This window comes from Somniosus microcephalus, chromosome 1 (assembly GCF_052327205.1).
Source record: "Somniosus microcephalus isolate GS21.2 chromosome 1, FLI_Smic_1.0, whole genome shotgun sequence".
Taxonomy (NCBI): domain Eukaryota; kingdom Metazoa; phylum Chordata; class Chondrichthyes; order Squaliformes; family Somniosidae; genus Somniosus; species Somniosus microcephalus.
Window position 1 is genome coordinate 434,557,425 of NC_140987.1, and position 144,179 is coordinate 434,701,603.

General features: G+C 47.3%; 1 protein-coding gene across 1 annotated transcript; it reads right to left on the bottom strand.

The window, feature by feature from the left end:
* Positions 1-29,329: 29,329 nt before the first annotated feature.
* On the bottom strand, positions 29,330-90,310 carry eda2r (ectodysplasin A2 receptor). Its single transcript, XM_086000816.1, has 11 exons — positions 90,123-90,310; positions 81,722-81,807; positions 80,191-80,301; positions 76,900-77,078; positions 76,089-76,174; positions 70,629-70,793; positions 69,881-70,021; positions 54,144-54,243; positions 48,261-48,789; positions 38,781-38,830; positions 29,330-34,769 (listed from the first exon to the last, which is right to left on the bottom strand). The coding sequence occupies exons 2-10, from the start codon at positions 81,758-81,760 to the stop codon at positions 38,792-38,794; spliced, it is 1,389 nt and encodes a 462-aa protein (XP_085856942.1). The 5' UTR covers positions 81,761-81,807; positions 90,123-90,310; the 3' UTR covers positions 29,330-34,769; positions 38,781-38,791.
* Positions 90,311-144,179: the final 53,869 nt, after the last annotated feature.

A 144,179-nucleotide genomic window follows, 5' to 3' on the forward strand; every position in this document is an offset into this window, starting at 1 on the left:
TGGAGCGCAAGGAAAGGTTTAAAAAATAAACTCCACTTACCTTTTTGACCATCTTTGGCTTCTTTGCTCCTGGCGAGGCCGGCACCAGACGACGAACACAGCTGCCCCGTTAACATACAGTCAGACTCTCCACCCCTGGAAAAAACTCCCTCCCCAAAATACTGCACCGACATACTGTTCAACTCCCAACTCTGGCCTTCGCCTGCCATGACGTCGATATTGTTATTGATTTGTTAAGCAGCTCCCACTTGGCGCCCTTGCCATCTGTGACACCCCTCACCTCCATCACATCTCCCACCTGTGTTGTTCCCACTTAGTACAGCTCCCACCTCCACACCCTAAACTTGTACGGCTGCAAATTTCAGCACAACTGCCGCATGGCACCGGCTGAGGTCGGGACCTGGTGTAATGGGCCCTCGGCTCTCTTTTCCTCTTTGCTGCAGGGAGCTGAGCTTCCCCCAGGCTTGGCAAAGAGGAACGTCTCCTCTTCCAAGTCCCGGGCGGACTTGGATTTTATGGAGCATCCAAGGTTATCGAGGGTAAAAGAAATATTAGGCACAAAGGAGAAAACCTGAGCTTTTTGAAGGCTTACGCCAGTTGTGATCTAAATTTCGAATGTCCGGTGCCATGACATGGTAAAACACATTCCCGGCCCTAGTCATTTTAATCACTGTTGTATGGATTTAGTTAAAGATGTCAAAAAGTTACATTTTAGTAGCTGTTTCTCATTGACAATTTGATATTCACTGATACTCCCTAAAAGATAGAAATCCTCCAACAAGAAAGGAATGTATAAAATTTAATGGAAAAAGTGTACCTTGCCACAAAAAATACTGAGCATCTTCAACACATATTTTCTTCAAATGCAAACAAGATGATTTCCTTTTGCTTTGTATGTTATTAGCTGATCTTTGAAATCTTAAGATGACATTTATACATCCCAGATTGGGGCTCCCCGATGGTGCAGTGAGGCAATGCCCTACATGGTGTGGCACTGAGCCATAGTTAGTCACAAGGTCATGGAATCACAGAAATATCAGCACAGCAGGGCACCATTGTCTCATTGTCCCTGTGACAGTCCTAGTTCCACACTGGAACTATCTACTCTGATAATTGTCTTTTTCAATATTGTGATTGACTCACCTTCAATAATCACTTATGATAATGCATTCCATATTTGAACAACCCTTCGAGTGAAAGTATTTTTGCTAACCTACCTCTCTACATTTTTCTAGTACTAAGCCTGAAATTGTGTCCCCTTGTCACCAATTCATTGAACAATAGGGATAATGTCTCACTATTTACCCTCTTAAACCTTTAAAAAATTTTGAACACTTCAATTCGATCCTCTTAACCTTCTCTGCTTCAGTGAATACAGCCCTAGTTTTGTTTTTATGTCCCTCATTGTAGCTATATTCACTCATCTGTGGTACCATCCCAGTGAATCTAGGTTGCAGCTTTTCCATGGCTTCAGTATTTTTTCTGTAAGAGATGCTCAAAACTCCACACAATATTCCAACTGTAGCCTAGCCAATGTCTTGTACAGATTCATCATAAGATTTATCACCTTTTTCTTTTCTAACCCTTTGTAAATAAACCTCAAAATCCCATTTGACATTTTCATAGCTTTTCCCATCTGTAATTCTTCCTTTAAAGATCTTTTTTTTTTACAGCCCTAGATCTCATTATTTTCTAACTCCATTGCCAATTTTACTGTTGAGTATATATCTATTCCTTGCTCTTTTACCTAACATATTTATCTATGTTGAACTGCATTTGCCATGCAGCTGCATATTTTTTTCTCTTTATGTCCTTCTGCAGTTTCCACATTCTTCCTATTTTCCATGCCCCCTAACTTGGTATTGCCCGCAAATGTTGATATTACCCCCTCTGTGTCCATGTCCAGATCACTTATATACATAGACAACAGAAACAGTCGCAATGCAGATCCCTGGGCACACCAATAGCTACATCTCGCCAAAGCATGAAACATCCATTTGCTGCTACTCTCTGCTTTCTAATCTTCAGCTATCACTCTATTCATTCTGCCACATTGCCTTTAAGCCCATCTTTGCAACAAGTCTGCATGGAGCCCTTTATCAAATGCTTTCTGAAAAGACAAACCATAAGGCATAACATCAACAAACACTCAGAAAGGGATGAGCTAATCTGATATGGTCAATATTATTAAACATAGAAACATAGAAGATAGGAGCAGGAGTAGGCCATTCAGCCCCTCGAGCCTGTTCCGCCATTCAATGCGATCATGGCTGATCATCCAAATTCAGTACCCTGTCCCTGCTTTCTCCCCATACCCCTTGATCCCTTTAGCCTTGAGAAATATATCCAACTCCTTCTTGAATATATTTAATGAATTGGCCTCTACTGCCTTCTGTGGTAGAGAATTCCACAGGTTCACCACACTCTGGGTAAAGAAATTCCTCCTCATTTCTGTCCTAAATGGCTTACCCCTTATCCTTAGACTGTGACCCCTGGTTCTGGACTCCCCGACCATCGGGAACATTCTTCCTGCATCTAGTCTGTCCAGTCCTGTCAGAATTTTATAGGTTTCGATGAGATCCCCTCTCAATCTTCTAAACTCCAGTGAGTATAAGCCCGATCGACCCAATCTCTCCTCATACGTCATTCCTGCCATCCCAGGTAGCAGCCTGGTGAATCTTCGCTGAACTCCTTCCATGGCAAGAACATCCTTCCTCAGATAAGGCGACCAAAACTGCACATAATACTCAAGATGTGGTCTCACCAAGGCCCTGTACAACTGCACAAGAGTAGGTGATGCTTGCCTAATTTCATCAAATTATTCAATAAGCATAATAGGAATGTAGTGCATATGGTATATATTTGGTTTGATGTCATGCACAAGCAATGCAGTGATATTCTCCTATACAGATCACATTATTGTGTCATGTATTGAACAAACCAACGCACAGTGCTCAAGATGTTGTTTTATCAGTGTTATTTTTTGACAGAAGTGATGTGTAGCTGTGCTAACTATTTATTCATTGCCTCATTTTAATGCAGTCTTATTGTATTTTAATGATGGATAGCTCACCTCTTCTCCCCTATACAACTCGTAATTGTCTTCACAGCCCAATGCAGCAAAGGCTTCAATATTGTTCCCATATTCAAATCAGAAATTATTCAACTAACTCATAAAAAAACTGACAAGCATCTACACCTTAAGGTCATTTTTTATAAGACTCACAATAGCTGCCATTAGACATTCATTGACAATTCTTTCCCGTTATAGCGGAGATTGGTTGAACCAGACAAATCATATTGACACCATCATTTCCCTCGTGTTCCTCCTAAGCTGCAAATCCCACACATTTTCCCTCCTCTATACATCTTCACTGTGTTGAAATCAAGAATTATGACAACATCTACTCTTAATTTATTTTTTCGAAGAGACTCAAAACTATATAGCTCCTTACCTCCCTCAGTCAAAAAAATTCATACTTTAAAAACTTTAGCTTGGCATGACCTAACTGCTACTAAGTGATTTACTTCATCTTTCCTGCTACTATTTGCAAACTCAGTGGTGTTCTACTCTATGGACCTTGGCAGTTCAACTTGGTTTCTCAAACCTGGTCCTAAAACAACCAGAAGTCTAGAAGGCATCAGTAACGGAAGTTCTGTGTGGCGTGGCGCAAACAAGGCTCAGCAAGGACTAAGCTCCGCAGCTATGATCCTGTGCTAGGTTCAAAGCTGAGGTCTCGCAAGGATGCTCAGCTCAATGGCAGTGCTCCAGAGACGGATCAGTGCCATCTTGCGAGTGGGTCTAAGCTGACTGGGAGACTCAACAGGAAGAATGTCTACAAAACTGGGAGGTTTTGTTTTACAGATAAAACAGAATACTTGCTCTCCTGGAGGAAATACTCTCTGTGATTGTTTTTTGTAATATGTCTCACTGGTTGTGCTGACTGAAATGATAGCGTGACAGCAGAATTTTTAAGATCACTTCCAAGCGCTGAATCTGTATCAAAACTCATTATTTAGGCAATAGCTTCCATCATAAGGGAGGGATAGCTGACAAGTTATTCAAATCATAAAGGGGTCAGAGCCAGACCCAGTCCCATCCTCACCTATTGTCCACACACACATTTCCAACAGGAATTACTGGATAGGTTAGTAGTGGGAACCCTTACTTATTTTTTCCTCTCCTTAGCTCAGAGGCACAGGTTGGTATACCCCAACACCACCCTGGTTGGGAACAACTAACTCAATACAGACCGGGGATTCAATCCGGGGCTTCCCTGATTTGTGTGGTTTGCTTTACACTGGGCGATGCATTCAACCAACGGGGTAGACCCAGCGAGAGTACTTTGCTCGAAGATTCAGCTCTCTTCTCTAGATTTGTGTCAGGATCATTTTGTAATAAACTTTCATATGCATTTGACAGGCAAAAAAAAACCATAATTGGACACCCCTTAGACAACCTTCAGCATCTTTCAATAAGATCATTCCTTACCAGGATATCATTCAAGTTAACAGATCTGGTAACAATGTAAAGCCACTGCTAAATGACAGTGGTATCAGTTGCCACCTTAACCTACATTTGCAATGACACAATCTGTTAAAGCTTTCTCACCCCATGGCAAGCCAATGAAACGCCAAGAACTGCTCCCTTGTGCTCCACACACACTCTTTCTGTTGGTCTCCACTGGGTGGAGCCAGTGCAGCAGTTTCCAATGAAGTTAAACAATCCTCTGCGAGACAATACTTATTTATTTTGGCACTTCAATGGGACCAGGTCAGGGAAAGAATTACCATTTGAGTTTTCTCCCCAGCTAGCTTCAAAAGATATTGCAACTAATATATGAGCTAGCCTACGTTGCCAGCAATGGTTTTATCGAAAGCATGCAACACCACAGTCAGTATGAAACTGTCTCTTCTGGGTCACACCCCACTGCCAGAATTTACCAGGTATCGGTCCCCTGTGGTGAAAGCAAATATTAAAAGAACTTTATTTTCCTGACAGGTGCACTGCTTACGTCAGCAGTGCAATGAGAAAAGCAGTACAAAGTCATGCCCCATATCAGCACAATGGCATTTTTGCAGTGTAATGAGGCATTACAACATGAATTACACCAGGTGTTCAGCAAACACAAAGTACGCTGAACACTTTCTGAAGAATCCTGCCTGTCACCTTTTTCTTCGTTTTGCTCCAATTTCTCCCTAAATCTGCTGAAGGTGCTGCAAGGAAGGTCCACAGGTTATCAGACACCCTCCTGTACCTCACCCACATGATAATTCTACATAAGTGAGCCCCAGTCAGTGAGTGTTTGCAGACTATGCGAGTTAAATTGAGCGGGGATGCAAAACAGGCAGTATCACATATACGCCCCGCCCTGTCTGAGTTCAATTTCAGCCCCTATTAGACTCCAGGGACCAGCACAGATGATCCTGTCCTTACCCCATGTTCACACATGCACAGTTTCCAGTGGGAGTCACTGAGTCGCAATCAGGAGCGTGAAAGTGATTTTTTTCCCCCTCCGAGCTCAAGGTCACTGAGGCCAGCTGTAGTGTGCCTGCTACTGCCCAAATTGAGAGAAACTACCTCCGCATGGTCCAGCGATTCAACATGGAACCTTGATCTTCTCTGGGAGTCAGTGCCAAACTGGGCAGCGCATTCACAGTGTGAGCCATCAAGCCAGCTACCCATAAAAGAGATAAATAAATATCATATATTGACATTAAATTAATGCTAAGATTTTGTATCACTGTTGCAGTAGTTAAAACATACTGGCCCAGAAATTCAGGTCGGAGGCTTCCCGCGGGTGTAAGCCCCTGACCTGCACTTACCTAGCGCGCCAGCCGTTGAGCTGTGGGCCCGCGTGGGATTCCGATCCTGGGCCTCCTCCAACTGCCGGCGCGCAGTGCTTGCATATCCCAGGGGCGCAGTTAGTTCGATGCGTTCCCTGGGATCACGTGGGCCATGGAGAGCCAATGGTAGCAGGAAATGACCATTCATAAGTTTGACACCTGTCAAACCTATAAATACTATAAGCCCCAAAACATCATTAAAACTTCAAATACATTTTTTTTTAAATCACATTTTTAAAATACACTATAAATTACACGAAATAACTATTTTAAACAATAATTTAAATTTTTGAAAAAATTAATTACATTTTCTAACGGGGCTAAAAATAAACTTACCTTTCTTTAAAATATTTAAAAATAATAAACCTGTGGAAAAAATGTTTTAATTTTAATTAATTCACCACTTACCTTGTTAAAAGCAGACCTTGCGCCTGCTTTTTAAAAATGTAACTCCTGGAGACTTACCCTCCCAGAGAAACCTGTAAAAAATACGTAAGTTCAATGCGTACGCGCTGCCTCTCCGGCGCACGCGTTCGACTTCTGAACCCCTTCTTTCAGGGGAACAGAGGTGCCGGTTTCCCGCGCATGCGCAGTGCATGCAGGAAACCGGCACTTTCGTAGGGCCCACGCGTGAGTACCCCGTGCGTACTCTCGCGTTGGGACCCGAATTTCTGGGCCAGTTTGATACATTTCTAAAAACTGGAGACCAGTTTAACTCCATTTGTCACCATAGCCATGTAGGTTACCAGGTAAGTTGGCAAGGCAGCGTGAAGCACTGGCACTCTGATGTGACATCCCAGAATGTGGCACGACTCAAGTTTGTACAAGTGCTTTCCCCCTCAGCACACAAGATTCCAATCTTCACCATTGAGCCTTCATGAGAGACAGTGAGCACAGCTCTACTCCTTTCCCTACAGGGGAATGAGGTGAAAAGGGTGAATCCATGACTGAACTGTCTTCCTTTCCCCTCCCCTCCAAGCCAGGAAAAATGCTGCGCAGACTTATTAATCATTCTTTAAATATATTCTTTCCTATTCTTAAAAATAATTGGTCAGAAAACATATACGCACAAAATATACATAAGGGCAACAGGATAATTGAAACTTTCACATTATAAACACATCTGGTAAATTTACTCAAGAAACAATTTCCATGAGGTACTAAAAACCATATTTATTAAAGGTAAAATCACCCCAGTATTCTCGATAATTATTTAATAATGATAGTGAAATCAACATGACATTTAATATACAGGAATAACTCCGTGTTAAATGGTGTAATTTCATTTTTAAGAAGACATTAACTATCCCTCATGTGACCTGCACACTTCAGCTGAGAGGGTGGGCAGGCCGGACAGTGTGACTGAGAGACATCACTCATGTACAGATATCTCCCTGAGGAATGGACTGAGACATCATTCATGTACAGATATCTCCCTAAGGAATAGACTGAGACACCGTTCATGTACAGATATATCCCTAAGGAATAGACTAAGGCATCACTCAAGTACAGATATCTCCCTAAGGAATAGACTGAGACACCGTTTATGTACAGGTATCTCCCTAAGGAATAGACAGAGACATCACTCATGTACAGATAGCTCCCTAAGGAATAGACTGAGACACCGTTCATGTACAGATATATCCCTAAGGAATAGACTAAGGCATCACTCAAGTACAGATATCTCCCTAAGGAATAGACTGAGACACCGTTCATGTACAGATATATCCCTAAGGAATAGACTAAGGCATCACTCATGTACAGATATCTCCCTAAGGAATAGACTGAGACACCGTTCATGTACAGGTATCTCCCTAAGGAATAGACAGAGACATCACTCATGTACAGATAGCTCCCTAAGGAAGGCATACTTCAGTCAGTGTATAGATATCTCCCTAAGGAAGACAGTGTATAGATATCTCTCTATGGTTATTCAAATAAATCACCCCAAAACAATACAGTACCTGATCCCTGACATTTGCATGGGATAAACATGTAAAAATCATGACGTACTTTTTTTTAATTTATTTTTTCGTATTATTTTTGTAAGTTCACAAATCTGCCAAATCTTTCTGCTATAACAATTATAATATCAGATATCAGAAGCTAGTAAGCATCACAGTGACATTTAGATTTTTGCACCACTTAGGAAGTTTGCCTCAACCACATGGCCTGTGAAAAATTGTAACTCACGGATCATAAAGCAAGAGAGTGAGCAACAATACGACATGACATTCTGCAGTGTCGGGTCGTCCCCAACACTCCACATTGACACGATGTTTAATGAAGTAGAGTGAAACACACAACAGAAAAAGCCCATTTGGTTGAGTATGTTGACTTTTTTCTCCCTGTCCTGCTTAGGAAAAATAGGCCTTGTATTTGCATAGCGCCTTTCACATCCTCAGGATGTGTCAAACCAACTTTACAGTCAGTGAATTACTTTTAAAAACAGTCACTTATTACGCAGACTGTACTTAAAGGGTAGGTGATGACTCATACCGGCCTACAGCTCCACAGGCACCAGCTAAGCCTCATCTGCAGGCCGCCAGTTAGCTGCCTGCCTGAAGTGGGCGGGAAGCTGGCCGGTGGGCGGGCGAAGAAGTTTGGGCAGGAGGAGTTGGCCGGCTAGCCGGCCGGCCCATGAAGTCCCGCCTTAAAGGAGGTAAGTCATGGGAAGGGAATTTTGGGAGGGTCTTGCAGGAGGGAAAGGGGGATCCCTGGGCAGGAGAGGCCTAAATATTTTTTTTGTGGGGCCAAGAGCAACAGTCCTTCACTCCTGGCCCCACAAGGACATTAAAAAAAAAATGACCTTAAATGGCCTCTTCTGGTCCGAGATCCTCTTGCCCACTCGCGCCAGAGTTAAAATTGCAATCCGGGCCAGATGACATCACTGAACACTGACCTGCAGATTTAACCTGCCAGGTTCAGGCGATGTCTTTTCCTCAGCAGGTTAAAATGGAAGACACTGGGATCCAGGCAAGGTATCGGCAGGTAGGTCACCTGGTTGATGTTAACTGGCTGCCCGGCCAGCGAGTAGGGTTAAAATCACCCCCCACCCCAGGATTAAGAAACCTTGCTGATTTATTTTCTTTCCCTAACCCGCGCCACCCCAAACATCACCCTTGCTGAAATAAAAGGACAAAACTGGGCATGTCCTGGTCTGGAGAACTCAGTCCTGTACTGGGCCAGTGCGCTTAACAATGGAACCATCGAAGGACACAACAGCATAATGTAGGCAACTGCCTTGTGCCTTTGCAAACAAATAGGAAAACCATACGACAAACATTTCAACAAAGACAGTGCGACTTTAACCAATGGCAAGCGACGAGTGTCGCACCTCTTGACTCCCCAAAGCCTTTCCACCATCTACAAGGCACAAGTAAGGAGTGTGATGGAATACTCTCCACTTGCCTGGATGAGTGCAGCTCCAACAACACTCAAGAAGCTCGACACCACCAAGGACAAAGCAGCCCGCTTGATTGGCACCCCATCCACCACCTTAAACATTCACTGCCTCCACCATCGGCGTACCGTGGCTGCAGTGTGTACCATCTACAAGATGCTCTGCAGCAACTCACCAAGGCTTCTTCGGCAGCACCTCCCAAACCCGTGACCTCTTCCACCTAGTAGGACAAGGACAGCAGGCGCATGGGAACATCACCACCTCCAAGTTCCCCTCCAAGTCACACACCATCCTGACTTGGAAGTATATCACTGATCCTTCATCGTCGCTGGGTCAAAATCCTGGAACTCCCTACCTAACAGCACTGTGGGAGTACCATCACCACACGGACTGCAGCGGTTCAAGGCGGCACCTCACCGCCACCTTCTCAAGGGCAATTAGGGATGGGCAATAAATGCTGGCCTTGCCAGCGATGCCCAGATCCCATGAAGGAATTTAAAAAAGCAGTCCTAATCGAGCAACTGTTTCACTGCTAAGTTTGGAACTGATGTCCTGAGCAGATTTCATGGAGCAAGTTGTATTCTCCTTCCCACAAAGCAATGCATATTTTTTTCCAAGAGCAATGGCAAAATATTTGTTAAACAAATAGAATGAAAAAGGAGCGCTTGTATATCCCAACATTTTACAATGGAAATTCCATCTGGATTGCACTTGGCACAAGAACTTCGTTTGGTTCCAGTGTTCTCTGGCAGATGGAAGTCCTGTTAAGTGCTGCCACTTCAGTTCCTTTATAATGAGGTGCTGCAAAGAATGTACATTTGTAAAGCTAAACAATCATCCACTGCAGACCCTCCCAGCAAAAAAAAATTAGAAACTTGAAAAACTGTTCAAGAGGCGATTAGCAGCTGTTTGTTAATAAATGCCTCGCGTGATGTATTATTGACTTGCACAAATTACGAAGGTCCAAGTTTGTCCCCTGGCCTCTGCTAAGTTAACTGATCACAGCTGGGGCAGTGGTACCAACACTATTATTAGCTTTGCAAGTTCCTGCTCCTGATTGTTATCAAGTATGCATACGTGGATGTCGGAGAGGACAAGGCTGGGGTCTGTGGCATTGCCGACACAGTGAAATAGCTTTAATTTCACTCACTGCCCAAGACTCGCACACACAAAGAACAGTCACTTGAGCAAGCTATTGGAAGGCTTGCCAGCACAAGCGGAACTTCATTCCGACGTGAGTTACTGCCTGCGGGAGAGGAGGGGCATCAACTGGAAAGAAATAAAATGCAAACCAAAATACAAGACCGTGCTATCCACAGTATTTTCAAACTTCCAACACACTAATGCTTTCCAACTGGGAGTGAATGCTCACCATTCTAGCTATCCTTGCTCACTTCCGGCAGCTGGCTACAGAACAGCACTGTTTTATTTTATTCATTCACGGGAAATGGGCGTCGCTGGCAAGGCCAGCATTTATTGCTCATCCCTAATTGCCTTTGAAAAGGTGGTGGTGAGCCACCTTCTTAAACCGCTGCAGTCCATCTGGTGAAGGTACTCCCACACTGCTGTTAGGTAGGGAGTTCCAGCAACAATGAAGGAACAGCAATACATTTCCAAGTCAAAAGGGTGTGTGACTAGGTGGGGAACTTGGAGATAATGGTGTTCCCATGTGCCTACTGCCCTTGTCCTTCTAGGTTGTGGAAGTCCCGGGTTTGGGAGGTAATGTCGAAGAAGCCTTGGCGAGTTGCTGCAGTGCATCTTGTTGATGGTACACACTGAGACCTGAGTGCAAGTCTCTACCCTGCCTTCTCGGCTGGGAATAGCACAGGCACAGACACCAAGCCAGCCTTTCTTCCAGTTCAATGCCCCAGAACGCTGTTGTTCCAAACATTAATATTGAACAAAAAGTATTGATGGATTTAACCCTACCAAACCATAGTAACCCTTTCCCCACTCCTAGTGCGCATCCCTAAAGGTGAATCTGAAGAAGACATCTACCTTTTCCCCTGAAGACTTACAGCTACAGGTCTGTATTTTTTTTAGAACTGTGGCAGGCTTACCCCCCCATAGCATCCCCTACCCCACCAACAAATTCACCAGATTCCTAAATTAATGCAAATATATATATACTTCTCCTGACATACAAGCTGGGTTTCCCAGGTTGATGTTGCAGGCCATTTCTTCTGCACATATTTTCCCTAGTCTTGTGCTCTAAACAATACTAACTCTCACACTAATTAGCATGACTGGCCAAAAGTATCGGCATATCACTGCTTTTCTAGCATAAAAATCTTAAATGTTGTCATTGGAGAAGGTTCAAGGTTGCACGATTACACGTCTTAAGGCTGCAGATAATGAAGAGACTTGCCAAACTGAATTTATTTTCACCGGAGAAATGATAAGAAATTTGATAATGTATATGAAATGGGTTATTCACCTCAGATTGGATGGCGAGTGCAGAATTAGATGATAAGCAGAAACTAATAAGCTTCAAGCAACAGATTTTGTCCACAGTCATGGATACATGGAACAGACTGCCAGATAAAGCAATTCATTGTATTATAATCATGGGGATTTTAACTTTCATATTGACTGGACAAATCAAATTGGGCAGGGCAGCCTTGAGGAAGAGTTCATAGAGTGCATTAGGGACGGTTTCCTGGAGCAGTATGTAACTGAACCAACCAGGGGGCAGGCAATCTTAGATCTGGTCCTATGTAATGAGACAGGATTAATAAAAAATGTCCTAGTAAAGTATCCCCTTGGAATGAGTGACCATAACATGGTTGAATTCTGAATTCAGTTGGAGGGTGAGAGAGTTGGATCTCAAACGAGCGTACTAAGCTTAAATAAAGGAGACTATGAAGGTATGAGAGCAGAGTTGACTAAAGTGGACTGGGAAAATAGATTAAAGTGTAAGACGGTACATGAGCAGTGGTGTACATTCAAGGAGATATATTCCAGTGAGGAAAAAGGGGCATAAAAGAAAAGACAGCCATCCGTGGCTAAGTAAAGTAATAAAGGATAGTATCCAACTGAAAACAAGGGCATATAAAGTAGCCAAATCTAGTGGGAGGATAGAAGATTGGGAAGCATTTAAAAGCCAGCAAAGAATAACTAAAAGATTAATTAAGAAAGGAAAGATAGATTATGAAAGTAAACTAGCAAAAAATATAAAAACAGATAGCAAGAGTTTCTACAGTTATATAAAAAGAAAAAGGGTGGCTAAAGTGAATGTTGGTCCCTTAGAGGACGAGACCAGAAAATTAGTGGTGGGGGACATGGAGATGGCAAAAACGCTGAACAAATATTTTGTATCAGTCTTTACAGTAGAGGACACTAGGGCCTAGAAATTCGGTTGGTTGCGCCAGCGATTAGCGCCTAAAGAGCCCGAGATTTGGGGCGTTACCCAATATTCGGACGTGCGCAGTGATCCTAGTGCATCTGGCCATATTGAGTAGCCTGGTCGTGCCGGCGCTAAGTCCTTGAACCCGCTTGCGGGCGCAGCCAGATAATGACGTCATTTCATTGTGCAACGCCTTTTTGGTGCCCCGTACCGGAAATTCAGTGGCGCCCCCATCCGTTCCGCCTGGCGCTATTAGTGACAGTTGGATGGAACGTTACCAGGTCCTTCTTGGACTCGGGGGGCGCTCTTTAAAGGGGACAGCACTAGTATAAAACTGGCAGCCATTTGGCCTGGCCATACTGCTCGCTGCTGGAGAGAGTTGCAGACCTTCAGTGGCACAGACTTGTTCTTATTGAGCCAGAGGAGCCTTGGGACCTTCAGCCCTGTCCAGAACAGTTGGATCCAGAAAGCTGACTGCGTCTTACTCGTCGGCCAGAATAATGGGAGCCGCTTTGGAGGGGAACGTCATCCTGGCTGAGCAACTGGCAAGGGCACAGAGACGGAGGGAGAGAGGGCCGGGATTGGCCAGAAGGAGGAGGGTCAATGGACGTCGCCAAATCTGACCATACGCTGCCAGGGTTTTCAGGCAGCAGGCCTCCTACCTTACCATGTCGGAGGAGCAGTGTCTGCGAAGGCTCAGATTTGGTAAGGATGTTGTCACTGAGCTGTGCCACCTGCTTGCTGGGGATCTGCAGCCGCGAATACGGTGCAGGACCTCTCTGTCGGTGGCCGTGAAAGTCACTGTTGCGCTCAACTTTTACGCCAGCGGATCGTTTCAGGCAGCAGCTGGGGACATATCTAATATCTCTCAATTTGTGGTGCATTGCTGCATCCAGCAAGTTACATCTGCCCTCTACAAAAGGAGGCGTGAATTCATCACCTTCCCTGTGACCCTGGAGAAGCAGGGGGAGCGCGCACAGGGCTTCGCGGCTATTGCGGACTTCCCCATGGTGCAGGGGGCCATTGATTGTACACACGTGGCTTTGCGGGTGCCATTGCAGGATCCGGAGGAGTTCCGCAACCGAAAGGGGTTCCACTCCCTTAATATGCAGCTGGTCTGTGATCACCGGCAGATGATCATGGTGGTGAACGCACAATTCCCTGGCAGCAGCCATGATGCCTTCATCCTGCAGCAGACCTCAGTGGCTGACCTTTTTGAGGCCCCGGCTCACCCACGAGGCTGGCTTCTGGGCGACAAGGGCTATCCTCTCTGCCCATGGCTCATGACCCTGCTCCGTTTGCCCAGCACCCCGGCAGAAGAGCTTTACAACAGCAGTCATCAGGCTACCAGGAACATTGTGGAGCGCACAATTGGTGTGCTGAAGCAGCGTTTCCGCTGTCTAGACCATTCGGGGGGCGCTCTACAGTACTCGCCGGAGCATGTGCCGCGCATCGTTGTTGTCTGCTGCATGCTCCACAACCTGGCCATTCGACGCACCCAGCCAATGCCAGCCGACCCTCAAGGTCCAGCAGTGCAGGCGGACGAGGAGGTGGAGGAGGAGGAGGAGGAGGAGGAGGAGCATGCGGGCGAGGAGGATCAGGAGGAGGAGGAGGAGCAGGAAGATGGGAGGGCTCCAGAAACTGGAAGGGCCGTTCGTCAGAGGCTCATAAGGACTCGGTTCTAGGCCCCTCGGACGGAATGGTGGCTGTGATTCGAACAGTACCCTCCGGTTCGCTGTAAGCCTATGAAGACATCGATGAATGTAAATAGTGTACAGGTCGATTGTAAATAAAACGTTTTCTTTATTTTCAAACAAGTGCTTCCTTCCAGCATGACAACGTAATGGCAACAGAAATCATAACTAACAAACTAACAGATAACTGTGTGGCAACCCGGCGAAACTAACCAAACCATAACAAACAAACACAACAGGTGTGGAGTGCCTTAAAACCGGAAAAAGAGACGTCTTAGCACCTCCCTCTACTGGTGACCCCTTGATGGAGACCGACTCCTCTTACGAGGTCGGCCCCTTCCCTCCCTGCAGCTCCTCCGTAATTGTACCCGAGTGGCTGCGTCAAGGCTGGGGGACAACTGCTGAGTGTCTGGAAGCGCTGAAGCCCCTGAGGGACGGCCTGGACGACCTCTGGGCTTGGAGGTCCCGCAAGCAGGCTGCTCCAACTGGGCATGTCTGTTAGCAGTGTGCCGCACAGATGATGGCAGCTGCTCTGCTGACGTGCCAGCGGTGGCATCAGGACTGGTCACATGCAGAGAGAGGACACCTGCACCGTTGTCGGCCGACACACTGGCACTCTGACGGGGCCGCACCGGATCATCCGCCGCTATCGACTGCTCCACAGATTCATGGCCTGCTGTGGTGCTGCAAGGGCCTGGGGTGATCCTGCCTGATGCAGCTACAGTGGCAGCAGTGAGTGTTCGCGTGGCCTCAATCTGCGTGTGGATGAGGCCAGCAAGTGACTGCGTGGCAGCAGTGAGGACCTGCATGGCAGGTGCCAGTGCTTCGGAGAAGCCATGGACAGTCCTTTCCACTGCTTCGGGCAAGGCTGGAACAGCCCTTTCCACTGATTCGGACAAGGCCAGAACAGTCCTTGCCACTGCTTCGGACAAGGCCGGAACAGTCCTTGCCACTGCTTCAGACAAGCCCTGGACAGACCTTTCCACTGCCTCGGACAAGCCCTCGACAGACCTTTCCATTGCTGCCCCGAAGCCCTGGACAGACCTTTCCACTGCCTCGGACAAGCCCTGGACAGACCTTTCCACTGCTTCGGACAAGCCCTGGACAGACCTTTCCATTGCTGCCCCGAAGCCCTGGACAGTCCTTTCCATTGCTGCCCCAAAGTCCACCACATTCTTTGCCAGTGTGTCGATGGACTCAGGCATCCTCCCCACTGCAGCCATAAGCTCAGTGTGCCTGAGCCGGCCTGGGCGCTCGTTTCGGCAAGGCACCGCACCTCCTCTGCACTCTGTGCAGCAGTCATGGTGGCCTGCCTCGCCCTCCGGGGAGATGGCCCCCGAGCGTCCCTACCCCCCACGCGTTGCTGCAGGCCGCTGGTCCCTGCAACTGGCTCCTCATCAGAGCCCCCCCTCCCCTCAAGGGAACTACTATCCCCAGTCTCCACATGCGGTGGCTCCCCTGAGGCTGGCACGGATGGTCCAGCTTCCTCCTGGTCATCGCCTCCGGAGGCACTTGCACTGGCAGCTTGAGGGGCTGGCTCCCGAGCTGGTGATGCAGCATCTGAAAGCAGGGAGGTTGAAGAGTGGCTTTAACAAAAGGACAGTTTGACAGCAAGGGATGCAACAGTGCGGCAATGCTATGACATGGGTCCACATTGAGAAAGCATGTTGGCGGGGGAAACAACTGAAAGGTGACAGCTGTAATAGTTGAGAACCTTACCATCGCTGTGGACAATGAGGTCGGCAGCTGCAGTGGTGACAGGACCACTCAGACGTCCTCCCACAATCTAGTGGACTCGCTCCTCGAGATCCGTCAGAGGCTCCACTTGAGGACGGCCTCCTCCGGTGCGAAGCTGCTCCTTTCGGTTCCACGCCAGCTTGGCCTGCAGGGCAAAGGACGGGAAGTGATGTGACATGATGCCCTGAGTTATCATCTCATGCCCCCCATGGTGGAAGAGCCCTTACATGATGCCCTGAGTGATGTTCTCATGCCCCCCATTGTGGAACATCCCTTACATGATGCCCTGAGTGATGATCTCATGCCCCCCATGGTGGAACAGACCTTACATGATGCCCTGAGTCAAATGTGGATGTGTGTGACCAGAAAGGGCCATGGGTGCTTGCTGACAGATGGCCATTGGGGTATCGTGCACCCTGTAGCCATAAAGTCAGGTGCTCATGGAGGGATGCATAAGTTTACATTAACTCCACTCACCCTGATGACCCGAGTGAGGTCGTTGAATTTCTTCCTGCACTGGACAGGGCTCCTGGTCGCCATGCTGCTGGAGTTGACCCTCTGAGAAACATCCCTCCAAGCTCGTCGGTAGTCCTTATGATTAGGCCTCCTGCCATTGTCTGGGTATAGGACATCTCGCCGGCGCTCCACTGCGGACACCAATTCCTCCAGAGACTCAGTGCTGAAGCGCTCTGCTCTCTGCCTCACCCTCTCCATCTGATCCAAGTTTTTTGCGCCAGAGAAGGGCCTGAGCCGATTTGCAGGCCTACAAGGCACAGAGTGTGGATGCTGGAGCTGCCTGACCCACCCCTTTAAGAGCTGGCCGGCGCCTGCAAGTCTCGTGGTCATGGATAATTGAGAGCACCTGCGCTGCGGCTGGACGCCCCGATATTGGGTTGCGCCGGTATGTTAGCGCCTTAGGTGCCCCGTGTAATGCCTGAACTCATGCCTCAATCAACTTTGGGGCGCTGCAACCCAATATCGCACGAGGTGTCAATAAGTTGCGCCTGGCTATAAAATTTGCGCTCCGCCAATTCTAATGCCCCAAGCGGGGCTAAACCCAATTTCTATGCCTAAAAATATCCCAACAATGGACAAACAGGGGGCTATGGGGGGAGAGGAGCTAAACACGATTAAAATCACTAAATCACTAAGGAGGTGGTACTCGGTAAGATAATGGGACTAAAGGTGGATAAATCCCCTGGACCTGATGGCTTACATCCTAGGGTCTTGAGAGTAGTAGCGGTAGGGATTGTGGATGCATTGGTGGTAATTTTCCAAAACTCCCTGGATTCAGGAAAGGTCCCAGCAGATTGGAAAACTGCTAATGTAATGCCCTTATTTAAAAAGGGAGACAGACAAAAGGCTGGAAACTATAGACCAGTTAGCCTAACATCTGTGGTTGGTAAAATGTTGGAGTCCATTATTAAGGAAGCAGTAACAGGACATTTGGATAAGCATAATTTAATCGGACAGAGTCAGCATGGTTTCACGAAGGGGAAGTCATGTTTGACAAATTTGCTTGAATTCTTTGAGGACATAACAAGCAGGGTGGATAAAGGGGAACCAGTGGATGTGGTGTATTTGGACTTCCAAAAGGCATTTGACAAGGTGCCACACAAAAGATTACTGCACAAGATAAAAAATCACGGGATTGGGGGCAATATGCTGGCATGGGTGGAAGATTGGCTATCTAACAGAAAACAGAGAGTTGGGATAAATGGTTCATTCTTGGGTTGGCAATCAGTAACTAGTGGTGTTCCACAGGGGTCAGTGCTGGGACCCCAACTCTTTACAATCTATATTAACGATTTGGAGGAAGGGACCGAGTGCAACATATCCAAGTTTGCCGATGATACAAAGATGGGAGGGAAAGCAGTGAGTGAGGTGGACATAAAAAACCTGCAAAAGGACATAGACAAGCTAAGTGAGTGGGCAAAAATTTGGCAGATGGAATATAATGTTGGAAAGTGTGAGGTTATGCACTTTGGCAGAAAAAATCAAAGAGCAAGTTATTATCTAAATGGAGAGAAACTGCAAAGTGCTGCAGTACAAAGGGATCTGGAGGTCCTGGTGCATGAAACACAGAAGGTTAGTATGCAGGTACAGCAGGTGATCAGGAAGGCCAATGGAATCTTGGCTTTTATTGCAAGGGGGATGGAGTATAAAAGCAGGGAAGTCTTGCTGCAGTTATACAGGGTACTGGTGAGGCCACACCTGGAATACTGCATACAGTTTTGGTTTCCATATTTAAGAAAAGATATACTTGCTCTCGAGGTAGTTCAGAGAAGGTTCACTCGGTTGATTCCGGAGATGAGGGGGTTGACTTATGAGGAAAGGTTGAGTAGGTTGGGCCTCTACTCATTGGAATTCAGAAGAATGAGAGGCGATCTTATCGAAACATATAAGATTGTGAGGGGGCTTGATCGGGTGGATGCGGTGAGGATGTTTCCACTGATGGGTGAGACTAGAACTAGGGGGCACAATCTTAGAATAAGGGCTGCCCTTTCAAAACTGAGATGAGGAGAAACTTCTTCACTCAGAGGGTAGTAAATCTATGGAATTTGCTACCTCAGAGAGCTGTGGAAGCTGCGACATTAAATAAATTTAAAACGGAGATAGACAGTTTCCTAGCTGATAAGGGAATAAGGGGTTACGGGGAGAGGGCAGGGAAGTGGACGTGAGTCTAAGTTCGGATCAACCATGATCCTATTGAATGGCGGAGCAGGCCCGAGGGGCCGTATGGCCTACTCCTGCTCCTACTTCTTATGTTCTTATGTTCTTATGTATGTCAATTAACACCTTTAGAAATAGAACTGGATTAGTATCTGGTTCGGAACAGGATTAAGGTTTACAAGAATAAGTGCAGATATCAAATACTGTGTAGAACATGGTGGTTCCTGGTTGCTGGGATTCTGGGAATGGGCTTAGTAGGCGGAATGGTCTTTTCACATTCCACGTTTTCTTCTTAGCATACATGAATGCAATCTTTTGAGCAAAATAAGGTCTAGTGAATATGGTAAAATCTCATACTATTTTAAGAATAGTTTGATTAGACCCAGCGCAACCCAACAATGAAGATCAGACGGAGCTGATATTTGAGATAGATTCAACACTTCTTATAAATAGATAACCCTCTTCTTATAAATAGATAACCCAGACTTCAAGTAGCATTTAGTCATCCAGGCAAAGGTTCTCAATATAATGATACGACTTCAATCCGGTGATTTTAGGAGGTCTTGTTTGTGTTTTTGGAGCTTTAATTGTATTGAGAAATGAAGAAGATTAATTGCACAAAAACCTAGAGTGTCGATCTGACAGGATGGAGAATTTATCAGGAGAAATTAAAGCATCAATTCAGAAATGTGAAGTGGCAAAAATTGAGCCGAAGAGCTTGCTGGGTAAATGAACCAGCCAGTGTGGCTCGAAGCCATCTGGACCAGGATCGGAGTTAACTGGCTTCAGCTCAGGAGGCAGTTGAGGCACAATTGGTTTCACCCAGCATGGATTAAGGCACAAGAAAAAAAAAACAAAGGTGTGCCTATCAGGTGGTGGCAAAATCTGGCTTGTCTGTAATGCTTTCTGTGGTGTATGTAACCTGTTCCACCTTAAGAGAACTTAAGCCTGTTCCACCTTAAGAGATGTACTGCTTTCTCTGGCTGCTGTATACGTAATACCGGTGGTGACCACCGGTATATAAGTACTGTGTAGTGATATTGCTGTTAGTATAGCCCTGACCTCCAACTAGTAAAGACCTGTTGAAACGTTATTCTTGTAGTCTGTGTCAGTAATTAATCTTAAATACAACTAGAACACACAGACTTAACAGTGGTGACGAGTCCGATTCTTACCCTACGGCAGCTTATATCCACGGCGGCTTCGTCCACAGAACGGGCGTCGAAGAGAGGCATCCACCCTCATCACCCTGCTGGAAGACACGTCATGCGGCAGGCATCGAGAACCCGGAGTGCAGAAGATATCCTGAACTCGAAGCCTCCATCAGCGGCAGTCAGCTATCTTCCTTCTACCTCGGTGGTGGGTAAGCTGGTCAGCGACGCGAGCAGAAAGTCGGCCGCGTTGGCTGTACAGACGGGGAGGGAAGATGGAGGAATAAGGGCGGTGAGATCGATCGTGACCGGAGATAAGGGCCGGGCCGCATTCGGGCCGAAAGGCGCAGCGCGGGGACATCGATCGCGGCTGGTGATAAGGGCCGGGCCGCATTCGGGCCAAAAAGGCGCAGCGTCTGGGGCGACTGAAGGCGCGCGGTGAAGGCGAACGCAGCCGGTGCTAATAACCGGGCTGCAAGAAGGGCTGCGAGGCGCGACATCGGGGAAGCGCGAATGCCCAAGGGAGCCGCGGTGAAGCGGAGACAGCGTCGGGGGAGTTACTAACCGCTGGGAAAGGGGAGCAGCAGCGGCACGCCAAATGCCATTGCAGCCAGCGGGTGAAGAAGGCGAGCGCGGGAAAGACCGCCAAGCGTGGGAAACCGCCATTTTGTAGGCGGAGGACGAAGACAAGAGCGGGAAGCCGCCATCTTGGAAAAAGGGAAATCACTAAAAAAAAAAAAAAAAATTGCAACGATGCCTAAACATGGGAACATTAATACCTTTGATAGCGACATCAAAGATTGGGCCACGTATGTAGAACGCATACAAAATTATTGTAAAGCAAATAAAATCCCAGATGATGAGAAAGCACTAACTTTATTAAACTTAATGGGTGCGAAGACATACGGGCAATTGAAACACCTTTTATCACCAGATGAACCGGCGGAGAAGACGTTCGAGGAGATTGTTACTGTCCTGAGAAATCATCTAAACCCCACGCCGCTGATGCTAGCGGAACGATTTAAATTTTACAGCAGAAAGCAGCTGAAAGATGAAAGCAATGCTGAATATTTAATGGAATTGCGTAAGCTAGCAAAGTACTGTCAGTTTGTAACGGGACTAACAGATGCGCGAAGAGATAAATTTGTGTGTGGATTATTAAAAGAAGATACACAAAAGCGACTGCTCGAGGAGAATGAGCTGACGCTTGAGAAAGTGGTCACTATGGCAGCATCACACGAAGCCGCAGCGAGAGGCACAGCAGTAATGCAGCTACGGTCACCGGAACTCAGTACAAATCAATTGGTTTTGAGTACTGTAAAATGTTATCATTGTGGAAAGACAACGCACGATCAGAACCAGTGTTGGTTTAAAAACCAAGAATGCAGAACGTGTGGCAGGCTTGGCCACATAGCTAAAGTATGCCGGTCAGGAAAGAAGACCAGCAACAAAAAGTCACCGCAAGGAAAATACATAAAGGTACACAAGGTGACAAAGAACAGTTCGAACGAACAGAAGTCAGATTCAGACGCCAGCAGTAATGAACTGGGTAGCTGAAGAGTACACAACGTTGGTAAGGATGCAGATCTCCAGACAATTTGGGTCACTCTTCAGATAGCAGGAGTCCAAGTAAAGATGGAATTGGACACTGGATCGGCATTGACGGTCATGAATAAGAAAGATTACAAAAGGTTATTCCAACATATTCCCCTACGGGATACGGAGATTATATTGAAAACATACACGGGGCAAAGAGTGTACCCCATCGGAAAGATAGAGGTAAAAGTGGTCCACAAGGGCAAAGAAAGCCAAGTAATGGACTTATATGTGCTACCTGAAGGAGGTCCACCACTACTGGGATGGGAGTGGATTAGGAAAACGAATATGGACTGGCACTCCTTAAAGGCACTAACGGTAGATTCCGGGGAAACAGATGTCAAACCTAAACGATTGTCCAGAATATTGGATGATGCTAAAGAGGTGTTCCAGCAGGGACTGGGAACACTGAGAGGAATTACGGCAAACATCAAGATTGATGAACATGCACACCCAAAATTTTTCAAAGCCAGACCGGTACCCTATGCAATACGACCTGCTGTAGAAGCGGAACTGGAAGCGCTAGAACGTTCAGGTGTACTGTCTAAGGTAGATTGGAGTGAGTGGGCTACGCCCATTGTTCCCGTTATGAAACGTCCTTCGAGCAACAAGCCAGGAGAACCAGGGAAGGTTCGCATCTGTGGAGACTTCAAGATCACCGTTAATCCGGTGCTTCACACGGTGCAGTATCCGCTTCCGCGGATTGAGGATATTTTTGCTTCGTTGTCTGGCGGGAAACACTTCACCAAGATAGACCTGGTGCAGGCGTACTTGCAGATGGAGGTTGAAGAAGAGTCACGCCAGTACCTCACGATCAACACGCATAGAGGTTTGTACCGGTATAATAGGCTGGTTTTTGGAGTGGCATCGGCTCCAGCAATTTGGCAGAGGGCCATGGAGCAGGTATTACAGGGAATTCCAGGCACACAATGTTACCTGGACGATATTCTGATTACAGGAGATGGTGATGAAGAACACCTCGCAAACTTGGAACTGGTGCTCAACAGACTGAAAGAGTATGGACTTCGAGTTAATCGGCAGAAATGTGAGTTCTTTCAGAAGCGGATCTCGTACTGTGGTCATGTCATTGGAGGGGCTTCATAAGTCTCCTGACAAGATAGAGATAGTTGTAAAGGCTCCCGCTCCGGATAATGTCTCTCAGTTGAGGTCGTTTCTAGGATTCATTAACTATTACCATAAGTTTCTACCGAATCTATCCACGGTACTGCACCCGCTGAACGCTCTTTTACAGAAGGGGGTACCATGGGAATGGAGCGAAAACTGTAAGAAGGCATTTTGCAAAAGCAAAGAATTGATCACCTCAGAGGAAGTGTTGGCTCACTTCAACCCGACACTGCCTATTCGGTTGGCTTGTGATGCTTCTCCATATGGTATTGGGGCAGTACTCTCACACAAGTTGACAAATGGCACGGAAAGGCCAGTCGCGTTTGCATCCAGATCATTGACCTCCGCTGAGCGCAACTATGCGCAGATCGATAGGGAGGCTCTCAGTCTTGTATGGGGAGTGAAGAAGTTTAATCATTACCTGCAGGGCCAAAAATTCACACTTCTGACAGACCATCAGCCGTTGGTATCCATTTTTAACCCTAAGAAGGGTGTTTCGGTGATGACAGCACAGAGACTCCAGAGATGGTCCCTTTTCCTAGGGGCACATCAATATCAAATAGAATTCAAAGGTACAAAGCAGCATGGCAATGCTGATAGGCTGTCGCGCCTGCCACTACCTGAAGAAGAAGAGACGACGAAAGTTGACCCTGTTGAGTTATTTCATTCGGCCATCATCGAGTGTTTACCAGTCACCAATGCAAGTATTGAAAGAGAAACCAGGAACGACCCGACACTGTCCCGAGTCTACGAGGTGACAGTGAAGGGATGGCCAACACATGGTGATCCTCTGTTACCGGCATTCTCGGCAAGGCGAGACCAGCTGTCCGTCTGCCATGGTACTTTGATGTACGGGACAAGAGTGATTATTCCTCCCAAGTTAAGGGAAAGAGTTCTAAAGGAACTGCATGAAGGTCATCTGGGGGGAGTTAAGATGAAAAGTCTTGCTAGGGCTTATGTATGGTGGCCGGGTATTGACCAACAGATAGAGGAGTTGACGAAAAGCTGCGCTGGGTGCCAAAAAGTGCAAAATGCACCTCTGATCGCACCGCTACACCCATGGGAATGGCCTTCAGCCCCATGGCAACGCGTACATATTGACTTTGCTGGTCCATTCATGGACTCCATGTTCCTAATTGCGGTGGACGCACATTCCAAATGGCCAGAAGTGATCAAGATGAATACCACTACTTCAGAAAAGACAATTGCGGTGTTAAGAACAATATTCGCAAGGAACGGATTGCCAGAACAGATATGTTCGGACAACGGACCACAGTTCGTGTCGGAAGAATTCCAAAAATTCTTAAAGAAGAATGGGGTGAAACATTATACCTCTGCCCCATATCATCCGGCGACAAACGGGTTGGCCGAGAGATTTGTCCAAACATTCAAAAAGGCAATAAAGGCCATGAACGATGATCAGATTCCGCTACAACACAAGGTGGACAATTTCCTAATGGCATATCGAAACGCCGCTCATGCAGTAACTAACCAAAGTCCTGCCATGATGTTTTATAACAGGATGTTGCGGTCCAGGTTGGACTTGTTAAAACCAAATGTGCAGAGGGAAGTGGAAAACAAACAGTTCCAGCATATTAATAACAAGACCACTCGAAGTTTCGACGTAGGACAGCCAGTGTTGGCAAGGGACTATGGAAATGAAAAATGGCAGTCCAGAACAATTCGGGCCAGACAAGGACCTCTGATGTACACAGTAGATATTGGTAACAATGTGATAAGGCGTCATGCGGATCAACTGGTAGAATCGAGAGCAAGGGTCGAACCCATGGTTGCGACAGAGACAACTGTGGAAGACGTTAATGAACCTGAAGCATCTACCTCGGCAGGGAATGTACCTGATGATGACGTCCAATACATAGGAAACCAACTAGAGGAGTCACCTCAGCAACAAGAATCAGAGACCACTGAAAGGCGTTATCCAACCCGAATCAGAAGGCCTCCTGAGAGACTGAACCTTTGAACTGTTTATACCTGAAGTTATATATGTATATATGTTATTATGTTATGTTAAATGGGGATATGACTGTTAAGCTAAAAAGGGAGGATTGTGGTGTATGTAACCTGTTCCACCTTAAGAGAACTTAAGCCTGTTCCACCTTAAGAAATGTACTACTTTCTCTGGCTGCTGTATACGTAATACCGGTGGTGACCACCGGTATATAAGTACTGTGTAGTGATATTGCTGTTAGTATAGCCCTGACCTCCAACTAGTAAAGACCTATTGAAACGTTATTCTTGTAGTCTGTGTCAGTAATTAATCTTAAATACAACTAGAACACACAGACTTAACACTTTCCATTGTCAAGTAACTTGCCGACTCACTCTCCAGGCTCTCACGTGAGGAATGGGCACTCAGGTGAATTATTACAAGGCTTCTCAAACCCGTGCAGCTGTACCCACACTGGAGTGGTCTCCTTACCTAAGAAATTATATACTTGCCATAGAGGGAGTGCAGCAAAAGTTCACCAGACTGATTCCTGGGATGGCAGGTGTTGCGTTTGCAAAGATAATCCAGGGGCCGTATGCAGAGCTCAGTTCATGTTGCTCTTAATGGCTGATCCAAACACATTCTCCCAGGCAAAAGCAATCGAATACCTATATCCAATGTCAGACACAATGCAACAATAACAGCACTATCAAACTCCATGTGCTCAGGCCAAGGCAATCGAGTACCTATCACCAATGTCAGACATAACATTTCCTCCCCCCTCACAGAATTTCAAACATGAAATGTAGTGACAAAGTCCTGTAGGTGGCCAGGGCGAGAACATGTACGAACAGGCCGAGGTGGGGACTGGTGAAGAGCAGGCCGAGGTGGGGACTGGTGAGGAGCAGGCTGAGGCATAATATCTGCTTGAGGGTTGGCTGGCTGAGCCACATGTGCATCCCGCCACTCTGGGGGTAAGGCTTGGGGATTAGGTCCGTATAATTCCGCATCAGGGGGTGCTGGCACCTTCCGAAGGCGGCTAGCATGCCACCGAGAGCCGTCAGTGAGACAGAAAGTGGCTGGTCCAAATTGGCGGCTGATTTGGAGAGGGGAGGACCAGAATGAGGCCATCTTATTGTTGCGGTGAGGCCTGCGGACTCTGACCCAAGCGGAGACTGAGATGTTGGGCGCCTTGGCCCACTTCGACTGGTCAAAGCGGAGTTTCATCTTCTCCTGTTGTCTAGCGACTGTGGCTTGAGCCCGTGGAGCAGGGCTTTGAGCTAGCGAGGGGCAGAGCCTGCCAAGGGGCAGCATGAGCTCATGGCCTAGCATGGGGGATGCGGGTGAGACCCCTGTAGTGGAATGCTGGGAGGCTCTGTAGTGCAGCAGTGTGTGGAGGAGGGCCTTGTCAAACGCACACCCCTGGAATAGGTGTGTACTGAGGCCATTTTTCAGTGTCTGGTTAAAACGCTCCACCCCCCCATATGACTCGGGGTGGCAGTGTGCGTATGTGACGGATGCCCTTGCTCTCAAGGTAAGAGAGTTCCGAAGAGACCATTTGGGGGCCATTGTCTGTGGTGATGGCCTTTGGATGCCCCCAGCGGGAGAAGAGGGACTCAAGGATATCGATGATGACCTGAGAGGTGATGGAGCCCACGGCAGTGACCTCTGGCCATTTTGAGTGCAGGTCATAGGTCACCACTAGGAACCGTTGATGGTGGGGGACACCATGGATCTCCCCGCAGACGTCCAGCTGCAGGTGCTCCCAGGGCTGAGAGGGCCAGGCAAGGGGTTGCAGGGGTGGAGGAGCTTGGTGGCCAGTCTTGCCACTTACAAGGCAGGCTGCACAGTCCTTGACCAGGGCCTTAATTTCCCTGTCGATACCCAGCCACCACACTAGGTTTCGGCATCGTTGTTTGAGCTTCACTATGCCCAAGTGGCACTCGTGCGCCATGGATAAAACACGCGCACGAAGGGCACTTGGGACCACAGTGCAGAGCCCACGTGCAACACAGGAGTCATTCCAGCAGGAGAGCTCCTCTTTAACTGTGGAGTAGGCAGACCGTTCCTCAGGCACCTTGCGAGGCCAGCCATCTCTGATGAAGGTGCACAGCTGGGAGAGGGCCGGATCCTGTTCAGAGGCCTCTTTGAGCTCCTGGAGAGAGACTGTGGTTTGGAGAGGCGTGTGCAGCATCTGGACGATATCCTGTTCCACATGTTCAGACGCGACGAGTGGGGCTGGGGCAGAGACAGTGCGGGAGAGCAGATCTGCAACAACATTGTCACGTCCTGGTGTGAACTGGGGACTGAAATTGAATTGGCGGAGGCGGTCAGACCAGCGGTGTAGACGCAGTGGTCTGTGGCCCATGCCGGATGTCGACACCAGGGCAGTGAAAGCCTGGTGATCGGTTCACAGGGTGAAGGCACGGCCATACGTGTGCAGGTGCCACCGCTCACATGCCCAGACGCACGCCAGCGCCTCACGCTCGCCTACTGAGTACTTCTGTTCAGTGGGGCTAAGGGCTCGGGAGGCAAAGACGATTGGTTTCTCCACTCCATTCTGTAGCTGCGATAACACCGCCCCCACAGCTGCAGCAGACGCGTCGCAGGTGACGAGGGTGGGGCTGGCGACGTCAAAGTGAGCCAACACTGGAGGCGACGTGAGCTGCGATTTGAGGAGGCAAACAGCTTCCGTACAGGCTTGTGACCACACCCAGGGCTCATCCTTTCGCAGGAGCTGGCGTAGTGGGGCTGTGGTGGCTGAGTACTGGGGCAAAAATTTCAGGTAGTACCCAGTTATGCCAAGGAAGGAGGCAACCTGTGCTGCAGAGCTGGGTTCTGGGATGCTGTGAATGGCATCCACGTTTGACTGGAGTGGGGATATACTGTCAGCCGACAACCAAAACCCCACAAATTCGATCTCTGAAACAGCAAAGACACACTTTTCGCCATTCCGTGTGAGCTTGTGTTTTGCTAGAGCCATGAAAACTCTGCGAAGGCGTTCGTCGTGAGTGGAGGTCAAGGAACCATGCACAATGATGTCATCCAGGAAGATGGCCACCCCAGGAATGCCCGCGAGCACAGAGGACATCACCTTTTGGAAGCAGCTGGGTGCAGAGCTAAGTCCAAATGGCATCCTGGTGTACCGAAAGACGCCAGCATGTGTCACAAAAGCAGTGAGGTCCCTGCTGCTGGGGTGGAGGGGAACCTGTAGATAGCCCTGTCGAAGGTCCAGTTTCGAGAACAGGATGGAACCATAGAACTGCGCTGTGAGTTCCTCTGACCTGGGCAGTGGATATTTGTCAGGGATTACGGCCTTATTCACTGCTCGAAGATCGACACAGACGCGTAGACCACCTGACTTTTTCATTGCGACCACCAGGTTGGAGACCCATGGGGAGGCATCAACTGGTTCGATGATGCCAGCTTCCAGTAGCTGCTTTAGTTCAGCTGTGACCCCGTCATGGAGAGCAAGCGGATGTGGCGCAGTGGCTGAATGACAGGGGTAACGGTGGAGTCAACCATGGGCTGGTGGGTGAAGGCAGTCAGGCAGCCCAGACCCTCGAAGAGTGCTGGCCATGTTTGGCGCCACGGTGAGGCGACGTGCAGAATCGCAGACCCGCCGGTGTCCGAGAGAAAAACCCAGGTCAGTGAAAAGATCCAGTCCCATCAGGTTAGCTCCTTGGCGTGCCACATGAAAACAAAAATCTGGCAAAACTTTTGTTCCATAGCGTACAGTGAGGTTGACTGAGCCCACTAGTCCAATTTTCGAATTACCATACCCGCAAAGGGCAGTGGAGGGCGCAGAGAGTGGCAGGGAGCTGAAAAAGCATTTGAATGTGTCCACATTCAGCAGTGAGACGCTGGCACTGGCATCCAACAACAGAGGGATGCACACATTATTCAGGTTAATTGTGCATGACTTGAAAGCCACTACTGGCCCAGAGCTCACGTTGTGAATTATAGGCCAACTGCTTGAGGACTGAGTGTTCATTTGTAGCAACAGGGGCAGAGCGGCAGACATTGGCAAAGTGATTTTGTTTTCCACAATTACGACAGGCTTGGCCGCGCGCGGGGCAATTCTGCGCTCTGGTAGCATGTGAACGAGATCCGCAGTTTCCACACTGTTGCCGCGGTAGCGTGCGTTGCTGCTGTCGCGCGAGCATTAGTGTCAGAGCTGGCGGGGCCGAGGGCGCTGTCACTGGGTGTGTGTGCTAGTTTCGCTGCACATTCGGCTGCAGACTCCACTTGAAAGGCAATGTTGACTGCCTGTGACAATGACAGATCGTCGGACTCGAGTAACAGTCTTTCACGCACTCTCACGTTGTTGGTGTGCTCTATTAGTTGATCATGCACCATCTCGTCTTGTAGTGCACCGAACTTGCCCGAGCTAGCTAACCCCCTCAAATTAGCCACGTATTGATGCGCCGACTCGCCGGGGAGTTGGTGACGCTGTCTAAAAATGAATCGCCACAGGAGGGCACTTTGTGGGGCAGAGAAGTGTGTGCTTAACAGAGCCACAGCCACATCATACGTTTGAATTGAGTCTGCTGCGCATAATGTCCCAAGAACACGCTGGCCCTCCGCTCCCAAGCAATGGGATAACAGTGCCTTTTTCCGTGCTGTACTCACATTTTCTAGTCCAAGAGCAATGAGGTAGGTTTCAAAGGACTGTAACCAGTGAACCCATGGGATCGGGGGCTCACCGGGTAGTGCAAGGAAGGGAGGAGGTGGTGGAAGAGAGATTTCAGCCATCCTCGTCGCCAAATGTTGCGTTTGCAAAGATAATCCAGGGGCCGTATGCAGAGCTCAGTTCATGTTGCTTTTAATGGCTGATCCAATCACACACTCCCAGGCAAAAGCAATCGAATAACTATATCCAATGTCAGACATAATACAACGATAACAGCACTATCAAACTCCATGTGCTCAGGCCAAGGCAATCGAGTACCTATCACCAATGTCAGACATAACAGCAGGACTGTCATATGAGGAGAGATTGGGTCGACTAGGCCTGTATTCACTAGAGTTTAGAAGAATGAGAGGGGATCGCACTGAAACGTATAAAGTTCGGACAGGGCTAGACAGACTGAAAGCAGGGAGGATGTTTCCCCTGGCTGGGGGGTCGAGAACGAGGGGTCACAGTCTCAGGATACGAGGTAGGATATTTAGGTCTGAGATAAAGAGAAATTTCTTCACTCAGAGGGTAGTGAACCTGTGGAATTCTCTACCACAGAAGGTTGTGGAGGCCAAGTCACTGAATATATTTAAGAAGGAGATAGATTGATTTCTGGACGCAAAAGGCATCAAGGGGTAGGGGGAGAGGGCGCGAATATGGTATTGAGATAGAGGATCAGCTATAATCATATTGAATGGTTCAAAGGGCCGAATGGCGTACTCCTGCTCCTATTTTTCTATGTTTCGTCTATGTTTCTTAAGAGCAGAGAACATTTGGAAATAAAATTGAAAGAATTTGAAAGAACCTGTAACTGGAAGTCATCTGCAGAGGTACCACTGATGCTTATTTACTCACTTATGGACAGGAGTTGGCTTTCTAAAGCAGATTTGCCGTTATTATCCCTTTGAAACTGACTGCAACTTCAGGATGTAGCCCATACGCATCTAAATGCGAAAATCCTGAAGTTGAGGTCAGTCATTCACTACTTCGACACAGACTATGCTGTGGAGCCCACCCCCACTACATAACCGGCAACCAGTGAAACTGACAAAAACTTGGGCTTTTCCACGGTAATATCACTGTTAAGTACCCCATTAAATGTTAAGCCTTATTTGAATAGGTGACTTGGCATAACTGGGGTTTTTACAGTGCATAGACTGGTAAACAAATGTTCTGGCCCTGAAAAACTACTTTTTATATTTGTGGAGTGTCAAATTTCTCCATTATGATCATTGCAACTGCTAAAAACTAATTTTTTTTTTTAATGTTTGTTCATGATATTTCAGCTTTTGCCTTATTCCCATGTGAGAGTCTCAATCTTTATTGTGCTCTCTAATATTTTTTAAAAGTCCGGATAAAAGCAGCTTCTCATTTCCCGGTTTCCTGTCTGTGAGAATTCTGCAATTTGATTGGCTACTTGGACACATTGTTGATGTCACAGCAGCATCGCCCTAGGGATTCCCACTACAGAGCGCTGAAATCAATTGAACTTCGAAAAAGGCAAACTTCGCGCCACAGAGATCACAACGGTGGCAGTGCTATTAATATTTTCAGGACCATATGGGTTGCAGAGGCCATGGTTATCAGTGTTTGGAGAGGGATGACAGAAATAAATTAAGAGTTAGGACATTAGTTTGATCTGGACCAGCAAGCCTGGATCCACCTGCCAATTCAATGATGCCCAACATTTACAATGTGCACTCGTGAATTGGGTTCAATGTAGGCTTATTTTCTTCCAAATTCAGTCATTTTGATGGCATTACATTACAAGCTTACTTATTCAGAAACCAGAACATGCAATGAAATGAATTCATTCCATCTCACAGAAAATGTAAAACTGGGAGTTGGGTTGTTACCCTGTCAGGGTACAAGTGGTCATTTCGCCCACAAACTTCTATAGGTCATTAGCTTCATGCATGTATGAAGGCGTCAGTGCCACCTAGCCTAGAGTCAACCCGTTCACTAGTCTGCTCTGTTCACATTTTGCGTAATTAATTAACTAATAGCAATTAATCTTGAAATATTGCCTAACTTCATCATTTCACAATGTCGAGTGCAAACAGGAAGCCAGAGCTTCCAGACAGAGCCAAAAAAACTGTTGCACAAACAACTGCCGAGGCCATTAACAACATCAGCAGATGATGCCATTAGTAACAGCAATTTGAATAGATCTTGGGTCCTAAATCTTTGTTCTCTATGGAATTCCATATCCTATGCCAGGAGCAGGCTAATTACTCAGGAACTGTTCTTCACAGATATTAAGAATTTTGCTGTATAGTGAGAAATGCCATTATCTGAAGTAAGACGATCACAGTCCCCATTTTTTTTTGAATGGATTCACATCTGCTTTAATTTTTTTTTTAAAGGCAATTTTCCAGTTCAAAGAGCACTTCAGGATGAGATTATGATAATGATCTTGCCCTTGAGTGTTCATTCCTCAACCATACCCAAATGAACTCCCCATGGTATACTGGGCAAATGAACCATGTAGTGAGGCACCAGGCCACACCAAGTAGGAAGATGCTAGATCTGATCCTTGGTTTGTCCTGTGTTGCCTGTTTGGGGCATTCAAATGGAAAAATTAAGCAGGATTCCCACTTCTGATTGTTATGCAGCACATTGAATTGTACTTGTGTGGCTATTAGCTAAGAATAGGGTTAGGCTCAGTTATAATGGCTTCTATGGTCGCCTCCAACACCCGATGTCCAGGCTTAGATACAAGGAATAGCCATCTGGGTAAGGCATCAGAGAGCCGATAGTGCCTGTGCCTCTGTGTTAATTACAGCCTTAAGGAGCATATGGGCAATTTACCATGAGGCAGATGATCTCTTATTCTGAACTACAAACCTGAAAACATAGGCCCTGAAATTCCAGGGATTGAAGGGGAGGGGGGCAACAGCTGGTTTAATGGCATCCCTGATGATAATCGCTCAACCATTGGTGGCCGTGCCTTCTGTTGCCTAGGCTCTAAGCACTGGAATTCCCTCCCTAAACCTCTCCACCTCGCTACCTCTCTTCCTCCTTTAAGACGCTCCTTAAAACTTACCTCTTTGACCAAGCTTTTTAGTCATCTGCCCTAATTTCTCCTCGTGTCTTGGTGTCAAATTTTGTGTCTTATAACACTCCTGTGAAGCGCCTTGGGACGTTTTACTACGTTAAAGGCGCTATATAAATACAAGTTGTTGTTGTCAGAAACCCAGCGCTTCCAAAGGATGGCTTATAAGTTAGGCTGACGATACGTCCCCGTTTTCTGGGGACAGTCCCCAGATGAGGGACTGCGTCCCAGGGCATAGTCCCCAGAAGAATCCCCGTTTCAGGAAACTCGCCTCCAAATACGCGCGGGTTCCAATCAGGAGCCACGTATCCCCGAGCTGCCCTACGACCGGGAAAATAAAGTGGGCGGGGTTGTGCGGCAGGGCAGGTTCCGATTGGTGGGAGGGATGTCAATCTCCTGTTTTCAACCAGTAGAAGGGGTGGGCTCACGGAGGGATTTTAAGTTATGCAGAGATCAGGCTCTGTGGCCGCAGTACACATGCTCCAAACCCCCCACCGAATCCCCGGGTACTCCTGTGAAATTCGGCTTAAGAGAAATCGACCCTGGAGCCAAAATGTCTGAGTAACTGGAGCCGCTGATAACCGGACCAAAGAGCAGCGGCTGGAGCCGAGCCGTGTGGACATGCCGGGAGCCGGTCAAAGCACGCTCGGCGGCCTTGGATTGGAGTGGGTGAGTGTCGGGTTGTGAGGAGGGGGAGGAGCCGGTGATTGCGGCCGGCAGATGCTGGTGAACAGCAGCCGCATTATTCAGGCGGAAAGTTCTGCCGCTAATTTTTGCAGATTCGTTTCGCATCAAAACAACAAAACCTTTTGCCTCGCTACACTGCGCAACTTACATTTTCCATGCTGGCTACTTTGCTGTGCTCCCACCCTGTGTGTCCCCGGATTCGGTTTAGAAAATATGGTCACCCTATCATAAGCGCCCACACCTACAAAATCGGCGGGCATATCATACAACGCACTGCCCTCAGTTATGCCATTAGCAATGCTGAACAGGCATTCCCATGAGTTCCTGGTATCCAGTACTGGAGGGGGGGGGGAGAGAAAGAGGTGAGAGTTTAAAAATTCCAAAAGCTGGTTTCGCAGTACAATCTACTGCATTGCCAAAACTGGCAGAAGGAACCAGAGTTGCTTTTCAAATCTCGTTGCACTAATGTGAGGCAAAGTGCCGCGGCAAAATTCTTCCCCTCCACTCAGTGGGGTGTCCTAGCTGTGCCAGAAACAGCACTGGTGCCCGTTCTAGCTACTCAAATGGGTCTGACCATGGTATTTCAGACAGCAGGCATGGGGGTGGGGGGGGGGGGGGAGGGAGAGGCCATCGACGTAATCAATGGACAGGTGGCAATCCTGCTCCACCTTCCCAAGATCTCCCCAGGAATTTCAGGGCCATGATATTATGGTTTGCATATTCTGATGGCTGAGCTTTGACCCTACTGCTTTCTTCATTCAAAAGAAAACTGAAGAACATAAGCGTCTTACACTGGGAAATACCACAAACAGCCGGTTAATTCAAAAAGTTAAATCAATGATGAAAGGGAGATTTTCAATCTCAAACGTTAGTGTAGAATTACCAAAATCTTTTGCAACTGCCTGATGCTAACCAATTAGTCACAAGTACAGGTAAACAGGCGGCTCACCTCAAGACCTTTCTCATAAAATATGGCAGAATGTAAAATTCTGCAGTGTTAGATAACAATATTGGTTCATTTTTTTCTGATTACAGAGCCACACACATTTCAGATATCTGCTTTATATGTAATGTTCTTCACGCTTTCCCTCCTAGAAGGCATCTCGTCTTTTTTAGACTAATGAGGAATATCCGCCTTCTTATGGCATTTTGATTGAGTTTCTCAAGACCTGTTCTAGGTGCTGCTCTGACATGTGCATATACAGTACTGCTGAGCTATTGGCATTAAATATCAACAATAGGTAGACAATTGTAGAGGCACATCTTCCTAAAAGTAACCCAATTACAGAAAGGTGTCACAGGAATAGCACTGACAGAAATGTCTCAGTAACAATCCCCAAATTGATTGTCTAAGTGGCCGTGTGCACCTTTTAAGCTTAGAATGTAACAAGATCTTGGATCACTTAGATTGCTAAGGATCAATTGGTCCTAAAGACAGACAGTAAACGGTGTAAATCCCTCTAGGCTTCCAGATACCATTACCTTACCATATTAGCAAGGAATTTAAACGGAACCCCTAGTGCTACAAATTAATTGCTCCAACCAATGTCTATCACTCCATAAGTGGATGTGTTCTAGTCTCTGTAAGATCAATGGAATTACAGAGAGGACCCAAGATATCAAATCGTTGCAATTGAAGGATCTTCAGCTTCGGGCATCGCTGTCAGGGTACAAGGTGGCTAAAGAGGTTCAACCCCCTTCACGTCATTCACCATCTCCTGTGGAACTCCCATTTTCTAAATGCCTGTAATTCTTCATGCTCAGTGGGGAGACATCCAGTTTGAGCACCCGAGCTTCGACCAAAGTCTGAGGAAGCTAAATGTGCACACCTGCAGAAGGGACAGCAGGAAACAGCCACAATTTAATATTGCAATTAGAGACAGAGACGTGGAAGAAAAAAATGTTGACCATCAAGATAACATATAGCATTTTCATTCTGAATCAATCTGATCTCATTTTCACGAAAACAGGAAATGGAACAAAGTCACGTTTCTCCCTTAGTTTATCTTCCTCTTCGTTTGTTCCCAAATTAACAATGCCAATCTTCCACCACTTGCATTCTGCCTCTGCAGCTTTTAGCTCTCCTCTGCCTTTCCCTCCATTCCACTCTCTGCATCAGCTCTTGATAAGAACTTCTGCCATTGTGAGAACCCTCCAAGAATCTCCATGTGGCAGAAATGCTTGTCCATTGTCACTTATCTGAGGAAGGATGTTCTTGCCATGGAGGGAGTGCAGCGAAGATTCACCAGACTGATACCTGGGATGGCAGGAATGACGTATGAGGAGAGATTGGGTCGATTGGGCTTATATTCGCTGGAGTTTAGAAGAATGAAAGGGGATCTCATCGAAACTTATAAAATTCTAACAGGACTAGACAGACTAGATGCAGGAAGGATGTTCCCGATGGCGAGGGAGTCCAGAACCAGGGGTCACAGTCTAAGGATAAGGGGTAAGCCATTTAGGACAGAGATGAGGAGGAATTTTTTCACCCAGAGAGTGGTGAACCTGTGGAATTCTCTGCCACACAAGGCAGTTGAGGCCAATTCATTAAATATATGCAAGAAGGAGTTAGATATATTTCTTAAGGCTAAAGGGATCAAGGGATATGGGGAGAAAGCAGGGACAGGGTACTGAATTTGGATGATCAGCCATGATCTCATTAAATGGCGGAACAGGCTCGAGGGGCCGAATGGCCTACTCCTATCTTCTATGTTTCTATCTAAGATCCAACATAGAAAGCTTATCTACTGTGGCAATAAATGTAACAAGAGGCCATATTTGGAAAAGTTAACCCAAAATAGGTCAATGGAACTGGCCTATGGATATTTCACAATTTGGTAATGTCTTGGCCAGCAGGTTTATGTACATCAGCTTGGCTTAGTTAGTAGCATCCAGTTTGTACATAGAGCTACTACATTTCTGGGGCAAAAGTTGTTGGTTCAAACCTCATAGCAGGGTTTGAGCTCTTAATCTAGGCTGACACTCCAGTGCAGTACTGAGGGAGGTTCTGTATTTCAGATGAGACCTTAAAACAAGACCGGTTTCAGTGGTTGAGATGGAAATCAACAATCCCTTGGCACTATTTGAAGATTAGGGTGTCCTATTGCCCTGACCAACAATTCTCCCGTAACCAATGCCGCCAAATTGGCTGTTTATAGGGCATTGCGGGCACTGAATAGCTGATGCTGCACTTCAAAGTAATTCACAAGCAATTGCAAGTATCTATTACTTCTTTTAGGTGATGTACATCACTAAGTTACAACAATAAATCTTATTGAAAACACTCTAAAAGGCAATCACTGAAGTAAGAACAAAAAATCAAAAGTGTAATTTCTTAATTGTATTAAAAGTGTTAATGTTTACATCGTTGTAGGCGATTCATTGTCTAGACTTAAAAGTAGCTTGCATTTATTTACTACCCAAAATATAGAGGGGAAAGTGGGTGTTTTTAGGGACCAGAATTCAAGAAGGCGGTTTTTTAACATGATAGAATTCTTCATTAAGCTGGAGAGTGAAGTAGTTGACTCAGAGACTAGGGTCCTGAATTTAAAGAAAGGAAACTACGATGGTATGAGGCGTGAGTTGGGTAGGATTGATTGGGGAATGTCACTCAAGGGGTTGACGGTGGATAGGCAATGGCAAACATTCAAAGATCGCATGGATGAACTACAGAATTTGTTCAGCCCAGTTTGGCATAAAAATCAAACAAAAAAGGTGTCTTAACCGTGGCTAACGAGGGAAATTAGGGATAACATAAGATCCAAAGAGAGGACATATAAATTTGCCAAAAAAAGCAACAAACCTGAGGATTGGGAGCAGTTTAAGATTCAGCAAAGGAGGACAAAGGGATTGATTAAGAGGGGGAAAATAGAGTATGAGAGTAAGCTTTCAGGGAACATAAAAACTGACTGTAAAAGCTTCTATAGATATGGGAAGAGAAAAAGATTGGTGAAGTCAAGCGTAGGTCCTTTGCAGGCAGAATCAGGGGAATTTATAATGGGGAACAAAGAAATGGCAGACCAATTAAATATATATTTTGGTTCTGTCCTCACAAAGGAGGACACAAATAACCTCCCAGAGATGTCGGGGAACATAGGGTATAATGAGAGGGAGAAACTGAAAGAAATCAGTATTTGTAGGGAAATGGTGTTGGGGAAATTGACGGGATTAAAGGCCGATAAATCCCCAGGGCCTGATAATCTACATCCGAGGGTACTTAAGGAAGTGGCCCTAGAGATAGTAGATGCATTACTGGTCATCTTCCAGAATTCGCTAGACTCTGGAACAGTACCCATGGATTGGAGGGTAGCTAAAGTTACCCCACTATTCAAAAAAGGTGGTAGAGAAAAAATGGGGAATTATAGACCGGTGAGCCGGACATCAGTAGTGGGGAAAATGCTAGAGTCCATTATAAAGGATGTAATAGCAGAACACTTGGAGAACAGTGACAGGATCGAACAAAGTCAACATGGATTTATGAAAGGTAAATCGTGCTTGACTAATCTACTAGAATTTTTTGAGGATGTAACTGGTAAAATAGATAAGGGAGAACCAGTGGATGTGGTGTATTTGAACTTTCAGAAAGCTTTCGATAAGGTCCCGCATAAGAGACTAGCGTGCAAAGTTAAGGCTCATGGGATTGGAGGCAAGGTATTGACTTGGATAGAGAACTGGTTGGCAGACAGAAAGCAAAGAGTCGGAATTAACGGGTCGTTCTCCGAGTGGCAGGCAGTGACTAGTGGGGTACCGCAGGGATCGATGCTAGGACCCCAGCTATTCACAATATATATTAATGATCTAGACGAGGGAACTAGATGTAATATCTCAAAATTTGCAGACGACACAAAGCTGGGTGGGAGAGTGTGCTGTGAGGAGGATGCCCTGAAAATCCAGTATGATCTGGACAGGTTGGGTGATTCAGCAGAAGCATGGCAGATGCAATATAAAGTGGATAAATGCGAGGTTATCCACTTTGGTGGTAAAAACAGGAAGGCAGATTATTATCTGAATGGCAATAGATTGGGAGAAGGGGAAGTGCAACGAGACCTGGGTGTCCTTGTGCACCAGTCGCTGAAGGTAAGCATGCAGGTGCAGCAGGCAGTTAAGAAGGCAAATGGTATGTTGGCCTTCATAGCGAGAGGGTTTGAGTACAGGAACAAGGATGTCTTGCTGCAGTTGTACAGGGCCTTGGTGAGACCACACCTTGAGTATTGTGTGCAGTTTTGGTCACCCTATCTGAGGAAGGATGTTCTTGCCATTGAGGGGGTGCAGCGAAGATTCACCAGGCTGATACCTGGGATGGCAGGAATGGCGTACGAGGAGAGATTGGGTCGATTGGGCTTGTACTCGCTGGAGTTTAGAAGAATGAGAGGGGATCTCATTGAAACTTATAAAATTCTGTCAGGACTAGACAGATTAGATGCAGGAAGGATGTTCCCGATGGCCGGGGAGTCCAGAACCAGGGGTCACAGCCTAAGGATAAGGGGTAAGCCATTTAGGACTGAGATGAGGAGGAATTTCTTCACCCAGAGAGTGGTGAACCTATGGAATTCTCTACCACAGAGGGCAGTGGAGGCCAGTTCATTAAATATATTCAAGAAGGAGTTGGATATATTTCTTAAGGCTAAAGGGATCAAGGGATATGGCGAGAAGGCAGGGACAGGGTACTGAATTTGGATGATCAGCCATGATCTCGTTCAATGGCGGAGCAGGCTCGAGGGGCCGAATGGCCTACTCCTGCTCCTATCTTCTATGTTTCTATGTTTGTGGTGGATACAAGGCAGTAGCCTTAAAGAAAACATTTTCCTCGGGTGAAATAAAGAAAACAAATAATATCTCACCTCGAGTCAGCTCACAGGCTTGGTTGAGCAGCTTTTCTAAAATGAGCAACCTAATACAGAAAGGTGCAAATTAGATAGACAAACTTAAGCAAATGACAACAATCTCAATCTGTGATTTACTCAAGAGATGCACAAGCACAATCTAGAAATAGGTTACCCTGGAGACTTTGGAGCTCGTGGTAGATTGCCCAAGAAGGCACAAGCACCCTATGGCCCAGTAATTCCTGTCCCAACGCGTGAGTACGGACGGGGTACTCACGCGTGGGCCCGTTGGAAGTGCCAGATTTCAGCATGCACAGCACATGCGCGGGAAACCGGCATTTCCTCCAAGGGATTGAGAGGTCCAACGCGTGCGCGCAGGACTCTGCGCGCACGCGTTGAACTTCCTTCTTTTTGACAGGTTTGCCCGTGTGTAAGGGCCTCAACTTTTTAGAAATGAAAAAAGGAGACATAAGGACTTGATTTTTTAAGGTAAGTGGTCTATTATTTAAAATTAGAACATTTTTTCCACAGCTTTATTGTTTTTAAGGACTTTACAGTAAGGTAAGTTTATTTTTAGACCCGATTTCTTAAAAAAATATTTTTTTCAAAAATTTGATTAATTGTTTAAAATAGTTTTTTAAAGTTATTTATAGTTCATTTAATTCGTGGGATGTTTTAAAAAAAATTATTTAAAGTTTAAGTAGTGTTTTGGGCGCCCGTAGTTTTCATGAGCTTGACAGTTCTTACTATCAAACTCATGAATGAAGTTTCCCCTCCCCTGATTGGCTGCCCAGTGCTCACCTGATCCCAGCCGGCACATTGCACTAACTACGTCGCTGGATCAGGCAAGCACAGCGCGCCGACAGCTGAACCGGGCCAGTGACAGGAATTCCAAGCAGGCCCAGGCTTCAGCTGTCGGCGCGCCGGGTAAGTGCACATCGGGGGCTTGCACGCACGGCAAGCCCCCGAACCTAATTTCTGGGCCTATAAGATGATCACTGAGCTACAGAATAGGCTCCCATAAAATCTAGTTAATTCTATATATAAAAAGGAACAGGTGACTACCTAGTTGCAGAAGAACTGAAGGCTAAACGAGTAGATATACCTGGAGATCATCAAATACTGTGTAAGCACTTTGGTTCTGGCCCTATTCTAAACAAAGGAATGTCACGTGGTGATTCAACAAAAATCTATTTGATATCCTAGAGTGTTTGACTTAATTTTCTTTTGTCTTTTGAGTTCAGGAAGAGATACGAGACAATGCTATTTTTTTGAGAGTTTTGAAGGTTGTGAATTCAAGTCCCACTCCAGGGACTTGATCACAAAATCAAGGCATACACTCCAGTGCAGTGCTGAGGGAGTGCTGCACTGTCGGAGGTGCTGTCTTTCAGATGAGGCGTTAAACCGCTCAGGTGGGCGAAAAAGGTCCCACGGCACTATTTTGAAGAAGAGCAGGGGAGTTCTCTCCGGTGTCCTGGCCAATATTTATCACTCAACCAATACTTTAAAAAACAGATTATCTGGTCATTATCACATTGTTGTTTGTGGGAGCTTACTGTGCGCTAATTGGCTGCCGCATTTCCTACATTACAAGAGTGGCAAGTATTTCATTGTCTGTAAAGCGCTTTGGGACGTCCTGAGGGTGTGAAAGGCTCTTTCATGGTTAGTAACTTCCCTCAGGAAGCCCCAAAAGCTAAATACAAAAAACACAGAATTATGTGTTCGACTAAAAATTAAATGATTAAATCTCACACAAAGACTGGAATTTGAGAAATTTAGTTTTTGCGCAGACGGACCATTTTTTGTTAAACTTGTGAAATCCGGGAGAAAGACCCGAGCCCATAATACCACTAAAGTTGAAAAAGGTAGGAGGAAAGGTGAGGTAAAGCAACAATTCGTGATCAGGTGCCACCAAGCTTCAATATTAAAAGCCCATTGATCGTACACAGGAGCAGAGACTGAGGGAATCGAGGAGCTCCAGAGTTTTGAGGAGACAGTATGATGAGTCTTGCGGCAGGAATTTCCTCGGGGTTCTCCTGATCGGCTGCCGGAAGATGGACGGAAACCCCGTTTGCACCAGTGGCGGGTTCCCTCTTGGTGGCTGCGGTCTTGCCGAGAGTCCGCCCTGCAGGCTTAAAGAGGCACGAGGAAGAAAACTGGGCCACGGTCAGAGCAGAGGGCATGAACCGACCCAAACCGCCAGTAGCGGAATTAGGAAATCCCAGCCCACGTAGAGCTGAGGAGGAACATTGATTTTATTATCTCTATTTTATTGATGATGCTACAAAGAATAAAATGGAGATAATAAGGATAGAGATAGAAAGAGAAAGAAGTTGCTGGCCAGAGGTGAGAGAACTATCAGTTGACAAGATTTTGCTTGTCTGTTTTCCCGCTGGTCAAAATTTGACACCCATGAGAGCATGCCCTATGCAGACCTGCCAAATGTCACTCACAAAGTGAGTTTGTCTTATTTTTGCTTTAACAACATAGGTCATCATTAATAATAAATGCAGCTCCATACATTTAAATGGGTTTGCAATGGGTGTCACTTTGGCTGATCGTAAATCTCACTACCAACAGTTCTCTAATGTAACAAGCTTGGGCAGTCAACCAAGTTCCATGGTAGCATGACTCAGAGAGCTACAAGGACAAATAGTGTGTGAAATGGAAACATTGCACTGGTGCAATACACAAGAACAAAGAAAATAATGAACAAGAAAGAGCCTTTCAGCTCATTGAGCCACTCTTTCCAACAGATGAGGAGCAATTTGTGTAGTCATGGACTACCCAACTCAGATAGATGGCTAACCACAGGTAACATTCCAAGAAGAGAAAACTCAAAATTATCCCTGACCTCAAAGGCAATAGAGCATAACACTCCAGGATATCATGTAACATTTAATCCTAGTCTGTTGAACTCTACAAATGACACTTTTATTGAGGATGTGATTGGTAGAATAGATAAGGGAGAACCAGTGGATGTGGTGTATTTGGACTTTCAGAAGGCTTTCGATAAGGTCCCGCAAAAGAGATTAGCGTGCAAAGTTAAAGCACATGGGATTGGGGGTAAGGTAGTGACTTGGATAGAGAACTGGTTGGCAGACAGGAAGCAAAGACTTGGAATAAACGGGTCTTTTTCCGAGTGGCAGGCAGTGACTAGTGGGATACCGCAGGGATCGGTCCTAGGACCCCAGCTATTCACAATATATATTAATGATCTAGACGAGGGAACTAGATGTAATATCTCTAAGTTTGCAGACGACAAAAAGCTGAGTGGGCGTCTGTGCTGTGAGGAGGATGCAGAGAAACTCCAGTATGATTTGGACAGGTTGGGTGACTGGGCAGATGCATGGCTGATGCAGGATAATGTGGATAAATGCGAGGTTATCCACGTTGGTGGCAAAAACAGGAAGGCAGATTATTATCTGAACGGCAATAGATTGGGAGAAGGGGAAGTGCAAGGAGACCTGGGTGTCCTTGTGCACCAGTCGCTGAAGGTAAGCATGCAGGTGCAGCATGCGGTTAAGGCAGCAAATGGTATGTATGTTGGCCTTCATAGCGAGAGGATTTGAGTACAGGAACAAGGATGTCTTGCTGCAGTTGTACAGGGCCTTGGTGAGACCACACCTTAAGTATTGTGTGCAGTTTTGGTCACCCTATTTGAGGAAGGATGTTCTTGCCATGGAGGGAATGCAGCGAAAATTCACCAGACTGATACCTGGGATGGCAGGAATGACGTATGAAGAGAGATTGGGTCAATTAGACTTATATTCGCTAGAGTTTAGAAGAATGAGAGGGGATCTCATTGAAACTTATCAAATTCTAACAGGACTAGACAGACTAGATGCAGGATGTTCCCGATGTCGAGAGAGTCCAGAACCAGGGGTCACAGGCTAAGGATAAGGGGTAAGCCATTTAGGACTGAGATGAGGAGGAATTTCTTCACCCAGAGAGTGGTGAACCTGTGGAATTCTCTACCACACAAGGCAGTTGAGGCCAATTCATTAAATATATTCAAGAAGGAGTTAGATATATTTCTTAAGGCTAAAGGGATCAAGGGATATGGGGAGAAAGCAGGGACAGGGTACTGAATTTGGATGATCAGCCATGATCTCATTAAATGGTGGAGCAGGCTCGAGGGGCCGAATGGCCTACTCCTGCGCCTATCTTCTATGTTTCTATATACAGTAATTGATTATCTCCAAGGCCACTGATTTGCATTCTTTACAGAAAAATAGATGGAATCACAGAATGCAACAGAAATCCAGGAAAATCCCATAAATTCAAAATAGAATTTGACTTACTCAGTCCCCATTAACTAACGTCCTTAATTATAAATGGATGGAATCAAGTAATTTGATCCCCGAAACCCTAGAAGCCCATGTAATGAAAACACAATTTGAGTTACTCACTGTAAAATAATGGCCTATCTAGACTTACCTGTCTGTTCTTAACAGTACATAATTGGATTTTTTTTTCCATAACTTGACATTCATACAGCTTCTTTTTAAAGGAGTTAATTGATACAGCATTAACTAGCTTTGATGAGAGTCTATTCCATAGCAAGAGGTCCTTTCCCGATGCTGGAGTTACGGCCCATTGTTGGAGCAGTCTGGCAAGATCTCCAAACAAATAATGTTCCATTTTAGTGATGAACTAGGCTGCAATCATCCGGACATGACCATCTTCTAAATAGCAACAGAAAACGCTGGAAAAACTCAGCAGTCCAGGGCAGCATCCGTGGAGAGAGAAATGGAGTTAACGTCGTCAGAAGGGTCTTCGACCTGAAACGTTGACTCCGTTTCTCTCTCCACGGATGCTGCCCTGGCCTGCTGAGTTTTTCCAGCGTTTTCTGTTGTTATTTCGGATTCCCAGCATCCGCAGTATTTTGCTATCATGACTATCTTCTACATGTCTGTATAACTGCATGAGCAGAGTTTGGAATTTGCACTGGTGTACACCAGATCCACGCCAGGGGTAATGATCGGGGTGGGGAAAAAGGAAGGTGCTTTCTCAGAGAGAGGAGAAACATGTGCGGAAAATGAAGCTTAGCCACTTCCGCACTTAAAAGGTTATTAATGCGCCCATTCTGTTAAGTCTGTGTGTTATATTGAGAACTACTACACAGACCACAAGAGTAAACTTTAACAGGTCTTTACTGGTTGAAGGTCAGGGCGGAACTGCCCAATAGATCCTTACACAGCACTTATATATCGGTGTGGTCACTGTCGGTATTACAGTATACAGCAGCCAAGATAAAGTAGTGCAACTCTTAAAATAGTTCTCTTAAAGGTGGAACGGTTATTAAAATAGTTCTCTTAAAGGTGGAACGGTTACATACACTACAATCCTCCCTTTTTAGCTTAACAGTATATATGTTCCCCATTAAACATAACATCATAACATATATACACAACTTCATGTAAAAACAGTTCACAGATTCAGTCTCTGCGGCGGCGCCTCCTGCGCTTCCTGACTCGGTCCGGATAACGCCTCAGTGGGGTAGTAGTTCTCGGTGGTGTAGTAGTTCTCGGTGGTGTAGTAGTTTTCGGTGGTGTAGTAGGTTCTTTTGGCAAGGTCGATTCGGCTTGAATGCCAGTGTCGAGTTCATCTGGTTGCAGTATCACCGGATCGGAGGTAGATACTATGGGTATCTCTGCTTCATCATTAGGCGTATAAAGTTGTGGTGTAGATTGTCCCTTTTCGGATGACTCTATGATCTGGTCAGCATGGCGCCTTTCAGGGGTCTCTGGTTCTCGTTGCTGGGGTGACTCATCTAATGGTCCTTCACTGGACTTAACAGCTTGAACTTTCGTAACTTCAGAACCAGCATTGTTGACTTCGAAAGGCTCGAGTACCTTGGGAAGTTTTTCTGCTTCCAGACTGATTTGGCTCAGTTCGGAGGGACCACGTGCGTGACCTGGTAGGGGTGATAACAGTTCAGATGAGTCATCATCTTCTGCTTCCTCTCTATTGCCTTCTATTTCCTCCATCACTTCAGCTTTTGCCTCTGCCACCAATTCCCTGAGTGGCTTATTACTGCTGACACCACTCACAAAAGGGTGCTCTTTCTTCTTAGCTTTCAACTGATCGATGAATTTGACATATTCCCTTTCTTGCTCAGCTTTGATTTGTTTGGCCTCATCGCGCAGACGGTTTGTGTGTTCCTGTTCCATTTTCTCAATCAGCTGCTTCTGCTGTCTTTCTAGATTCTCCCACTCTCTGTCAAAGAACTTTTTTGTTGCATTCATCCCTTGCTCAAAACGGCGAATCATTTGATCTAATTGCTGTTGTAGTTTGAGATTGAGTTGAGTTCGAGCCCGGTGTTCCTCAGAAATGTGCATGTCTGTAGACTGGACAGACTCAGAATTCTCTATTAAACTATGTTGTTGTTGTTCAGTGGAATTCTGTTCTGATACTTTGTTCTCTTCTGAAGCATTTATGCACTCCTTCGTTTTTCCGTCATTAGACTGCAAGTCCATTTTAGACTTGTCTTTTGCACATGGGCTGATCTTACCATCATCAGTTCCAGAGTCTGAGCTGATCCTGGGTAGGCGGCAATCTTCCTCGCCGTCAAAGAAACTGCACGGCTCGAGTCTTCCCTCGCGATCGGACGTGATGACAGTTCTGGTGAAGTTGTAGTCGTATTCCATATCCTCGTCAGAAGACGTGCTTGGATCATCGGCTCCGTCTACCTGCCCTTGAGTTGACTGCTCTCCTCTTTTCTTCCCCGAAGGATCTCGGTAGAATGGAAAATCCTCTTCACCATATGACTTGCCACCATAAAAGGGAGTCAACCCGAAAAATGTAGTTGAGCGGGCCCGGGCACTGCGTCGGGGGTACCTCCTTGTGTTTGAATCATTATCCTGGGCTTTGTACCCGTCACCATCCTCCTGTGAAGTCTGGTTTCCGCACTGCAGCACGTGCTTCTGAAACAGGTTTTTCACCCTTTGTTTGTAGACTTTGTTGCACGTTGGACACCTCAGGACTTCCCGCTCATTTTCTGGACTTTCCGTCATTGCTTTTAGGGGGTGCCGGTCCATATTTATTTTCCTGATCCACTCCCGTCCCAGAAGTGGTGGACCTCCCTCAGGTAGTACATATATGTCCATTCCTTGGTGCTCTTTGCCCTTGTGTCTCACCTTGACTTTTATTTTTCTGATGGGGTATACTCTTTGCCCCGTGTATGTCTGCAATACTATCTCCGTATCCCGTAGGGGAATATGTGTGAATAACTTTTTGTAATCTTGCTTATTCATGACCGTCAACGCCGATCCGGTGTCCAATTCCATCTTCACGTGGACTCCTGCTATCTGCAGTGTGACCCAGATAGTTTGTCGGTCAGCTTCCTTACTCACATTGTGAATTCTCAGACTGCCCAGTTCCTTGCTGTTGGACTCTGAATCCGAATTCTGTTCATCCGAACTCTTCTCAGCCACCTTATGTACCTTTCTGCACCTTTCCTGCGGTGACTTTTTGTTGCTGGTCTTCTTTCCTGACCGGCATACTTTAGCTATGTGACCAAGCTTGCCACATTTTCTACATTCCTGGTTTTTAAACCAGCATTGGTTCTGATCGTGTGTTGTCTTCCCACAACGATAACATTTCGTTGTACCCAAAGCCATTTGATCTACGCTGAGTACCGCTGCCTTCAGCTGCATTTCCGCAGTGCCTCTCGCTGCGGCTTCGTGCGATGCTGCCTTATCAAGTGTAAGATCATTCTCTTCAAGCAACCGCTTTTGTGTTCCTTCTTTCGACAATCCACACACGAATTTGTCTCTCAGTGCCTCTGTCAGGTTTTCCCCAAACTGACAGTATTTCGCTAGCTTACGCAGTTCAATTAAGTACTCCGCGTTGCTTTCCTCTTTCAGTTGCGTTCTCGCATAAAATTTAAATCGTTCCGCTAACATCAGCGGTGTGGGGTTCAAATGATTCTTCAGGACAGCAACAATATTAGCGAAAGTCTGATCCGCCGGTTTAGCTGGTGATAGAAGATGCTTCAATAGCCCGTATGTCTTCGCACCCATTGAGTTTAGTAAGGTTAATGCTTTATCTTCATTTGATATTTTATTTGCCTTACAATATATCTCTATGCGTTCTACATACGTGGCCCAATCTTCAACATCGGCATCGAAATCGTTGATGTTACCACGCTTAGGCATCCTCGCAATCTTCTTGAGAAACAAAAGAATTTTTTTTTTCTTTTACAAAATGGCGGTTTCCCGCGCTTGTCTTCTTCCCCCGCCTATGAAAATGGCGGCTTCCCGCGCTCGTCTTCTTCCCCTGCCTACGAAAATGGCGGCTTCCCGCGTTTGCCTTTCTCCCCCGCTGGCTGTAATGGTGATTGCCGTATTGCTGCGTTCGCCCTCCCCAGCGGTTCTCGAATCGTGCCTCCCAGCCCCTCTTGCAGTCCAGTCCTTCCCCCCCCCCCCCGGCTGCGGCTGAGTTCTCCGCGGTTTTTTTTTCTCCCGCGTCTCGAATCGTGCCTCCCAGCCCCTCTTGCAGTCCGGTCCTTCCCCCCCCCGGCTGCGGCTGAGTTCTCCGCGGTTTATTTTTTTAAATTTTCTCCCGCGCTTACGCTGTCCCGGTCGCTGCGCCTCACGGCCTCGGTAGCTGCCCGGCCTTTTTCACCGGTCGCGGTCGAGCTCTCTCTCGACGCTGTTGCGTCTCCCAGCCCGCTTGTAGCCCGGTCTCTCACACCGGCTGCGTTCCCGCTTGTAGCCTGGCCTCTCACACCGGCTGCGTTTGCATTTACCGCGGCTTCCGTGCCTTACGCTGCCCCAGTCTCAGCGCCTCTGGCCCCGACTTCAGTCCGGCTCTTTTCCCCGGCCGTGGTCGAGTTCTCCGCCCTTATATCCTCCGTTTTTCCCTCCCCTACTCCACAGCCAACGTGGCCGACTGGCTGCTCGTCGCTGATCGGCTTACCCACCACCGTGAAGAAGGGATGATCACTGCCTGTTGCTGATGGAAGGCTTCGTGTCAGAATTCTTCCTTCGCTCTGCAGACCCGAGTCTTCTCTCAGCAGAATGATGAGGGCGGATGCCTCTTCTCGACGCCCGTTAAACTGTCTTGGATGTATCTCTGCCGCAGGGTAAGATCGTACTCGTCGCCACTGTTAAGTCTGTGTGTTATATTGAGAATTACTACACAGACCACAAGATTAAACTTTAACTGGTCTTTACTGGTTGAAAGTCAGGGCGGAACTGCCCAATAAATCCTTACACAGCACTTATATATCGGTGTGGTCACCGTCGGTATTACAGTATACAGCAGCCAAGATAAAGTAGTGCAACTCTTAAAATAGTTCTCTTAAAGGTGGAACGGTTACATACACTACACATTCCTCAGCGGGAGAATAGTGCATGGTATTAAAAGGGAAGATAAAAGGGCAAAAACTACATTAAATAGAAAATAAGAAACAAGTTAGCAATGATTTCCAAATGTGCCTCAGACATCAAACCACACATCATACTCATTTTAATTGAAACAAGAACTTACCCAGCTATTCCCAGTGGTTAGTTTGCCATGGTGAGAGTTACCACATCCACTGCTGTGGCATTCCTCTGGTCTGCTCTCACCATGACCCGAGATGCACGATCCCGTTATACAAGGACAGGGTCCAATGTTACAGGAAGCTGCGGCTCGCCCTCCATGTGGTCTCGAGGGCTGGTAGCGTGCTGCAGTTTCCTGCGCTACCACCGTGGATTCGCCCCGCACAGCCGTCAGATACTCCTGAAGGTCTAGCTCTGTGCATTCCACCGGAACATGCGGCCGTCTGTAGTGGCACGTTGAGGCACAGTGCTTTCTCGGGGTTTTGCGGGCTCCTCCTCCTGCTGGAGCACTGGCACCTTCATCGCGTTCTGGGACGAGCTCATCGTCCATCCCACAGGTTGGAGTCCTCGCAGGCGGGCAACCCGCAGAACAGTCACTGCAGCCAGATGTGTGGACCAGTGGTTGGAGTTCAGGTGTGCCACTCTGACTGTAATTTGGTGGAAGAGAGCTGGAGAATGCAGGACAGGTAACCGCGCTGTGAAAACAGATTTTAATAGCAATTAATATGTAGTTTAAAATAAATGCTCGCAAGGTCGGATATCTAGCAGTATTTTATGTATATTTTAAAATTAAAACAAAGTATAATGTATCCTCAATAACTTCTGTTGGGAACTGGGTTTTCCCCCCTCCAGTTTTCTCTCCACTTCTCCACTCAAGTATTTTATTTTATCTAATCCATTCAGTGAATGGTAAAGCTAATCTGTAATCTCGTATATAATTTCAGGTCATATTTATGTTAATAGTACTAGTGGCCATAAACCTGTGCAGATCCATGTGGCCAGATCCATGGAGCTGCTTCATTTACTGCTGGCTTCCAGTTGGGTTTTATTTGATCAATTGCAAAAATACTGCACAGGAAAAGGAAGAAGGAAAAAGCACTTGTGCCTCCATTTTTGGTCTTCAATGAAACCCATCTCAAAGCTTTGTTTCATTGAAGCCTGGATCAATTGGTCACAAATAAGGGACGGAAGTTACACCACATGCCAATCGGTCAGCATTCAGCAAGTCTTAACATAGAAACATAGAAGATAGGAGCAGGAGTAGGCCATTCGGCCCCTCGAGCCTGCTCCGCCATTTAATGAGATCATAGCTGATCATCCAAATTCAGTACCCTGTCCCTGCTTTCTCCCCATAACCCTTGATCCCTTTAGCCTTAAGAAATATATCCAACTCCTTCTTGAATATATTTAATGAATTGGCCTCCACTGCCTTCTGTGGTAGAGAATTCCACAGGTTCACCACTCTCTGGGTGAAGAAATTCCTCCTCATCTCTGTCCTAAATGGCTTAGCCCTTATCTTTAGACTGTGATCCCTGGTTCTGGACTCCCTGACCATCGGGAACATCCTTCCTGCATCTAGTCTGTCTAGTCCTGCTAGAATTTTCTAAGTTTTAATGAGAGCCCCTCTCATTCTTCTAAACTCCAGCGAATATAAGCCCAATCGACCCAATCTCTCCTCATACGTCATTCCTGCCATCCCAGGTATCAGTCTGGTGAATCTTCGCTGCACTTCCTCCATGGCAAGAACAACCTTCCTCAGATAAGGCGACCAAAACTGCACACAATATTCAAGGTGTGGTCTCACCAAGGCCCTGTACAACTGCAGCAAGACATCCTTGTTCTTGTGCTCGAATCCTCTCGCTACGAAGGCCAACATACCATTTGCCTTCTTAACCGCCTGCTGCACCTGCATGCTTACCTGCAGCGACTGGTGCACAAGGACACCCAGGTCTCGTTGCACTTCCCCTTTTCCCAATCTATTGCCATTCAGATAATAATCTGCCTTCCTGTTTTTGCCACCAATGTGGATAACCTCGTTTTTATCCACATTATACTGCATCTGCCATGCATCTGCCCAATCATCCAACCTGTCCAAATCATACTGGAGTTTCTCGGCATCCTCCTCACAGCACACACGTCTACCCAGCTTTGTGTCGTCTGCAAACTTGGAGATATTACATCTAGCTCCCTCGTCTAGATCATTAATATATATTGTGAATAGTTGGGGTCCTAGCACCGATCCCTGCGGTACCCCGCTAGTCACTGCCTGCCACTCGGAAAAAGACCCGTTTATTCCAACTCTTTGCTTCCTGTCTGCCAACCAGTTCTCTATCCAAGTCAGTACCTTACCCCCAATCCCATGTGCTTGGATGGAATCGGATCTTCAGTTGCGAGTCTAGTGATGAGAAATCTAAGTGAGGGGCCAGGCCCTGTAGTGCAGGACACCATCAAGGTTGAGAAACGTAGCAAAAATTCCAATCAATCAATTAATCCTACTTGGGTGGTACCAAGCACAGGCGCAACCTTAGCTCAGCAGTGGCACACTCGCCTCTGAGTCAGAAGGCTGTGGGTTCGAGTCCCCCTGCAGGAGGCTGACAAGCCAGTGCAGTGCTGAGGGAGTGCCGCACTGTCAGAGGTGCTGTCTTTTGGATGAGACGTTAAACCGAGGCCCCATCAGCTCTCTCAGGTCAACGTAAAATTTCCCATGGGCACTATCTCGAACAAGAGCAGGGAAGATCTCTCCGATGTCCTGACCAACATTTATCCCTCAACCAACACTTAATAACCTGATGATCTGGTTATCATCACATTGCTGTTTGTGGGACCTTGCTCAGCGCAAATTGGCTGCCGCATTTCCTACATTACAACGGTGACTACATTTCAAAAGGTATGCAACTGGCTGTAAAGCGCTTTGGGAGGTCATAAAAGGTGTATAAATTCAAGTTCTTCCTTTCAAAAAATGCAGGCTGTAGGAGGAAGACAGGTAAGGAATGACAGTTTTGAGGTCCCAGGGTAGAGTCTTGATTTCCTTATAGTGAGGATAGAAGATACAAGAGTTTTTAAGGCAGCGAATTTGAAGCTCAGAACGAACAAAGTTGACAGGAGTAATGGCACTAGTGGTATTGGTAAAATAGACTTGCCACTATCTGTCTACCTACTATACCTATATTAGGGCAATAGATGAAACTCTGTACAGACTTTATTTTAGCGTGAGCAGGTTCTAAGCAACAGGACGAGTAGCCAAGAGGCTGAACATTCAGACAGCCTGACGAGAGGCTTCACATGCAATCTGTATAGAATATCATAAAGGTTGTACGTGAGAGCACAATTCTAGTAACCACAAGCTCAGACCAGTTGATCTGCTATTGAATGGAATTTAAAGCAGGGCAACCAAAGGCCAACAACTAATTTCATTCCTTCTGATGAATTAGCTTGAATATTTATTGCCAGATTCTGTTTGATTGAAGTTATTCGAATGGTACATTGCACCCATTAATTCTTTGTGGCTTTTGTGACATTCCTGAAATCAAGTCCAGAAAGTTTGTCAACTTAGGTTTTATTTTTCTCCCTGAAGAAAATGGGAAAAAGCTCCTTTTACTGGCTCAGTTTGGTAATCACACTGCCTGGTGTGGTATGGAGCAATAACAACACAGGGAGATCCCAGGCTCCCATCACTGCTCTGTGCTGAGGTAGCTCATCTCAGCGGTAGTTTAAGTAGAGGGGAGTTGCCAACAATGTTCCCTCTTAAAAAAATTTTGGTGCGCGGTCCCTTTAAGTAGTTGTGCAGCCCATTCAAATTTTCACATGCGCAGTTTCTCCCGTATAATGACCAGTGAGCAGCCTGTGCTGGACCTTCAGACCGCTGCGCGGACATGCGGCCACACAGCTTAGCAGGAACGTTGGCTGCCGTTAACCTCAGCAGCCCTTGGCTAATAAAGGGAAATCAAGAATGATCCCAGCTCCCAACCACTATTTAAATGATTCCTGTTGGAAAATGCGTGTGTAGATGTCAAATGAGGACATGGTCGTACTGAGCAGTGATGCCTCTCTGATTGGGAAGCTGGGCTGACCTCTTGATATCCAAGTTCACACCTGAGGTTTGAGGTGCCTGGGCATGGCTGATGTCGACAGAATCCTTGCCCAGCCAGAGTCAGGATAAGGGGTAAGCCATTTAGGACTGAGATGAGGAGGAATTTCTTCACCCAGAGAGTGGTGAACCTGTGGAATTCTCTGCCACAGAAGGCAGTTGAGGCCAACTTATTAAATATATTCAAGAAGGAGGTAGATATATTTCTTAAGGCTAAAGGGATCAAGGGATATGGGGAGAAAGCAGGGACAGGATACTGAATTTGGATGATCAGCCATGATCTCATTAAATGGCGGAGCAGGCTTGAGGGGCTGAATGGCCTACTCCTGCTCCTATCTTCTATGTTTCTATGTCAGTGCCTTCAGAAAAGTTGCACATCAAAAAACGGAACTTGGTGATGAGCGTTGAAAAAAAACCAATCATGGGAGCCAGAACTCCTCAGAACGTGATCCTGACTATTATTCTGGGATCTTGCACACTAGTGCCCTCCAGGTGCCCAGGTCTTCTCCAGCCCCATCCTCCTCAGCCCCAAATAAGAGGCTGATCTGCAATTTTTAAAAAAATCATGGCTTCCTTCAGGGGTTCCAGGCTCCTTCCTTGACCTGGACCGCACCTATGGGTCCATATTTGTCCATTTGGAGGCCGCTCCGCCTCACCTCACTTTGCGTACCACGCTCCACAGATATGCTAGGACCTGACTGAGCTACTGGAGTGGGAACTCCTATCACAGTGAGCTACTGCCCTTGGCTCCAGCCCCCTCAAGACACGCACCTTGTAAGGGGCGAGCCAAGGTTCTGTCACTTGCAAAGTAAGTTGGGAACTCCTGGAAAGGGTGGAGGCCTGGTGCAACCAGGTCTCCGCTGTTTTCCAGAGGGTCCCACCTGTCTCACAGGAGTTGTGGTAGGAGGCAGATGGAACCCCCAAGGAATTTCAGTCCCATGTGCTACATAGTCATTTTCTCAGTTAGATTTTTTAAAATTCATTTGTGGGATGTGGGCATCGCTGGCAAGACCAGCATTTATTGCCCATCCATAGTTGCCCTCGAGAAGGTGGTGGTGAGCCGCCTTCTTGAACCGCTGCTGTCCATGTGGTGAAGGTATTTTCTCAGTGCTGTTAGGAAGGGAGTACCAGGATTTTGACCCAGTGACGATGAAGGATCGGCGATATATTTCCAAGTCAGGATGGTGTGTGACTTGGAGGGGAACTTGGAGGTGGTGGTGTTCCCATGCGTCTGCTGCCCTTGTCCTTCTAGGTGGAAGAGGCCGTGGGTTTAGGAGGTGCTGCCGAAGAAGCCTTGGCGAGTTGCTGCAGTGCATCTGGTAGATGGTACACACTGCAGCCACGGTACGCCAGTGGTGAATGTGAATGTTTAAGGTGGTGGATAGGATGCCAATCCATCGGGCTGCTTTGTCCTGGATGGTGTCGAGTTTCTTGAGTGTTGTTGGAGCTGCACACATCCAGGCAAGTGGAGAGTATTCCATCACACTCCTTACTTGTGCCTTGTAGATGGTGGAAAGGCTTTGGGGAGTCAGGAGGCGAGACACTCGCCACAGAATACCCAGCCTCTGACCTGCTCTTGTTGCCAGGGTATTTGCAGTTGTACCTATACAATGAGATGCATTGCTACTGCAATACGATTACTAAAACAGCTACATATTAATAGAATAATTTATTACAGTGCAACACACAGGGAGATCAGCATTCCAATAGCATGAAAGGCCCATAAGCACTTTGATGGAAAATTAATTCTGCTCATGGTGCAACTGTGTGCAAACCGGATTTTTAAAATCCCATTTAATCGTCACCTACCCCCTCGGTGCATTAATGGATCAAAGTAATACAAATCACCAATTGCTTAGGGTCACAAGGTTAACGCCCCCCTACCAGGTGACGTTGCGCGTCCCCCCCCCCCCCCCCCGTACTCTGCTACATTTTAAAGGAAAAGGAATTTTCCAAGCTTACCTCCTGCCTTGGGCTTCAGATCCTGATGGACACAGATAGGCCACGAAACATGATCTTAAGGTACACGGTGCATCTTCAGGCAGACCCACATCTGCTGGCCCTGAGTGTAAAAGCAGAGCCCAAGCGGTTACTGTACTGAAGTGACATTCTGCAGTTACACTGGCTTCTGCTGACTGGAAACACGAAGTCAGTTGCATCACAAAGAGAAAACTTCAGGTCAGATACAGTAGCACTAGTAAATTTTCCCAACAGAATTTGCTCCTTCGCTCTCCAGCAGACCGTGATCCTTGCTGGGATATAATTCAATGGGTGTCTAGACACCCTCCAGTACCTTTTTTTAATTCATTCACAGGATGTGGGCATCGCTGGCAAGGCCCAGCATTTATTGCCCATCCCTAATTGCTCGAGAAGGTGGTGGTGAGCTGCTTTCTTGAACCGCTGCAGTCCGTGTGGTGAAGGTGCTCCCACAGTGCTGTTAGGGACTGAGTTCCAGGATTTTGACCCAGCGACTGTGAAGAAATGGCGATATATTTCCAAGTAAGGATGGCGTGTGACATGGAGGGGAACTTGGAGGTGGTGGTGTTCCCATGCGCCCGCTGCCCTTGTCCTTCTAGGCGGTAGAGGTCGTGGGTTTGGGAGGTGTAGCCATTCCTCATGTCTGAGCCCAGGCAGTCAGTGTGAGCAGGCTATTGAACAACAGGGCATCATTATATTTAGCCTGACCCTGTTCTTATCATTGTCCACATAGATGCACCTTCTAGCAGACATTACTGAATGGCAATCACAAGTTAGTGGTTTTCCCTTACTCCAACTCAAGGGCACTGAGCCCAAATGCATGTTAATCCCATTTGAGATCATTTAATTCAACACATACTGGACATCAAACCTGGGACCTTCTTCTGTCTTGATTTCAAAAAGAAAAGAAAAACTTGCATTTATATAGCACCTTTCACAACCACGAGAGGCCTCAAAGCGGTTTACAGCCAATGAAGTTATTTTTGAAGTATAGTCACTGTTGTAATGTGGGAAACGTGGCAGCTAATTTGCACGCAGCAAGCTCCCACAAACAGCAATGTGATAATGACCAGATCATCTGTTTTTGTGATGTTAATTGAGGGATAAATATTGGCCAGGACACCGGGGATAACACCGCTGGTCTTCTTCGAAATAGGATCTTTTACATCCACCCGAGAGAGCAGACGGGGCCTCGGTTTAACGTCTCATCCGAAAGACAGCACCTCCGACAGTGCAGCACTCCCTCAGCACTGCCCTGGAGTGTCAGCCTAGCTTTATGTGCTCGAGTCCCTGGAGTGGGACTTGAACCCACAACCTTCTGACTCAGAGAGAGAGCGCTACCAACTGAGCCTTGGCTGACACTTACACGGAGAGGGTGCAGGGAGGAGGAAGAGCATGCAGGACATCACTATCCAAACTCCACGGTGTAGTATACCTTTCAGCACAATGAAATACTTCTATATCCAACCATCTATAAAAGTTTGTCTTTTTACATGGTTCCATAGGGCAAAGGAGAGTGTCAGTCACACTTCAAATTGTGACACATGCAAACAACCACAGTTGTATCTGATTAAGCACCATTATTAAAGCAACCATACTGATTCTCAAATATGGACAGTTAGGAAAAGTTACCAATCATGAGCCAGCAACTCAAAAAAAACAACCAATTACTGATTTTTATTTCCAAGTCGATCAATCAGAAACCAGCAATTGAGACAAAATAGAGCAATCAAATCACTCAACCATTTTTTCCAATTCCTTTGATGGTCAGTGACGTAAGAAAACTACTAGGCACTTGGTCTGAGTATTAAACAAGGCTTTAATCAACTGTTTTTCAACATGGAGATCTAGTTGTGTCCTTCACTAGTTCCTGTTAAAGAATGTCCTGAGCAAGCTGGGCCCATGCCCGAGTATTTATACTCTCCCTGGACAGCGCCACCAACAGGCCGCCCAGTATGATTTCATAAGTCATTTCCACATGAATGATAAGATTCATGTCAGTCATGTTTCCTCAATCAGCCAAATATGTATAGAGCTAAAATATTTTTTTTAAACTCTCAATTTTCAAGGTCCCATGAACACTTCAATCATTCACAAAGAAATTCTTATCTATAAAACCTTCCATGTCCTGTTCGCAATCCATCCAGAAAGTATTTCTCCCCCCCCCCACTCACCAAGAGGCTTCCCCAGTCTCAAGGTCTGGGACTTGTGTTTCGCTCCTTTCCTGGAGATTGCTTGTTCCACTGGACCTGTACTCCCCAGAATATTCAGGCCTCCATGTACGCATGACCTCAGTACTCAGCTACATCAGTGGCTATGCTTGGTAATATCTATTTGAACTGAATGTGGATTCCTTATATCCTGAAACTACATCTCCAGTAACTTCTGGGAATCTTGCACATGCTCCTCATTTTTCTGCTACTTAGGGGTCAATTTTCTGGCAGCTGTCGGGCGGCTTTCCATGTGGCCAGGGGCCGAAAATCGCGGAAAAAGCAGGTCGGGACTCCCCCCCGCCTGATTCCCCGCCCCGTCCGACTTTCGAACCGCCATTTCTCCATCACCCGCTTCAGTCCCGGCTGCCGCTGGCGGGACTGGTCGCCAGAACACTAATCACCAATTATCACCTTGCTGAGGAAGATTTTCCGGGGCCGTTGCGACTTTGGGGCTTTCCCCACCTAAAACACGCCTGCGGGGAACCCCGCTGATGAAACCTGGCATGAAGCTTGCCGGCTGCAGGTCAATCGGAGAAGCTGCGATTTAAAGGGACAGCACTTGTATGTTGAAGGACCTTGTTGTTGCAGGTTTGGGGCTACTTCTTCAAGGCTTAGGCACAGCTGTGGAAGGTTGGAGCCTCACAAACTTCTCCAATGCGATCTCCTGGGAAGCCCCTCTCGCCACCCTCACTCAGCGCTTCCTCAGCAGAGGCATCTACGAGAAGCATGGGATGCCTTTTTTTCCTTCCCTTCTTGCCATTAGAGGATCTCCAGCAGCAGAGGCGGCAGCAGCAGAACCAGGAACAGCAGGATCAGCAACAGGAGCACCAGGCTGCTGCTCACTCACCTGAAGCTGCACAGGCCAGAAGGGGCCAGCGCTTGGAAGTGGCTTGAGAGCACCTTGCTGCACTTTAGGGGGCCATGGGAACCCGTTTCTGCACTGGCAGTCCTACTCAGAAGGACTTCCATGAAGATCTGGTTTCTCTGTTCAACAGATGGCCAACGCTCCTCAAGAGATGTCATTCTCTTATGAGCACTCACCATGTTTTCCGTACCCTGGCGAGTTATCTCCTCCATGGAGGTTGCCAACCTTTCCATGGTGATGCGTTCATGCGCCAATGACTCCACAAAGGCTCTGCTCATGGTCGCTATGGACTCCTCCATTCGCTCCACACTCGCAGCGACCCTGGAGACAAAACCTGCCAGAGACTCCTGCATCTGTGCATGGCGATCCATCACCTCTTCTCTTGCGGATGGACCCAGAGGCAGAGGGTCGACATGCAGCGCAGCTGAGCTGAGCTGGCAGAGTCCTGCACCCTCCGACGAGGACTCTCCACTGATGTCCCTGTCTCCAGAATCTGCTGAGGCTCACTTGTGAGCTGTGAAGCACCAGGTGACAGCACTACTGTATGTCCCGAAGGTCCCCCCGAGGTGTGAGTGTCTGCGCTGGTGCTGGGTGCGCGTACTTCTGCTGACGCTGCGCCCTCAGAGGTTGGAGCTTCCTCTGAGGAGTCTGGCTGCACAGCCTCTTCCTCCTCCACAGTGAGGACGGGGGCTCTGGATGGTACTGTAGGGGAGTAAAGGAAGGAGTTAGAGATTGATGGGCCTTCAATAACCACAAAACTAGAAGTTATAGACTTAAACAAGTTGGCTTTTAATCACTAAGATCAGAGCTAACATCTCAACACGCCGACTGGTTCACAGGAATGAGTCATACAGATCCTGGGATCTTTATGTAAGAGAAGTCAGGGGCGGAGCCAAGAGCCAAGACCTGGAACCTCCCAGGTTAGTCGGGAAAGAGGAAGTGAAACTATACACAGTGGGGGAGGGTAATATCCATGAGTGCAAAACGAATACAGGATCAAGACAAACAGAGGAGCAGAGGAGGAGCAGCCGGGTATAAAAACCCACGACCAGCGAGGCCCGAGAGCACTCGGAGCAGCGGGAGCAGAGGAGGAGCAGCCGGGTATAAAAACCCACGACCAGCGAGGCCCGAGAGCACTCGGAGCAGCGGGAGCAGAGGAGGAGCAGCCGGGTATAAAAACCCACGACCAGCGAGGCCCGAGAGCACTCGGAGCAGCGGGAGCAGAGGAGGAGCAGCCGGGTATAAAAACCCACGACCAGCGAGGCCCGAGAGCACTCGGAGCAGCGGGAGCAGAGGAGGAGCAGCCGGGTATAAAAACCCACGACCAGCGAGGCCCGAGAGCACTCGGAGCAGCGGGAGCAGAGGAGGAGCAGCCGGGTATAAAAACCCACGACCAGCAAGGCCCGAGAGCACTCGGAGCAGCGGGAGCAGAGGAGGAGCAGCCGGGTATAAAAACCCACGACCAGCGAGGCCCGAGAGCACTCGGAGCAGCGGGAGCAGAGGAGGAGCAGCCGGGTATAAAAACCCACGACCAGCGAGGCCCGAGAGCACTCGGAGCAGCGGGAGCAGAGGAGGAGCAGCCGGGTATAAAAACCCACGACCAGCGAGGCCCGAGAGCACTCGGAGCAGCGGGAGCAGAGGAGGAGCAGCTGGGTATAAAAACCCACGACCAGCGAGGCTTACCAACTCCGCAGCGGGGAGAGAGGTAAAAAATAGTCAGTGTGTGATGTCACCAGGGAGCAGGTAAGTGATTGGTTGGTGAGTATTTCTCTTTTTTAAACTTTAACTCTGTAGTTTATCGTTACTAGGGTCTTTTCTGGTGTAGCAGGTACTGTTGGTAGACTATACAAGAGCCTTAGAGATATCTTTAATTGGTGATAGTAAATTAATTTAAATTAATTAAGGGGAAAGTCATGCCAGGAGAGCCCAGCCCCGTGATGTGCTCCTCCTGCTCCATGTGGGAATTCAGGGACACTGCCCCTGGTGACTACGTGTGCAGGAAATGCATCCATCTGCAGCTATTAGCAGACCGCATTGAGGAGCTGGAGCTGCGGGTGGATGGGTTGTGGGGCATTCACGAGGCTGAGAAGTTCGTGGATAGCACGTTTAGTGAGTTGGTCACACCGCAGGGAAGGGCTGCACAGGAAGAAAGGAAATGGGTGACCACCAGGCGGAGCAATAGAAGTAGGCAGGTAGTGCAGAAAACCCCTGTGACCATTCCCCTCTCAAACAAGTATACCGTTTTGGATACTGTTGGGGGGAATGACTCACCAGGGGAAGGCAGCAGCAGCCAGCTTCCTGGCACTGGGGGCGTTCCTGCTGCCCAGGAGGGGAGGAAAAAGAGTGGGAGAGCAACAGTCGTAGGGGATTCTATAGTAAGGGGAACAGATAGGCGTTTCTGTGGCCGTAGACGTGAATCCAGGATGGTTTGTTGCCTCCCTGGTGCCAGGGTCAAGGATGTCACTGAGCGGCTGCAGGGCATTCTGGAGGGGGAGGGTGAACAGCCAGAGGTCGTGGTCCACATTGGTACCAACGACATAGGTAAAAAGAGGGATGAGGTCCTGCAGCAAGAATTTAGGGAGCTAGGGGCAAGATTAAGGAGCAGGACCTCGAAGGTTGTAATCTCTGGATTACTCCCGGTGCCACGTGCTAGTGAGTATAGGAATAGGAGGATAGAACAGATGAATGCGTGGCTAAAGGGATGGTGCAGGAGGGAGGGCTTTAGTTTCCTGGATCACTGGGTCTGCTTCTGGGACAGGTGGGACTTGTACAAGTCGGACGGTTTACACCTGAACCAGAGGGGAACCAATATCCTTGCGGGGAGGTTTGCTAGCACTGCTGGGGGGGGTTTAAACTAATTCGGCAGGGGGATGGGATACAGAGTGGAGCTATAGTAGGGGGTGATGTACAGCCAAATACAGAGGAAAAAACAAGTCAGCAGGGAAGGCAGAGCAAAGATGTGAAGGCAAAAGGGAATATGGCAGGGCTGGAAGGCATTTATTTTAATGCAAGGAGTCTTGCAAATAAGGTGGATGAACTGAAGTTGTTGAACGCATGGGAGTACGATATTGTTGCTATCACGGAGACATGGTTGAGGGAGGGTCAGGACTGGCAGCTAAATATTCCGGGGTATAGAATCTTCAGGCGAGACAGAGGGGGGTGTAAAAGGGGAGGGGGTGTTGCAATATTAATTAAGGAGTCTATTACTGCTGTAAGGAGGGATGATATATTAGCGGGTTCCTCTAATGAGGCCATATGGGTAGAACTTAAAAACAAAAAGGGGTCAAGCACCTTGCTGGGAGTGTACTATAGGCCCCCAAACAATCAGGGGGAGATAGAGGAACAGATATGCAGGCAGATATCAGAAAAGTGTGAAAATAATAGGGTAGTAATAGTGGGGGATTTCAACTTCCCCAATATAAATTGGGATAGTCAGAGTGTGAAAGGCTTGGAGGGAGCAGAATTCTTAAAGTGCATCCAGGAAAGTTTTTTGAGCCAACATGTAGAAAGTCCTACAAGAGAGGGGGCGGTACTGGACCTAATTCTAGGGAATGTAGCCGGGCAGGTGGTGGAAGTGTCTGTAGGAGAGCATTTTGGCGATAGTGACCACAATTCGGTGAGATTTAAGGTGGTCATGGAAAAAGACAAAGACGGCCCGGAAATCAGGGTTCTAAATTGGGGGAAGGCCGATTTTAATAAGATAAGACAGGATCTGGCAAAAGTGGACTGGGAGCAGCTACTTATAGGAAAATCCACATCAAAACAGTGGGAGGCTTTCAGAAGGGAAATAGAGAGAGTACAACACCAACATGTTCCTGTAAAGGTCAAGGGTGGGACCAACAAGCAAAGGGAACCTTGGATGACAAAGGATATACAAAAATGCATTAGGAAAAAAAGGGGGGCTTTTGGCAGTTACAAAAGACAAAAGACGGTGGAAGCCCTAGAGGAGTATAAGAGGTGCAGGGGCATACTTAAAAAGGAAATTAGGAGGGCGAGGAGGGGCCATGAAATAACACTGGCGAGCAAAATAAAGGAAAATCCTAAGATGTTTTATAAGTATATTAAGGGCAAGAGGATAACCAGGGAAAGGGTAGGGCCCATTAGGGACCAAAGTGGCAAGCTGTGTGTAGAGCCAGATGAAGTAGGTGGGGTTTTAAATGAATTTTTTGCCTCAGTGTTCACTATGGAGAAAGACGATGTAGACATAGAAGTCGGGCAAGGGGACTGTGACATACTTGAACATATTAGCATCGAAAGGGAGGAGGTACTAGCGGTTTTAGCAGGCCAAAAAGTGGATAAATCCCCAGGCCCGGACGAGATGTATCCCAGGCTGTTGTGTGAGGCAAAGGAGGAGATTGCAGGGGCTCTGACACAAATTTTCAGAACCTCTCTGGCCACAGGGGATGTACCAGAGGACTGGAGAACAGCTAACGTAGTACCATTATTCAAGAAGGGTAGCAGGGATAAACCAGGGAATTACAGGCCAGTGAGCCTAACATCTGTGGTAGGGAAATTATTGGAAAAAATTCTGAGGGACAAAATTAGTCTCCACTTGGAGAGGCAAGGATTAATCGGGGATAGTCAGCATGGCTTTGTCAAGGGTAAATCATGTCTGACCAATCTGATTGAATTTTTCGAGGGGGTGACTAGGTGTGTGGATGAGGGAAATGCTGTGGATGTGGTTTACATGGACTTCAGTAAAGCTTTTGACAAGGTCCCGCATAGGAGACTGGTCAAGAAGGTAAGAGCCCATGGGATCCAGGGGGCCTTGGCGCGTTGGATCCTAAACTGGCTGAGTGGCAGGAGGCAGAGGGTGATGGTCGAAGGTTGCTTTTGTGACTGGAAGCCTGTGTCCAGTGGGGTACCTCAGGGATCGGTGCTGGGTCCCTTGCTGTTTGTGATCTACATTAATGATTTGGATGAGAATGTAAAGGGTATGATCAGTAAGTTCGCGGATGACACGAAAATTGGTGGGGTGGTAAATTGCGAGGAGGAAAGCCTCAGGCTACAGGACGATATTAACGGGTTGGTCAGATGGGCGGAAAAGTGGCAAATGCAATTTAACCCGGAAAAGTGTGAGGTGATGCATTTTGGACGGACAAATAAGGCAAGGGAATACACAATGAGTGGTAGGACCCTAGGAAGTACAGAGGGTCAGAGGGACCTTGGTGTACATGTACATAGATCCCTGAAGGCAGCGGAACAGGTAGATAAGGCGGTTAAAAAGGCTTATGGGATACTTGCCTTCATTAGCAGAGGCATAGAATATAAGAGCAGGGAGGTTATGATGGAGCTGTACAAAACGCTGGTGAGGCCACAGCTGGAGTACTGTGTGCAGTTCTGGTCGCCTCACTATAGGAAGGATATGATTGCTTTGGAGAGGGTGCAGAGAAGATTCACCAGGATGTTACCTGGGATGGAGCGCCTCAGCTATGAAGAAAGACTCAACAGGCTGGGGTTGTTTTCCTTGGAGCAAAGGAGGCTGAGGGGGGACCTGATTGAGGTGTACAAAATGATGAGGGGCATAGATAGGGTAGATAAAGAGGAACTTTTCCCCTTAGTAGGGGGGTCAATAACAAGGGGGCACAGATTCAGGGTAAGGGGCAGGAGATTTAGGGGGGATTTGAGGAGGAACTTTTTCACCCAGAGGGTGGTTGGAAGCTGGAACTCACTGCCTGAAAGGGTGGTAGAGGCAGGAACCCTCACAACATTCAAGAAGCATTTGGATGAGCACTTGAAATGCCATTGCATACAAGGCTATGGACCAAATGCTGGAAAATGGGATTAGACTGGACAGGGAGGGATGGGCGGCGCAGACACGATGGGCCGAAGGGCCTCTTTCTCTGCTGTAAAACTCTATGACTCTATGAGATTTCATTACATTCACCCCTTCTACAGATTTAGTCCATCGGGGTGATGTTTCTTAAAAGTTGGTATAAGTGAGTCTGTCAGGAGGTTTTGCAGTTCTCAGTGATCGGCGCAAAGCCGGTTGGGGTGCCTTTAGGGGAGTGGATTCTGGTTCCTCCGCTGTCCGGGCCTCCGCAGTGTCTTCCAGGTTATCTGCAGTGTCCTCCAGGTTAAAGTTGGGTATTGATACCTCTGGGCGTCCTGTCTCTTTGTAGTGTAGGTCTTCATCGGGTAGTCTCCCATCGTTCTCTCCGCTCCCCGAGGGAGCGAGGTCTTTTATGGAAACAGTGTCCTCTCGCCCGTCAGAGTATTCGATATAGGCGTACTGAGGGTTTGCATGGAGGAGCTGTACCTTTTCCACAAGGGGGTCCATTTTATGGCCTCTCACGTGCTTCTGCAATAGTACTGTCCCCGGAGACGTCAGCCACACGGGTAGAGATATGCCCGAGGTGGATTTCCGGGGGAAAACGAACATCTTTTCATGAGGGGTAGCGTTAGTGGCAGTACATAACAGAGACCTTATGGAGTGGAGCACGTCTGGGAGGACTTCCTGCCAGCGGGAGGTCAGAAGGCCTTTTGACTTTAAGGCTAACGTGACAGCCTTCCAAACAGTAGCATTCACATAAATCACAGAAACCCCACAGTGCAGATAGAGGCCATTTCGGCCCATCGAGCCTGCACCGACACATATCCCACCCGATCCCCGTAACCCCTACACCAACACATATCCCACCCTATCCCCTGTAACCCCACGTATTTAATCCCCCTAACACTAAGGGTCAATTTATCATAGCCAATCACCCTAACTCGCACATCTTTGGACTCTCCCTTTCCACTTGCCCATTACCCCGGGGGTTGTAGCTAGTGGCTCTGCTAGTGGCTAACCCCTTCGAGAGCAAGAACTGCTGCAGCTCGTCACTCATGAATGACGTCCCCCTATCGCTGTGTATGTAGTTCGGCATGCCATCATGCAGAATAGATTAGAGAGACACTTGATGACCGTGGCACTGGTCATGTCTGGGCAGGGAATGGCGAAGGGGAAACGGGAATATTCATCAATGATATTGAGGAAGTATATGTTACGGTCGGCAGAGGGAAGGGGTCCCTTGAAGTCCAGACTTAGGCGCTCGAATGGCCGTGTGGCTTTGATAAGGTGTGCACGGTCAGGCCTGTAGAAACGAGGCTTGCATGCCGCACAGATGCGGCAGGCTCTGGTCATTGCCCTGACCTCCTCGATGGAGTGGGGCAGATTGCGGGACTTTATAAAATGGTATAGTCGGGTGACCCCTGGGTGACAGAGGTCGTTGTGGAGACCCTGTAATTTGTCCGTATGAATGCTGGCACACATTCCCCGTGATAGGGCGTCTGGGAGTTCATTAAGGGCTCCCGGCCTGTACATAATATCATAGTCGAACGTGGATAGTTCGATCCTCCACCTGAGTATTTTGTCATTCTTGATTTTCCCCCTTTGTTTGTTATTAAACATGAAAGCCACCGACCGCTGGTCGGTGAGCAGGGTGAAACGTTTGCCGGCTAGGTAGTGTCTCCAGTGCCGCACTGCCTCCACTATAGCCTGTGCCTCCTTCTCGACAGAAGAGTGCCTGATTTCAGGTCCCTGAAGGGTTCGGGAGAAGAAGGCCACAGGTCTCCCAGCCTGATTGAGGGTCGCAGCTAAGGAAAAGTCTGACGCATCGCTTTCAACTTGAAAGGGAATGCATTCGTCCACTGCACACACTGCAGCCCTTTCAATGTCCTGTTTAATACTGGTGAAAGCCTCCTGAGCTTCAGCTGATAGTGGGAAGGACGTCGATTTAATGAGGGGTCGGGCCTTATCAGAGTAATTGGGCACCCATTGGGCATAATACGAAAAAAATCCCAGGCACCTTTTTAAAGCTTTGGGATTGTGTGGCAGGGGCAGTTCCTTTAGGGGGCGTAATCGGTCAGGGTCCGGTCCAATCATCCCATCTTCCACCACACAGCCGAGGATACAGAGACGGGTTGTGTTGAAGACACATTTGTCTTCGTTGTAGGTTAGATTCAGCTTTAGGGCAGTTTTTAAAAATCTCGCAAGATAGTGGTTAGCACTGTTGCCTCACAGCGCCAGGGACCCGGGTTCGAATCCGGCCTCAGGTGACTGTCTGTGTGGAGTTTGCACATTCTCCCCGTGTTTGCGTGGGTTTCCTCCGGGTGCTCCGGTTTCCTCCCACAGTCCAAAGATGTGCGGGTTAGGTTGATTGGCTATGATAAATTGACCCTTAGTGTTAGGGGGATTAAATACGTGGGGTTACGGGGATAGGGTGGGATATGTGTTGGTGTAGGGGTTACGGGGATCGGGTGGGATATGTGTCGGTGCAGGCTCGATGGGCCGAAATGGCCTCTATCTGCACTGTGGGGTTTCTGTGATTCTGTGATTTAGATCGTGGTCTTGCTGGTTGTGCCCGCAGATAGTGACATTGTCCAGATAGGGGTAGGTAGCTTGTAGTTTATTCTCGTCAACCATGCGGTCCATCTCACGTTGGAAGACTGAGACCCCATTTGTTACCCCGAAGGGCACTCTGAGAAAATGGTAGAGGCGCCCGTTCGCCTCGAAGGCGGTGTATGGGCTGTCCTCCATTCTAATGGGGAGCTGGTGATACGCGGATTTGAGGTCGATAGTCGAGAAGACTCGGTATTGCGCAATCTGGTTGACCATTTCTGATATGCGGGGTAAAGGGTAGGCGTCCAGCTGGGTATAAATATTAACAGTCTGGCTGTAGTCAATTACCATCCGTTTCTTTTCGCTATTTTTAACTATGACTACTTGGGCACGCCACGGGCTGGTACCGCATTCAATAATGCCTTCCCGCAGGAGTCTGTCCACTTCCGCCTTGATAAAGTGTCTGTCTTCCAGACTGTACCGTCTACTTTTGGTCGCTATGGGCCTACAGTTCGGAGCGAGATTAGCGAATAAAGAGGGCGGGCTGATTTTTAAGGTTGATAGGCCACAGACTGTGAGTGGCGGCTGGGACCCGCCATATGCTAGCGTGACACTTTCGTGGTGGCACTGGAAGTCCAGGCCCAAGATTACATTAACACAGAGTTCTGGCATCACGAGGAGTTTAAAATGCTTGTAGTCCGTGCCTTTTACAGTCAGTGTTACCACACAGTAGCCCAAAATGTCCGAAGTGTGGGGCTTAGCAGCCATAGCAATTCTGCTCCGTGTAGGGGTTACCGTTAATGAGTGCCGCCGTACCAGGCTAGGGTGGATAAAACTCTCGGTACTCCCACAGTCAATTAAACATTTCGTTAAATTCCCGTTTACCTGTATGTCCATCATGGATTTTGTCAACGGGTGTGGCCTGGATTGATCCACCGTGATCGAAGCCACTGTTGGGCCCTGGGCGGCCGTTGAGTCGGGAAAAGATGGCGGATCCCAAGATGGCAGCCCGCACGGCACGCACGAGGCGGTGACGGAGTTGGAAATCGGATTCCCCCTGCAGACTTTGCTAAAATGCCCCTTTTTCTTACATTTGAAGCATGTAGCGTCCTTCGCTGGGCATCGTTGTCTGGGGTGCTTGGCCTGGCCGCAGAAGTAGCATTTCGGGCCTCGAGACATTGCCGCTGTAGTAGGACTCCTGGGTGAACTTCTGTGTGGGGACTCCGGCGGCGTAGAGCTGGTCTGAGACCTGGATGGGGAAGATGGCTGATTCCAAGATGGCGGCCCCCTCGGTGCGCACGAGGTGGTGAGGGCCGCATGGCCGGAAGAATAAGAATCAGAGTTTTTCTGGGCCACGTCCAGCGATCGCGCAGTGGCCACTGCCTTTTTTAAGTCCAGGACCTCCTTCTCCAGCAGTCTCTGCCGGATATAATTCGATTTGAGGCCCGTGATGAAGGAATCGCGGATCAATTCGTCAGAGTACGCGTTGGCCGTCACGGCCTTGCAGTTACAGTCCCGGACCAGGTCCTTTAGGCCCTGTAAGAAATCGTCCATTGATTCCTCTGGTCACTGCCTGCGTGTAGCCAGCAGATGTCTGGCGTACACTTCGTTTACCGGCCTCTGGTATTGGGCCTTCAGGATAGTGATGGCCTCCATGTAAGAGGTGGCGTCCCGGATGAACGAATAAATCCGATGACTTACGCGAGTAGTCAGTAGACTCAGTTTATCTACCTCGCTAGCGGATGAGGCTCCCGCGAAGAGTTCGAAGCATTTGAGCCAGTGTCCAAATTGATTTGATGCTTCAGCAGAATGTGGATCCAAGTCCAGACGCTCTGGTTTTAGAAGTCGATCCATCCTAGTATTCTTTAGTGGTTAAAATTGATGGGCCTTCAATAACCACAAAACTAGAAGTTATAGACTTAAACAAGTTGGCTTTTAATCACTAAGATCAGAGCTAACATCTCAACACGCCGACTGGTTCACAGGAATGAGTCATACAGATCCTGGGATCTTTATGTAAGAGAAGTCAGGGGCGGAGCCAAGAGCCAAGACCTGGAACCTCCCAGGTTAGTCGGGAAAGAGGAAGTGAAACTATACACAGTGGGGGAGGGTAATATACATGAGTGCAAAACGAATACAGGATCAAGACAAACAGATTTCATTACAGAGATGTAATGCCAAGGTTCTTCTGGTGACTCCCAGCGAGTTGGCATCTGCTGACACCTGCATCCATGCAGCATTGGTCTCAGTGGGAGGCCTCTTCCTCCCTGACCTAGGGAAGAGTACCTCCCTGTGGGCCCTAACCCCTCAATAATGCCTGCAGTGAAGCCTCGTCGAATTTGGAGGCAGCTCGGGGTCTGGCACTGACCACAGCTGCTGCAGGCTCCTCTGCCATCCTGTATGGTTCATTTGGAAGCCTTCAGAGGATGCAGTGCTTGCTATGGACCTTGAAAGCACCACGAATGATGACATCATACTGTGGGGATTTCTGACTCGAATTGGACAATTAGCAAGGCATCCCACATGCTGGAAATTAATTGGCCACTTGAGGGAAAATTGCGTGGAGCTGGCTGACACTTTTTTGTGTGTGTCAGAAACCCCACATACGGGGAAACCCGACCATTTCCCACACAAGCCGAAAATTGGGACCTTAGTCTCTGGCTGTCTCACACCTACGCAAGTGGGGGAATAAAGTGTTATATTCTTTCTCTTGTGCAAGCAGAGCAATGCCAGTAGCAACACGCAAAAAAGACAGAGATCTCAATGTAATCTTCATCTAAACCTCCAAAATCTTCGCCTGATTTCATGCAAAAAGCAAAATACTGCAGATGCTGGAAATCTGAAATAAAAGCAGAAAATGCTGGAAACACAGAGCCGGTGAGGCAACAGCTGTGGGAAAAGGTCAACGGTCAACAAACTCAGGTCTGATGAAGGGTCAGAAGACCTGAACACAGGTACAGCCTGACCTGCTGAGTGTTTCCTGCATTTTACTTGGTCCTACGCACGAGTGCATCAAACTTAAGAGTGAGTGAGTGTGCAGGCCTGGGATTTGACCTATTCCTGCTGGTACTACTCGAGGGAGGAGATTGTATTTGGAAAACTTATCCTTTGAGATACGAAGAACAATTTCATATTTTAATGGTTAAAAAATTGGGAGGACCATAAATTAGATGTGCTGACCTCCACTTCTGATTCTCTAATCTGCACTCCCGTTGAGTGAGAATCCAAGCTAGGAGCTTAGTTTTACAGTTTCAGTGCAATATTGTGTCATAACACATTCCAACATCTTAGACAAATTATTAAATCACAAACGTGTATCCACCTAGGAGCAATGCCACAGGATATCTACTAGTCATTAGTTAAATCTACCAAGTGTCAACACGGCTCAGTTGACAGTATATTTCACCTCTGAGGGAGGTTGTAGGTTCAAGTCCCACTCCAAGACTGGAGCTCATATTTAGACTGAAACTCCAGTGCAGTACCGAGGGAAGTGCTGCACTTTTGGAGATGTCAACCTTTGAATGAGATGTTAAACCAAGGTTCTGATGGATGTTAAAGACCACATGGAATTATTTGAACAGCAGAGAGTTCTTCTCATGTCCTGGCAAAAAATACCCTTCCTTCAACCAACATCACCAGAAACAATGAACTGGTCATTCATCTCATTTGCTGTTTGACGGTCATATTTGCTTATGTGTAAACTATTGGTGGTGAAATGTTTCGGGACATCTTGGAAGCATGATTGGGTACCAGATAAATGTAAAATTCTTTCTTTCGTTAGTATATTATGTTAAATGCATGACAAACTCCACTAAAATTGCAGAGAGAAGAATTTCACACAAACACACTTGTACACTGGTATCCCACAGCATAATTTATGGGGCTACTATAGTGCCTACATTCTGACTGACATCTTAGATATATTAATGAATAATCTCATTGAAACGTATACAATTCTTAGAGGGCTCGACAGGGTAAATGCTGAGAGGCTGTTTCCCCTGGCTGGAACGTCTAGAACTAGGAGTCACAGTCTCAGGATAAGGGGTTGGCGATTTAGGACTGAGATGAGGAGAAATTTCTTCACTCAGAGGGTTATGAATCTTTGGAATTTTCTACCCCAGAGGGCTGTGGATGCTCATTGAGTATATTCAAGACTTGGATCGATAGATTTTTGGACACTAAGGAAATCAAGGGATAAGGGGATTGGGCAGGAAAGTGGAGTTGAGGTGGAAGATCTTATTGAATGGCGGAGCAGGCTCGAGGAGCCGTATGGCCTACTCCTGCTCCTAATTCTTATGTTATTATGATAGGCGTCTCTTACCTGCAGGTTGTGCTGCATTCTTGCCGGCACTGATCTTCTGACCGTGTTTAATCGAATCTTCAGTGCAAGTCTCATCCATCTGTCCCTCAGAACATGAAGATTCCACTCTGGCTCTTTCAGCCACTGGGGGTCTCGGGCGTCCTGAAAGGTGAAAAATGTGTGTGAATGAACTCACGTGGGGTGGCACAATGGCGTGGTGCACTCTGCTGAAGCTCCAGTGTGCTGCACCAGAGTGGAAAGATTTTATTATTTTTATTGAGAAGCTTAGGTGAAGGGGTGTGGCTCAGTGCAGAACAAAGAAAAAAAGACTCATGTTTATATATCGCCTTTCACAACCTCTGAACATCCCAAAGTGCTTTACAGGCAATTAACTGCTTTTGAAGTGTCGTCAATGTTGTGCACTACTAAGGGTTCAAAGGAGTAGGAAAGAAGACAAGATAAAACAAGAAATATAGTGCGGAGGCAATGCCAAGCTTGGGGCTTAATATACTATAGATCGTAAAGGATGGGAAGAGGGACGGACTGCTTAGAGGTCCTGGGAACTAATGCATTAGAAAAGAAGGACAGTGCAGTAAATCTTGACTTCAACACAGTGAAGATCCTATGATGAGGTGACGCATGTGAGAAAGTGTATTCGGGGCTTATGAGGAACTGATTCAGTGGCGAGAGTGCAGCCACTAAGCCACAGCTGACACCAGTACCTATAACCTGCAGCACGAAGAATCACCGAGTGATTAACTTTGATTACCATTGTTCTGCTTTTCTGCGATCAGCTGCCTGCAGTAGATGAAACAGAGGAGCAGGGCAGCCAGCAGAATTGTTGTCAGCGCACTACAGATCACAGCAACAAGAGCAGCGTCATAGGGAGGAGCCTCAGAGCTCAGGACCCTCACCACATTTGTTCTGGAGATGCCTGTGAAGCAAAGCAGAAGGGAAACTGTTAAGGTGGAGTAGCTGATCCAAATGCAGACTTTTTATTCCTCAATTTTTTCAGCCTTCTACTGAGCTGGTGACACACATCACCACGGTTGGTCATCAGTTCAATGGGTGTCAGCATCTTACATTACCTTTCCCAAGCTTCAAAAGTAACTGTTCATTAGCGGTGTGGGAGGGCGTTGAGGGCGCTGAACCGGAGCCTTTCCTTACTCAGCACCCACAGACACACAAGGGTAAATTCAATGAGACTGGAGTGTGGGTCACAGAGGGGACTCCCAAGGGAGACTCACATACTCCTCAACTCTTGGGTCTAGTGTGGTGGACTATACAATCACTGACCTGGACCCCTGCGATATCAACGCATTCACTGTCAGGCAGCAATCCCCCCTCTCAGACCATAACCAAATAAATGTGTACCTTAAACTTTCTGCCCAAACTACAGACACAAAAAAGGAACCCAGTAAGCTACATAAAATAAACCAGACATACAGATGGGCCCCAGACAGTGGAGATAAATTCATCACAGCACTAAATTCACCTGATCTCACAAGTAAAATTTCAAAATTTAAAGAAAATCTATATGAGATCACCAGAGATGGTGTAAACACGGCCATAGAGGATATAAATATGATCTTCCATGAGGCAGCTGTAAAAGCCGACCTCGTGAAACAGAAGAGGAAGCGTCATAAAAGACAAAATAAAAATATGAAATGGTTTGACCACGAATGCAAAAATGCCAGAAAAGACCTGAGAAAAATATCAAACCAAAAGCATCGGCAACCAAACAATCCGGACCTACGTACTAGATACAATGAAACCCTCAAAAGATATAAACACACCATTAGGAACAAAACACAAAACTATACCCACAAAATACTCGAAGAAATTGAAAACTCCACCAATCCAAAACAATTCTGGGAAATGTGGAATAACCTGAGTACAACACAATTGCAAGCATTACCAATCCAAGATGGCGACATCTGGAGAACACATTTTGAAAACCTCTACAAAGACATCCCAATAAACAAAACAAACCCAAGTCAACATCAGGTCACAGAAAAACTCCACACATTAGAAGCAACAATTAAAGACAACCAAAACCCTCTAGACTCCCCAATCACATGGAAAGAACTGGCCACAAAAACAAAATCTCTCCACCTAAAGAAAGCCTGTGGCCCAGACAACATCAAAAATGAAATGCTAAAGTTCAGCAATATGGAGATGCAGGGTGCGATACTCAAACTATTCAACATCATATTACGCTCAGGCTGTTTTCCCGATATCTGGTGCCAAGGACTAATCTCCCCCATATATAAAAGTGGAAACAAATCAGACCCAAATAACTACCGCGGCATCTGTGTCAACAGTTGTCTAGGGAAGTTATTCTGCAGTATTCTAAATAGTAGATTACTTGATTTTCTTAACAAACATAATATCCTCAGAAAAAACCAAATAGGCTTTCTTCCAAAACACCGCACCGCCGACCATATCTATACCCTTCACACCCTCATTGAAAAACATAAACACCAAACAAAAAATGGGAAAATATTCGCCTGTTTCATCGACTTCAAGAAAGCCTTTGACTCTATATGGCACGAAGGGCTCTATTATAAACTTCTTCAGTGTGGAATAGGGGGCAAAGTCTATGACCTTATTAAATCAATGTATCTGAAAAACAAATGCGGGGTCAAAATTGGAGACAAACGCACCGATTTCTTCACCCAGAGAAGAGGCGTCCGGCAGGGCTGCAATTTGAGCCCGACCCTGTTCAACATATACATAAATGAATTAGCAGACATGCTGGAGCAAAGCGAGTCACCAGGTCTCCGTCTCCTGGATGGAGAAGTGAAGTCCCTGTTCTATGCGGACGACCTGGTTCTGCTGTCTCCCACAGAACAGGGATTACAGCAACAACTAGACCTACTCGACAAATACTGCCAAAATTGGGCTCTAACAGTAAATCTAAAGAAAACCAACATCATGATTTTCCAGAAAAGACCCAGATGTCAGGAAAACAAATACCAGTTTACCCTCAGTGATACCACTATAGGACACACTATGAGCTACACCTACCTTGGTCTAACTATTACAGCATCAGGGAGCTTCAGCATAGCAGTGAATGCACTAAAAGAAAAAGCCCGAAGAGCCCTATATGCAATAAAAAGAAAATTCTACAACATCCAAATCCCAATCAAAATCTGGCTCAAAATATTTGACAGCATAATCCTGCCCATTGCACTGTACGGTAGTGAAGTATGGGGCCCGCTAAATCACCAAAGCTACACTAAATGGGAAAAACACACAATAGAAGCCCTACATGCAGAATTCTGCCGAAGCATCCTTCGCACCCAAAGAAAAACGCCAACAAATGCATGCAGAGCCGAACTAGGCAGATACCCACTGATAATAAACATCCAAAAACGAGCACTAAACTTCCTAAATCACCTCAAATCTAGCTCCCCAGACACCCTTCATTTCAAAGCCTTTCAGACCCAAGAGCTAAACCCAGAAAAGAGTCCCCTGAGTCAGCTGCTACTGAAACTAAGTACTCAGCCGGACCCTGACCAGCCCCAGACCAACACAGCCGTCCAAACACCAATCCGAGTGAACCAAATCATTAAAAAATGCAAAGAAACCTACCTGGAACATTGGAACAAAATAACCGAAAGCCAAAGCAGATTAGAATGTTACCGGGCCCTAAAAAGAGAATATAAACTGGCAGACTACCTCACGACCATCAGAGACACAAAACAGAGACAGACCCTCACCAGGTACAGACTAAGCGACCACCAACTGGAAATTGAAAAAGGCAGATACAAGAAATCCTGGCAGCCTAGAGAGAATAGAATATGCGATCAATGTCTGGCTGGAGAGGTTGAAACAGAAATGCATTTCCTCCTAAAATGCGAAAAATTCAACACATCAAGAAACATATTATTCAACAAGCTAAGCCAAACAACCCCAGATTTCAAGGAATTGGATGATCTGTCAAAATTGAGATTAGTCCTAGGAGAAGGAGACAGACCATACCTTGGGGCCAAATATGTAACAACATGTCACAACCTGAGGACTGTTTAAAAGTAAGAATGTTTAAAATTAATATTGAACGTACCAAATGAAGTAGAAAGACTGTTTAAAATTAATATTGTTTAAAAGTAATATTGTATGTACCCAACAAATGTCAAATCGATTGACACCTACAGAATGTTGGAAAACTGTACCTTTTTGCTATGTAAGCTTTGGCAATATGGTTCTCTGTAAACTTTCATGCCAATAAAGCATTTGAACTGAACTGAACTGAACTGAATTGGCCCGGTAACTCGTGCCCCCCGTCAAGCGAGACTCTGTGCAATGGCGGCTCTCGCCCAATACTTTCCAACAGGCCACTGAAAAGTAATCACGGGTGGGATACCTGCCCCATTCTATCCACCCCCCCACCCCCGCCCCCTCCCCACCACTCAATTGTAGAGTGGCCACTACAGATCCCGCTGAGCTGCGTTAACTCAGCACAGACCAGAGATTGAACAGTGAATCTTCCTGCTCTGCACGGTTTGGGTAATACGCCACACTCTACATTTACCCACTGAGGGAGCATTGCTTAATCAGCTTCATTTTCAACTCAGTATCCTTCACACTTAGTGACCTTTAAAATCAGGTTTTACCAATTTCGGAGCAGCATCACAGAGGAAAATGCAACGCCACATCTCTGTGGCTGCTCTGGTGTACTTTCAAGCGACTGGTAACAGGTGCCCAAGGGCCAGGCAGTCTATACATTCTGTCAGCCAAGATTAGTGTGGATCGGAGGGGGAAAAATAATCTATTTACATATACTTAAAAAAAGCTGCTCATTTCCTTATAGGTAGGGTTTGAGCAGCGCCATGTTGGAATAATCACGCTGACATATTAGATGTCACATGAATCTTACTCCCTGCACTTTCAGCCACGCAACTCAGCACGCGTGTGCTACTGTAAACAGCAGAGAGGCAAAACATAATGCCCAATTACATGATGAACTACCCTTTATTCTCAGTTGATCGTTATTTATGGATTGGGATGGCAGGAAGCACAAATCATGCGAGAAAGATGTCTGTTAATTATTTAATATACCGTACTGTGGTTTTTATAATCTCACTCCTCTGTGACACTGTTCTCTATCCTTAAAGAATATAGTTCAGTTTCCATTTTCCCCAAAGATAACTGTGTAAGAAATGTCTATACGGATATTATCGGTTTTACATATATAGTTTTTCTCCCTCTGTGCCACGTGCCATCCCTGGCAGAGAGAATGGATGTACAACCTGTTCCCAGGTCTCTGCCAGTACCACTCTATTAATAGTCATTGTGAAACATATGATAGCGGTTTTCACTCGCTCCCTGTGGGGAAATGACCTGACCTCTGTTTGACACCTCCCTGTGACAGGGAGGCGAGATCAGAAGCTTGCTACGTGAGGGAATTATAGGCACGGATCCCGTGTCGTAATGTTCTACAGCAATGTGCCCACCCCCGCACCACACAAGGGCTGCCAACCCTCCGGGATTGTCCTGGAGTCTCCGGGAATTGAAGATTAATCTCCAGGACAACTGCTCCGAGCGACCCAGGAGAACAATCACAGCGAGACTGAAAAGCCTTTGAACATTTATTACTTATTATAAAAATATTGGAGACAGGATAAAAAGGCTGTTTGACTGACAGTCAAGCTTCCTCCAATCGGGTAACCAAGAGCCTGTTTGCTATCCGAAATAACAACAGAAAATGCTGGAAAAACTCAGCAGGTCAGGCAACATCCGTGGAGAGAAATTTGAGTTGACGTTTCGGGTTTGACCCTTCTTCAAAACTGGAGAGAAAAGGAACTAGATCGAAGGCAGGGCTGCGATCGGACAAAAGAATAAAAGAACCAAAAGAAGTAAAAGAGATTAGAAACTAGACGAGATGGTAATATGCTGGGATTAGGTGTAAAGTGTACTGGCAGGGCAAAAGATAGCTGCCAGGTGTGAGAGAGAAACAAAAGGGGAAGGCAGTGCACCGTGACGATGGATGTGTCGGGCGACCAATAGCAGGAGGGTGGGGGGCGGGGTGTTTGGAGGCAAGAGGTCATGTGATGAAACCTGCAGGAATACGTCCAACCAGAGTTGGCAACCCCTACCACCCCCCCCCGCACCCAGCCGACCCACTGCTTCACACCATAACCCCTTATAAGGTTTCCCACAACACACGGGATTATGCACGTTCTCGAGCCCTGTGTGAGACATGCAGAGCGAAGCTGTCACTTACACTGAGATTCAGTGGGAGGAGCTGGGTCTGTGCAGGGAATGCACTCCGTGTCCTGCAATCCTCCAAGCCGGGTCTTCCTGTAGAATCTGCAACAAAAAAAAAGTTTTACTGAGAAACCTCGGGAGAGGGCCAAGGCCCATAGCACAGGCTGAAATGGGTAGAAGAGAATACAAGATTAACCAAGGAGCAGTGATTAGATAACACTAACCTAGAGGTTTAAAAGCCTGGAGATTGGAAGAGAAAAAGACGACTTTTGAGGAAGTTCCAAAAAAAATGCATTCGCGATTTCGCTGAAGATAACAGCCAGAGAACATTATCTGAACATTTTTTAAGTAACAACTTGAACAACAACTCCTCTCCCTGCTCGATTGTAGGGACAGTGCACAGGAACCTTACTCTACAGCTGGCTGTGTGAAACCTGACCTGGGGAGTCCTTGAAACGGAGTTTGTGTGCCCAAATTGGAAAAGAGTTCTGTTCTGCAGAAAAGGCATCCCTCACTTAGTTAACTCCAATTTTTAAAAAATAGTAATTAATATGCACTCTCTCAATCGTATGAGATTACTGCCTAATAACGAGCCCTATGTTAATGATTATTCTCCATATAACTGTGCATTAACAGCCTGTGTGATTCACCATGAACTTACCGCTTCCTAATCCAGAGTTCAGGAGATATATTTCCCTCAGTTTGCTGTTAGCAAAAAAGTTGCCAAGTATAAAATGTTTTACATGTCAACTTTTCTGCTAAGATTAGTGAACAGAGAGAAAATAAACCTCGAAGAACTGGATGATCGTCTCTGTCCTCACACTTACCCTGGCAAGCATTTCCCACACACAGCGTTACTAGAAACTGTGCAGTTGGTTTCCTGAATCCGATTCACAAGGGCACAAGAGAGGCACAGTTTGCATTTCTGCTGTCCCCAGTTGTCCTTGTACCTGTTGGGTCTGCAGATCACACACTGTGCACCAGCCCCAACTCCAAAACCACAGTCCTGCAAGAATAAAAATCAACAATCAACAACTTAGTAAGCCTCCAAATAAGGAGCTCTGCAACACAAAGGGTAATTCCACGCTCCCAGGGACAGGCGCTGCTGAATGGGGCGCGGGTCAGAGGTGTCCTCTTGTTCTCTGATCCGGGCTCTCAATCGAGTAAAGGATCCCGATTGGGAGCTCAGGACCACCCCTTTAGTGTTCCCCATGGAACTAGAGCCCCAGTCCCTCCATATGAAGTACAATGGATGGTAATAAAATACACAGCCAAAAAGTTATTGCCACCCTCAAAAATTCCATTGGCTTTCTCCGCTTTCTTATGGGGGTGATGATGCATGGTGGAGGATAGCTCCACGGGCACTGGCAGTCATTCAGTATCTCACAAAAGTAGCTGCTGTGAGGCTGGACAGTGAGCCTTGGCAGACAATTAGACCCTGTTGGGAGTAGGTATCAAAAGCCTAGCCTGATTCTGTTCTTATCCGAGGCCCCATGTCACCGGCAGAGGCCTCATACATGGTGTATCGTAAATCCACGAGTGCGTTGCCTGCCATTCTCTGTCCTTTGATATCAATAGACAGAAGCTCGCGGCCCCGCGGACGCCCAAGGTGCATGGGGATTCCTGCCATCGGTGTGGCGCCTTGGAAAACCCTGCGCCACTCGTCCTCTTGCCGAACACTGCTCTCACCTCCGAAAGGCTGTGGCAGTTCAGTTCCGGGGCGGTCTCTTTTGCTTGCCCGCCGTAACGTTGCCGGGACAGCCGTGGAAACTGCAGGGGGACGTGGGGGTAAACAGCGTTTTAATCAGGGCTTCCGCGGTTCTTCTGCCGAAATAATGGCAGACAAGCAGGAAAATCTTCACAGAATTCACCGCCGTGATTTAAAGATGTGATTCATATTTAGTAACGACAGTAAACTCTTGTTTAAACGGCACTTAATCATCCGGAATTCTTTAATAAGCGGCAAAATAGATAACCGGTAATCTTGCCGAATCCATCCAGCACTTGTTATTCCGAGTCCAAGTCTCCCGCGGTGGCCGACTTAGTCAGTGGTTTTTATTTTTGTTTGTGTTAAAAATAGCCTACCTCTCTGTTATCCAGAATTTTTCATCAACCGGCACCATCCTGGTCCCGTAGGTGCTGGATAAGAAAGAGTTTACTGTAATACAGTCCCCATCACTTACACCGTCCACACTCATCATGGCTAGCTGCCTATATTGGGCAAGTGGCACTGACTGTTTGCCATTACCAATAAAGAAATTACAAAGGTGCCTACAACACATTTTGGCTATTTTCGCTGCACTCTCTCCATGGCAAGAACATACTTCCTCAGATAAGGCGACCAAAACTGCACACAATACTCAAGGTGTGGTCTCACCAAGGCCCTGTACAACTGCAGCAAGACATCCTTGTTCCTGTACTCAAACCCTCTCGCTACGAAGGCCAACATACCATTTGCCTTCTTGACTGCCTGCTGCACCTGCATGTTTACTTTCAGCGACTGGTGCACAAGGACGCCCAGGTCTCGTTGCACTTCCCCTTCTCCCAATCTATTGCCATCCAGATAATAATCTGCCTTCCAGTTTTTGACACCAAAGTGGATAACCTCGCATTTATCCACGTTATATTGCATCTGCCATGCTTCTGCCCAATCACCCAACCTGTCCAAATCATACTGGAGTTTCTCGGCATCCTCCTCACAGCACACACGCCCACCCAGCTTTGTGTCATCTGCAAACTTGGAGATATTACATCTAGTTCCCTCGTCCATGCTGGCATGGCAGATCTAGAACTAGGGGCCATAATTATATGATAGGCATCAATAAACCCAATAATTAATTCAGGAGAAACTTCTTACCCAGAGAGTGGTTAGAATGTGGAACTCGCTACCACAGGGCGAAAAGCATAGACGTATTTAAGGGGAGTGAGATAAAGACATGAGGGAGAAAGGAATAGAGGGATATATCGATAGGGTGAAACGAAATAGGGTGGGAGGAGGCTCGTGTGGAATATAAACACTGGTAGAGACCGGTTGGGCTGTTCGGCCTGTTTCTGTGCTGTAAATACTTTGTCATTCTATGTAGTTATCACTGTTATTGGAGTATTGGCGTACTGGGTATTGGAGTATGTGGCAGAGACAAGATATGAGAGGTGGAAGGTTTGTCTCGTTAATGTTCACAAGTTGCCACCAGTCATCGGGCTGATGTTTGTACTCCTTCAGCAAATTTCAGCAACCTATACACTGCAATAAACACAATGATTAATAGTATCGTTTTTAACAATTTATTTAATATGCCCTTGTAAAAAAATGCTTTAGAATTGATTAGCTCAAAGCACTATAACAAAGACCCACAGCACTTACCCAGATATGTTCTCTCACCAGTTATCGCCCATTTATTAAAGCGGGCAAATCACATCAACACTGACGCGCCCACTATAAGCAGCAGGGATTGTAATGTGAAATTACAGAACATCATAGAATGAAATCATAGAATGCTTACAGCACAGAAGGAGGCCATTCGGCCCGTTGAGCCGGTGCCGGCTCTCTGCAAGAGCACTTCAGCTAGTCCCGTTCCCTCGCCCTTTCCCCGTAGCCCTGCATTTTTTTTCCTTCAAGGTACTTATCCAACTCGTGAAAGCCACGATTGAATCAGGCAGTGCATTCCAGATCCTAACCACTCACTGCGTAAAAAAGTTTTTCCTCACGTCATCTGTGTTTATTTTACCAATCACCTTAAATCTGTGTCCTCTGGTTCTCGACCCTTCCGCCAATGGGAACAGTTTCTCTCTATCTACTCTGTCTAGACCCCTCATGATTTTGAACAACTCTATCAAATCTCCTCTCAACCTTCAAACATACTATTAAAATTACTATTTAACTCCCGATCGAAAGTGAATCTTTTCAATGTTAGCACAGTTCAAGGAGGAAGAAGAATGCAGACAATCTGCTCTGCCTTAGAAACAACTCTCTTAAAAGGTGAACTTGTTATGCTGTCATGACTGTTGTTTTGTTACGTCTCCCCTATCTCCGTCATTGGACCCCATCAGTCATCGATAGCAATTGTAAAGTGTCCTCATATTGAGCGGACTCATTGCTGGCTCGTTGTGGAATTCCATACCTTTGACAGTTCCATTCCAGGTCCACACACTTTACAAAATTTGCAGGTTCCATCGACATCCCAAAACTCATTCTCCCGGCAATCCCTCACATTAGTGAAAACATCGAGAGGCTAAAGGAGGGGTCAGAAAACATAAATTATGGATGTTATATTGTTATACAGGTACTTCCTCGGCCCAATGCCAGTACCCCTGCTGAACCAGGACTCTGGTCATTTCTTTTTTTATTAAATGTTGTTTTAAGATTTTACATTGAGACAATGCAAACAAGAATAAAACAATTCTTTGAGGGCGATGACAGCTCCAATTACAACAACATCTAGGATTGGCAGTTCCGACATGAGACGTGAAATATGAGCAATGTTCACAAGATCCCACTGGATTAAGAGCTCTTGAAAAGAAGAGTACCCAAATAGACTGGATGGAACAGCGCATATCCAGCTGCTCCTGGGATCAATATAGAAAGTAGAACAATTCAGGCCAGGACCAATCCAGGTGTGAATTTTATTTCCAGCCCCAGTGGAATATGTTGGCAACGGTTCAATGAAATCTTTGCCCCGATTTTAACTCTGCCCACGTAACAGGAACTGTATGTGCCGGGGGGAGGGGCGGGTGAGGGAGGTCGAGGTCAAAATGGCGACGCCCGGGAACATTCCTTTCAATTTCATTAAAATTGGGGCTCATACTTGCGATTGGGCGAGGAGAAACTCTGGAGGCCATGGGATGGAAGTGCGGTGTGCAGGGACTGATGCAGGCATCAATCTGCACCCCCGCCAACCCCCTTGCCCCGGGCGTGAAGCCCAAGCCATTTTCTCTCCCGGGCCTCATTTCAATTTCCCCGCAGTGACTCCCGTCTGGGGTCAGGGTCCGATGATGCAATTCAAACCCTAACGTTTAAATATTTAGGAGGCAGCCACCACCCCCCCGCCCCCCCACGCCCACCTGCCTGTGGCGGGTGGCCTAGACGCCCCCGAAAACTCAGGATTTAAAACAGGAGGGGTCATGAACTCTTCGTGTTCAGCGCCCTGCAGCCTGTTTAACATCATAATCATAATCAACTTTATTGTCATTGTTAGTGCACAACCTCCCCCCAACCCACCTCCGTACGCACAATTTCCGGGGTTAAAATCGGGGCTGTGGTCACTGAAAGAAAACCAGGAAATGCTGGAATCGCACAGCATCCGTGGGGAGAACAGGCAAGGTGACATTCGGGGTGCAGATCCTTCTTCATAAGTCCTGGAAATTGGATGATCCAAAAGGTGCTCAGTCCTAGTAAATGTTGACAGTGATATCGAAAAGGCAATTTTCACTGTCGCTGTGGGTAGCGAGGGGGCGGGAGGATTAAACAACGGATGCCAGCTGCCCAGTAATGCCCAAAACCTCTTTCTGCATCCAACATTTGCTGCACATTACCTGGGGAAAGCACCTGGTGCTAACACTTAGTGTGTCACCGAGTGCCTGAGCTGACTCATCGGCCTACAACAGCATTCAGTCTCTAATGTGAACAAGCTTTTGTAGCAGAGCAATACATACCAGAGACAAGAAAACAAGCAGTTCTAATCTTGGTCCCATTTCCGACACTCCTTTGTAATATTCAAGAACTGATCAGGATTTTCAGCCTACAAATAAAACACACAAATTTTCATGTAGATTTGGAAATTGGGCAAATGCAATGGTTTTTTCTGCGCAACTATCTTCCTTTTTAGTAATGAGCAGATTTTTCTTTACATCCATATATAGGTGTAGTGCATTGAAGAGCCAGTGGGCAGCACCACAATTGAGTTGGATGCAGGTAGGATTATGCCACTCCCTCAGGTGAGATCCTGATCTCACCTGTGTTGCTGTGGATATATAGGGCTAGATATTCAGGGAGCCGTCAGGTGGGGTTTCCGGCATGTGGGGGGGGGGGAAATCCTGACTTTGGGGGTCCCGACACCATCCCGCCCAAAACCCCGCCCCGCGTAAGTTTCAGGGGTGGCGGGTACCCGCCCCGCACTGGGACTCGCCGAAACCAGGCGGCAAGGGATTAGTGCCAATTAACTGCCTGTTAACAGGTAGTTAACAGGCAGTTTTTAGCCTAATCCCCATTTTGAGGGGTTTCGTGTGGGTTTCCCGACGGCTCCAAACCACGCCAGGTTAGGGCAGGCGGGCCGTCGAGTTGAAGGAGTTGGAGGGGTCGCGATGTCGGTGCTCAGGTGAGTGATGGGTGCATGAGTGTAAAGGTAAGGTAAGTCAGAAATCTTGACAGATGAAATTTCAGTCTGTGACGCTACCTGTTGCTGGGTGGCCCTTAATTGGCCTGCTAAGCCCGCTGGGCGGGCTCAACAAGGTCAATCAAGGGAAAATCGCGCAGATTGGCCGGACGTCGAAGTAGGCGGGTCAGAAACCCGAAAGGGGAAGTCCCGCCTTCTTCCCGACAGGTTCGACAAAATCGACCCCATAGTCACAGAAGGAGGCCATTCGGCCCATTGAATCCGTGCCGGCACTCTGTAGAGCAATCTAGTCAGTCCCATTCCCCCGCTCTACCCCCGTAGCCCTGCAAGTTTATTTCCCTCAAGTGCCTATCCAGTCTCCCCTTGAAAACATTGAGTGTCTCCGCTTCCACCACTCCCGTCGGCAGCGAGTTCCAGATCCTCACCACTCGCCGCGTAAGAAAAGTTTTCCCCTCACATCCCCCATTGGCCAAAACCTTAAATCTGTGTCCCCTAGTCCTTGTACCGTCAACATGTCAAATAAAAGCTAGGCATCCTCCCCAATGTGAATGGGTGTCTCCACCAGGTCATCTTGCACACTTCCTGATGGCAGTGGTCAAAGTGAAATTGGTTAAGATGGGAAACTTAGTCACCATTCCTGTGCAACCTATGACTCCACTCTGTAATCTTCAACTTGACCAATTTTTGCCTTTGCTGATTGTTGGATTGTTGGATTTTTTTTTTAAGAATAAGGGAAAATATACACAAAAGTTCATCATTGTGGGATTTGTTTTTAAAGGCAAGGAGTCTTTTGTAAAATGCCTAAAGACAAGGGAAGCGCAGTTAGGAAAAGATAGTCAGCTTGTAATTTTAGAAAAATCAAAGTATATTTGTTCAGCAAAGTTCATCATTGTGGTTTTTTTTAAAGATGGGGAAAGCATCCAGTGAAATTCATCACTGTATGATTTAACAATGAGAACTCACTCTGTAAAGGTGAGGGGTGAGCTCAAGTAAAGTTCCTGTGTAGATAGATCACAGAAAAACACATCTACCAACTCCATCAAATTCAGCACAGAAAATATTACTTTACAATATAGTCGGTTAAAGAACAAAACCACTGGCCACGTCTCAACTGACATTATCCCTTCGCTTCCTCGTTCTGTCGATTTGGTTCTTCAATTTATCACCGATTCCCCCATTCTTCAGTTGCTTTCAAAGTGTTTTCCTCAAAATCATTCACTGAAACCCAAGTTTCCTACATTGCACAGTTTTAAGATTACAAGCTTTAGGGTACCACAGAATTTTACAGCACAGGAGGCCTTTCAATCCATTGGGTCCGTGAGGCTCTTTGCTGGAGCAATCCAGAGCCAATCCCACATCCTGATCTCTCCCAATGTTCTGTTTGTTCCTCTGCTTCAAATATTTATCCAATTTTCTTTGGAGCAGAGGAGGCTGAGAGGAAACTTAATTGAGGTGTATAAAATTATGAGGGGCCTAGATAGAGTGGATAGGAAGGACCTATTTCGCTTAGCAGAGAGGTCAATAACCAGGGGGCAGAGGTTTAAAGTAATTGGTAGAAGGATTAGAGGGGAGTTGAGCAGACTCCTTTGGTTCTGTCTTCACAAAGGAGGACACAAATAACCTCCCAGAGATGCCGGGGAACAGAGGGTCTGATGAAAGGGTGGAACTGAAAGAAATCAGTATTTGTAGGGAAATGGTGTTAGGAAAATTGATGGGACTGAAGGCCGATAAATCCCCAAGGCCTGATAATCTACATCCCAGGGTACTTAAGGAAGTGGCCCTAGAAATAGTAGATGCATTGCTGGTCATCTTCCAGAACTCGATAGACTCTGGAACGGTACCCATGGATTGGCAGGTAGCTAATGTTACCCCACTATTCAAAAACGGTGGTAGAGAAAAGGTGGGGAATTATAGACCGGTAAGCTTGACATCGCTAGTGGGGAAAATGCTAGAGTCCATTATAAAAGATGTAATAGCAGAGCACTTGGAAAGCAGTGACTGAATTGGACAAAGTCAACATGGATTTACAAAAGGTAAATAATGCTTGACTAATCTACTGGAATTTTTTGAGGATGTAACTGGTAAAATAGATAAGGGAGAACCAGTGGATGTGGTGTATTTGGACTTTCAGAAGGCTTTCGATAAGGTCCCGCATAAGAGATTAGCGTGCAAAATTAAGGCACATGGGATTGGGGGCAAGGTATTGACTTGGATAGAGAACTGGTTGGCGGACAGAAAGCAAAGAGTTGGAATAAACGGGTCATTTTCCGAGTGGCAGGCAGTGACTAGTGGGGTACCGCAAGGATCGGTCCTAGGACCCCAGCTGTTCACAATATATATTAATGATCTGGACGAGGGAATTGGATGTAATATCTCCAAATTTGCAGACGACACAAAGCTGGGGGGGAGGGTATGCTGTGAGGAGGATGTCGTGAAACTTCAGCACGATTTGGACAGGTTGGGTGATTGGGCAGAAACATGGCAAATGCACTATAATGGGGATAAATGTGAGGTTATCCACTTTGGTGGCAAAAACAGGAAGGCAGATTATTATTTGAATGGTAATAGTTTTGGAGAAGGGGAAGTGCAAAGAGACCTGGGTGTTCTTGTACACCAGTCGCTGAAGGTAAGCATGCAGGTGCAGCAGGCGGTTAAGAAGGCAAATGGTATGTTGGCCTTCGTAGCAAGAGGGTTCGAGTACAAGAACAAGGATGTCTTGCTACAGTTGTACAGGGCCTTGGTGAGACCACACCTTGAGTATTGTGTGCAGTTTTGGTCGCCTTACCTGAGGAAGGACGTTCTTGCCATGGAAGGAGTACAGCGAAGATTCACCAGGCTGATACCTGGGATGGCAGGAATGACGTATGAGGAGAGATTGTGTCAATTGGGCTTATACTCACTGGAGTTTAGAAGATTGAGAGGGGATCTCATCGAAACCTATAAGATTCTGGCAGGTCTGGACAGACTAGATGCAGGAAGGATGTTTCTGATGGCCGGGGAGTCCAGAACCAGGGGTCATAGTCTAAGGATAAGGGGTAAGCCATTTAGGACTGAAATGAGGAGGAATTTCTTCACCCAGAGAGTGGTGAACCTGTGGAATTCTCTGCCACAGAGGGCGGTGGAGGCCAGTTCATTAAGTATATTCAAGAAAGAGTTGGATATATTTCTTAAGGCTAAAGGGATCAAGGGACATGGGGAGAAGGCAGGGACCGGGTACTGAATTTGGATGATCAGCCATGATCTCATTGAATGGCGGAGCAGGCTCGAAGGGCCGAATAGCCTACTCCTGCTCCTATCTTCTATGTATCTATGTAAATATTTTCACCCAGAGGGTGGTGGTGGGGTTCTGGCACTCACTGCCTGAAAGGGTGGCAGAGGCGGAAACCCTCATCACATTTCAAAAGTACTTGGATATGCACTTGAAGTGCTGTAACTTACAAGCCTACGGACCAAGAACTTGAAAGTGGGATTAGGCTGGATAGCTCTTTGTCGGCCGGCACAGATACGGTGGGCCAAATGTCTGCCTTCTGTGCCGTAAATTTCTATGATTCTATGGTAAGATGCAACAGTCCCTGCCTCAACCACTCCCTGTGTCAAAGCAGGCCATGCCTCAACAACTTGCTGCTTAGAAATTCCTCCTAAACCCTTCCCTCACGCTCAATGACAATGTTGACTTTAGGATCTTTCATCACTGACTCAGTAAGAGGAAACTTTCTTTCCCTATTTACCCTAACAAAAGCCTTCATGTTTTAAAAACCTCTATTAAATCTCCTCATGACCTTCTCTGCGCCACAGGAAATAGTCCCAATATATCAAGTCTCCGAGAACTAGTTTTACATCGCTGGCGTCGTCAGAAATGAAGCCAAAATAAAGTCTAAGATAAAGTTTAAAATTTGTACATCTTGTTGGAAGATGATTTAAATTTGTATTGGAAGACCTTGTTTTGTTATACAACTTTTATATTAAAGGCGTAGTATTTCCTTTATGTGTCATGCTTTTCTTGGCTTTGTCCATTTCATGGACGTGATCCGACTGATTTCATAACAGGCATGGCTGTGCGCCAATTTGTTTCTTGCCTCTCTGTGGTGTAGCCTCCTTCGACTTGATTGTAACCCTGCTCGCTTGACAGGGGCGGGGCGGGAGGTTAAGACAGCAGCAGCGTACTTACTGCCACGTTCCCGCCGGCCGCCATTTTAACCGGGTACTTTCCGGAGGCAGCCAAGGCGCCTATCACAGGCGGGGAGGGGCCCCATGAATATATTTAAAATCGGGCTCCAATGACACAATTACGACCCCGATGCAATTTTAACTAAGAATTTCAGTTGGTGTCGGACCGGTTGGCAAGCGGATCTAAAATAAATATATATTTTAAATTTTCCTGCTTCCTTGTGAGCCAGGAGATGCAGGGATGCACCTCTGGGCCCCACAAGGAAATCTTGACCATCCCTTGCCAAGTGCTTCCTGCACCCTCCACCAACCGCAATGCCCTCCCAATCCCCACCTCCTAAGCACTTACGAGTGCCAGAGACCATTCCTTTGAGTTCCTGGTGGCGATCTCCTGCTGCCCGAAATTCCGCACCCACCCAGCTGGCGCTTCCCGTGGGACACTCACTGGCCCATGCAAATGAGGCCCGGGAGTTTACACTCAAAGTGATGGGGGCTTGCCACCCACCTGATTCCCACCCAGAGTTAAAATCAGGGCTCATGTCAAAGACATGGAAAACATTTACCTATTCTCTACTACTATTATTTTATACTACAATTTTATATTACCTTTTCCATTACTACACTTCCTCCCACCCCGCCTCCTGTAAGGACTCTATTCCATTCTCCCAGTTTCTCCGTCTCCGCCGCATCTGCTCCGACGATGCCACCTTCCACACCAGTGCTTCCGACATGGCTTCCTTTTTCCTCAACTGAGGATTCCCCTCTACCGTGGTCGACACGGCCCTCGACCGTGTCCGTTCTATCTCCCGCACTTCTGCCCTCACCCCTGCCCCTCCCTCCCGGAACCACGATAGGGTTCCCCTTGTCCTCACCTTTCACCCCACCAGCCTCCACATTCAACGGATCATCCGCCGCCATTTCCACCACCTCCAAAGTGATCCCACCACCAAACGCATCTTCCCCTCCCCTCCCCTTTCAGCATTCCGTTGGGACCACGCCCTCCGAGACACCCTAGTCCACTCCTCTATCACCCTCAGCACCCCTTCCCCTGGCACCTTCCCGTGCAAGCGCAGGAGATGTAACACCTGCCCTTATACCTCCCCCCTTCCCACTGTCCAGGGCCCCAAACACCCCTTCCAGGTGAAACAGCGATTTACTTGTACTTCTTGCAATCTAGTATACTGTATTCGCTGCTCACGATGCGGTCTCCTCTACATTGGGGAGACCAAACGCAGATTGGGTGACCGCTTTGCGGAACACCTCCGTTCAGTCCGTAAGGGTGACCCCGAGCTCCCGGTCACCTGTCATTTAAATTTACCGCCCCATTCCCACTCGGACCTCACCGTCCTTGGCCTCTTGCATTGTTCCACGGAAGCTCAACGTAAACTCGAGGAACAGCACCTCATCTTCCGATTAGGCACTTTACAGCCTTCCGGACTCAATATCGAGTTCAACAATTTCAGATCATAACCTCGGCCCCTATTACATTTTTACTTATATTTTTTATCCACACCTTTGTTTTGGTTTTTCTCCCCCCCCCCTTTCCTTTTTTTTCCTCTCTCCCACATGGCAGCTGTCTCCCATTCTGCCAGCGCATTTCACACCTAATCTAGAGCTGTCTTTTGTCTCCACTAGTCCTATCACCATCTCGTCTCATTTTGAATACCTCTTAATGTCTCTTCTCTTTTGTTCTCTCCCAGCCTGGCCTCTTAATCTATTTCATTCCCTGTGCCTCTTTAGTCTTGATAAAGGGTTTTGACCTGAAACATTGACTCTAATTTCTCTCCACGGATGTTGCCCTGGCCTGCTGATTTTTTCCGGCATTTTCTGTTGTTATTTCGGATTTCCAGCATCTGCAGTATTTTGCTGTCGAAAACAGTTACCTACCTGCGTTCAAGCTGAAACAAGAGATCAGCACCAGCAGGCATGCAGGGTCAATTGGCTGCAGGGTCAGTCGGCTGCAGGAGCATGGCATGCACACACAGGTAGCACTCAGAGAGGGACTGCAAGCTCGCTCTGGCCTCGTGCTCGAATCTCTTAGCAAATAGGGGGAGGACGAACAGCCAATGCAAAAAAAATTCTACATTTGCCATCTCACCAGGACAAGCAGAATTGAATGTGGCAAGACAGTATATGGGCCATACCAATGCACCAGATTGTTTGGGCCCACTTTAATCCCTGCCTGCTGGTGGCATTGCTCGTGACCTGGGAACAGACCACTCACACACGTGTCACAGCGTTTGGGTACAGAAGGCGTACGACCCAGGGGGCTGCAAAAGGGGAGAAAATATGGCAAATCTTCCTCCAGCCCTACGCTCCACTAATTCTGGCCTCTTACACATCCCTGATTTTAAAATCACCCCACCACTGGCAGCTGCCTAAGCACTAAACTCTGGAATTCTCTCCCTTAACCTCTCCGCCTCGCTACCTCTCTTTCCTCCTTTAAGACGCTCCTTAAAACCTACCTCTTTGACCAAGCTTTTGGTCATCTGTCCCAATATCTCCTTACATGGCTCAGTGACAAATTTTATCTGATGACGCTCCCGCGAAGCGCCTGGGGACGTTTTATGATGTTAAAAAGGTGCTCGTTGTTACACGCCATGATAAATAGATTGGCACCATTTGGGCAAAGAGAAAACCACTCGCTCATCGCTTTCAGCACCACACTGGACAAGCATGACTTGCCTAATAATTCTGGAAGGCAATGATATCCCATTAAATGTCCAGGAACCATGTGCAGCTTAGTAAAAGGGCAGCGGGTCCTCTGTTCACCCACCAGACCCACTGGAAGCAAGCTGCTGGTCAGTTTTATCAAGTTTAACCTTCTCCACCCGTTGCATAATTAATCACAGTCTGGATCCAAGTTTTTGGAGCCATTAAAAACTGCAGCTCACACCCAGCATCATCTTTGTTAATCTGAAGTAAAACGACAGCGAGCCTTTGCTGGCCCATTCGCCTCTCGGTACATGCCCCGACTTGTCCACTTCCACACAGCACGGTGATGCAGTTATGGAAAACTCAAAGGGGGAATTAAACCAACACTTCCTGCTTATTTTAACAAACTACCTGCTTAAAACAGCCAAATACCGATAGATAAATGGTCAGTTACAATTAAATACCCCTGTATACAAATATTTTGTCGGATAATTACTGAAGTTCGTTAGGAATAAATTAAATCAGTCTGGAGCCACGTAAACGTTCACGATTTTTAACAGGTCATGGCTTGTACATCCAGTACGTTATATAGAAACGATGTTATTAAAAAGAAATTAAAAGTCTGAACTTCACGAAATAATAAGGTTTCATACACCTTTGCAAAGCTTTGGTCAAAACGGTTCTTGCCTAGATTTGAATGTTTGATTGTTTTAATCTCCTTGCCAGGCAAACAAGCGAAATATTTCACTATATATATAGTGAAATTTCAAATTCAATACCTATATATATATTGGTATTGAATTTGAAATTGCGAATCGCTCGGTAGCTGTGTGAATGCAAATTAATTTTCCATTCAATCGAAAGCAGTGATTTTTAGCTCCTAGTTTCTCTCTCTTTACCTTCTTCCAGTTTGCACACAGAGCGGGCAGAGTGCTGCAATCACAAAGTTTGAAACATATATTCCATCCACTCCTGTGCAGCGTGCAATATCTGGAGCCCGGATTCTCCTCGATTTCTGTTGTTTCTTTCCTGTTTGCAGTGCAACTCCGCCCCTCCTTCTTGCTGATTGGTGCGAAGCCCTCCTTTAACCCTGTGTGTGTTGCACAGTCTTTCACTGGCTTTGCCCCCCACCCCCCTCCTCTCAATATCGGGAGGGCTCCCTTGCTAAAAGAGCTGTACAGTATGGAACCCCCCCCCCCTCAGTCCACGAAGGTACCAGGTTCAATCTGTGGCCTGGTGCTGGGATGACTGATCTCAGTCAGTGCACTGAAAGAAAAGACTTGCAGTTATATCTTCTTTCATGACCACAGGACGTCCCAACACGCTTTACAGTACTTTTGAAGTGTAGTCACTGTTGTGATGCAGTCAATAATGCACAGCAAGGTCCCACAAGCAGCAATGTGATAATGACCAGATAATCTGTTTTTAGTGGTGTTGGTTGAGGGATAAATATTGGCCAGGACACTGAGAGAGAACTCTCTTGAGCAATTCTCTCAGTACTGCACTGGAGTGTTAGCCTAGATTGTGCGCTCAAAGTGCCTGGAGTGGGACCCAAACCCACAACCTTGTAACTCAGAGGTAAGAGTAATGCCAACTGAGCCATGGCTGACACCTGTAAGGGCGCTTCAATGCAGGTTCACTAGGATGATGCTTGGAAATACAAATAAAGACTTGAAAAATTGGCGCTGTTTTAGAACAGAGGAGATTATGGGTTGACTTGATAGAGATGTTGAAAATTATGAAGAGATGTGACAGAGTAGATAAAAACAAAGGCCTAGAAATTCGGTGGGCTGCGCCACCAGTTAGCGCCTAAAGAGGGCACTCAGTGGCTTTAGCGTCACTGGCCACGCCTCCCGCGATATTTAGATGGGGCGCTAATGGCGGCATTAGCCTGTTGCGCTGCACCGCCACCGATGATGTCATCGGTGTGCGCAGCGCCCCGCTACCGCCCCGATCGCGATATTTGGCAGCAACCGCCTCTGTAGCGCCGTTCGCAAATCGCGCCCGGTTCATGGGGCCTACCTGTGGCGGCAGTGGCGCAAATTAAGGTGGAGGTGCGGGGCGGCCGTTTTTTTTGGCGGCCGCCTGCCAGCACCTCCGTCCCCGGCCTCCTGATCATCCCCCGCGGCATTGCCGGCTGTTTTCCGAGAGCCCGGCACTTCTCCTCGGTGCCGGGCTCTTTTGCCGGCACTCGCGATCTCCGATCGTGCTGGTGCAGGCCCCTCCCCCTTAAGAATGGGAGGAAGGCCAGCAGTACCGCAGCGCGCCGTGCCACAGCGTGTGGCGCTGCGGCACGTTGCGCTGCGATATTCAGTTTCAGCGCCCTAAGAGGGACGCGGAGCACCTCGAGCCTCACCCCGTGTCCCTCTTGGGGCGTTCAAGCTGAATTTCTGGCGGCCGCAACTGCTCCGATCGCTGCGCTAATTCCGGCGCCCAGGCGAGCTTGGCGCCCCGTTTGCGGCTCCACCGAATTTCTCCCCCAAAATGTTTCCCGTGATTGAGGGATCTAGAATGGCAGTTGTGGGGGGGGGGGGTGGGTCAATGTAAGATTAAATATAATGCATTTAGGACAGAGAGCAGGAGAAACCTGGGGTGTGAGGGTGCGGAATGAACTATCAGAGTTCTTGTTTGCAGCTAAGACCAGTCAACATTTAAGAATAGGTTAGATAGGTGGTTGCAGAAAAGGGGGATAAAGGGATATGGGAACAGGGCAGGTACATGGGGTTAGGACTACTGCGCATGTGGCGGATAAACACCAACACAGACGGGATGGGCCAAACGGTCTGCCTCTGTGTTCTGATTGCTATGTAATTGAGCTTTGTGCTCAAGTGCGGGGGAGGGAAAGACAGGCTCGGGTTCCTGCGACTGATCATTATCCAATGACCCCTCTGGCTGGAAAGTGCGCATGCATGCGCGTTGTGTAGGAAGAGGATTGGGCTCAGTTATGAAGAGCTCCCCGGTCAAATACGCACAGTCACTGCCTGGACACGCACATGAAGAACGAGCAAGTGCGTGAGGTGTCAGGGGGTCGGCACTTGTGGTATTGTAGCCCAGTAAGGGTCACTGCCTTCAGGACAGAAGAGGAAGGTAATTTACATAATTGGGGCTTGGCACAGGGTTTAGCAAACTGCCTTTATTGTTTGAGCACAGGGTGGGGTGGGGGCTGAGGGCGAAAGAAGGTAGAGGAACTGGGGGCCATTGTGGTTATATAGAACTGACACAATGCTGATCATTTTGATGTGATTTACATCAATACATTGTGTGCTTGCAAAGAAGTAAATGTTTGTTGAGCACTTTATCACAAAGATTGTACACTGCTCATTTAATAAAACTCATAAGAATCTTGGCACATCAATCCGGCACAGATTGTAGCAGTGATAATGTAATAATACTTTCAGAGCCTTCCAGATCCAGAACTCCCAAATTGCCATCATATTTTTTTCCTATAATCTGTGCAATTGCTCCCAATATATGTTCAATAAATACCCGTCCAATTTCCTGTCAGTAACAGTGTAAGTGAAAACATGCACCAAAAAAGTATTTAAACAATGGAATTGTTCTGATAGTAAACGTTGCTAGATAATGAGTTAGTCACTGTCCCATCACTTCTGAAGATTTGAGTGCGATCCTGTACAGACTGATAGGATGAAAGTCTCTTTTGTCTGTAAGGGTTCAATGTGAAATAAGATTGCCAAACTAGATGCTAATAGCACTCCTGATCATTCAGTTGCTGAAGCCACTAGTCAATGTGAAACTGAGTCATATGCACCAGATTCAGTTTCTGGTCTGTGTTGACTAAGGTGATCTCAGTCAGGCCAGCAGTAAGTAAGGTCACTACAATTGAACTCAGTGCTACTGGGCTAGGGAAGAGAAAGGTCTGACAGTATTTCCGCTCCTGATTGCTATCAGGTGCTATGAAGCCACGTGTGAAAGTCATGCGAGGACAGGATCACGCTTTGCTGCAATACCCTCACTTGGCAAATTAGCCTGCTGGTACTCACTGGTTAGGGTCACACATGAAGAATGGTTACCTGGGTGAGCTGGTGACCATGGGACTGTATATTTATCTTTCGGCTGAGACATTAAACCTCCGCCTGCCCTCTCGGGTGGACGTAAAAGATCCCATTGCAATATTTCGAAGAAGAGCAGGGGAGTTAACCCTGGTGTCCTGACCAATATTTATTCCTCAAACAACACCACTAAAACAGATGATTTGCTCATTATCACATTGCTGTTTGTGGGAGCTTGCTGTGTGCAAATTGGCTGCTGCGTTTCCTACATTACAACAGTGACTAAGCCTCACCAAAAAACTTAATTGGCTGTAAAGCACTTTGGGATATAGTGACATCATGAAGGTGCTATGGAAATGCAAGTCCTTCTTTCTTTATACCCAGCATGAATTAGAACATAATATCATAAGAATTAAGAGCAGGAGTAGGCCATACAGCCCCTCGAGCCTGCTCCGCCATTCAATAAGATCAAGGCTGATCTTCGCTCTCAACTCCACTTTCCCACCCGATCTCCATATCCCTCGATTCCCCTGGAGTCCAAAACTCTATCGATCTCAGCCTTGACTATATTCAACGACTCAGCATCCACAACCCTCTGAGTGAAGAAATTCCTCCTCATCTCAGTCTTAAATGGCCAACCCCTTATCCTGAGACTATGTCCTCTAGTTCTAGACTCGCCAGCCAAGGGAAACAATCTCTTAGCATCTATCCTGTCAATCCCCCTCAGGACCCTATATGTTTCAATGAGCTCACCTCTCATTCTTCTAAACTCCAGAGTGCAGGCCCAATCTACTCAACCTCTCCCCATTGGACAATCCTCATCCCAGGAATCAATCTAGTGAACCTTCATAGCACCGCCTCTAAGGCAAGTATATCCTTCCTTAGATAAGGAGACCAACACTGTGCACCGTACTCCAGGTGTGGTCTCACCAAGGCCCTGTACAATTGTAGCAAGACTTCCTTACTCTTGTACACCAACCCCCTTGCAATAAAGGCCTACATGCCATTGGCCTTCCTAATTTCTTGCTGTACCTATATGCTAATTCTCTGTGTTTCCTGTACGAGGACACCCAACTCTCTCTGAACACCAACATTTAATAGTTTCTCACCATTTAAAATATATTCTGTTTTCCTATTCTTCCTACCAAAGTGAATAACTTCACATTTACCCACATTATACTCCATCTGCCACCTTCTTGCCCACTCACTTAACTTGTCTAAACCCTTTGCAGGTCCTTTGTGTCCTTGCCACAGCTTACTGTCCCACCTAACTTTGTATCATCAGCAAACTTGAATACAGTACACTCGGTCCCTTCATCTAAGTCATTAATATAGATTGTAAATAGCTAAGGCCCCAGCACTGATTCTTGCAGCACCCCACTAGTTACAGCTTGCCAACCTGAAAATTACCTGTTTATTCCTACTCTCTGTTTCTATCCTTAACCAATCCTCTATCCATGCTAATATATTACCCCCAACCCCATGAGCCCTTATCTTGCATAACAATGTTTTATGTGGCACCTTATCAAATGCCTTTTGAAAATCCAAATATACTACATCCACTGGTTCCCCTTTAGCTATCCTGCTAGTTACATCCTTAAAAAACTCTAATAAATTTGTCAAACACGATTTCCCTTTCATAAAACCATGTTGACTCTGCGTAATCATATTATGATTTTTTAAGTGCCCTGTTAACATTGCGTTAATAGTGGATTCCAGCATTTTCCCGATAACTGATGTCAGGTTAACTGGCCTGTAGTTCCCTGTTTTTGCTCTCCCTTCTTTCTTGAATAGCGGGGTTACATTCAATGTTCCCTGTAGCGCAGCGCTCCTGGGAATCTGCACAGCCGGCTAGCCGGATTTTCAATACAAAAACTGCACATGTGCGGTAGTTTGGATGGCCCACACAGCCCCTTAAAGGGCTGCGCAGGGCCAAACAAAATTAGAAGGAACATTGGTTACATTTGCTACCTTCCAATCTGCTGGGACCATTCCAGAATCTCGGGAAATTTGGAAGATCACAACCAATGCATCCATTATCTCTGCAGCCACCGCTTTTAGAACCCTAGGATGTAGGCCATCAGGTCCAGGGAATTTATCAGCTTTTAATCTCATTAGTTTCTTAAGTATTTTTTCTCTACTGATATTAATTACTTTAAGTTCCTCACTCTCATTAGTCCCTTGGTTCCCCACTATTTTTGGTATGCTTTTTGTGTCTTCTACTGCGAAGACAGATACAAAATATTTGTCTAAAGTCTCTGCCATTTCGTTGTTCCCCAATATAATTTCTCCTGTCTCAGCCTCTAAGGGACCAACTTTTGCTTCTCTCTTCGTTTTTACATACTTGTAGAAGCTCTTCCAATCTGTTTTTATATTTCTTGCTAGTTTACTCTCATATTCTATTTTCTCCCTTTTTATCAATATTTTGGTCATCCTTTGCTGGTTTCTAAAGCTCTCCCAATCCTCAGGCTTACTACTATTCTTTGTAATATTATATGCTTCTTCTTTTAATCTAATACTATCCTTAACTTCTTTAGTTAGCCACGGATGAATCATTTTTCCGTTGGAGTTTTTATTTCTCAATGGAATGTATATTCGTTGAGAATTTTGGAATATTTCTTTAAATGTTTGCCACTGCTTATCTACCATCACACCTTTTAATCTAATTTCTCAATCTACCTTAGCCAACTTGCCCCTCATACCTACGTAATTGGCTTTATTTAAGTTTAAGACTCTAGTTTCTGACTTAAGAATGTCACTCTCAAACTCAATGTGAAATTCTATCATATTATTAGCTTCATGAGAGGAGAGGAAAAGCTGGAAGAAAAAAGCATTACTGGGACAAAGTATAATGTTCAGCGGACTTTTATCCTAGGACCGGGTGGGGGGGCGGTGAAGAGAGAGAAACTGAGTTATTTTGTTACGCATAAGCATGATGATTATTTACTTGATTTACATCATTACATTGCATGCTCGCAAATAAATAAATGTTTGTTGAATTGTTTATCATGAAAATGAAGATACTTTGCTCTTTAATAATACTTGTAAGAGCCTTGGCACATCGCTGTACCACGGATTGCTGTTAATGTGATAATACTTTCAGAGCCTCCGGGACCCAAAGTCCAAATCATGAACAGATTTTCTCCATGCACCATCTAGTTGTTCTCAGTGTGTTTCTGATAAAGCAGTTTCCTGTCTATTTTCTTGTGAAAATATTTAAGATGTTGAAGCAATGCAGGTCCTTTTATATTAGAACTTGCCAAATAATAAAGAATTAACAAGACTGACTGGTTGGAGTGGGTTAGACATTATTCTTTCCCTTCTGAGATCTGGTAGATTGAAAGTCTTCTCTGTCTGTCCAAGTCCCGCTCACCCACCATCACCCCTGTGCTCGCTGACCTACATTGGCTCCCGGTTAAGCAATGCCTCAATTTTAAAATTCCCATCCTTGTTTTCAAATCTCCCCATGGCCTCACCCTTCCCTATCTCTGTAACCTCCTCCAGCCATACAACCCTCCGAAATATCTGCGCTTCTCTAATACTGGACTCTTGAGCATACCCGATTTTAATCGCTCCACCATTGGCGGTGGTGCCTGCACCTGCCAAGGACCTAAGCTGTGGAATTCTCTCCCTAAACCTCTCTAGCTCTCTTTCCTCCTTTACGATACTCCTTAAAACCTACCTCTTTGACCAAACATTTGGTCATCTGCCCTAATATCTCATGTGACTCGGTGTCAACTTTTGTTTCATGACACTCCTGTGAAATGCCGTGTGACGTTTTACTACATTAAAGGCGCTATTTACAGGAAACTTCACGATATCCGGCACCGACGGGACCGAGCTGCTGCTGATCTATCAAAACTTCCGGATAGACCAGCGCTAATGTTGAAGGATACGGAGGTTTTCATCTCCGTATCTGACAACAAACACTGTTGCTTAGCAACAGCTTGTAAACACTCGGCCTGTACCTTGGAAGCATCTCTGAAGCTGTTGCTAAGCTACAGGGACGCTTTCCAGAGCCTGACTGTTAAAACAAATGCTAGGAGAAGAAAAAAAAACCTAACCAAAACGGCTGCTGATTTCCGCCGTCAGATCGAGGTTTCCGGACATACAACCTCCGGATAAACCAAAGTTTCCTGTACATGCAAGTTGTTGTTGTTGTTGTTGTCTATTGGCTTGTAAGGGTGCCATGTGAAATGAATTAGGGCAGTATCAAATCAGTTTCTGTCATTTTTTATAACCATTTATTGCAAATATTTTATTGCAAGACATGGAGATTGTTTCAAAGAGCCAAATCACAGGCTTTCATGTGAGATGATAAAGAAGGATCTGAGTCATTGCAGGCCGAAGTCCTGACTGTTATGTTCATTAATAATGAGTCGTTTTCATTTTGAACAGCTAGCTTCTAGCTAGTCACTTTATTCATGCCATGTGGACTTCTGTACAGCATCCATCTTGACTACTGCCTTCTGGGTAGCCTAGTGCATCGTGGGTAGCCCACTCTTATATACATACAGCTAAACATACAGCAACATACAGCTCCACCTAGTGTACCATTCTAGAATGACAGGTTACTGATCATTACACTGACCTGGCCCTCCCCTGGTAGCAAACCCACCCCTCTGAAAAATCCAGCCCTCTGATTCCCCAAGGAAGCCAGGACAGAATTTTGCAGTGCCAGGTCTAGAAACCACGAAGGGTAGCAACAGCTCTGTCAGAAGCTGTCAATTTAATGCTTCTTTGAACTTTTATGCTCTTGCTCCTTCTAAGCAACAGCAAGAGATATATGTATTCAGGCCTGAAAACCCATGATTCCAGTCCGCTACTATACCAATGGCAGAGGGAAACTTCTGTCTCTCCATTTCCTTACAGATTAGGTCCTATCAGAGTTCCCAGTTCAGGTCATTTGCACATGGTTGGCAGGCTCCTGTGCCAGTATAGGTGTAGCTGAGGGACCCGCTAGGTGGGTAGTAATATATGGGCAACTGCTTGCGTCAGAAGCCGGCATGTCCAGCAGTAATGGTGAAATCAGCTCCAAGTGCTCCTTTCCAGGTAGACCTCTTCTGCACTCTTTTTGATGCTCATTCTCTGTTGATCCCGCCCTGGTTCTTCGTACAGATTGGCCGATCAGTTTCAGGTGGGCTCTACTGCCACTGGTCTAAAGGACTGTATGCCTGCATCACGCAAGCGTACGGTATGTTGGGGGCCCCAGGGATGGGACGGTCCAGAATTCCAATTCTTGCCACTTCTACCTCTTATTTTGCAATATCTGGAATGGGACAGATGCAAGAAACACCTGCCCCCCATGACTCAGTGACCCCTTACCTACCTATCTAGTCTGACCTACATGCGATACCAGTCACACACTACATAGTTGACTCTTAATGCCCTCAGGGTAACTATGGATGGGAAATGAATACTATCATGTCAGTGTTGCTCACGTGGCCATATCCCAAGAATACATTTTTAAAAGGTCCTGTTCCATCAGTCACTGCCACCTTGATTATGCCCCCAGTCTGCCCTGCAACGTAGGGCTCATATCACCCAACCCCCACTCCCACTGTAACTTAGGCAGAACCACAAGTGAAAGGCAAGGGCCCAGTGACTCCTCACATCAGGATTTCACACTTCCTCAGATCAGAAGGGACACAGTGGGCTCGATTTTCCCAGCCCCGAGGAGGCGGGTTTGGAGGCATGCGAGTTGTTAAAATCGCCAAAACTGGCAGGCCCGTTCCCGCCTCTATCCCGCTTCCGAGCAATTTTCCCAAGTGCGTGTTTTCTGACCCGCTTTCCATCCCGCCTCCAAGAGGCGGGATAGGCCCTTAAGGCTTTTAACAACCACTTAATTGCCTCTATAATCCCATTTTAAGAGGCCTTTCTGATTTTAACACATTTCCCCCATCCTACACGCCTCCTCTGGAACACGCCAGGTAACCCTGGTGGCCTCACTAGTGGATTGCTTACGAACAGCTGCAGCTCCACCATTACAAAGGAGTTTTCACCGATGATCATTTGCAGGTGGCAGAACTTTGTTGTTTCAGGTCTGGGCAAACTTTTAGCAGGCATACTCAGTGTTGTGGAAGTTTGGAGCCTGACACCCATCTCCAGTGTGACCCCCTTGGAAACCCCTCTCCCCACCTTGACTAAGCGCTTCCTTAACTGAAGCATATACCAAAAGCATAGCGACCATTTAATTCCTTTCCTCCTGGACATCAGATTCGGATGAAGACCAGCCGCGGCAGCAGCAGAACCATGAGCAACAGCAGCAGGAACATCAACAGGAGCGCCAAGCTGCTAGTCACCCACCTGAAGATGCACAGGCCAGAAGGCACCAGAGCGCCCATCATATTGCTGCCCGGGCTGCAAGGGACGCACTCATCCTGGCCAGATTTGTTTAGCCTGCACAATCAAACACTTTAGTCTCGCTCCTTCTTACCAGATTATCGACAATGGAGAAGAACCTATGGAATCCTATTACTCTGACCACCATTCCGATAATCGCAAGGCGCTCTAAGCCCTCAATGTGAAAGTCCCATTTGCGAAATGACACATGCCACAACTTCAACAGTTTGCCATCAAAACACTTTATAATACAATCACAATGATGGCTGGTCCAAAAACAAAACAACACAGCACCCAAGTGACTACCCTTGTGACTACTTGTGCTTTATCTTCCTCTTACACGTGCTCCTACATGGCTTCAGCAGATGTGGAGGCCCCTTGCTCGCTCTCTTGCTGCTCCTGTCTCGACACCTTTGGCAGGCATCCTCTGGGGTGGTGAACCTGTGCGGGCTCACCAACAGTCTGCTACTCCTACGGCTGTGCAGGGGCTGAGATGCCCATCTCATTTGGGTGAGGACTCTGGTGGGGCTCTGACCGAGGGCTTTGCTGTGGCATGGTCGTGTGAGCGCTTGGAGAGGAGCTCCCACTTGCTTGTTGTCTGCCACCAACATCCCTCTCATGGGTCAGCCCCACTTCAGAGGTAGCAAGTGGCTTGACAGCACCTTGCTGCACTGCAGGGGGGTCATGAGGACCCATTTCTGCACTGGAAGTCCTACTCCAGAAGACTTGCATGAAGGTCTGCTTTGCTTGCCCAATAGCTGACCATCGCTCCTCAAGAGATGTCAATCTATTCTGAACAATGACCATGTTTTCAATACCCTTACTGTAAAGTCCGCGCCTCAATAATACACGGACTTCGGGAGAACAGTTTAACAGGTACTTTACTGAACAGGAGGCAGCGTCAGACTGAAAATACAGAAGCCTGCTAGGGCCTTTTATACAGGGGTGGTCACTGCCGGTACTGCACTCTAAGACCAGTTATTCCCTTAAAGGTACATACACAACAATTCCTCCCCTTTTAGATAAACAGTACATAACATTCATTTAACAACTAAATAATAACTAATTACAATTACAATTTTCTCAGTAATATATACATCAAATGAAATAGTCATTTATAAGTTCAGTCTTTGAGGAGGCTTCCTGATCCTGACTGGATTGCGCCTTTCTCGAGTATCCTGTTCTGGCAGTGGAGTCAATTCTGGCTCATTGTCATTGGTTGGTTCGTCAGCTTCCAATACCCCTGCTTCTGAGGTAGATGCAATCTGTACTTCGGGCTCATTACCAGGTGCACATGCTTGTGGTATAGGTTTGGCTTGTTCCTGTGACTCTAGAATCTGGTCAGCATGGCGTCTCACGATGCTCTCTCCAACGTCCACTGTGTACATTAGTGGTCCCTGCTGTGTACATATCGTTCCTGGCTGCCATTTTTCTGTTTGGTAATCGCGGGCCAAGACTGGTTGCCCTATCTTGAAGCTCCTGGTTGGCTTCTCATTTATGTGCTGGAACTACTTATCCTCAACATCTCGTCTTATGTTTGGTTTGAGCAAATCCAAGCAACATCTTAGTCTCCGGTTGAAAAACAGTACGGCTGGAGTTTGGTTGGTTACTGCACGTGTCGCATTCCGGTAAGCAAACAAGAAGTTATCCACCTTGTGTTGCAGTGGTATGTCGTCATTATACATTGCCTTTATGGCCTTTTTAAAGGTCTGAACAAACCTCTCAGCCAATCCATTTGTGGCTGGATGATATGGGGCAGATGTGTAATGTTTCACCCCATTATTCTTCAGGAACCTCCGGAAATCCTCGGACACAAACTGTGGGCCATTGTCGGAACAAATCTGTTCTGGCAACCCATTCCTGGCGAAGATGGTCCTTAGGACTGCAATAGTTTCCTCCGTGGTGGTGGAGGACATTTTAATGACCTCTGGCCATTTCGAATGGGCATCCACAGCGATTAGAAACATTGAGTCCATAAATGGACCAGCGAAATCAATGTGTACCCGTTGCCATGGAGATGAGGGCCACTCTGTCAATCTGGGTGTAGTTACGCTCGGCTGAGGTTAGCGAGTGCGATGCAAAGGCTATTGGCCTTTCTGAACCGTCACGGAATTTGTGTGACAGCACCGCTCCAATGCCGTAATGTGACGCATCACATGCCAACCGAATCGGTAGTGTTGAGTTGTAGTGGGCCAATACTTCTTTTGAAGTGATTAGGCATTTACATTCCTGAAAGGCACGCTTACACTCATCACTCCATTTCCATGTTACACCAGTTTGAAGCAGGGCGTTCAGTGGATGCAGAATTGTGGATAAGTTCAACAAGAACTTATGGTAGTAGTTCACCAACCCGAGGAACGACCTCAGTTGCGACACATTTTCCGGTGCTGGAGCCTTGACTACAGCCTCAATCTTGTCTGGCGACTTATGCAACCCTTCCTCATCAATCATGTGGCCACAATACGAGATTTGTCTCCTGAAGAACTCGCATTTGGGACGGTTGGCTCGTAGCCCATATTCCTGCAATCTCGTGAGCACCTGTTCCAGGTTTGCAAGGTGTTCTTTGTCATTTTCGCCCGTAACCAGGATGTCGTCCAAATAACACTGGGTCCCCGGGATCCCTTGCAGGACTTGTTCCATTGCCCTCTGCCAAATAGCCGGGACCGATGCTACCCCGAATACCAGTCGATTGTACTGGTAAAGGCCTTTGTGAGTGTTTATCATGAGGTATTTCCTAGATGCTTCTTCCACCTCCATTTGTAGATACGCTTGAGCCAGGTCAATCTTCTTAAAACGTTTCCCTCCAGATAGTGAGGTGAAAATATCTTCTATCCGTGGAAGCGGATACTGTACTGTGTGCAGGACTGGGTTCACAGTCACCTTGAAGTCCCCACAGATGCGAACCTTCCTTGGCTCCCCAGGCATGCTGCTCAATGCTTTCTTCATTACAGGAACAATGGGTGTGGCCCACTTGCTCCAGTCCACCTTAGACAGCACCCCCGAACGCTCCAGACTCTCCAGTTCAGCTTCCACAGCTGGGCGGATCGCGAATGACACCGGTCTGGCCTTGAAAAATTTTGGGGTTGCGTTATCCTCAATCTTTATGGTTGCCTTTACTCCTTTTAGAGTCCCAAGTCCTTGTTGGAACACCTCTTCCGCGTCAGATAGAATTTGTGACAGATGTCCAGGTGCGACGTCATCATCTTTTTTGTCAGTCACAGTTTGTGCCAGAATGGAATGCCAATCCAATTGTAGTTTTCGGATCCATTCACGTCCCAATAATGCTGGTCCTCCATCTCGTAGTATATACACATGTATAGTTTCTGTGTTTCCTTTCTGTTATATTCAACTGGCACCCTTATTTTTCCTCTGGGGTAGACCTTTTGCCCCGTGTATGTCTTCAATACAATGAATGTGTCCTTTAAGGGTATGTGTGAGAATACCCGCTCATAGTCTCATCGATTCATGACAGTTAGGGTTGATCCTGTGTCCAATTCCATCTTTACTGGGGACCCTGCTATCATGAGGGTGACCCAAATGGTTCGGTGATCTTCCTTTGCGATCACGTTGTGTAACTTTAAACAACTTAGTCTCCTGCTCCCGGAGTCCTTATCACTCTCCTGATCTTCTGAACTACTATCTGTCAGTTTCTTTACTTTCCTGTACTGTTCCTTAGTAGTTTTTGTCGTGTTGGTCTTCTTTCCCGACCTGCAGACTCTTGCTATATGTCCCATTTTTCCGCATTGCCTGCATATTTTGTCTTTAAACCAGCAGTCCTTCTGCTCATGGGTTGTTCTGCCGCAGCGATAGCACTTTTCGGCTCCATACGCCATTTCATTAGCGCTGTATTCTTGTGGTTTCTGTTGTATTTCCGCAGCTCCCCGTGCTGCTGCTTCGTAGTATACTGCCACGCTGAAAGCCTGTTCTAGCGTCAGGTCCTTTTTTGAAAGTAGTCGTTTCTGGGTTCCTTCACTCTGGAGCCCGCAGACAAACTTATCCCGTAAGGTGTCTGCCAGTCCTGCTCCGAACTGGCAGTGCTTCGATAACTTGCGTAGTTCCGTAAGATAGATAGTCAGCATTGCTCTCATCTTTGTGCTGGTTTCTTTTATGGAACTTGAATCTTTCTGCTATCAGCAGTGGTGTAGGGCTTAGGTGTTCCTGTAAGATATGAACAATCTCCTCAAAACTTTTCTCCATTGGTTTAGTTGGGGTAATTAAATTCCGCAATAGGCCGTACGTACTCGCACCCATCAGATTTAATAATACCGACGCCCTCTTTCCATCGGCCACCTCATTTGCCTTGCAGTACACTTCAATTCTTTCCACATACGTGGTCCAGTCTTCTACCTCGTTGTTGAAAGCAGTGATACTGCCACTTTTCGGCATCTTGGGTGATTTAAAATGGCGCCTCCCGCGCTTTTGCTTCTTCCCCAATGGAATAAAATGGCACCTCCCGCGCTTTTGCTTCTTCCCCAATGGGATAAAATGGCGCCTCCCGCACTTTTGCTTCTTCCCCTTACTGCCACGCTGCTCCTAGCTTTCTACGGCGTAATGGCAGTGACCCGCAGCTTCGGCGCATCTCGCTTTCCTTCCCCCCGTTTAGTTTCTCTCCGCTGTCCTGTTCTTGAGCACCGACCGCGCCCTGTGCGCTCCACCCTCTCTCTCTTGTTTTCTTTTCACGGCGACGCTGCGCGGTCTGTTTTGTAGAGCCGCTCGATCGAGCTTGAGCCCGCCGCAGTCCGGAAGGGTCAGTGCGCTACCTGCTACCAGCACGATTCGCTGGAACCACAGTCTCTCCCGCAATTCTCCGAACACCGATGAATTCTTTGGGCGGTTGCCCTCGGTCGACGCCCGTTGCTCAGACTACGACCTTCCAGGACCCTCCTCTCAGGCGAGATCCCCGTGGGATAATGCCACACTGCAGGTGAGTTCGAACTTACTCGTCGCCACTGTAAAGTCCGTGCCTCAATAATACACGGACTTCGGGAGAACAGTTTAACAGGTACTTTACTGAACAGGAGGCAGCGTCAGACTGAAAATACAGAAGCCTGCTAGGGCCTTTTATACAGGGGTGGTCACTGCCGGTACTGCAGTCTAAGACCAGTTATTCCCTTAAAGGCACATACACAACACTTACGACTAAGCTCCTCCATGGACCATGGAAGGAGTGAGTGCAGTGAATGCATAGCATAGATGCTTAGAAGGATACAAAGGACCCTCCCTGTGTGTTGTAAGTAGTTGTTGTCATGGCATCACAGTGATAGGGAGTGTGAGGGCTGCATGGTCAAATAGTTAAGTGAATGTGACCATAGAGAGAGAGGGAATGGGTAAGGATGCAGAGATGTAAGTGTCAAATGGGATGTAGAGGAAGAGGTTGGCAAAGCAGAGTGCTGGTGAGGAGAGGCGATGGGGATCAGATTGAGGGTGATGGGAATGTCATACTCACTTTTCCTGTGCGGAGAAGGTCATGAAACCTCTTCCTGCATTGCAGCCAAGTTCTGCGGCTCATTGAAATGGAGTTGACAACCTGGGCTACTTGAAGCCACACAGCATTTGTCTGCTAGGGTGGCTTTTTTCTCCCTGAGGAAGGGAGCAGCACCTCCTAATTACAGCTGGCTCCGTACACCAGAGCTTGGAGGGAGGGCTCATCAAACCGAGGAGCACACTTTTGCTTGATCATTGACATTTTCCACAATTCAACTCCTTCATATAAATTGCAGAGCCTTTGCAGTCGTCAGAAGAATCAAGGCTGCTTGCAGGCCTTAAATCCAACAGCATTGATGACGTCATCGGAGGCGACTTTCTGTATGAAAAAACTAATTGGGCCAGTGGTTCCCACATGCAGGAAATCAATTGGCCAATTAGGGGAAAATCCCACTTTTTCAACACTTCACTTAGGAGTCGGGGTCCACCTGACACGCCCCAGCCCGCCTACACTGGCAAAATCCAGCCCAGTGTATTAGTGGAGGTCAGACACCAACAGGTGAGGCATACTGGCCTCAAAGTGATTGCCATCGGAGTGTGGGGGCGGGGGAATCAGGCAAGAGAAACAGCCTGGAGCCAATAAAGAATGACGAGACAATTAAAAAAATGTTTTTGGATCAAGCCCCTTACATAGGGGCTGAGGGGGGAATGGATACATTCTTTGGGGGTGGCGGACCTCGGCAACAGCCCCCCAACCCATGATGATGGGCAGGAACCATATTTTCTGGCCCTATGGGTCAGGCAAGTCCCAGAGATACGCCTGCAGTGGCGCCTAACTGCTGAGATCATGACCCACAGATTTACAGTTTTTCGCACTATGCACAGTCTTCTTGCGAATCTTCCAGCTCATCCTTGTGCATTTGGGCACAGTGACTAAATGAACTCATGTGTTGCAAATAGTGTTAATAATAGAGACTACAGCAAGTCCTGTTTCATCGAAAACTTGTCTGAAGATTTTCCCCTGCCTCTCTTCCTCTGCCTCTGTATCAATCTCTTGCACAGAATCTCTCGTTGTCACTCTCCACCTCATTTTTGCACATTCATATCAAATTCTTCTATCCACTTTAGCAGAGGTATAAACCCATTTTCATTAAAATAGTAGAGGGTTAAAGGAATCAAGTGCACACGGTAACATCACTCACAGTAAATTTCAAGTTTATATTCCTTCCATTCTGGCACTCTCTCTCTCTCTCTCTCTGGTGCTTGCTAACTTTCTCCCTGTCTTTCTCTCTCTTTCTCTCTCCCTTTGTCTTTCTGTCTCTCTCGCTGTGTTTCTGGATAGAGTGACCATATAGTTATTCCAGTGAACGGTAAATGGAGAGACTGTGGGGGAAAAATTCGGTTGCTTTGTGCCTCCCGTTAGCACCCTAAGAGGGCGCTAACAGGGCGCAAAGCAACTCGAGCCCGGGCGCGGCGCCGCCAACGCCTCCGCAAAATTCAGCGGGAGGTTAGCGGAGGCGGTAACCGTTAGCGCTCCGCGGCGTTGTGCCGCCGGCGATGACATCATCGCCGTGCCCAGCGCCCCGGCCGCAATCTTCGGTAGCGCTCCCTGACTTACCACTGGGCGCTATGTCGGACAGGGTCAGGGGGGCCCACCTGCGGCCGGGGCAGCGCTATTTAAAGGCGAGGTGTAGTGTATGTACCTTTAAGGGGAGAACTACTTTTTACAGCTCCTGCATACTGTAGTACCGGCAGTGACCACACCTGTATATAAACCCTGAGTAGGGATTTGTACTGTTAGTTTTAGAGTAACCCTCATCCAGTAAACACCGTTGATTGTTCCTCTGCAGTCTCTGTCTATTTATTGAAGGACACCATACATCAAGATTCACGGATTTAACATTGGCGATGAGTCGATTTGAACCTACCTGCAACTCTGCAGAAGAAGGCTGATTCCAGGGGCACGGGCGTCGACCATCCGGCGGAGACTCCAGCGAGACGGGTTGGCAGCAGGTACGGCGCAGACCCTTCCCGGACGGCGGCGGCTGGAGCCGACCGACGGCACAGGGGAAGGCCGAGCAGCGTCAACGGTGTAAGAGAGAGGGTAAAGCGCACAGGGCGCAGCCGGGGTTGAAGACCGAGCGGCGTCGACGGAAAAAAAAAAAGAGAGAGAGGGTAGAGTGCACGGGGCGCAGCCGGGGTTCAGGACCGAGCAGCGTCAACGAGAGAGGCGCGCAGGAAAACGCGCAGAGCGCGGCCGGTGTTCAAGGGCTGAGCAGCGTCCGCGGGGGAAGAAAGGAAAGCGCGGGAGACACCATTTGAGCCGCAGCGGAGAAGAAGGGAGAGTGCGGCAGATGCCATTTTTGAGCCACAGCGGAGAAGAAGGGAGAGCGCGGGAGATGCCATTTTTGAGCCGCAGTGGAGGAGAAAGGAAAGCGCGGGAGACGCCATTTTGAGCTAGCGGAGAAGAAGGGAGAGCGCAGGAGACGCCATTTTGAGCTGGTCTAACCACACCAAAAAAAAAAAAAAATGCCGAAGAGTGGCAGTATCACAGCGTTCGACAATGAAGTCGAACATTGGACGACATATGTCGAACGCATTGAAGAATACTGCAAGGCGAATGAAGTGCCAGATGACAAGAAAGCGCTGGTATTGTTGAATTCAATGGGTGCAAAAACGTATGGCTTACTGCGAAACCTAGTAACCCCAGAGAAACCAGCGGAAAAGAATTTTGAAAACATTGTGTCAATCCTACAGGACCACTTAAACCCCACACCGCTGCTGATAGCAGAAAGATTTAAGTTTCGCAAAAGGAACCAGCATAAAGATGAAAGTAATGCTGAGTATTTAACGGAACTGCGCAAGCTATCGAAACACTGCCAGTTTGGAACGGGACTAGCAGATACCTTAAGGGACAAGTTTGTGTGTGGGCTTCAAAGTGAAGGAACCCAGAAACGGCTTCTATCAGAAAAGGATCTTACGCTGGACAAGGCTTTCAGCATGGCAGTATCACATGAAGCAGCAGCACAGGTGCGGCTGAGATAGAACGGAGACCGCAAGAATATGGCACAAATGAAATGGCATACGTAACAGTGAAGTGCTATCGCTGCGGCAGAACAACACACGACCATAAGGATTGCTGGTTCAAGGACCAAGTGTGCAGACAGTGTGGAAAAGTAGGACACATAGCAAGAGTCTGCAGGTCTGAAAAGAAAACCAGCAGCAAGAAATCTCCACAGGAGAAGTACAAGAAGGTACATAAGGTGACGGAGAGTAGTTCAGACGAACAGAAAAGGGATACAGACTCTGGAAGCAAAGAGCTGGGTTGTCTGAAACTACATAATGTGATCAAAACGGAGGATCACCAAACTATCTGGGTCACGCTCAAGATAGCCGGAGTCCAAGTGAAAATGGAATTGGACACAGGATCAGCCCTAACAGTCATAAACCGAAGGGACTACAAGCGGCTATTCTCACATATACCCTTGAGAGACATAGAGATCGTCTTGAAGACGTACATGGGGCAAAAAGTCTACCCCAAAGGAAAAATAAGGGTGAATGTTATATATAACGGCAAGGAAACACCAAAAATGGACCTATATGTATTGCCAGAGGGAGGACCACCACTACTAGGACGTGAATGGATCCGGAAGATACAGCTAGATTGGCATTCCATACAAGCACTGACTGTAGATGCCAAAAAGGATGACGACGTCACACCTGGACGACTGTCAAAAATGCTAACTGATGCACAAGAAGTGTTCCAGGGGGAACTCGGAACACTAAAAGGCATAACAGCGATGATCAAAATAGAGGAAAATGCAAGCCCAAAGTTTTTAAGGCCAGACCTTTGCCTTATGCGATCCGCCCAGCCGTCGAAGCAGAGCTGGAAGGTTTGGAACGTTCAGGAGTACTGTCCAAAGTGGACTGGAGCGAGTGGGCTACACCCATCGTTCCTGTAATGAAGAGGTCAGTGAGTAATACGCCTGGGGAACCAAAGAAGGTTCGCATCTGTGGGGACTTTAAGGTGACAGTGAACCCAGTCCTTCACACGGTACAATATCCGCTTCCGCGGATTGAAGATATTTTCGCCTCGCTATCTGGAGGGAAATGCTTCACTAACATTGATCTGGCCCAGGCGTACCTGCAAATGGAGGTAGAAGAAGCCTCGAAACAGTACCTCACGATCAACACTCATAAAGGTGTCTACCAATACAACCGGCTGGTGTTCGGGGTAGCATCAGCTCCGGCTATTTGGCAAAGGGCAATGGATCAAGTCCTGCAAGGGATACCAGGGACCCAGTGTTATTTGGATGTCATCCTGGTCACGGGCGAAAATGACAGTGATCACCTCGCCAACCTGGAGCAGGTGCTCACTAGATTGAAGGAATATGGGCTCCGAGCTAATCGCCATAAATGCGAGTTTTTCCAGAAGCAGATCTCGTATTGTGGCCACATTATTGATGAAGAGGGGTTACATAAGTCCCCTGAAAAGATTGAGGCAGTAGTCAAGGCTCCAGCACTGGAAAATGTGTCACAACTGAGGTCGTTCTTCGGGCTGGTGAACTACTACCATAAGTTCTTGCCAAATTTGTCTACCGTACTACACCCACTGAACACCCTACTGCAAACGGGGGTACCATGGAAGTGGAATGACGAATGTAAACGAGCTTTCCAGAAGAGCAAAGAATTGATCACATCAAAAGAGGTGTTGGCTCATTTCAACCCAGCACTACCAATTAGGTTGGCATGTGATGCATCACCCTATGGCATTGGAGCGGTGCTGTCGCACAAATTCTCGGACGGCTCAGAGAGGCCAATAGCCTTTGCGTCACGATCACTAACCTCAGCCGAGCGTAACTACGCCAAATTGACAGGGAGGCCCTCAGCTTAGTGTGGGGAGTGAAAAAGTTCAACCACTATCTGCACGGGCAGAAGTTCACCTTGCTGACTGACCACCAACCACTTGTCTCCATCTTTAATCCAAAGAAGGGCGTTCCGGTGATGACTGAGCAACGGCTACAAAGATGGTCCCTTTTTCTAGGGGCGAACCAATATGAAATCGAGTATAAGGGCACGAAACAGCATGGAAACGCTGATGGGCTATCACGCCTGCCACTGCCTACTGCGGAGGAAGCACCAGCAGTGGACCCTGTCGAAATATTTCATTCGACTATAATTGAACGCTTGCCTGTAACTAACGCTGATATAGAGAAGGAGACCCGAAATGACCCGACACTGTCTCGGGTATATGACTTGACGGTGAAGGGATGGCCAACACATGGCGACTCACTGTTGCCAGCATTCTCATCCAGAAGAGAACAGCTGTCAGTATGCCAGGGGACTTTGATGTGTGGAACCCGAGTGGTAATTCCACCCAAGTTAAGGGAGAGAGTGCTCAATGTGCTTCACGAAGGCCATCTGGGAGGGGTGAAAATGAAAAGCCTTGCTAGGGCTTATGTGTGGTGGCCGGGGATCGATCAGCAAATCGAGGACCTGACAAAGAGCTGCTCAGGATGCCAGAAGGTCCAAAATGCACCACCACATGCCCCTCTACACCCATGGGAGTGGCCCTCATCTCCATGGCAACGGGTGCATATTGATTTTGCTGGTCCATTCATGGACTCAATGTTTTTAATAGCCGTGGATGCGCACTCGAAATGGCCTGAGGTGATCAAAATGTCCTCCACCACCACGGAGAAAACTATTGCAGTCCTACTGACCATATTTGCCAGGAACGGCTTGCCAGAGCAGATTTGCTCTGATAACGGACCACAGTTTGTGTCCGAGGAGTTTCGAAGATTTATGAAGAGGAATGGGGTAAAGTATTATACATCCGCCCCGTATCATCCAGCCACAAATGGATTGGCTGAGAGGTTCGTACAAACCTTTAAGAAAGCAGTAAGGGCCATGTGCGATGACGACATTCCACTGCAGCACAAGGTGGACAATTTCCTGTTAGCCTACAGAAATGCGACACATGCAGTCACCAACCAGACCCCGGCCATGATGTTCTTTAACCGAAGGTTGAGATCTCGTATGGATTTGCTCAGACCAAATGTACGAAGAGATGTTGAGAATAAGCAATTCCAGCACATCAATGAGAAGCCGACAAGGAGCTTCAATGTAGGGCAACCAGTCTTGGCCCGCGACTACCGAACAGAGAAATGGCAACCAGGAACGATATGCACACGGCAGGGGCCACTAATGTACACAGTGGATGTTGGGGAGAACATTGTGAGATGCCATGTTGACCAGATCCTTGAGTCACAGGAACGAGTCAACCCCATGTCTCACCCATACGTACCTGGTGATGAACCCGACATACCATGTACCCCAGAAACAGTAGCATCGGAAGCTGATGAACCAACCGACGACAGGGGGCCAGAATCGCCTCAGCACCAAGAGCAAGACACTCGGGAAAGGCGCTATCCAGAAAGGATCAGGAAGCCTCCCCAAAGACTGAATTTATAAATAGACTATTTTCAGTTAATGTTGCATGTTAAAAGTGTTAATTGTAATTAGTTGATATTTAATTGTTAAATGAATGTTATGGTACTGTTAATCTAAAAGGGGAGGAATTGTAGTGTATGTACCTTTAAGGGGAGAACTACTTTTTACAGCTCCTGTATACTGTAGTACCGGCAGTGACCACACCTGTATATAAACCCTGAGTAGGGATTTGTACTGTTAGTTTTAGAGTAACCCTCATCCAGTAAACACCGTTGATTGTTCCTCTGCAGTCTCTGTCTATTTATTGAAGGACACCATACATCAAGATTCACGGATTTAACACGAGGTGCCGGTCGGCCATTTTTCTTGCTGTCCGCCTGCCAGCACCTGCCTCCGCTGCCGTCCCTGGCCTCCCAAGCACCCCCCCCTCCCTCCGTGGAATGCCGGCTGCACTCCATGAGCCCGGCACTTCTCTGGGCCCCAGGTCGCGCTGAGCAAGGCCCCTTCCCTTTAAGAAGGGGAGGTAGGCCTGCAATACCACGGCATGACATGCCCCAGAGCGTGGTGATGTGGCATGTAGTGCTGCAATATTCCCTCGCAGTGCCCCAGCTTCCAGGAGCACCCCGCTTCCCTCTCAGGGCGTTACCACTCAATTTTGGCCGCGGGGGCACTAATTTTTTTGGGTAAAGTAGCGCCCCGGCGAAGTTAGCGCCCCAAAGGGGGTGAGACTCAATTTTTCCCCTTGTGTCTTTACCATACTAAGAGGTAGATTAAGTGACCACGTGTTTTTAACCAGAAAATAGTGATGATGAAGTGATGGTATAGGATAGCAGAAGGTGCACAGCCCTGCATTCATTGATATGGTCCTCAGAAACTGACATGGAATCCTGTGCAGTCAGGACACTGCCCCTTTTAATGGTGCGAGACGCAGCATGTTAATCATTTGATTCTATGGAGAAATATCATTTTACAAACCAGCACTGTCTGATTATAAAAACAGCGAATCGGATTTATGAAGTAACTGATGCTGAATTTTTGCAGGCTCAGGTCCCGGGAGGTCCCACACACAACTTTGTAAGTAAATTCTGAGACACAGTTTGTGCACACACAAGGCACACGTCCAAACTATTTGGCATTCACCATGCATCTGTACATACTGTACTGTGCCGAAGAATTTACAGAATTCTCCAGGCTTTGGACTCTCGGGTTTAACTCGGTAACCTGACATCAGCCTTTTCGGCACTCAATGTTTACATGAATGTCACACGCCGAGTTATTTTGTCGAAGCCCACCTTTGTGATATATGCATCTTCAAAGTTTGTTTTTAAATAAGGAGAAATTTTCCTCCATCTTTCTCCATCACCCTATTTGCTTTATTCAGTAGCAGGCTGGCACATAGACTTGTGAAGCTGTGCAGCAGCATTTTTTAAATCTCGTTGTAAGGGACAATCGAACCACTGGGACCTGGGTTCCAATCCAGCCCACAGAGTTAATGGGATGAAAGCCTCTCTCTCTGCTGGATGCAAGGGTCCTTATTTGTAATGAATTAGGTTCAGTCTCTACCCAGTTCCCTGGTTGTGATTTTTTTTCTCTTCCTGTCGAGATGAGAGATGTCAGAGCGAAGGAAAGGAAGCCTTCCGTTTTTCACCATCAATCACTCTTGGTTCAGACGCAAGAGTAATACACCCTCTGATACGCTTATCAATTACTTCATAAAAGGTGATGAGTCGAAGAAGAGATGATGAGTCGAAAGAAGAGATGAATAAGGCTTTTATTAGCTAAGAAGAGACCATGCTTCTTCGTGAGTGACTGAACAAGTCTGAACGAAACCCACACAGTGGTGGGTGGAGTCAGCAGAGGCATGCCTCCATACACAGCGCCACCCAGAGGTGGCAATATACAATACAGTGGTTTACCACATTCACCCCTTGTTTAATGTGAAGTCCGGCGGGGTGAAGGGTACTACAAGTTAAGTCTATCAGGAGGCCTTGTCTGACGTCCTGATCGTCGTGGTGGCAGCGGTGGTGTTACAGCATCCGACGTCGGGTCTGGTGTCTGGGTGGTTGGCGAAGATTCCTGGGGCTTTGGCATGCCGTCTGCAGGGGTTGGGTTGGGAGGGGTGGTGGGGGATAACAGTGGTAAGGGGGATAACGGTGGTAAGGGGGATAACGGTGGTAATTCAGGGGTACCCGAGGGTGCGAGATCTCGTATGGAGACCGTGTCCTCCCGCCCGTCTGGGTATGTCACCCAGGCATACTGGGGGTTGGCGTGTAGGAGGTGCACCCGCTCGACCAGGAGGTCCGTTTTATGCGTCCTCACGTGCCTCCGCAGTAGGACGGGCCCAGGAGAAGTCAACCATGCCGGTAGCGAGGTTCCCGATGTAGACTTCCGGGGGAAAACGAACATTTTCTCATGAGGGGTCGCATTAGTGGCAGTACAAAGCAGTGACCGAATGGAGTGAAGCGCTGCAGGGAGGACCTCCTGCCAGCGGGAGGTCGGAAGGCCCTTAGATTTTAGTGCTAAGAGGACTGCCTTCCAAACCGTCGCGTTCTCCCTTTCCACCTGGCCGTTCCCCCGGGGGTTGTAACTGGTGGTCCTGCTCGTGGCGATACCTCTTGTTAGCAGGTACTGCCGAAGTTCGTCGCTCATGAACGATGAGCCCCTGTCGCTATGTATATAGCTGGGGAACCCGAACAGAGCGAAGATGTCATTCAGACACTTGATGACCGTGGTACTGGTCATGTCTGGGCAAGGGATGGCAAAGGGGAAACGGGAGTACTCATCAACTATGTTGAGGAAGTACACATTGCGGTCAGCGGAGGGGAGTGGCCCTTTAAAATCGACGCTCAGGCGTTCGAAGGGGCGGGTGGCCTTGATCAGGCTTGCTCTGTCCGGCCTATAGAGGTGCGGTTTGCACTCGGCGCAGATTTGGCAGCTCTTGGTCATGGTCCTGACCTCCTCGATGGAGTAGGGCAGGTTACGGGATTTGATAAAATGGAAAAACCTGGTGACCCCCGGGTGGCAGAGGTCATTGTGGAGGGACTGCAGCCTATCACTCTGCGCGTTGGCGCATGTACCACGTGATAGGGCATCTGGGGGCTCATTGAGTTTCCCTGGCCGATACAAGATATCATAATTGTAGGTGGAGAGTTCGATTCTCCACCTCAAGATCTTGTCGTTCTTGATTTTACCCCTCTGCTTATTATTAAACATAAAAGCTACTGAACGCTGGTCAGTGAGCAGGGTAAATCGTTTCCCGGCCAGGTAATGCCTCCAGTGACGCACCGCTTCTACAATAGCCTGGGCCTCCTTTTCGACGGAGGAGTGTCTCGTCTCGGGGCCCTGGAGGGTCCTTGAGAAAAAGGCCACGGGTCTGCCCGCCTGGTTAAGGGTCGCGGCTAGGGCGAAGTCGGAGGCATCGCTCTCCACTTGGAAGGGGATGGACTCATCCACCGCGTGCATTGCGGCCTTCGCGATATCGTTCTTGATAAGAGTGAAGGCTGCACACGCCTCTGGTGTCAGGGGGAAGGAGGTGGCTTTGATGAGGGGCCTGGCTTTGTCTGCATAGAGGGGCACCCACTGGGCGTAGTAGGAGAAAAACCCCAGGCATCTCTTCAGTGCTTTTTGGCAGTGGGGAAGGGGTAGCTCCATTAGGGGGCGCATTCTGTCGGGGTCGGGCCCGATGACTCCGTTCTCCACCACGCAGCCGAGGATGGCCAGGCGCTTGGTGTGAAACATACATTTTTCCTTATTGTACGTTAGGTTCAGCCGTTGGGCCGTACGGAGGAAATTTGCTAGATTAACGTCGTGGTCCTGCTGGTCGTGGCCGCAGATGGTGACGTTATCCAAATAGGGGAAGGTTGCCCGCAGCGCGTTCTGGTCAACCATTCGGTCCATCTCCCTTTGGAAGACCGAAACCCCGTTGGTGACGCCGAAGGGGACCCTAAGGAAGTGGTAGAGGCGGCCGTTTGCCTCGAAGGCAGTATACTGGCGGTCCTCATGGCGGATGGGCAGCTGGTGGTACGCTGACTTAAGGTCGATGGTGGAGAATACTTTGTATTGCGCAATCTGATTGACCATATCAGATATGCGAGGGAGGGGGTACGCGTCCAGCTGGGTGTACCGGTTTATGGTTTGGCTGTAGTCGATTACCATGCGGCGTTTTGCAGTGGTTTTAACGACTACAACCTGGGCTCGCCAGGGGCTAGTGCTACCTTCGATAATGCCCTCCTTCAAGAGCCGCTCCACCTCAGAGCTGATAAAAGCTCTGTCCCCGGCACTGTACCGCCTGCTTTTGGTAGCGATGGGTTTACAGTCGCGGGTGAGGTTAGCGAACAGGGGAGGGGGGGGGACTTTTAATGTGGAAAGGCTGCAGGTGGTTTGCAGCGGGCGATTTAAAAGTTGTTGGTTGCAGACTGTGAGTGGGGGGAGGGGTCCACCGTATGCTAGTGTGACACTCTTAAGGTGGCACTGAAAATCCAACCCTAGCAGGACGGCAGCGCAAAGACGGGGCAGGACTAGCAGTTTAAATTTTTGATATTCAGTGCCCCCTACTGACAGGGTCACCACACAGTAGCCGCTGATGTCCATTGACTGGGACTTGGACGCCATAGAAATGCGATGGTGCGTTGGCAGAATCGTGAGGGAGTGGCTACGTACCGTGTCGGGGTGGACGAAACTCTCTGTGCTCCCGCTGTCGATCAGGCAACTGGTGGCGCGGCCGTTTACCGCGATATCCATCATGGAGCTGGATAGATGGTGAGGGAGGGCTTGATCCAGCGTCACGGAGGCCAGTATGTGGCTTAGTGAGTCACTATAGTCATCCGCCGAGACGGTGGTCGGTTCCGGTGACGAAATGGCGGTTGAGTGCGTTGGATACGATGGCGGCGGATGCCATGCGGCCGGGGGTACACAAAATGGCGGATAAGATGGCTGCTCCCACGGCCCGCACGCTGCGCTGCTGGCTGGCTTCCCCTTGCAGGCGTTAGCGTAATGGCCTTTCTTCCCGCAGCCCGAGCAGGTAGCTGTCTTAGCTGGGCAGTGCGCTCTGGGATGTTTTAACTGGCCACAGAAATAGCATTTTTGGGCCTGGTTACTGGGCATCGAAGCAGTTCTTACCGGAGGCTGCTGTCTCGGTTGGATCGCTGCAGCGGTTGGTGCCGGGGGCGGCGGTCCCGTGTCCCACGGTTTCGATTGCCATGTCTCGGCGCCGTTACGGGGGTATGCCTCGAGGTTTCGGTGGGCCTCCTCTAACGAGAGCGCAAGGGCAATGGCCGTCTTCAGGTCGGGTTCCTTGCTTTCTAGCAGTCTCTGCCGGGTGTGGTCTGACTGGAGGCCCCTGACGAAGGCATCACAGGCGAGTCCCTGCGCGTGCTCCACAGCCGTTACCGCTTTACAATCGCAGTCTCTGCAGAGTGCCAGTAGCGCCCGTGCAAATGCCCCTACCGATTCTCCCGGTTGCTGCCTGCGGGATCCCAAGAGGTGTCGGGCGTAAATTGTGTTCACTGGGCGCGTATATTGCCCTTTTAGTAGCTCGAGGGCCGCCACGTACGTATTAGAGTCCCGGATTAGCATATATACTTGATGGCTCACCTGGGCGGTCAAAATTTTCAGTTTGTGATCCTCCTCTGTAACCTGTGAGATTGCGAGGAAGGATTCAAAGCAGCTCAGCCAGTGTTCAAACTTGGCTGATGCACCCACATCTTGAGGGTCGAGGTCCAGGCGTGGTGGTCTGAGGGCTCTCAGCAATGTCTGCTGTATCCGTTGCTGTTGTTGCTCCTCAGGTGTCGCCATTTAACTTTTAGCTAATAAAATTGATACGCTTATCAATTACTTCATAAAAGGTGATGAGTCGAAGAAGAGATGATGAGTCGAAAGAAGAGATGAATAAGGCTTTTATTAGCTAAGAAGAGACCATGCTTCTTCGTGAGTGACTGAACAAGTCTGAACGAAACCCACACAGTGGTGGGTGGAGTCAGCAGAGGCATGCCTCCATACACAGCGCCACCCAGAGGTGGCAATATACAATACAGTGGTTTACCACACCCTCCACACTGCCTGATCAAACAGCCCCAAGTCAGATGTAGCACAGATTCTATGCAGAGTATGGCTCTCTCTATGCTATCCCAACAAAAGCCTACATTTCTCGATACGGCCACAAGCTAGTGGCGGCTTTTAGGCAGGCTTAAATGGAAGTGTGCTTTGCACCCATTTTCCTGAGGTTCACCCATATAAATAAAAATCCTTTCTATCCATCTTTTTCAAAAACATATCCAACTCCCTTTAAAATTAGATTGTCGCTGTTCCAATATCTACAGCGGTAAAGCATTCCCGGGTAGGAGTTGGCCTTGGGCAGTAGCACAAAACATACGGTATCGTTCGGTCATCTGTTATACATGCCGCCAGATATTCCACTCCATTGAAGTCAATAGTGGGGAATATTGGGCGTGGCGTATAACAAGCAGCCCATGTGATACTGCCCATTTTGCATTTGCGCACAAGGTGAATTTCTAACCCTCCATGTTCCAATAACATTCTGTGTGGAAAAAATGTCTTCAAACTTCACAGCTCCTCCCCCACCCTGCCCCGCCCTGCCTTTGTTTTTCTAATGATAATCTTGAGTTTATGCCCCCCCCCCCGCCCCCCCTTGTTACCAATTCACCAATTAGTGGAAACAAAGTCAGCGAATTTCCTCGGAGCTGGAACTTTGCTGGAACTGTGATGGAAATTCCATTTAAGTGCGTGAATGTGGTTTCCGCTGCACCTCTGGCACAGTTACAGTGGTAGAGTGGGAACAGCTCCAAGGAAATTCTGGTCAAGGTTTCACTGTCTACCCTTCCAAGAATGTGAAAACAATATCCGATCCCTTTAACCTTTCCTGCTGCAATAAAAATAGTGAGATGTGGGTAAGTGAGGGTTGCAATAGAGTCATAGGGTTCGATTTTAGTTCAGGTGCGGGGAATTGGCGGTTTCCCCGAATTTAGTGATTCTGACACGATTGTAAATGGGCCTGTGAGATTGATGCAAATTTAACACAATTGGCCAATTGATTTCCAGCGTGTGGGAAGCCTTGGCAATTGAGTATTTCCAGTCAGAAAGTCGCAGAATATGACGTCATCATTGCTGCTGCTTTTAGGGTCCACAGCAAGCCTTGCTTCCTCTGCAGGCTTCCAACCTTCAACATTAAGATGGCACAGGAGCCTGCAGGAGGAACGGCCGGCGGGAGGGCCAGATCTGCGCCCAAATTTGATGAGGCTTCACTACAGGCATTACTGGATGGTGCTAGGGCCCACAGGGAGGTCCTCTTCCCTTCTTCAGGGAGGAAGAGGCCTCCCAGCCAGACCAAGGCTGTGTGGCTAGAGGTGGCAGGTCAAGTCAACTCCTTGGGGCTAACACGAAGAATGTGATTGCAGTGCAGGAAAAGATTCCATGACCTTCTTCGCACTGGAAAAGTAAGTACTGTATGAAGTTTCCATCACCCTCAAACTGTTCCCCATTGCCTTTCCTCACCAGCACTCAGCTTTAGCAATCTCTTCCTGCACATCCCACTAGACACTCACATCCATGCACCCTTACCCATTCCCTCTCTCTCTATGCTCACATTCAAAGAACTATGCCACCATGCAGCCCTCACACTCCCTCTCACTCTGATGCTTTGAACACAACTGACAACACACAGGGAGGGCCCTTGGTCTTGCAACCTCAGTCCATCTTTGTCTCCTTCTAAGTGTCTATGCTATGCAATCTCTGCACTCACTCCTTCATTCTCACTCAACCTCCACTTGTCTCCCTCATTGCAGGAAAAGAGAGCTCACAACAGGAGAGAGCGAGCCAGGACAGGAGGAGGGCCGCCCTCATTAGCCCAGCTCACCCCCTGGGAGGAAGGCGTCTTGGAGACTGCTGGGGCTGACCGAGTTGTGGACGTTGGGGAAGGACAGGCAGGAGCATCCCCGCAAGCTGGTGACAGAATAGTTTTCCATCTCTGTCATTGGCATTGCATGGGTCGCTGATAATGATTCTGAAGCTACATCATATGGACTTATGATCATCTGCAAAATGCAACGTGCATGTAACCTTGGCATCACATCTCTAACTTTTTCCTTGACTCCCCCACAGGACCATTGAGAGCCCCCGTCCCCACTCTACAGGAGGAAGAGCCTGAGCAGCCAGACTCCTCAGAGGAATCTGCAACCTCTGAGGGCGCATCGTCAGCAGAAATAAGCACACCCAGCACCAGCGCAGACACTCACACCTCGGTGGGACCTTCGGGACATAGAGTAGAGTTGTCACCTGGTGTATCACAGCTCACAAGTGAGCATCAGCAGATTGTGGAGACAGGGACAGCAGTGAAGAGTCCTCGTCAGAGGGTGCAGGACTCTGCCAGCTCGGCTCAGCTGCATGTCAACCCTCTGCCTCTGGGTCCATCTGTAAGATCAGAGGTGATGGAACTCCATGCACAGATGCAGGAGTCTCTGGCAGGTTTTGTCTCCAGGGTCGTTGCGAGTGTGGAGCGAATGGAGGAGTCCATAGCGAACATGAGCAGAGCCTTTCTGGAGTCAGTGGCGCATGAACGCATCAACACAGAAAGGATGGCTACCTACATGGAAATGATTGCTGCCTCCGTGGTAAGGCTGGCTACGGTAGAGGAGAGGAGGGCTACGGCCATGGAGGAGCTTAGTCGCCAGGGTATGGAAAACATGGTCATTGTTCAGAATAGAATGACATCTCTTGAGGAGCGATGGGCATCCATTGAACAGAGAAACCAGACCTTCATGGAAGTCCTTCTGAGTAGGACTGCCATTGTAGATACGGGTCCCCATGGCCCCCCTGATTTGCAGCAAGCTGCTCTCAAGCCACTTGCAGGCACTGAGGGGGACCTGACCCATGAGAGGGAGGTTGGTGGCAGACCTCAAGGAAGTGGGGGTTCCTCTCCAAGCACTCACACTTCCATGCCACTGCAGAGCCTTCGGTCAGAGCCCCACCGGAGTCCACACCCAACGGAGATAGAGGTCTCAACTCCTGGACAGCCGCAGGAACAGCAGACTGTTGACGAGCCCTCACAGGCTCGCCACCCCAGAGGACGCCCGCCAAAGGTGTCGAGACAGGAGCAGCAGGAAAGTGAGCAAGGGGCCTCCGCATCTGCTGAAGCCACAGGGAAACCACTACGTAGGAGCACGTGTAAGAGGAAAATAAAGCACTAATAGTCACAAGGGTAGTCACTTGGGTGAAATGCTGTGTGTTTTGTAAAAATGCCATCAGTTGTGTGTTTTTCATAAAAATTCTGATGGCAACTTCTGCAGTTGTGGCGTGTGTCATTTCGCGAATGGGGCTAGAAGTCCTCTAATGCCAAGAGGGGAAGGAAAAAAAGGCCTCCCATACTTCTGGCAGGTGCCTCAGTTGAGGAAGCGCTGAGTGAGGGTGGTGAGAGGGGTCTCACAGGAAGTCACACTGGAGATGGGTGTCAGGCTCCAATCTTCCAGAGCTGTGGTTATGCCTTCTAAAAGTTCCCCAGACCTGAGACAACAAAGTCCTGCCACCTGCAAATGATGACTGATCAAATATCCTTTTTAATGTTGGACCTGCAGCTGATAGCCAGCAAGCCAATAGTGTTCATGCCAGGTTTCACAGGCGTCCTCCCCACCAGGCGTGTTTTACGTGAGAAAAGGGTTAAACAAGCAAGGGCCTGTTAAAATGGGATTATAAAGGCCAATCAGTGCTGCTTAAGGGCCCTAAAGACCAGCCCCGCGGGACTGATTCGGGTCAATCAGACACACCTAGGTTAACATGGCGTGGAGGCGGGAACCAGGCGGGGGGGGGGTCGTGACCCCCAGGTTTTGCGATTTTAACCCCCCGCACGCCTAAAAGCCCATCTCACGGCCCAATGAAAATCGAGGCCATAGAATCATAGAATAGTACAGCACAGAAGGAGGCAATTCAGCCCATCGGGTTGCTTCGGCTCTTTCGAAGAGCAATCCAGTTAGTCCCACTCCCCCGCTCTTTCTCCACATCCCTGCAATTTTTTCTCCTTCAAATATTTATCCAATTCCCTTTTGAAGGCTACTATTGAATCTGCTTCCACCACCCTATCAGGCAGCGTGTTCCAAATCCTAACCACTCGTTACATAAAAAAGTTTTTCCTCATGTCGCCTCTGGTTCTTTTGCCAAGCACCTTAAATCTGTGCCCTCTGGTTATCGACCCTTCAGCCATTGGAAACAGTTTCTCTTTATTTACTCTATCTAAACCCTACATGATTTTAAACACCTCTATCAAATCTCCTCTTAGCCTTCTCTACTTTAAGGAGAACAACCCCAGCTTCTCCAGTCTATCCACGTAACTGTAATCCCTCATCACTGGAACCATTCTAGTAAATCTCTTCTGCACCCTCTCCAAAGCCTTCACATCCTTCCTAAAGAGTGGCACCTAGAATTGGACACAATACTCCAGCTGGGGCCAAACCAGTGTTTTATAAAGGTTCAGCATGACTTCCTGGCTTTTGTACTCTATGGGGTAGATTTTCATAAAGCTGTCGGGAAGGAGGCGGGACTACAACTTTTGGGCGTTAGTCCCGCCTACATCGACATTCGGCCAATCCACGCGATTTTCCCTTGATTGACCTTGTTAAGCCCGCCCAGCAGGCTCAGCAGGCCAATTAAGGGCCACCTGGCAACAGGTGACGTCACAGACTGAAATTTCATCTGTCAAGAGGTCTTGGCAGATGAAATATCAGTGTTTCACAGTTGTTTGAAGCTGTCAAACACTGACAGTCTGACTTCTAACCTGAGTCCTTCTACACAGACTCAGTTAGAACTGTCACCGGCACTGAAAGGTGAAGGCTGTCACTTTTGACAGATCACAGTCAATTTGCTTTCAGTGCCGGCTGAGTGATGGACTCCCGAAACCTAGAGGAAGAAAGGCTGTTAAGGTAAGTGCAGGTAATTTAAACTTCTTTACACACTTTAGACACACCAAACACACTTACCTTTGCACTCATGCACCCATCACTCACCTGAACACTGACATCTCAACCCCTCCAAGTCCTACAACCCGACGGCCCGCCTGCTCCAACCTTGCGTGGTTTGGAGCCGTTAGGAATCCCACACGACACCCCTCAAAATAGGGATTAGGCTAAAAACTGCCTGTTAACTACCTGTTAACAGGCAGTTAATTGGCACTAATCCCTTCCCGCCTCGGGTCGGCGGGTCCTAGTGTGGGGCGGGTACACACCTCCCCTGAAACTTACGTGGAGGCCGGTTTTGGGCAAGATGGTGGCGGGACCCCTGATTTCGGGATTTCCCCCCCCCACACGCCTGAAACCCCGCCTGACGGCTCCAGGAAAATCAACCTCTATTCATAAAGCCCAGGATCCCATATGCTTTCTCAACCTGCCCTGCCCTGCCACCTTCAAAGATTTGTGCACAAACACCCCCATCTCTTCTTGCACCTCCTTTAATAGTGGTGAGCGTATGAGCATGAGGAGAAGAAGGTATAGTGAAGTGCGGAGCAGTGATTGTAGGAGAGTGAAGGGCAGTGAGGAGGGCAGTGTTGTGAGTAGTGAGGCTGTAAGTGATGCAGCTGTACTCAGAAAGCAAGTGAGCAGTCTTTTTACCTTAACAACTCTGGTTAGATCATTGTTTTTTTTTCTGGCATTGCAGCCAAGATCTTGGTGCAAGGCTCCTGGCATTGACATACTCAGCAATTTCTTCCCTCTGTCTCCTGAGTAGATGCCTGGAGGGATTCCTGTCCCTTGGGGAGGGGGGGTGGGGGAGGAGGTGGGAAATGATGTCCCTCCTCCTCTCTGCTGTCTGCACCATAGCCTCTAGTGCAGCATCAGGGAGCCTTGATGTCTGCTCATTACCTCCTTCACCATTTGTTACTCAAGGTGTTCCTGTGTCTCTGCAGCCAGAATGTACCTCCCTTCCAAAAGCTGCTGGCTTCCTTTAAGTAGCGTCATGGACACTGGATATCATTACTGACCTATGAACCTTACTTTCCTCCATCTGGAGGTCACCAGCGGAGGGGGTGGGAACCTGGTGCAATAGTAGCTTAGAATATTTTTGTGCAACCCAGAGGTGCACTCCTGTTCATCCCGGCTCCACAAAAATAAGTAACAACTCACTTTGGAGATTCTCTTTGACCAGACCGCCAGCTGCAGCGGAAACATGCTCCACCCAGTCCTGTTCTAAAATGGCAATGGGATCCTACATACAATCAGAGGACTCCAATTTGCACGTGAAAAGGGCCTACCGCCCGAAACTGGCAGGCGCTTTGGCCGCCGGATGCCGAGCCATTTTGAAAGTAACAGCGGCCGGCGAGGTAGGCCAGCTTTGGGCAGCGACAGCCCCATTTACGCCGAGCGACCCGAGTTAAAATCTAACCCATTAATTTAGCACTTTCACTGGACGGCCTGCTGTGTGACATTAAAAGCACAAGTTTTACTGCACCCCCATAAACAAGATGATCGAGTATTGCCAAGTCAGGTATTCCACAGTACAGATGCAGAATAAGGCTCTCTCCATACTGCCCCACCAAGCATTTTGGTCGCCTTGTCTGAGGAAGGATGTTCTTGCCATGGAGGGAGTGCAGTGAAGATTCACCAGACTGATACCTGGGATGGCAGGAATGACGTATGAAGAGAGATTGAGTCGATTAGGCTTATATTCGCTAGAGTTTAGAAGAATGAGAGGGGATCTCATTGAAACTTATAAAATTCTTACAGGACTAGACAGACTAGATGCAGGAAGGATGTTCCCGATGGTCGGGGAGTCCAGAACCAGGGGTCACAGTCTAAGGATAAGGGGTAAGCCATTTAGGACAGAGATGAGGAGGAATTTCTTCACCCAGAGAATGGTGAACCTGTGGAATTCTCTACCACAGAAGGCAGTTGAGGCCAACTTATAAATTATATTCAAGAAGGAGTTAGATATATTTCTTAAGGCTAAAGGGATCAAGGGATATGGGGAGAAAGCAGGGACAGGGTACTGAGTTTGGATGATCAGCCATGATCTCAGTAAATGGCGGAACAGGCTCGAGGGGCCGAATGACCTACTCCTGCTCCTATCTTCTATGTTTCTATGTTTCCTCCACTTACCAAAGCAAAGCAGGAGCACCTCCCCTAGTTTGTCAGTAGCTGATCATTTTTGACTCATATTCTAGCTGAATATAGGGTTTAGAATAGCTAGAAAAAGTTATCACAAGTGGCATGTGGTTTCCAGTATTAGTAACCTTCTCACATGCTTTTATCCCTATCAGTACTTTAATCTTCCCAGCTTGTGCACGCAAAGCATTGGCTATCAATAACAAATAAAATAAAATATCACTACCAGTTTTCAGCAGCAGAGTCTATACTTTGTCTCGGCTGGTCGCTGGGTGCCTGCTGACTCCAGCCAGGCTGATTCCAGCCATTTCTGCCTGTGTGTAAATTGGCATTCTGTGTATACAGGAGAATCAATTATGCAAGGTGTGCTTTGGCTTAACCTGTCCAACTATAAATCTGATGTTATGGGTTGCATTATACACCAAGTGACATAATTCTCCTGAAGGCAATGACTTTTGCTGGGGAAGATTTCACGGGCATCAGCAGCTTCTGGTGCCCTACAACCCTGGTGGATCTCTGTGCTCCTCCAACTCTGGCCCCTTGCGCAACCCCCGATTTTCTTCGCTCCTCCGTTGCCAACCGTGCCTTCAGCTGCCTAGGGATTCCCTCCCTAAACCTCTCCGCCTCTCTACCTCTCTCCCCTCCTTTAAGTCGCTCCTTAAAACCTACCTTTCTGACCAATCTTGTGATCACATATCCTAATGGCCCAGAAATTCGGGTCGGGGGCTTCCCACGGGTGCAAGCCCCCGACCTGCACTTACCTTGCACGCCAGCCGTTGAGCTGTAGGGCCCTGTGGAATTCCGATCCGGGGCCTGGTCCAGCTGCCGGCGTGCAGTGCTTGCATATCCCAGGGGCATAGTTAGTTCGATGCGTCCCCTGGGATCACGTGGGCCATGGGGAGACAATCGGAGCAGGGAACGCTCCATTCATAAGTCTGACAGGGAGTGCTGTTAAGACTTATAAATACTACGGCCCCAAAATAGCACTAAACCTTCAAATATTTTTTTTTTTAAATCACATTTTTTAAATAAACTATAAATTACATGAAATAACTATTTTAAACAATAATTTAAATTTTTGAATTTTTTTTATTCTAACGGGGCTAAAAATAAACTTACCTTGCTTTAAAGTATTTAAAAATAATAAACCTGTGGAAAAAATGTTTTAATTTTAATTAATTCACCACTTACCTTGTAAAAAGTAGGCCTTACGCCTGCTTTTTACATTTCTAACTTCTGGAGACTTACCCTCCTGGGAAAACCTGTAAAAGAAAACCTAAGTTTGATGCGCACGCGCAGCCTTCCCCCGCGCACGCGTTCGACCTCTGAACCCCTGCTTTCAGAGGAACGGAAGCGCCGGTTTCCCGCGCATGCACAGTGCATGCAGGAAACCGGCACTTCCATCGGGCCTACGGGTGAGTACCCCGTGCGTACTCACCCGTGGAGACCCGAATTCCTGGGCCAATATCTCTGGTGTGGTGTCAAATTTTGGCTGATATCGCTCCTGTGAAGGGCCTTTGGACGTTTTACTGTGTTAAAAACGCGATATAAATGCCTGTTCTGCTGAGCGCTGCTCATGTTGGCGGTGGGATCCTAAAACAGGAATTAGGTCCCTCATTAACATATACAAGGGGCCTAACAGCTGTTTTAGGCGCCCAGAAAACGGGCGCAAAGTGGATTAATTTTTACCCCTTTTTTTATTGTAACCGATTACAAAGGGCAGGCTTTTGAAAAATTATATTAAAAAAACCCTGTAGAATTTGCTAGCAAGCTTTAGCCTGACAATTGGCTAATGTAACTATAATTTATTTTATTAATTGAAGGTTACCTGAACAACGTGGCAGGCACAAAAACATGAACAGAGAACTGAGACATGGAGATCTCCCCCAGGCATCATAAACAGCTGTACTGAAATGGTACCACCCACTAATGTCAAACTGATACAGGTCAAAGCAGATCATACAGCAAAGCTCACAGTCCTCTCTCCCCTGCCTTTAGTGAGACTGCTTATTCCACTGCCATCATGATGATTCCATCCAATGGCTTCCTCTTCATGTCAGCAGTGACTCGTATTCAACCAGAAACAGTCAACGAAACCAGAGTTGTAACCTCACAATTGTTTCGGTACAAATCTGCCATTTGTTTTATATATTATTGAATAAACTGGGTGAAGGGGCAATACCCATGATTGTTTCAAATCCCTCCATGGCCTCACACCTCCCTATCTCTGTAACCTCTTCCAGCCCTACAACCCTCCGAGATCTCTGCGCTCCTCCAATTCTGGCCTCTTGCGCATCCCCGATTTTCATCACTACACCATTGACGACCCTACCTTCAGCTGCCTAGGCCCTAGGCTCTGGAATTCCCCCCCTAAATCTCTCCACCTCTCTATCTCTCTCTACTCCTTTTAAGACGCTGCTTGAAACCTACCTCTTTCACCAAGCTTTTGGTCACCTTTCCTAATATCCCCTTATGTAGCTCGGTGTCAAATTTTGTACAATAACGCTCCTGTGAAGCACCTTGGGATGTTTTACTACATTAAAGGTGCTATATAAATGCAAGTTGTTGTTGTATGATAAGTTGAAAAGATTGGTAGACAAAGTGAACTAAATCAAAATATAGTCATTGGATGAGCTGAGCTTCAGTTTTAAGCCCTCTGGATTGTATAGGAAGGGAAGACTGAGGTAAAAGTTCCATGGTTTAGAGATCAAGGGAAAGAATGAGATAAATAAGAGAGACGGACAGAGCAGATTGCCTGCATGATGTGCAACCTGCTCGATTTTCATCTCATTGAAATCAGGGAGATATTTTGCAACATTTTCTCAGGTGATTAAATAAGTGGGTAGGGTACACAACAAAGAAGACTGTCCATCTTTCAAAATGTAGAAACCTAGGTGAATGGCCTGTAGGGGGTTTTGGTTTGGGGTTTTTGCCTGGTCAGTCAGCTGTGTGTCTGAGCTGTTCCAGCCCCGTGCGGTTCGAATCGCTTCCCCTTTGGTTCTGACTGCCGGACTTATTTCAGTAGCGATATAGACAAAACGAGACCAGTGGTTTGGTGCAAAGAAAACCAATGTTTTATTGAAATAAAGAATAAATTGCTATACAGTGAAAATAACTATGAATACAGCACACTTTTACTTAACGGGGAGGAGAAAAGACGGACACAGCGAGGGAAAATTGACTAAAATGACAATTTAACAAAATTCCCCTTTAGTTCCCACCCCTTATGCCTATCTAGGTTGCCTTGTAATGGGCCAGAAAGTTTATGCTCACCAGTCTATGATGTTGAAACGCCTGCTCCGTGCCCTGCGGTCTGCCTTGGATTTTTCACCGCCCGAAGTAGAGATACCCCAGTAATTCAAAAGTAACTGCGGGTATTCCACTTCTTTGGGCGGGCTGTGACAATCTTCTTGAAGGCAGGGCACTGGAGGCGAGGTGGTAGAGAGAGAGAATGGCTTCCTGAGGGGCTACCTTTATACCCCATTGGGAGCCCTTATCTTCATGCCCAAATCTGGACGTATCTGGGTTACACAAAAGGGACCGATCTGGCTCCATTGGCCGTAATGGGTTTGAATGCGGCTATAATGCATTTCCCATTTGTATAACTGGTTTGTGAATGGAGCTGTCCCAGGTTGAAATGTCCCGCTGGTTTCTTGAGTGCTCGGTAAACAGTACTTGAGTGCTAGTGTAAACAATCCTTTGTCCTGTGGTTACCGCCCAACCGCAACTTGATTGACAGCAACCACTTAAGCCCTTGAGTCAACACTGCTGAGGGCTTGTGTAAACAGAGTCCTTTGTTCCGTGTTGAAACTTCCTAACCGCAGTTGATTGACAGCTTCAAGTACTTAAGTACTCAGAAGCTGGGTTTTTTTTTCAATCCTTTCGTCAGCCAGTGCTGGGAGATCCTCCTTTCATATTCATACAGGCTGTCTTTTTCTTTTGCCACGGGGCCGGCTACAGCCATCTTTGATGTCCTGGGTTTTAACAGTACATTCCAACCAGGTTTTCTTTAATCAAATAATCTTCGGGGGATGCCAAAATTTTGTGAACCTTACAGCCAGGGCCGATAGAGCAGGTCAGTGCCAAGATCGAAAAGACTGGGTCCAGAGGCAAGAAAGATCAGCAAGTATTGGTTAGCCGATGCCAAGCTTGAGATTCTAAAATCTGCCGCTTGTAGAGTGAAGGAAAGCTGAAAGAGGTGAGGCGTTCCACACTCCTGAAAACAAGAGCTAATATCTGTAGAAAGGGTAAATTTAAAGGACTGAGTAACGTTCTCTTTCCATGCTGTCATACCGAAGGAGCAAATATGACCAAGAAGGGAAGAGTCTACAAAATTAAGAGCAGACACTAAAGGGGTGAATTTCCGTGGTAGATCTCTAGTTTGTTCACTGGAATTTTGGCAGAAGTGACATGGAAACCCCGGAAAAATGGCGTCAACGCCTTTTACGCTATTTTTCTGGGATTTCCGCGCCTCTTCCGCTGAAGTTAAGGCCGACGATTGGGGGAACACCTGCGAAAATTCAGCCTTTATCTAAGGGGAGAATTTTAACCCCCAAAAATGGGTGGGTTGTAGTCAGGTGGGAGGTTAAAGAGTTAAAAAAACGGAATCCCGACCCCAACCGACCTCCAACCCGCCCACTTCCGATTTTAAAGGAGGCAGGATGGGATGTGTTATGCTCATTAATAACTAGTCGTTTTTATTAAGAACAGCTAGCTTTTGCTAGACACTTTATTGAGCACATGTGGACTAGGTACAGTATCTGTAGAGGCCTCCATCTTGACTGCTGCCTTGTGGGTAGCCTAGTGCATCCTGGGTAGCCCACTCTTATATACATACAGCACCACCTAGTGTACCATTCCAGAATGACAGGTTACTGATCATTACATTCCCCTTTCTTTGAAGTTAAACAAAATCAGTATCAATCAATAACAACATAAACATCTTCAACAGTCAATACATTTTCAATGTAGTTTTCTTTGTGCTCAAAGATTAAGTCTATCAGGCTTTTTTACTTCACGTGTGGATCTTCTCAGCACAGGTAAGTCTGATGTGTTTTCATGAGAGCCTGTATGTGTATTTGTGTTAGATTGTTCTGGTGGTGAGTGACAAGATTCAGTTGCGGCATTGTCATCGATTTGCTCTTGGATAGTTTCTTGTGTTTTCAGGAGGGAACGGTGGTTCTTCCTGAGAATCTGTCCTTCCTCAGTTCTAACAGTGTATGACCTTGGTCCTACTTCCTCAAGAATTGTAGCTTTCCTGTTCCATGCATCTGGATCCTCAATCCTGACAACATCATCCCTTGTCAATGGTTTCAGAGTTTTGGATGACTTGTCATAGTATGATTTCTGTTTCAGCTTTAACAGTTGAAGTCTCTGTCTCAGTTCCTTACTCTGCTTTTCTTTTGCACAGCAGGGTAGTGTGGTACGCAACTTGCGACCCATTAGGAGTTCAGCAGATGAAGAACCAGAGTCTAAAGGTGAGGCTCGGTAGCTCAGCAGGGCGAGATATGGATCAGACTTGCTTTTTGTCACTTTCTTCAGTAGCTGCTTGAGAACTTGAACACCTTTCTCTGCCTTACCATTCGACTGAGCATACAAAGGACTGGATGTGATGTGTTGAAAGTCATAATGTGCTGCAAACTGTTGCCACTCCTTACAGTTGAAGCATGGACCATTGTCGCGAATGGCAATCCTGGGAATTCCATGTCTGGCGAAGATGGATTTCACATGCATTATGACACTGCTTGCTGTGGTGCTTGAGAGCAGCGCCATCTCAGGATAGTTAGAATAGTAGTCAATCACTATTAGATAGTCTTTACCATTTAAATGAAAAAGGACCATATAAACCTTTTGCCATGGTGCTGTTGGTATGTCAGCTACTATCATTGGTTCCTTTGCTTGTTTGTTTTGGTGTTTCTGACATGTCTCACATTTGCCTATCATGTTCTCAATGTCCTTATTTATGCCAGGCCAATAAACAGTGTCTCTTGCTCTCCTTTTGCATTTTTCAATTCCGAGGTGTCCCTCATGAATCCTTTTGAGCTTGTCTTGACATAGAGCCTGTGGAGTGACTATTCTGTTCTGTTTTAATCATTATAGTCCACTTGCGACACTCAATTCTGACCTTATGTGAAAATATTTTGGACAGGAACCTTTTGGCCAACCATGATGAATGTTCTCTATTACTGTTTGTAATACTGTATCTTTTACTGTTTCTTCTGCTATTTGCTTTGATTTTGTGTCTGACACGGGCAGCGCAGCAGTGACCATACTCACATGAACATCCATGTCTTCTTCAGTAGAGCTCACATGACTCATTGTGGGTGCTCGGGATAGTGCATCTGCTAACACTATGTATTTGCCTGGTGTGTAGATCAGTTCAAAGTCATATCTTTGCAGCTTCATCATGAGCCGTTGAATCCTTGGAGACATCTCAATCAGGTTCTTTTTTATGATGGCAACCAGTGGGCTGTGGTCTGTCTCAACCGTGAAGGTGGGAAGTCCATATATGTAGCCATGAAACTTTTCTAGTCCAACTACCAAGCCTAGACATTCCTTTTCAATCTGGGCGTATCGACACTCAGTATCAGTCATAGACCTGGTGGCATAGGCAACAGGCTTCCAATCTTCACCCTCTGCTTGTAGCAAGACCGCACCTAGGCCATCTTTGGATGCATCCGTTGATACTTTGATTCTTTTTGTTGGGTCAAAGAAGGTGAGTACAGGTGTGGTTGTCAGCACTGTTTTGAGGTTTATCCACTCTTGTTCATGTCTTTCTGTCCATGCAAACTCATTTGTTTTATGTAGCAGGTCTCGCAGACAGGTTGTCTTGGCTGACAAGTTAGGAATGAACTTTCCAATGAAGTTTATCATCCCCATGATGCATAGCACTCCTTTTTTGTCAGTGGGTCGGGGCATTTTGAGTATGGCGTTTACTTTTTCCATATCTGGCTCTATTCCTTTACCAGATAGATTATCTCCTAGGAAAGTGACTTCCTGGACGCCAAACTGACACTTGGCTTTGTTGAGCTTCAGTCCATTCCGGCGTATGCTCTGTAGCACTTTAGTCAGTCTCTCATTGTGTTCTTTCAGTGTGGAGCCCCAGATGATGATGTCATCAACATAGACCCGAACTCCTTCCAGACCTTCAATTATGTGCTCCATCGCTCTATGAAAGATTTCAGATGCAGATATTATCCCGAAAGGCATTCTGAGGAAACAATACCTGCCAAATGGTGTGTTGAAGGTACAGTATTTGGTGCTCTCTTCATCCAGTTTTAGTTGCCAAAATCCTTGTGAGGCATCGAGCTTTGTAAAGTATCTGGCACCTGACATTTCAATGGTGATTTCTTCTCGCTTGGGAATCTGGTAGTGTTCACGTTTTATGTTTGCATTTAAGTCCTTTGGATCCATGCATATTCTTAGATCATTGTTCTTTTTCTTTACACATACCATGGAGTTAACCCAGTCTGTTGGCTCTTCGACTTTCCTGATGACTCCTAGTGTGGTCATTCTGTCCAGTTCATTCTTGAGCCGGTCACGCAGGGGTGCTGGAACTCTTCGTGGAGCATGTACCACTGGCTGAGCATCCTCCTTCAGCTGGATCTTGTAAGTGAATGGTAGAACTCCAAATCCTTTGAACACATCCTGGAAATTATTCACTACAGACTCCACTTATGGCACAGTTTATACGATAGACTCTCTTGACCAGTTCTAAGTCCTCACAAGCTTTGTCACCCAGTAGTGAATCAAGTCCTTCAGCCACAACAGAAAACATGAGATGATGCACTTTGTCTTTGACTGTCACTTTAAGTCTGCATACACCTAAGCTATCTATTTTCTGTCCATTATAGCTCTTCAGTAGTACTGACTTTTTCTGTATTTTGGGCTTTTCTTTCATGTTGTTAATGTCACTCATACTGATTAAGTTTGCTTTTGCCCCATTGTCTAGTTTTAATGTAACTAATGCTCCAGTTACCTGCAGTGGGATCATCCATTTGTCCTCTTTTACTACATTGATGTTATGTTCAGCATTGTTTATTCCTGAGGGCTGCACATTTTCTGTATCCTTTTCTATATTGTCACATGACACCATTCCTACAAAAAATGTCTCACTTAAATCAGTGACCTCAATCATATTGACTTGTTGCCCTTTCTTTGTTTTTACTTTTGCAAAGCATTGTTTGGCAAAGTGATTCTTTCCATGACATTTTGTGCACATTTTTCCAAACGCTGGGCATTGTCTTAACTGGTGTTTGTAACCACAGCGTTTACAATTAAAAATTCCTTCCTCCGATTGCTTTTCATTTCTGTTCTGCCCATGTTTCTTCCCTTTGTAGGACACAGCACCGACAGCAGCACTTAATACAATCGCATCATTATTGATTTCACTGAAACTCTTCATGTGCTGTCGAGCTAGCTCACTGGCTTGGCATATATTCACAGCATTTTCCAATGTTAGTTCGGTTTCTCTCAACAGACGTTCCCTGACTTTTTTTTATCATGAATACCAAACACAATTTGGTTACGAATCATGGATGCTTTCAGTTCAGAGAAATTACATGTCTGTGCTTTCAGTTTCAGATCAGTCACAAAGCTATCAATAGTCTCATTTTGCTGCTGTGTCCTCGAACAGAACACATACCTCTCATAGGTTTCATTCGTTTTGGGAGAACAATGTGTCTCAAATTTCGTTAGCACATCGTCTAATTTGTTTCTGTTCTCCTCTGGAGTAAATACAAATGTATTAAATACCTCTACCGCCTGTGGGCCTGCAACCGTGAACAGCAACGCTATTTTCCTTGCGTCTGGCTTTGTACCGAACCCGATGGCAGCAACGTAGAGTTCGAATTGTTGTTTGAAAGTCCGCCAATTGTAGTCGACATTTCCCGTGAGATTCAAAAACTCCGATGGCCTCAAATTCTCCATGTCGCTTTTCACAATTTTCAGCAGATCTTCACCAATCCTGGTACCATGTTATGTTCATTAATATCTAGTCGTTTTTATTAAGAACAGCTAGGTTTTGCTAGACACTTTATTGAGCACATGTGGACTAGGTACAGTATCTGTAGAGGCCTCCATCTTGACTGCTGCCTTGTGGGTAGCCTAGTGCATCCTGGGTAGCCCACTCTTATATTCATACAGCACCACCTAGTGTACCATTCCAGAATGACAGGTTACTGATCATTACATCCCCCTTTCTTTGAGGTTAAACAAAATCAGTATCAATCAATAACAACAGCCAATCTGCTTGCAGGAGGTGTGCCTCATGGTGATTCACCGTTTCAAATTTAACTCTGGCTTGTTGGATTTCCCAGGACTCGGGGAACCCACCAGCTAAAGGGAGATGAGGACTGCTGGATCCAGGAGGTAAGTGCCTTTACACTTACCTGCTGGATCTAGCGTCTCTGCCTCACCCATCCCCTGCCCCTTCCAATCTCCCCTGACCTGCTCCCCAAGGCCTCCGGTCCCCCCCACGATGTCTTCGGTCCTCCCCCCGACCTCCCCCAACCGAGGCCTCCAATCGCCCCCCACAATGCCTTCAGTCTCCCCTCGACCTCCCCCAACCGAGGCCTCCGATCCTCCCCATGAAGCCTCTGGCCTCCCCCTCCAGCCCCCGATTGCCTTCCCGGCCTCCTCCTCTGGCCCTGATCACCCTCCGCCCCCGATTCACCCGCCCAATCGCTCCCTCCCTCCTCTCTGCGGCCTAGTGCCGCAGGTCTACCCGCCCACCAGCCAGCCAGCCTCTCCTTCTGGTTGGCTGCAGATGGAAAACAGAGCTTTCAAATGTTAATCAGGCCCTGCCATTAAATTCGGCAGGGCCTGTGGGAAACCCGTTCTCCCAGGTTTCCCGACCACTTTCTGGCCCTCCTGCTCTCTACCCACCTCCAGATTAAAGTTCTGGCCTAAGTTTCTTTGGAAGGCGAACAGTACAGGCTTGGGCCTCGAAATTATGCTGTGCAGGAATGAACAAATGCTTAAAGCATTCCCCTCAAATTCTTAGTCCACTAATTAAATGATAGTGTTAATTACATAAAATAATAGCTTTAAGAATCCATACAGTGTTCTTCTCAGTTTAATTTCAAAGGCGAATGTTTCACATTGAAAATTTCCAAATCAAGGTCTTTTGCTAATTTTTTTCACTTGGGACCTTGTTTTGATTGTGAAGTATCTACAAGTTTTGGTATCGCAGGGTTGAAGGACAGGCTTGGCGACTGGCTATAAATGACACTAGTCTGCACATTATTCAATGCAGTACAAATTTGCAGTCATTGTTTTTAAGAACATTGGAAAGATATCAACTCCTTGTCAAACTGATCTGAAATATTGCAACATTAAGCAGTATAATACAGTGGCTGATGGAAGAACTAACTGATCCTGAAATCCATCTTTTTCCTTTACTATTAAACATTGATTAAACTGTGCACTTTTTGTCCCTTCAATTCTGTTCCCCTGCTTTCCTGAAGGTGCTGATTGGTGCTAGGGTACAGAAGTATTTTTCCGTGGCTCAGCGATAGCACACTCGCCTCGAAAGGTTGTGGGTTCAAGTCCCACACCAGAGAGTTGAGCACTAAATCTAGGCTGACACTCCCATTGCAGGACTGTCAGAGATGTCGTCTTTCGGATGAGATGTTAAACCGAGGCCCCATCTGCCCTCTCAGGTGGATGTAAATGATCCCATGGCACTATTCAAAGAAGAGTAAGGGAGTTCTCCTGGCCAACATCTATTCCTCAACCAAAATCAATAAAGAATGGATTATCTGGTAGCAGTTTGGTACAACTGAGTGGCTTGACTAGGCTATTTCTGAGGGCAGTTATAGCTATGGGTCTGGAGTCACATATAGGCCAGACCAGGTGAGGATGGCAGATTTCCTTCCCTAAAGGACATGAGTGAACCAGATGTGTTTTTCATAACAATCCGGTAGTTTCATGGTCACCATTACTGATACTAGCTTTTTATTCCCGATTTATTGAACTAACTGAATTTAAATTCCCCAGCTGGCGTGGTGGGATTTGAACTTGTGTTCCCCATGTTTTATTAGTCCAGGCCTCTGGAGTAACCACTATGCTACCGTACTCCGAAACTTCATTGGCACCCCATCCACCACCTTAAACATTCACTCCCGTGACTTTTACCACCTAGAAGGACAAGGGCAGCAGGTGCATGGAAACACCACCACCTCCAAATTCCCCTCCAAGTCACACACCATCCTGACTTGGAAATCTATCGCCATTCCTTCATCATCGCTGGGTCAAAATCCTGGAATTCCCTCCCTAACAGCACTGTGGGAGTACCTTGACCGCACAGATTGCAGCAGTTCAAGAAAGCGGCTCACCACCACCTTCTCAAGGGCAATTAGGGATGGACAATAAATGCTGGAGTTGCCACCAATGTCCACACCCCATGAACGAATAAAAAAAATTCTAGTCATTATCACATTGCTGTTTGTGGGAGCTTGCTGTGCATTACTGACTGCCGCATTTCCTACATTACAACAGTGACTACACGTCAAAAGTACTTCATTGGCTGTAAAGCGCTTTGGGATGTCCTGAGGTTGTGAAAGGCACAATATAAATCTAAGGGGGCAAAATTGGGTTGCTTTGCACCTCCCGAGGGCGCTAACGTGGGGCGCAAAGCAACTCACGCCTCCTGTGAAATTCAGTGAGAGGTTAGCGGTGGCGGAACCGGTAGTGCCCTGCGGCGTCATCACCGTGCACAGCGCCCCGCTCACGAACTTCGGTAGCGCCCCCTGACTTACCTACAGACGCTATGTCCGACAGGGTCAGGGGGGCGTATGTGTGGGCGGGGCGGCGATATTTAAAAGAGAGGTGCCGGGTGGCCAGCACCTGCCCCCTCTACCGTCCCCGGCCTACTCTGCAGCCCCCTGCAGGGTGTCGGCCGTGCTCCGTCAGCCCGGCACTCCTCTTGAGTGCCGGGCTCTTTTGCCAGCACCCCGATCCCTGGTGGCCCAGCGGGGCCCTGGAACGCGCTGCGCAAGGCCCCTCCCCTTTAATCAGGGGAGGGAAGCCTGTGCACGTAGCACTGCAATATTGGGCTGGAACATCCCAAGAGGGAGCGCTTCCAGTAGCGCCCCACCGAAGTTAGCGCCCCAAAGGGGGCACGACCTAATTTTTCCTGCAAGTCTTTCTTTCTATAGGTGCTTAGGGCACTTTGCCGAGATAATGAAGGACCAAGATTCCTGGGCCTGGGCAGGGTGGGGGCGGGGGGGGGCACTGGAGCAGCCTGTCAGGTGGGGAAGGGGGATGAAATTTGGGGTGGGATCAGGTTCCGCCGCATCTTTGTCCCTCTTTTTTGGCAGTTCTTGTGCCCACTCCCTCTCTGTGGTGATATCACTGGAAGAGGAGGGAATGAAAATGAAAATCAGGCGGGTTCTATAAAGGGCAGGCAATATACCACACATGAAAATCCACCCATCGCATGTAACCCTATAGAGATGAGCAATCTGCCTTTACAAGACTAGCAGCTTCTGAGCCCTGGATAATAATGATAATTCATGGATTTATATAAAGTTGCCAACTGTCTGCATTTGGAGCAGGTCCCTTTTGCACTATTCACACAGGGTGCCAGGATATCAGGACTGATTAGCGATATCCTCTGTACGATGCTGGGTGAGTACACGCTGTATCATGCTACTGTCCAGCAGATGCCCTCTGCTCATACTGTTACCCATCGGCCTTTCTCTGTTGCCTGATAAGAGCCGTCTTATTAAACTGCTGCCCAGCGGACACGGTTGATATCATGCTGTTATACACCATGCACCTTCCCAATCCCACTGTTGACTAGTGGATATCTTTGTGCTGATTATATTGATATTGCTGGCCATTGCAAGAAATGCACTCAATTCTTTTGACTGTTGGTGTTTTTGTGATGTTTTTGGGCTGGTTTGATCTCTTTGCACCTGGTAAATGTAGAGATAAGCTTAGCCTCTGGGCCCTATTGCAGCCGAATCAATGAATGATGTGGGATTTGGATCAGTTTAAAGTGAGCCCACTGGGGTCATTGCATTTCCCTTTTAAGTATCCTTTCAGGCAGCAATCTGATGGCCTGCTGCTGAAGGCCTTATTTGTGCCTTTGTCACTTGCAGATTTGAATACTCCAGTGCTCTCCGGGCCGTCCTCCTATCCTCTGTCCTCCATAAACTTCAGCTCATCCAAAACTCCACTGCCTGTATTCTATCCCACACCAAGTCCTGCTGATCCTTTGCCCCTGTCCTCGCTGACCTACAATGGCCTCAGGTTCACCAACGCCTCAAATTACAATATCTTACCCTTGTGTTTAAATCCTTCCATGACTTCAGGCCTTCATATCTCTGTAACTTCCTCCAGCTCTACACCGCTTCCCCACCTCTCAACCCCCACCGCCCCCAACTATTTGTTCTTTTGACTTTGGCCTCTTGTGCAACCTCTCTCTGTTACACCCGTGTATCTTAATGTTGTGTCCTTCAATAATCAGACAACAGACTGCAGGAACGATTCAACAGGTGTTTACTGAATGAGAGTTACTCTAGAACTAACTGTACAGATCACTACTCAGGGTTTATATACAGGTGTGGTCACTGCCGGTACTACAGTATACAGGAGCTGTAAAAAGTAGTTCTCCCCTGAAAGGTACATACATTACAATTCCTCCCCTTTTAGATTAACAGTACCATAACACTCATTTAACAATTAAATATCAAACTAATTACAATTAACACTTTTAACATGCAACATTAGCTGAAAATAGTCTATTTATAAATTCAGTCTTTGGGGAGGCTTCCTGATCCTTTCTGGATAGCGCCTTTCCCGAGTGTCTTGCTCTTGGTGCGGACGCGATTCTGGCCCCCTGTCGTCGGTTGATTCATCAGCTTCCGATGCTAATGTCTCTGGGGTAGACGCTACCTGTACATCGGGTTCATCACCAGGTACGTATGGGCGAGGCATGGGGTTGACTTGTTCCTGTGACTCTAGGATCTGGTTAGCATGGCGTCTCACGATGCTCTCCCCAACGTCCACTGTGTACATTAGTGGGCCCTGCCGTGTGCATATCGTTCCTGGCTGCCATTTTTTTGTTCGGTAGTCACGGGCCAAGACTGGTTGCCCTACATTGAAGCTCCTTGTTGGCTTCTCATGGATGTGCTGTGTTGTGTATGTACCTTTAAGAGAATAACTGGTCTCAGACTGCAGTACCGGCAGTGACCACCCCTGTATAAAAGGCGCTAGTGAGCCTCTGTTGTTTTCAGTTTCACTATTGACTTCCATCAGTAAAGACTTATTTTGTTCCACTCCTGCTGTCTGTGTGTCAATCATTCACGGACGTAATACTGGCGACGAGCAGATACGAACCTACCTACAGTCTGCACCACCTCCTGGGATCCATTCCTACAGCGAAGTGAGCAGAGGTCGAGGCCAGAAAGAAAAGAAAGTAAGAGGAAGTAGCAACGGGCGTCGACCGTGGGCATCCGCCCTGTGTTGCAGAGTTGAAGATTGCTGGAGAAGCTGTCGGATGCGGGGCCTGGTTCCTGTCGATGGTGCTTCAGCTAATCGGGCTGGTGGCAGGTGGTGCACTGATTCTTCCTGGGCTGCGGCGGTCGCGAACTCGAGCGGGTGGTTTGCAACGGGGCCGAGCAGCGTTGTCGGGAAGAAGAGAGAGAGAGGGTGGAGCATACAGGGCGCGGCCGGTGCTACGAAGCCGGGCTGCGTATAGACCCGCGAAGAGGGAGGCAAGAGTCCCACAGGGTTGTTCCATGACGGGAAAATAATTTAAAAAAAATATTAAACGCGCAAGAAACCGTGGAAAGCAGCGCTAACAACAGCGGGGAAGAAGGCAAAGCGCGGGAGGCACCATCTTAATCAGCGGGGAAGAAGGCAAAGCGCGGGAGGCGCCATTTTGTTAAATCGGGGAAGAAGGCAAAGCGCGGGAGGCGCCATTTTAGATTTGCAAGATGCCGAAGACTGGCTGTATCACTGCTTTTGATAATACAATAGAGGACTGGACCACGTATGTGGAAAGAGTCGAGGTATATTTCGAGGCAAACGAAATAGCGGAGGAGAAAAAGGCATCGATATTGCTAAACTTAATGGGCGCTAGAACGTACGGCCTATTGCGGGACCTGATTACTCCAGCCAAACCGAAGGCGAAGAGTTTTAACGAAATTGTTGCTGTCCTACAGGAACACCTAAGCCCTGCACCGCTGTTGATAGCAGAAAGATTTAAATTCCACAGGAGAACTCAGCACAAAGATGAAAGCAATGCTGAGTATCTTACGGAACTACGCAAGCTATCAAAGCACTGCCAGTTCGGAGCAGGACTGGCAGATACCCTACAGGACAAATTTGTCTGTGGACTCCTGAGTGAAGGAACACAGAAGAAGTTACTCTCAGAGAAAGAGCTGACGCTAGATAAGGCTTTCAGCGTGGCAGTATCGTATGAAGCAGCAGCCAGGGGAGCTGCAGAAATTCAACAAAAACCACAGGAATACAGCACCCACGAAATGACACGGGGATTTGCAAAATGTTATCGCTGCGGCAGAACTAACCATGACCAGAAGGACTGCTGGTCCAAAGACAAAATATGCAGGCAATGCAGGAAGATGGGACACATTGCATGAGTTTGCAGGTCTGGGAAGAAGACCAGCGACAACAAAAAGGCTACTAAGGAACCGTACAAGAAAGTACAAAAGATGACGGACAGTAGTTCCGAAGACCAGATGAGCGATTGTGAATCCGGGAACAGGAGACTAAGCTGTCTCAACTTCACAATGTAATCGCAAAAGAGGATCACCGAACCATTTGGGTCACCCTCACGATAGCAGGGTCCCAAGTTAAAATGGAATTGGATACAGGATCAGCGCTAGCCATCATGAATCGACGAGACTACGAGCGGCTATTTTCACACATACCCTTGAGAGAGACATCCATCGTCTTGACGACGTGTACGGGGCAAAAAGTGTACCCCAGAGGAAAAATAAGGGTGCCTGTCGAATACAACGGCAAGAAAATACGGAAATTGTATCTCTACATGCTGCCAAATGGTGGACCACCGTTATTGGGACGGGAATGGATCAGGAAGATAAACTTAGATTGGCACTCCATTCATGCAATGACGGTGGACGGTAAAAAAGATGAAGACGTCACTCCTGGACGATTGTCAACAATCTTAGCTAACACCAAAGAGGTATTTCAACAAGAACTGGGCACGCTTAAAGGCGTAACCGCCTCAATAAAAATAGAAGAGAATGCAGTTCCCAAGTTTTTCAAAGCAAGACCAGTACCATATGCAATTCGCCCAGCCGTCGAGGCAGAGCTGGAGAATCTGGAGAAGGCGGGCGTGTTGTCTAATGTCGACTGGAGCGAGTGGGCGACACCCATCGTTCCTGTCATGAAGAAAACGTTAAGCAATAAGTCCGGGGAGCCAAGGAAGATTCGCATCTGTGGGGATTTCAAGGTGACGGTGAACCCAGTCCTTCACACAGTACAATATCCTCTTCCAAGGATAGAAGACATCTTCGCCTCACTGTCTGGAGGGAAGCGTTTTACAAAAATTGACCTAGCACAAGCATATTTGCAGATGGAGGTTGAAGAATCCTCTAGGAAGTATCTCACGATAAACACTCACAAAGGTCTTTACCAGTATCATCGATTGGTATTCGGAGTAGCATCGGCTCCGGCGATATGGCAAAGAGCGATGGAACAAGTCCTGCAAGGGATTCCGGGGACTCAGTGTTACTTGGACGACATCCTTGTGACAGGTGAAGATGACAGTGAACACCTTAACAACCTAGAACAGGTGCTCAATAGACTACGGGAACATGGGCTGCGAGCCAACCGCCCCAAGTGCGAATTTTTTAAGAAACACATATCGTATTGTGGCCACGTGATTGATGAAAAGGGGTTGCATAAGTCCCCTGACAAAATTGAATCGGTTGTTAAGGCCCCAGCGCCTGAAAATGTGTCGCAACTGAGGTCATTCCTCGGATTGGTGAATTACTATCATAAGTTTTTGCCGAATTTGTCGACAATTCTGCACCCACTGAACGCCCTGCTACGAACGGGGGTAGCATGGAAATGGAGCAATGGTTGTAAGTGTGCTTTTCAGAAGAGTAAGGACTTAATCACTTCAAGGGAAGTATTGGCTCACTACAACCCAGCACTGCCGATCAGACTGGAGTGTGATGCGTCTCCCTACGGCATTGGGGCGGTACTGTCACATAAATTCCTTGATGGTTTAGAGAGGCCGATAGCTTTTGCGCCACGCTCGTTAACTTCTGCCGTGCGTATCTACGCCCAGATTGACAGAGAGGCCCTCAGCCTAGTGTGGGGGGTGAAGAAGTTCAATCACTACCTGCACAGTCAAAAATTTACTCTACTAACCGATCATCAACCTCTTGTCTCCATTTTCAACCCTCAGAAGGACGTACCGATAATGACAGCACAACGGCTGCAGAGATGATCCCTTTTCCTAGGGGCACACCAATATGACATCGAGTACAAAGGAACTAAACAGCATGGATTTGCTGATGGATTGTCACGCCTACCGTTGCCGACGGTGGAAGAAGAAGACCTTGCAGTGGATCCAATGGAGTTATTCCACTCGACCATAGTCGAATGTCTCCCTGTGACGAATGCAAACATAGAAAAGGAAACACGGAATGACCCGACACTATCACGGGTCTATGATTTAATGGTGAAGGGATGGCCAGCACATGGCGAACCATTGCTGCCAGCATTCTCGCCGAGAAGAGAACAGCTGTCAGTGTGCAGAGGAACCTTGATATGTGGATCCAGAGTAGTAATTCCACCTAAGTTGACGGATAGAGTGCTCAATGAGCTTCATGAAGGTCATCTGGGTGGGGTAAAAATGAAGAACTTAGCCACAGCGTTTGTGTGGTGGCCGGGAATCGATAGAGAAACTGAAGAGATGACCAAGAGCTGTGCAGGATGCCAGAAGGTCCAAAACGCCCCACCACAAGCTCCTCTGCATCCATGGGAGTGGCCTCATCTCCATGGCAAAGGGTGCACATTGATTTTGCTGGTCCCTTCATGGACTCGATGTTTTTAATTGCGGTGGATGCACATTCAAAGTGGCCAGAAGTAATAAAAATGTCCTCAACCACCACGGAAAAAACTATCACAGTTTTACGAACCATATTCGCCAGGAATGGGCTGCCTGAACAGATTTGCTCTGACAATGGACCACAGTTTGTGTCTGAAGAGTTCCGGAGGTTCTTAAAGAACAATGGTGTTAAGCATTACACATCTGCCCCATATCATTCAGCCACTAATGGATTGGCCGAGAGGTTTGTCCAAACATTCAAGAAGGCTATCAAGGCAATGTGTAATGAAGATATACCCCTACAACACAAGGTGGACAACTTCTTGTTTGCCTACCGGAATGCGACACATGCGGTTACCAACCAAACTCCAGCCATGATGTTCTTCAATCGAAGACTACGATGCCGCTTGGATTTGGTTAAGCCAAACGTCCGAAGAGATGTGGAGAACAGGCAGTTTCAGAATATGAATGAAAGGCCGACCAGGAGTTTTAAGATAGGTCAACCAGTTTTGGCCCGGGACTACCGCACAGAGAAATGGCAGCCAGGAACGATTTGTACACGACAAGGACCTCTCATGTATACCATGGACGTTGGGGAGAGCATTGTAAGACGCCATGCTGACCAGATTCTAGAGTCACTGGAAAACGTCAACCCCACACCACGATCTGATACACCTGGTAATGAAATCGACGTTCCAATTGCAGCTACCGCAGAACCGGTAATATTGGAAGCAGATGAACCAAACAACGACATTGATCCCGACTCAACATTGCCAGAAGAACCTGATACCCCAAAGAGGCGTTGTCCAGACAGAATCAGGAAGCCTCCTCAAAGACTGAACTTATAATTGCTTAAACTTGACCAATGTATCTAGCAACAGTAATTGTGATTGTAATTAGTTATCATTTAGTTGTTAAATGAATGTTATGTACTGTTTATCTAAAAGGGGAGGAATTGTTGTGTATGTACCTTTAAGAGAATAACTGGTCTCAGACTGCAGTACTGGCAGTGACCACCCCTGTATAAAAGGCGCTAGTGAGCCTCTGTTGTTTTCAGTTTCACTATTGACTTCCATCAGTAAAGACTTATTTTGTTCCACTCCTGCTGTCCGTGTCTCAATCATTCACGGACGTAATATGCTGGAATTGCTTACTCTCAACATCTCTTCATACGTTTGGTCTGAGCAAATCCAGGCGAGATCTTAATCTTCGGTTAAAGAACATTATGGCTGGGGCCTGGTTGGTGACTGCATGTGTTGCATTCCGGTAGGCGAACAGGAAATTGTCCACCTTGTGCTGCAGCGGAATGTTGTCATTGTACATAGCCTTAATTGCCTTCTTAAAGGTTTGTACGAACCTCTCAGCCAATCCATTTGTGGCTGCATGATACGGGGCGGATGTGTAATGCCTTACCCCATTCTCTTTCATAAATCTTCGAAACTCTTCGGACACAAACTGTGGTCCGTTATCAGAGCAAATCTGCTCTGGCAAGCCGTTCCTGGCAAAAATGGTCCGTAGGACTGCAATAGTTTTCTCCGTGGTGGTGGAGGACATTTTGATCACCTCAGGCCATTTCGA

Coding starts and splice junctions, on each gene's coding strand:
- eda2r (XM_086000816.1), bottom strand. CDS start 81,760: ATGGGACCAAGATTAGAACTGCTTGTTTTCTTGTCTCTG. Junction 80,302..81,721: donor TGCTTGTTTTCTTGTCTCTG/GTATGTATTGCT, acceptor CCCCTCCTTTAG/CCTCTCGATGTTTTCACTAA. Junction 70,794..76,088: donor TCCTCCCACTGAATCTCAGT/GTAAGTGACAGC, acceptor TTTGCTTCACAG/GCATCTCCAGAACAAATGTG.